The 121,896-nt window shown below is 41.1% G+C and overlaps 2 protein-coding genes, 1 long non-coding RNA gene and 1 pseudogene across 6 annotated transcripts; all 4 read right to left on the reverse strand.

The window, feature by feature from the left end:
- Window positions 1-26,859: 26,859 nt before the first annotated feature.
- On the reverse strand, window positions 26,860-37,495 carry SOD2 (superoxide dismutase 2). Its single transcript, XM_081941894.1, has 5 exons — window positions 37,292-37,495; window positions 34,770-34,972; window positions 33,214-33,330; window positions 28,867-29,046; window positions 26,860-27,598 (listed from the first exon to the last, which is right to left on the reverse strand). The coding sequence occupies exons 1-5, from the start codon at window positions 37,324-37,326 to the stop codon at window positions 27,456-27,458; spliced, it is 678 nt and encodes a 225-aa protein (XP_081798020.1). The 5' UTR covers window positions 37,327-37,495; the 3' UTR covers window positions 26,860-27,455.
- A 5,703-nt stretch (window positions 37,496-43,198) lies between these two features.
- WTAP (WT1 associated protein) lies at window positions 43,199-64,126 on the reverse strand. 3 transcript variants are annotated; one of them, XM_081944118.1, is made up of 8 exons: window positions 63,903-64,126; window positions 60,739-60,776; window positions 60,602-60,657; window positions 58,412-58,470; window positions 54,467-54,594; window positions 51,571-51,749; window positions 46,238-46,392; window positions 43,199-44,401 (listed from the first exon to the last, which is right to left on the reverse strand). In XM_081944118.1, exons 2-8 carry the CDS (start codon window positions 60,766-60,768, stop codon window positions 43,818-43,820), a joined length of 1,191 nt encoding a protein of 396 aa, XP_081800244.1. In that variant the 5' UTR covers window positions 60,769-60,776; window positions 63,903-64,126; the 3' UTR covers window positions 43,199-43,817. The 3 variants fall into 3 exon arrangements, 2 of the variants coding, with proteins under 2 accessions (XP_081800244.1, XP_081800243.1); XM_081944117.1 differs by lacking the exon at window positions 63,903-64,126 and adding an exon at window positions 63,539-63,776; XR_014174625.1 differs by lacking the exons at window positions 43,199-44,401; window positions 63,903-64,126 and adding an exon at window positions 63,539-63,780 and having other exon boundaries at window positions 46,256-46,392; window positions 51,033-51,749.
- A 13,797-nt stretch (window positions 64,127-77,923) lies between these two features.
- On the reverse strand, window positions 77,924-81,004 carry LOC309387558. Its single transcript, XR_014174626.1, has 2 exons — window positions 80,872-81,004; window positions 77,924-78,113 (listed from the first exon to the last, which is right to left on the reverse strand). It is a non-coding gene; the product is annotated as an uncharacterized lncRNA (long non-coding RNA).
- A 4,339-nt stretch (window positions 81,005-85,343) lies between these two features.
- Window positions 85,344-116,622, reverse strand: LOC309387557 (acetyl-CoA acetyltransferase, cytosolic-like; annotated as a pseudogene). Its single transcript, XR_014176855.1, has 5 exons — window positions 116,535-116,622; window positions 103,280-103,414; window positions 101,042-101,223; window positions 87,149-87,266; window positions 85,344-85,823 (listed from the first exon to the last, which is right to left on the reverse strand). The product of XR_014176855.1 is annotated as an acetyl-CoA acetyltransferase, cytosolic-like (transcript).
- Between the last annotated feature and the right edge of the window lie 5,274 nt (window positions 116,623-121,896).

Consider the following 121,896-nt stretch of genomic DNA (forward strand, 5'->3'; position numbering starts at 1 on the left):
ACTGGCTGCCTGTGGTCTTTCGGGTGCGTTTCAAGGTGTTAATCACCATCTTTAAAGCGCTCCATGGCTCAGGACCTAGGTACTTGCGGGATCGCATCCTACCACACACTTCCCTGGGACCGATTCGCTCTCACAGGGAGGGGCTCCTCCGGGTGCCGTCCACTAGGCAGTGCCAATGGGCGACACCTAGGAATAGAGCCTTCTCTGTGATGGGCCCAACCCTCTGGAATGACCTCCCCCCCCCCCCCGATATCAGAACCACCACCGACTTTCTCTCCTTTCGACGAAAACTGAAGACTCACCTGTTCCGTTTAGCCGGCCTGGACCATTTATAACCTCATTATACCTCTTGGCAGATATATTTTAACTGGGTAATTTTAATTGGGTATTTTTTAGGTTTGTTTATATATTGTTTTTATCTGCTTTACCTGTACAGTGTTGTATTGCCTCCTCTTCTATGTTTTTATGTTTGCATGTTTGTAGTCTATTTTATCTATTTCATCTGACTGTACACCGCCCCGAGTCCCTTTGGGGAGAGGGGGCAGTATAAAAATCGAAATAAAGGTAAAAGGTAAGGCTGGCAGGCCAGCAAATATGGCTCCGTGTGCAATCTGTGGCATGCATGTCATAGGTTCGCCATCACATCTATAGGACATGTGTGGTTGATAGTGTTGCAGGAAACTCTACCCATTTTCCCATCTAACCAGTGGCGTAGCGTGGGTTGTCAGCACCCGGGGCAAGTAATTTGCGCCCCCTAACCCGAGGGCGGCCCGACTGCAGCTGCCCCTGGGTCGGCATCAGTCAAGTGAGGCTCTCCATGCTGGCCTCCTGCCTTCCTCCCGAGGAGGAGCTCGACAGGGCAGCGGGAAAAGGCTCGACTGAAGGGAAGCAGGTGCCGCGGGGGTGGGAGGCGCACCGGGGGCTTCGGGAAGGCGCCGGCTCCCCGGGGCGCTCCAGGCGGAGCGGGAGGACGCGGTGGCGTTGCAGCCGCGGGCAGACGGAGTGCAGCGCCGCTCTCCTTCGGCTCCCGCGGGGGCGGCGCGGCGGGTCTTGGCGGCTCCGCTGGGAGGTAGGTGGTGCGCAGGAGGGGCCTGGGCGGGCCGGGGCCGGGGAGCTTAGTTCGCGGGCCAAGCCGGGTGCGGAAAGAGGCGGCCACAGTCCGACAAAGGGCGGCGCGGGGCGAGTCAGGGCGCCCCCCCAGATGTTGCGCCCGGTGCGGCCGGCACCCCCTGCACCCCACACGCTACGCCACTGCATCTAACCCAAATAACAAGTTGGCTAGTAGGTCTGAAATTACTCGCTATTGATGGCAGAGGGAAATCAGGGGGATCTGAGCATTTAAAGTGATTACAAATTCTTGGGAGGGAAAGGTAAATCGCATTGCTCCATATTTCTTTCTTCCGGGCAATCACTAGAAAAATAAAATATGTTATATAGATAATACACTGGGTGTTATCTGTAATGATGTATTCTTCCTACAGTTCAGGTTCTCAGAAGCTATTGGCTACAAAAGACAAAATCCATCATGTAATGAATACATAAACTAGTATAGTGGGTTATAGTTCACGACAGAAATCTTTGGCTCCCTTGTCCATTTTTAAAAAATAACACACATGTCCAGTTAAAGGATGATATATATTTTCTTAGCAATTACAGGCGTTTAAGATTGCACAGGCTAAAAAGGAGATAGTATCTCTGGATAAAATATAATCTTTCCTGAGTACTAATTTCTCTTCGCATTGTGTGAGTTTCCAAAAAGAAATGATATCATCCAAAAATGAGAGGCTATTTATAGCTTTCCTAAAACATTGCTTCAGTGTTAATACGGTCCCATAAACGTGGCCCACAAATTTAATTTCTAAAAATGTTGTCATTTTGGTATTATTAACTCTTATAAATTTGGGGGGATGTAATTCCACTTTTTTAAAAGCTTATCTAATCTCCACATTAAAAAAGAATAAAAAACGTTTCTTGTTATCAACCTTGAATTGTCTTAATCTACATTTTATGCCTTCCAGTTTATAATCTGTAAAACTAAACACCATTTCCTACCCCAGATAATGAAATGATTTTGGAAAGTGGTATGAAAGTTGGAGAGACATATATAAAGAAACAATAGAGATTTGTTCACATGTGTTACCCAAATTCTAGAACCTAATACCTTGACTATATATCTTTAATGCCTTCAATAGATATGTGCCCTTATTGCAATTAAACAAACACATCTGAATGAGGTAATTCCTCTCAAGCATTCTGAACAGTCATCAATTTAAAAAAAGCAGGGCTAGAGAAGGAGAACAATCCTTCTCAATCCCCCTGGGTGATGGCTTAGGCACTTATTGAAGCATTTCCAGTCAACACACATGGCTGAATGAAGAAAATCTCCTATCCCATCTTCCTAGAACTGCTGCCAAAGACAGGATCACAAAATGTGATATGTAAAGAAAATCTGAGAGAATTGGGTATAATTACTTTACTAGCATAACATAAAACAGAATTAGCAAAAGAGGTATCTTCGGAAGAATCTGTGCTTCACTTGACACTGGGACAGGGGTGGGTTCCTGCCAGTTCTAACCTCTTCTATAGAAGAGGTTCCACAAATCTACAGTGCCATTTAGAACCGGTTCCAGCTCCCTTCCCCCACCCATCCGCATATCATCAAGATGAAGAGCAAGAGGAGGAATTCTGGGAGTTGAAGTCCACAAGTCTAAAAGCTGTCAAGTTTGAACACCCCTGGGTTTTTTTTTTCTAAAGGGTTAAGGGAGCAAGGGTCTTGTAACTTGACAGCTTTAACACTTGCGTGCTTCAAATGCCAGAGTTTCTGAGCCAACATTTTGGCTGCTAAGCAAGAGCGTTGTTAAGTGAGTTTCACCACATTTTACAAGTTGGCCACACGCACCCAGTCACATGGCTGGCAAGCCACTCCCACAAAGCAGGCCACACCTATAGAAGAGGTTCTAAAAAAATTTGAAACCCACCACTGCACTGGGAGTACATGTTACAAATAGGCCCTGTCTACATTAGATCCCATTTCTATTGGAGATGTTCCTCTGCTCAATATACATACCTATAAAATATTTATTTCCAAGCATGTTGGCATTTTATGCTTATGTCTTCTCATAGTATTTTACTGTGGAGAGCTGGGTTGTACATCTCTGACTGAGAGCAAACTCTGGCATCTTTCTTCAGAAGAAATTATTTCTGAATTGAATGGGATTTAACGTCCTGGAAGCATGTTTATCACAACTGTAATATGAGTCTGCTATTGTTCCTCATCTGTCTACTCAAGAAACATTTGTTTGCTTGTTTTTATTCTTTTGTCCTTTTCAGATATTTTGGTGTTTTGTATTTTAACCTTCTTTGAATAAACTAAAAACTTTCCACACAAAAAAGAGAAACATTTGTTTCACCTATTTTGTGTCATCAAGCACAAACTTATGTGATAGGAATATCACATAAACAGCCTGTGCAATACAATTTGGAAGTCCTCATAAGAAATCCTATCTCTCATGTTAGAGTCACACTGGCTCCTATGAACATAGCTGGTGCATAAGTAAAGGCATTATAAATGTTCATGTTGATAGCATTCTAAAGTGTCAGTTGACTGAACAACAGCACAATATGTTTCTAATATATGATTCATATTGTAATGTTCCAAAGTAGTGACATCACAGGCAAACTTTTCCTTCATTGGCTGGTTATCAAGTTTTCAAAATCATATAACATAAAATGAAACCAAGCTTTATATTGGATGGAACAGTTTAGCCACATCTGTTGCATGTTGGGTTTTTTTTTAAGTTGCTCAAAATTTATTGCATTTTCTGTCTTCTTGATGCTTGTGAAGCAGATGCTAGATTATGATTTTGCTTGGGGCACGACGCTGAAGTATATTGTGTTACTTGAAGAACTATGGGAATATTATGAACATTTCAGCCTTTTCAGGAAAGATTTCGGTGAGACTGTCATCAATTAAATGTAAACAATCAAGCAACATTCTCCTGGATATTTGCCTGCAAGAAAGACTTGTATAGTAACTGTAGTAACTTTAGAAAATCTGATGTTAATTATAGCAAAGTCAGAAAATAGTCTGGAATGATCTTTCTGGATTATGAAGGAAAAGAACAAATGAATATTAATTTTGGTTCTGATGGCTGCCTATTGATGGAGAACCAGAGTCCCAAAACCTTGTAGGCAGTGGTGAAATTCAATTTTTTTTACTACCAATTCTGTGGGCATGGTTTTGTGGGTGTGGCAAGGGAAGGATACTGCAAAATCTCCACTCCCTCCCCACTCCTCGGGGAAGGATATTGCAAAATCTCCATTCCTTCTCCTCTCTGGGGCCCGCCAGAGATGGTATTTGCTAGTTCTCCGAACTACTCAAAATTTCTGCTACTGTTTCTCTATAATCTGCCAGAATTTCACCCCTGCTTATTGGGTCATATGATTATATCTGTTCCTCTTCCATCATTCATTCTTCTTGCCTTACCAGTCAGTAATAAAAACATATCAATACATTAATGTCTTTTTAAAAAGCTTAAGAGAGATGTTTGGGTACAGTATGGAGAAAATAACTATAGCTTTTCTCAACATTTTAAATTTCCCAAGAAATTTAAGTTTTTTAAATTTAAGTTCTTCTCTAAGAATGGCATTTTGCCAAGGGACCTTCAACCCTGTCAGAAATACTGAGATTGGGCTATAATTATGCTTTCATGTTTTTTTCTCTAAGACCAAACACATCTACTTATATCCTGCATGTGCAGGTTAGGTACCCCTGTTTTACAATTCTCATGTTTTCTTCCTAAAATAAATATATATGATGTAGATTTTGTGTATACAAAAATTAAGTCTGCAGAAATGTAATTAAATCCATTATTTTTTCCTTCTACTGAAGCTATTACAGGTTCTGTTCCCACTACTATCATGGAGTTCTGTATTTCTAGAATTCACTCAAGATCCTACAGATAAGATTTTGGAGTATAAAACCCTCTAAACCTTCTGTCTACTCAAAGCAGGCATAACTATAGACTCTGACCAAGGATTGCTCAAGACGTTTTGTCATCTGAGGCAAAAGTTAAGATAAGTGGTCACAGGAAATCCTTCTCTGCTGACCTAAGAATACCAGTTTAGGATTGGGGTGAAAGGCAGAAGCCATAGTGCCCAGCTCTGTTCACTTTGCCTCACGATAAGTTTGCTTCTGCAAAGGGCACCTACTAGAGTCACAGAAGAGCTTCTGTGCTTGACATATTAAGATGTAGAATTAACTGGGAATATGAAGAATATTGCAGAGGTGGTATTGAGCCAGTTCTGACAGGTTCTGGAGAACCGGTAGCAGAAATTTTGAGTAGTTCGGAGAACGGGCAAATAGGCTGGCCCCGCCCCCACTGCCTCCCAGCTGACCTGCTTTTGTTGCCCTGAACAGGAGAATGGAGCTGGATAGCAGGTTAGTTGGGTGGGGAGGGAATGGGGATTTTGGAGTCTCCTTCCCCTGCCCCACTCACCAAGCCAAGTCCACCAAGCCACGTCATGCCCACCAAGGCAAGCCCACAGAACTGGATATTGGTCTTTCTTCAAGATTCAGATGTAGCCGTTTTCAAGAATATTTTGGCAATCCTTCAATTGTTAATCCATAGGAATGTTAGGACCCCAGCTTGAATGATTTCAACCTTTCCCATTTGAATATAGTTGCATGAATTTTACAGTGCAATAAAAATTTAAACAATAGAATTATCCTTGCTTTGGATGACTAATAAAAGATCCATGATTCTTTAAAAGGATAATGTTTAAAATTCCTCAGTGATATTATAATACAAAACATTCTTACCTAAAACATCTGGATTAATGATCCAGAAACATTATTTGTGTGTGACCTTAAGTCAATTTTTGACTCCTGCAGTCAAAGTCCCTGCAGTTTTCTTGGCAATGTTTTACAGAAATGGCTTGCCATTGCCTGCTTCCTAGAGCTGAAAGAGAGTGGCTGGCCCAAGGTCAGACAGCCAGCTTTGTGCTTGAGGCAGGCCTAGAACACATTGTCTCCCAGTATCTAGCCAGAAGCCTTTTCCATTACTCTACACTGGTTCCTTAAGCATCGTTAAGTACTGTAAGAGAAAATCAAACTCAAGATGGAGTGGTTGCAAATGGCCTAAAATGAATTGTTGGGAGTATACTCCTAGTGTTGGGCAGGCAATATATATCTATCTACAATGACAAAAGGTTGCTATTACTTTAAATGAGTGAATGTACTTAACAGATGTAATTATCTTTGCTATAAGAGGAAGTCAGGAGACCTCATTCTCTCTCTGATGATTGATGACTTGATGACTGGAACGTGAACTGCGACTGTAAGCAATTGTTTGTTCTTTGAATTGTATTTAGACTAATATCTACTATCACTGCCTGTGAAGCAAATTTAGTAGTAAAGCTACTTGTTTATACTAGCAGTGTCTGTGACTCTATTCGTGTGTTTCTACTAGCAACGTTTTCCTCTCCGGCTGCACATTCCGCTGCACTACTCTCTGTCTCCCAACGGAGATACCCCCTAACATGAATGACATGCTTCTTGTAATTCTGTGTCCTGCTCGTGTACTGAGTCATCCTATTTGTCCATTGGTGGTGAAGACTGGTCTTCCTTGCTTTGCATTTGGACATTCTTGCATCAATTATATTCCTATGCATAGCAAGTCTCTCTAAAATAAGAGGCACTTTCTAACACTTCCTTAAAAAGTGTTACATTTTTTCTTACATCCATTAAATCCAGTTCTGAGCATAGAGGGATTAAAGAAATCAGTTTTGCACAGAGAGACAAAAATGATGAAGAAGTAGCTTGGCCCCTTGACATTGTCATCACACATCATTTCTGTTCCTGAAAGCTCTTCCAGAATATGTAAAATTATTCACCTTAATAGGAAAAGTAACACACACGGTGAGTTTCTGAATGCACAAAAGTAGCATATGTTGGCCTTCAGATATGGCAAAAACAAAAAATAGTAGCTGAAGAAAACATAAAGCTCTCTTTCAGAGTCCCAAGCAGATATGCAGCAGAAAATGAACAAAAGGCAGATTTATTTTTGGCAGTGGGAAAGAAGTCATTTAGTTGGTGAGCAGCTCACAAAAACAGTCTTTTGGCAGGATATGAATGTGCCTGGATTATGTTAGAGCTTTTAGGCAAATATATGGCCATGACAGTGATAAGAAATTATTGGGGGGGGGGGAAATCACATATTCCAACCAATGAGCCAGTTTCTCCATATACAGTACTTTACAAATTGATTCATTAAAAGTTTTATGCATTCTTAAGTTTTAGACATTTGTCTAAAACAACATCAAAGCTAAGGGAAAAGGAGCCAATGATGGAGAGTCTTAATCAAATATCAAAGTCTCTAATCCAGAATTGTAAAATAACTGTTAAACATACATTTCCTATTTTTCTGTGTTTCATAGAGTACTCTATGAATTATTTTTATTTGAGAGTGAAGGTTCATTCTCTGAGCTTGTGAGTTGGTTTTGGAACATTTCATTACCAGGATAGGTAACATCTTCAGCAGAGTTTAGGGGAATAAATATATAGATATTTTTATTTATTATACAATATATTTTGAAGCTTATCCAATATACACCTGTATCCTCCATGCCTTGCAACTATATCAATTTACCAAGGCCATGCACCTTTCAAAAATGATTTGAACAACTGGTTCAGACCCTGTGCAGGAACAGCACGTCTCAGCTATTCATTAAAGTAGACAGCTTTTAATCTAAACTTCTCCAAGGGTTTAAAAGTGGTGCGTTAAGGACTTGACTCATTAAAGTGAATGCCACTTCACTAAGCCAATTCTACCTGCCTTATTTGAAAAACACCAATAAGGATTCCTTTACAATTCTATCCCTTAACAGCTCTTGGTTTTACCCCTTTATAATTACATAGAGGATAGATAAATAAATAGATGGATGATAGATAGGTATGAGAAGGAAAGCCTTGGATATGTTGGTTTCATGTCTATGCTGACCTAAAATTTGCAAACTAGACTGCTTTGCTCTGTATTGGCATTCATTAATAATGGCATCTGAGATTTGATTAGAGATTGAATCCTATTTTCTAAAGTATCTACCTCATAGTGAATATGTTTACTTTTTGACTGCCCAGCCATTAAGCTAAATATTACACTAAATCCATTGTTGGCAAACCTTATAAAATTGTGGTTAATTTGAAATTGCAGCCAAGAGCCAAGAATTACTGCACTTGTTAAGAATTTTATTTCTATTAACGCTTTATCTCCACACCCTGTCTCTACAAAATTCAAGCATATACAACCTGGAGTGAATCATGACAGAAGAGTAAACAGTTTGAAATGTTTTCATCCTCACCGTGGTCTCCTTCCAGATTTTGCCTTCACATTGTTGCTATGTTTTTATTTATTTACAACTCCCTCTACCCTGCTTTATTCATGCCAAATTTAAGTAGCTTACAAAAGAATCCAAATAAATAACTGTACTGTATATAAATAATAACATTTAATAAAAAACAATAGTAACAACAATCATGAATCATCAGCAATGCCCACACACATCCTAGATACACACTGTGCATCATCAGTTCTTCTGTTAGAAATAACTTCCTAAACCACCAAGTGTTCATGAATTTTCTGAATATTAATAATGTGAATGGTAGACCGTTTTGTAGGGATGGTGCTAGGAAAGGATCATCAGCAGAGATTTAAAAAATAAAAAAGGGTTAATCCAAATTCTGCTCTGTGGCTGGACAGCAAGATAGTAGAGAATTGGCCCATCCCAAGAGGTCATGGATCCAAAGTTGACTCAGTTTTTTCATACCATAGCATGAACGAAAGCCCCGGGGAAGCAGTTTTCATTAACATACTGCATTCATCAGCCCAAGCATGCTGAAAACCCATTTTGCAACTGCTTTTCTTATATTGTCCAGTTCAAGGATTTTTGGAACAAGACGTGAGATTCTTGTTGGCCAAGTCTAGTTGCTTTTTCAGTTAGCTGTAGCTGAGATCATGTCTCAGTTATAGCTTGCAGGCAGGGTGGGGAGAAAAAGGAGACAAGAGAAGGAGTGATTCTATTTTGTTCTGAATTCTATCATTTCTTTTTCGGGTATTGTATTGCTAACTATACAAACACAGTTCTTGCAAGCTGCTCTCAGGATAATTTGATGGATATCCCCAAATTCTAATCCTTTGTACTTGTCTTTTGAATAGCCTATTAATCTCTTTCCCCTATGCTTTGATGCTTTACGTTCATTACTACGAATTCTATACTTTTCAGACTTTGACATCTGTTTCTTTTACTTCTTACCAAGATTAGATAAATATAAACATAGATCATAAGAGAAATTGCTATTTGGTTTAATTGTGCCTTACACATAAATAATGCATCTATAAAACTGAGGGTCTACCTAGAAAAGTCATTGCATGATCTTCTTAACAAGGAGAAAATAAAAGTCATCTACACCACTAAGCCTTTTGTTAAATATACAAACAACTGAGATAGATAGAAATTTTAGAAAACAATATAACCTTTGAGACAAATCTGTGAGATTAGCTCTACTGAACTACATCTGAACAGGATTCTGCTCACACAGCCAAACTAATTTCTCTGAAAAACTCACCAATAAGACACTGTTTGTCTTAATATCCAGTATACTGAAGTGCACAATAAGCTGGTGCCTTCCTATTATTTCAGAGCGACAATTGACAAAATTACTCTGCTCCTAGATTAAGAGTTGTTCTGGGTTTGGGATTTAGTGGCATTATAATCACAGGACAGTTAGAAGGTACCATGATGGGAAACTTTTTTTTAAAGTGCCATTTGGGTTCAATCAACACACTGACTCACATTGACAGACAAGATTAAATTTTACTGAACACATAAAACTAAAACATGATTGGATAGTTTGTGGTTCAAAAGGTTGTGTAAACCTAGCCATGTGACATACTGTCTCCAGAGAAGACATCCCCTGCACTTTATGTGAAGAAGCTTATAAAAATGAAAACAAAACAATCAGGTTGTACTTAATCTGGAGTTGTGTATTACACTAAGCCATGTGCTTTGTTTATTTTTGGCTTAGTGTGATACACAAACTCACTTACTATGAATTGGCATAAAGCAGCGATGGTGAACCTTTTTTGGCTCGCGTGCCATAAGTGGATGGAGCGTGGAAGGGGTCATGCATGGGCGTGCCACACCCATAATGCAATGCAAGACCCCCCCAGGGTCCATGATAGGCACTCCCCTCCCCATTTTTGCATGCTTTTTTTGCCCTCTCCAGGCTCCAGAGGCTTTATAGGAGCCTGGGGAGGCCAAAAACAGCCTCCCCTGCCCTCCTCCGGAGGCTTCAGGAGCTTCCCTGAAGCCTCCGGAGTGCAAACAACCCACCCTATGGGCAAACCAGAAGTTCATAAGCTCTCCGGAACCTTTAGGGACCTTCAGGAGGCTTCCCTGAAGGCTTCGGAGGACAAAAACGACCCAACAAGCAAACTGGAAGTCACTTCTGGTTTGCTCGTAGGTCCGTTTTTAGTCCTCTGGAGCCTTTCGGTGACTTCCGGTTTGTCCGTTGGGTTGTTTTTCGTCCTCCGGAGCCTTTAGGAAAGCCTCCTGAAGATCCCTGAAGGCTCCGGAGGGCTTAAACCGGCCCTACAAGCAAACCAGAAGTCTGTTCCTGAACTTTTGGTTTGCCCGTAGGGCCGGTTTTTTTGCACTCCGGAGGCTTCAGGGAAATTCCTGAAGCCTCCAGAGGGCCTCTAGGCAGGGTGGGGGAGGCTGTTTTCGCCCTCCCCACAGTCCTATAAAGCCTCTGGAGCCTGGGGAGGGCGAAAAATGGCTTTTAAAAAGGCTGAACTCAGTTGGCCAATGTGCTGGCCAGCTGACAGGGCAATGCCTCATGTGCCCTGACAAATGGCTCCGTGTGCCACCTGTGGCACACGTGTGCCATAGGTTCGCCATCCCGGCTATATATTATGTGTCAGGAATCACATTACAATGAGCTGTTTTATTTTATTTGAAAAACCAAATTGTCCTCTGTATTGTTCATGAAATCTCTTACCCTTCCCTTAAAAAAATAATATTAATAAACTATCTTCTTGCCCTAAAGCAATACTCTATTATTTTGTGCCTCTGTTGAAATTATTTGCATATTTCTTAAAGGCTGTGTTGCAAGATAATAGATCTAAATATAGCTGCCTCCCACTATGACCCATGAAGCTTCAGCAAGGCCCTCCCCCCCCCCCTTTCCATTAGAAGAAGATCGTGTGGGATTTGTCTAGGAAAAATAAATTGGACTAAGAAAAACAAATCTGGTCTTTTAAATCATCTGCAAAGGTCCTAGATCATTTGGCTGTCATTATCTTTTGAGAACCACATATTGTCAGGGTGTTTGTTTACCATTCATAGATGCTTGCCCAAAATCCTTAAAGAAAACATCTGTCCAGAAAATTGCCTTGTACATATGCACTGAATGTATTTATCTGCCTAAGACGTCCCAAGCTAAGAAGTCTATTGTGTTCTATCTTTCTGCATTCCTCTCAGAGATTGGATCCTTTGCGTTGCCTCATTTTTGTTTCCGAGAGGTCAATGTTCTGGGCACCCAGTGGTAACTTTCTTATTCCTGGATCCTGAATTCTCCTTGTGTTAACTGGTTATTTCTTGAAGCAGTGAGTTAATATTACAAAAAAAGATAACAATGTTGGAACAACAGTTTTGTTGGAAGGAATGTCCATCTGGGTTCAGTTCCAAGTGGGGGAAAAGACACTGGAAATATGGAGGCTGTTTGGAAAGATGGTTTAATGGTGGACAGGATCACAGGATGACTTGAGCTCCTGAGCAGAATCACATGGCTTGAGTTCCTGAGCAGAAAAGGGAAAGGGATGCTGAAAGTCTCTTGGTTTTATGCCCTCTCTGGGCCCCACTTCCTGTTCCTGTGTAAGAAATGTATTCTGATTGGTTGTCAATTCCCAGGGGGCAGGGGGTCTTAGCTAACTTTGTAGGCTGTCCTGAGACCCAAGCTTTGCCTTGCTGGCTGATGTAATCTTCCCAGGTGCCATGTGGTAAAATGGGTAGAGAGCTAATCCTATCTTTGTTATGTAGAAGAAACTGGCTCAGGCGTTAATGGTCCATTGACAAAGGTGGAAGGGCACTGAGTCTGCCTCTCTGAGTTTCTACTTCTGTTTTTAGGGGAAATATTCTGCCTTTTTAATATTTCCTAAAATAGTTCATTTTTCTAGAAGCGGGGTGGGTTTTAACTTCCAACAGTTTACTGCAGAAACTAAATCATTCACATTATCAGATGAAATAATGGATTTGCTTGAACAACATCAGAATCAATATATGAAGAATGCACATAAACTGAGCTTAATTACATACCTCTGCTGTTTGCTTCATAAAGCAACAAATGCATCCAAGCTTTTTGTTCTTTTCTTATACATTATTGTGCAACCACATTCCCTGCATGTGAGAGTGCACATTCTTGCTTTTATTTCATTTTCGATGTTGCGTTCTCCACACATATGTATATCATATTGTTAAGGAATGAAGGTTAAGTTCTATGTTGTTTTTCTAACATAGTTATACATCATGAGGCAGGTGCAGCCAAAACCAAAACTCACATCTAAGCATGCATACCTTGCCCGCCCCACCCTAGTCATTATTTCTTGGGGTTTTTATTTGCTGTCTCAATTTTTTTTAAAAAAAAAAAAACCTTCTGTCTTTTGAGATGATCAATGACTGTTGATAATGTAGGTAATGCTACAATTATTACCAGTAGCTCTTGGGGGGGGGATTATTTTCTGTATATCCACCCTCCCTCTCAGACTGATCTATTAAGGCCACAAGAACATTTGAATATATTTTGGGAAATACATTTGTATTTATTAGTTTGTCAAACACATACAAAATAGAAGGTATTGATATAAACATGGATATAAATGAAAGAAATGAATACAAATAGATGGGGACGGTAGGACAGGGGCTGTTGTCCTTATGCACGCCTCCTTTATGGACCTCTTAGGAATGGGGTGAGGTCCACGGTAGACAGTTTGATGTTGAAGCTGTGAAGGTTAGAGAATGTAAATTAAATTAGACCAGACCCTTAAAAATAAGCTGCTTCAAGAATCTTTTTAGAAGTTTTTTACCCAAAACAGTCAACATGCCTTCAAGGAATGTCAGAATTACAAGAACTATGCTTCAAGTTAGATATCAAATTTGGGGAGTCAGCAGTTCCCTTTCAGCTACATCCTTGCATCATCCTAGTTTGCTAATCTGTTGCATATTTCAATTTTTTTGATCTATATTCTACAATGCCGCAGTTTTTAAATATATAAGCAGCAGATACCTAGATTCAGAAATTGTTAAGTGGGAGATACTGGAATCATGGAAACACCACAAATACCTGTAGAGCCATGTAGTTTGGGGGAAGTTTGGCATGGTTTAGAATGGAAACCAAATGTAATGAAGTCCCATTCCAAAACCAGCGAACATTGCATGTCCCTGTTGGGTAATTTCCTTAGTAAATTGCGAGAAATCTGTACATTATTATTTCTTAGTGTCAGCAAAATGCATCATGACAATCTGATTAGTAAGCCAATTAAGTATAGCCCGAGAGCAGTACAATTAACAGACACATAACAGGTTTGAACTTTCTTTGGGTCATCAAACATATAACAGCATCCAGAAAGGAAGTTAAGACCTGTTTTCCATCATTCCAGAATGAAAGACATGGAATAATATAAGTACAAAAATGCAGAGTCAGATTAAATGTTCAAAATAATAGAAACAGTAGTTTCTCACTCACCCAGAAGTGTAAGAAAGTACAAAGCTATGGAAAGGCAAGAGAAAGGGCAAGATCAGGGATGTCAAACTCAATTTCATTGAGGGCCACATCAGGGTTGTTATTTGACCTTAGGGGGCTGGGGTGGGCGTAGCCAGGGTGGACATGGCCAGCTCAACATCACTTGTGTCGGGCATGCCTGTAGCGGTTCTCCCGTGCTCTGTTTTCGCTGGCAGAGCGTCGCAGGAGGCCATTGCAGCCAAAAATGGAGTTTGGGAGCCCATATTTGCTGGCAGAGGCACTGCAAGCTGATCCTTCATTGTTTCCAGGGCAGCCCCACGGGCCAAATCTAAGCATCCCACAGGCTAAATCCAGCCCGCAGGCCTTGAGTTTGACACCCCTCGGCTAGATAAATCAAACACTTAACCAGAATAGCTCACTGAGGGGACCTCTTTTGGTAGTACTCTTGCCTCTTGTCACATTGTCTTTGACTGTTGGAAACATCTCCTCAATTAGTGTAGTTGGACTAGGAATACTGAGTACATATCAACTCCCCATTGCTTTTATTAGCTTTGAAATAACTAAAACAACATGCCCAAAGGACAATTAGAATTAAACTGGGTTCAAGACAGTTTGGCTACTGCCAAATAAGTCTATTTTATATACCCTGAAGGCTTGTTTGTGGTGAGCGGAGCTGAAGTCACATTCAACCAAAAATGCTGGATTAGGAGAAGGAAATTATCTATATGCTGTTTCTGCATGTTAGCTTGGCTTGACTCATGGCTTTACAATGTAAAGTTTACATTAAGCAAGCATGTTTTGTTTTTTTAAAAAAAAGTCAAAATGAAAGTTCAAATAAATAAACAAAAACCCTAGTACTGCTCTCAATCTGTTTCAGATCTCCAGAGAAAACAAAACAAACTAGGAAAAAATGCAAAGATATATAAGGGAGTGGAGAGAGAGAGAGACAGTGTGAGTTGCAAAGTGCCTTATTCATATTTATCCTCAGCTGGCCTTGGGCTAACTGTGACTCTCTAAGTATCCACCTACAAGCAGGGGTGGTATTCAGCAGGCTCTGACCAGTTCTGGAGAACCGGTAGTGGAAATTTTGAGTAGTTTGGAGAACCGGTAAATACCACCTCTGACTGGCCCCACCCCCATCTATTCTCTGCCTCCCGAGTCCCAGCTGATTGGGAGGGAATGAGGATTTTGCAGTAACCTTCCCTTGGAGTGGGGTGGGAATGGAGATTTTACAGTATTCTTCCCCTGCCAGGCCCACCAAGCCACACCAAGCCATACCCACAGAACCGGTAGTAAAAAAAAATTGAATCCCACCACTGCGTACAAGTAATCATCAATTTACTAAGCAAGGCAGCTGTTAGTAAGTGGTGTCCAGTTTTATGATCCTTTTTGCCACAGTTGAGCAAATCACTGCAGTTGTTAAGCGAATCACACAGTGATTAAGGGAAGCTGGCTTTCTCTGTTGACTTCTCAGAAGCCATCTGGAAAGGTTGCAACATGACCCTAGGACAGGGGTGTCCAAACTTGGGAACTTTAAGACTTGTGGACTTCAACTCCCAGAATATGCTGGCTGGGGAATTCTGGGAGTTGAAGTCCACGAGTCTTAAAGTTGCCAAGTTTGGGGACCCCTGCCCTAGGATGTTGCCATCATTTTAAATCTATGCCGGTTGTACAGCAGCCAAATGTGACTGCGAGGATGTTATGACAATCATAAACACAAGGACTGATCATAAATCACTTTGCAACTTTGAATGGCCATTAAATGAATGATTGTAGGTTCTTTACCTGTATACCATTTCCAATGAATCAGGGGTGGGTTGCTGCAGGTTTTACTAACAGTTTGCAACCCGCATACAACACGGGCAGAACCGGGCCAAACCGGGAGCAACTCACCTCTGCAATGAATGATTAAGAAGATGGCCCAATCATCCATGTTAGGCTACTAAATTCACCAACGAAAAGAAAAAGAATATTTAACAAATTAGAGAAATTAAAACTAAATTTAATCTGCCTACAGTACAAGCAGTTCATGTTAAAAAAACAAGACAGTGAGCTGTTAGAATACCCCAAAATTGGGACATTATGTTCTTCATTAGCACAGCAAAAGAAGGGAGGAGTGGCTCTATATATTAAAGAAACAATAAAGGCTAGACCATTTTTGGCAGATGAAGAGGGGAGAATACTGATGGTGGAGATAACAATAAATCAAAACTAAATTTTGGTGATAGGGATATATGTACCCAATAATAAGCAAGATGGGTTTTATGGGAAACTACATAAGAAAATAATAGAATTGGAATATGAAAATATCTGTGTGGTTGGAGACTTTAATGCAATTGTGGATGCAGAACTTGACTATATGAGTAGTAAAATAGGTTTAAAAAGCCAGGAAAACACTTCCAAAAGTTTTCTTTAAAATGACTGAAGAACTAGGAATGAAAGATATATGGAGAGAGACACACCCTAAGAAATATAAATTTTCTATTCAAATAAGCATAAATCCTGGTCCAGAATAGACATGGCATGGATGACACCAGAACTGCAAGTATGTGTACAAGAGACAGTAATAGAACCCAGTGTTTAGGCAGACCATAATCCGATGAAAATAGTATGGAAAGGACAAAAAAGAAAATGGAGATGGACCTTAAACCAAGCAATATTGCAAGAAAAAGAATTCATACAAAAGATGGAATTGAACTTTTTCTTCAAAGAGAACGGGAAGGAAGAGATCTCTCTACAAACTGTATGGGATAAAGTTAAAGCATACACACGGGGAGTAGCAATAATGTATATGGGAAAGAAAAATAAGAGGAAGAAACAAAATAAGATAATATTAGAAGAAGAACATAAAAGATTGGAACGAGAATTACAGAGAGAACCACAAAAAAAAGGAACTGAAGAACATTAGTAACTGGAATTGAAGTAGTGTTTGAATCTACTGTTTTATTAGTATAATCTTGCTCTAAGTCTAACTGGGCAGGAAAATATTTGGGGGAAAATATGGGTTGGAAATGGGGTAGTTATACTTAAGTCAGTTAATTGTTTTTTAAAACATTTGGAAAATTACAAAAGCAACTTAATTGACCAAAAACAACTGAATGTCACTACATACTTAGTGTTGCCTGGTGCAACCTCTGGAACTCTAGTAGGCTTTCATGTCTGAGACAGGACTAGAACTCACACTTTCTTAGTTTCTAGCCTGATGCCTTCACCACTAGACCAAACTAGCATTTCTCTAAAGTTCTGATAATCCTTACTGGACTTTTTGCTGACACCAGGACTGAAAGGTTGATGAATTATGGATTTATATATAGATACTAAATGGGATCTGGGATGAGGAGAGATTTGTTTGTATACTTAACTGGGGTGAAGAGTTCTTATATTTACTCAGAAGTTACTTCTTTATGTATTTCTTTTTCTTATTTTCTTTTTTGCAATTTTTACACTTACTAAAAAATAATGTTCTTAATAAGGTCTTTCAATTATTTCATCATTTTCATTCACCTACGGTATTTGTTCTATAGCAGTGTTTCTCAACCTTGGCGACTTTAAGTCCTGTGGACTTCAACTCCCAGAATCCCCCAGCCAGCTGGGGAATTCTGGGAGTTGAAGTCCACAGGACTTAAAGTCACCAAGGTTGAGAAACACTGTTCTATAGCATAGAATATATATTAGAATATATTTATATACGCATCAATGTACAGTATGGCCAATATCTAAAACACTGCAAAGACATCCACTTCTCTTCCCTCTAAATCAGGCATGTCCAAAATTGCGGCCTGTTTTCAAATTTTGAGCAGCCCGCAGCCTCTTCTCCCCACCAGCTCAGCCTGTCACTAATCCCCGCTGGCCGGTGTTTTTTCCTTCGCTGCACATTAATGTTAATGGTTCAAAGAATATCAGGCTGAATGGTCAGCCCCACACATTTTCACCTCACCAAATCTGGCCCTCCTTGCAAAACGTTTAGACACCCCTGCTCTAAATGGATTAATAAAATATCACGACCCAGGAATATTTTTAGTTGCAATTACTGGTATTTAATTAAGAAGTAGAGAGAGGTAAACAAGATGCCCATTGCTTCTTGTCCTAGTGGTGAAGTTTCTCCTCTCGCCCAGTAACTTGCACACTTAGAGAAATTTGCTATTTCATTTATCAATTTAAATTATTAATGGATAAAATGTTAATGTCCCATTCTCCCTCCTTTTTATCTATAGAGCTGATTGAACTGCTAAGCCTTTGAAACAGAAGATTCTTTGAAACAGAAGAATAAGACAGTTAGTCAACCAAATTAACTGTTTTTGATGGAGTAGGTAATATTATGTTCCATTGACTAACTACATACTTTAGCATTTCTTTATTGCCTCAGAATTTTGAAACAAAAGTTTTTGGCTTAAAAACTAACACATATTTTCAAAGCACATCTGTACACACCTAGTGCAGCGTGATAAAATGTGTTTTAAACTGTTTCCATTTGTTCTCTTTTCCAAAATTATAATTCAATCTCTCACATCATTCAAGGGATTCCATAATGTCTTGTTGTTTGACCTTGCATGATAGTTTTTAAAAACATATATAAACACACACGTGAGAAAGTATTTTGGCTGCAAAACGATCATTCTTTTTATATTTAAATCAAAATCACATGGAAAGTGTATTTATTACAAAGGGACTGTTCAGAGGCTCTCAAGGAAAAAGAAATGCTTTAGCAGATGTTTCCTCTCAGAAGAAAATGGATTAGAAAGCCAGGAAGAACTCATCTTGGCCCAAATTAATCTCTGAGTGGAGAAACTCTCTGATATTCAGAAAACACAGACACCCATACAGCATGCAATAACATTTACTATGAACCATTATCTATCATTATTTAGGCTAATGCTGCAAAGCTCCCCTCAGTTAACATAAAGATTTCAACAGATCTAATTCAATCAAAATCTCTCTGGGAATTAAGAATCCATTAGGATACGTACTCTTGAGCCATTTGTCCTGTTTCATTATGGGAATCCATTATGGAAACTTTATCAAAGGCAGTCAGGCTCTTTATTTTGAACATGAGGCTTGCTCTGGAATCTTCTTTCCCTACTTCTAGATTTGCTCATTGGTTAGCTGCGGTTTCTGTATTAAGGGCTGCCTGTTAGGCCATCGTGTAGAGCACAGATGTCAAACTTGTTGCGTCACCTTGCCATCATGTGATGTTTCATGACATTTTTCCCATTCGCGGAGCTGGGGTGGGCCTGCACATGACGCATCTGGCCCACAGGCCATCAGGTTGATACCCTTGGGTAGACTAAAAACCTGTCACACAAATTTCACTTCTTAGCTCACACTGCATCGCACTCCTTTACCTCCTATTCAGTCCTGATCTCTCTCTCTCTCTCTCTCTCTCTCTCTCCTCTCCCTCTCCCTCTCCCTCTCCCTCTCCCTCTCCCTCCCTCCCTCCCTTCAAGTCAGTGTTGATTCCTGACAAGTGTCTGAACTAGTCCTTGCATTTTTCTTGGAAATATTTGCATAAGTGGTTTGCCATTGTCTTCTTCCTAGAGCCAAGAGAGAATGGCTGGTCCAAGCTACCCAGCTAGCTTTATGTCTTAAGGTGAGACTAGAACTCATGGTCTACCAGTTCCCAGACTGATGCATTCAACCATGACATCAAATTGACCTCATTGCCTACTTTCATTTTAGCAGAAAGGCATTTAAAAAGAGATGGTGGGAAACATTGTTGTTAACCTATGATTCATTACAAACCCATTGCTTGCTCTGAATAAAGTTAAATCAAAGAAATCGGTGAAATACTTCAGTCTTTATACAACCCAAGCTTCTCAGGGGTTAACATGCCAAACACTTGCAGTTATTCCACTGCTTTGTTCATTCACGATGTGGTGAGTTACTGTAACTGATCCAAAATGACACACACATTTGGCCCTTTCAGGAATTTCAACAAGCTTGGAGTCTACTGCATAGGTAAGTTGCAGCTTGTAACAATGGTATAAGTTGATGTCTGGCCCTGATTGCTGACTTTCCAGGCTACCATAGTAGTGTGCATTTCATTCCAAATTGGCTCATGGAAGCTACTGATGTATTTTCAGACTGTTACTATGGCTTGCTTTGCAAAAGGCAGAGTAAGTTATTTTCCAAGGCAAAGGAAAAAAGAAGTTTGGACGCTAAACAACTGTCTCTCCCATAAAGACTACAGGATTTTTGGGAGGCGTATATGTAAGTAGGTTTAGGAAAAGAGACTTGCTTTGTTCTCAGTGTCCCAAATTCCTAAGCACTGAACTGATTGAGCTGAATTAGTCTAGAAATGGCACTCATGTGTATGGAAACTTCCATATATGTACTTTGCATTTGCACTTAGTGCATTTGCACTAAGATTCCAAGAAAGTATTTTGCTTTGCATAAATATTTCAAGTTCTCTGTGATATTGATGTTGGCAACCACTCCTATCTATAAATGGCCCATGCTAGTAAGATGGATTTCATACTTGTGTTCTACAAGCCATATTTTTGATGGAAAGGACCTGTCTTTTGGACTAGGTTCCTATCAAACCAACAGGACCAAGGAAATTAGTGCTCATTGTATAGGATGGAATGTTAACAGATAAATAACATAATAAACATGAATATATAATATACTTATCTTGTTCATTGGTTCTGAGATGCAGACTACTAAGAAAGTAGAAATATTTTCACCAGAAAGACTCTTAGTCTAAGATCTCACGATACAATAAAACTACAATAGTCCACAGGAATTGACTAATTTAGTTTTTTTTTTTTCCAATCTAGTATCCTTCCAAAATTCTGGCTTAGAAAACTAGCATGTATAAAATTCCATTATGGTGACTTACAGGGAAAACCAAGTAGCATTCTTGGTGTCACCTTTTTAAGTTGCATGCAATGGAAATGATTATATCACTATTCAGTTGTCACTGAATCAGGTTGGATTTCTATTGACTATAAGTACAGTGTTCACCTACTTGGCCTGCTTAGTTTTCTTTAAGAGTCATACAAAGATACAACTTTAGTTCTACTGATTCTTCTATATTCTGCCTTTTCTTCAATATTCCCAAAGGAGGGCAATATGCATGGACCACGTGAAGCCGTCATCCTGCAATTGGTAACCCCAGGAGGAATCTGACACTTTGCCAAAGTATTTATCAAAACAATCTGATATCAGCAGCACGTTTTTGCGCCTCTGTATGATAAAAGCAAAAAGTGAATCATTCCTACCTTTAAATCTGCCCCAACCTGCCCCCATTATCTTAGTGATTGAGGTGGCGTATATACCATTGATAGAGGTCCAGTTAAAGTGGTTGAGAATTTGTGGGCCCCCACCAAATGCTGTCCTGTCTCATCAAAACACATATGAAAACAAAAATCCTTTCATGTGTCAAAATAATAATAAAATGCAGTGGCAAAAAAAATGTCTACAATTTTTGCTTTCAGAAAACCTCAAGTTCTAGTGGAAAGGATCGAATAGAAGATGTGGATGTTTCTTCTTCAAAACAGCGAGGACAATTAACCAGCTTGCCTTCAGACATTGTGGGTGTCCTATCACTGGACACTTTTAAGAAGAGTCTGGATAGCCACTTGTCTGGTATGATATAGAGCAGCGATGGCGAACCTTTTTTGGCTCGCGTGCCACAAGTGGGGGGAGCGCAGGGTGGCCGTGTGCGGGCATGCCACACCCATAATGCAATGTGCGACCCCCCAGTGCACATGCGCGCACAACGCGCGACACCTCCCCATTTTTACATGCTTTTTTCACCCTCCCAGGCTCAAGAGGCTTTATAGGAGCCTGGGGAGGGTGAAAAGAGCCTCCCCCGCCCCTCCCGGAGGCCCTCCGGAGGCTTCAGGGACCATGACTGAAGGCGTCAGGGAAGGCTCCGGATGGTCCCTGAAGCCTTCGGAACGCTTAAAACCACCCTCCGAGCAAACCGGAAGTCACTTCCGGTTTTCTCAGAGGGTTGTTTTCAGCGTTCTGAAGGCTTCAGGGAAGCCTCTGGACAGTCCCTGAAGCCTCCGGAGGCCCTCTGGGAGGGCGGGAGGGGCTCTTTTCGCCCTCCCCAGGCTCCTATAAAGCCTCTGGAGCCTGGGGAGGGTGAAAAATGGCTTTTAAAAAGGTGAACTCAGCTGGCCAGTGTGCGCAAGCCCGCTGGCCAGTGACAGGGCAGCGCCTCGCGTGCCCTGACAAATGGCTCCGCGTGCCACCTGTGGCACGCATGCCATAGGTTCGCCATCACTGATACAGAGTCTCCTGTTTGAGAAGGGAGTTGGACTAGAAGACCTCCAAGGACCTTTCCAACTCTGTTATTCTGTTAAAACCTACACAATCCCTCTCAAAAGAATGGCCTATAACGAAGTACATCTGGGTGGAAAACTGATGTGGCCAAAGGCCTGGATGCAGCGCCTCACTTGATTGGCAGCCTTCATTGCCATCGGGGAATGAGGTTTGATTGACATCACTTCATGACACCTTTAAATCAATTTCTGACATCACCCATTCATTTTTGTGATGGGCATCCATATCTCTGGAAGTAGAATCATCATGTGCCTGGTCCACCACTTGCCCCAAAAGGTAAGATTTGACTCAGCCAAGGTCATGGATCAGGGAATACAAGAGATTATCCCAACAGGATTCTTCCTAAATGAAAAAGACCACAGCCTAGAAAAGCAGTTCACCTAGACATGATCAACTATGATCCTCAAGCAGCATCAGAGGCCCTTGCTTCATTTCTTCATCTAAAAGAGCCAACCCAAACTTGCTAATAATCTTGTAAAAGTATAAAAACAGGACTAGAGCAGCAAGATATTGATAAAGGATATTGCATAAGGAAAGAAACCTTGCCTTAAGCCTCACAAGTTGGACTGGTCAAGCCTAGAAGCCAAGAAATTCCCCATCCTAAATTTAGATCTTCAAATAAACAGATTTGGTCAGTTTGTCAGCTATGTTTTTTTAATATAATATTTGCATGTATACCAATTCTGCACATGCATATTTTTTTAAAGGATCTAGGATCTTTGGTGCCTTTTCAATTACCCCTTTCCTGTTTTAAAGCTTCTGAATTCTCACAATTGCTAATTATGTTTAAAGATATAGGCTAGACAGCGTGGAAATTTCAGTTTTTAAAAATAGTTAAAAACATGGAAAGAGATGCATGGCAGCACGAGGAAGCTTGTGTGCACCCTCAAGCAGAAAAATATCCAGAGAAATATGAGCTATTTATACAAGCTGCTATAATATCCAGGCTAGATGACCTTAACCAGCTAAAGAACTCCCTCTACTGATACATACATTTCATACATTTGACTATGCAGCGTCTGTGTACTTTTTTTTTTTTTTTGCTAGTTGAAGCTTGCAAATAACAGAATGTGCATTATCTCAGCTGGTAAAGTATTACGCAACTCTTGATTTAATCTTCTGGGCAAAAGAATCTCATGAGTGAAAGGACTGATCAAAGATGAATCACCCGCTTTTCTGAATTGCAGAAGCATTTGCCGTTCTCAATTACATATGAATTATCCAAAGCTGCCATGTTTGGGGTTTTTTTCTAATTCTGGGGATCTCTCTAGGGCAGGGGTGTCAAACTGGATTTCTTCAAGGGCCAGATCAGCATTGTAGTTCTCCTCTGAGGGCCAGCTGGGAGGGGAAAGATGGGAAGTACACCTCCTGCAGCACCCATCCAGCCAAAATGGAGTGCAAAGAGTCCATTCACTGTGTCCCATTTTTGTCCTGAACAATCTTCTGCAGCACTTTGCTGGCCAAAACAGGACGCGGTGTGGTCATGTGTGGGAGCCCCCCACATGCATCATTTTAGCCAGCAAAGGAGGCCACTAGGCTGAAAATGGGGTGCTGCATGATCGCAGAGGCATTGCGGGCCAGTCGTTTTTGCTATTTCCAGGCCGGTCCCGCGGGCCAGATTTAAGAACCCCGTGGGCTGGATCCAGCCCATGGGACTTGTGTTTGATACCGCTGCTCTGGGGAATCTGTGTCTCTATATATTCATATCTTCTGCTTATCTCCCAATTCTGTCAAAACATCGACAGCAAAAGTTTTAGTGACTATAAAAAGGGATGTGCCACATTAGCATTTTTTGAATTGAATCTCTACCCTCTGAAAGACAATTCTGAAAAGTCTCTGAACTTACTTCCAGGGATCAGAACACTGCTGCCGTTAGTCAATTTATTTGCAAATCTATTCAATTTAAGCATAGGTAAGAATTTATGTGTAGTATTTTGTCAATTATTCTGCAACAAAAGCCGTATGGGATGTTAGTATTTCAGTTGGGTTAAACTTATGAGATCATACATTTCTGTTTACCAGGCTGGTTTTTGGAACATCAGTTGAAAGAATACACTTTAAAAAAACAAGGTCCTATTGTGCTTGTAGTGGATGAAACCACTTTATACCTGAATGAACAAGGCAATGCCATTTTAAAAACGCTTTTAAAATATGATTAATATTCATGGGTAAAATATTAGAAAAATCAGAAATTCCAATTTCGCAGATTCAATGCTTTTATGGCTGAAGCCACACCTGATACACACTTTGTTGTTGTTATTCGCAGTCGTGTCCGACCCATCGCGACCCCATGGACAACATTCCTCCAGGCCTTCCTGTCCTCCACCATCCTCAGGAATCCATTTAAGCTCAAGCTGACTGCTTCAGTGACTCCATCCAGCCACCTCATTCTCTGTCGTCTCCTTCTTTTTTTGCCCTCAGTCTTTCCCAGCATGAGGCTCTTCTCCAGTGAGTCCTTCCTTCTCATTAGGTGGCCAAAGTATTTGAGTTTCATCTTCAGGATCTGGCCTTCTAAAGAGCAGTCAGGGTTGATCTCCTCTAGGACTGACCAGTTTGATCGCCTTGCAGTCCAAAGGACTTGCAGGAGTCTCCTCCAGCACCATAGTTCAAAGGCCTCAATTCTTTGGCGCTCAGCCTTTCTTATGGTCCAACTTTCACAGCCATCTATTGCAACTGGGAACACCATAGCCTTGACTATACGCACTTTTGTTGGCAGGGTGATGTCTCTGATTTTTAGTATGCTGTCTAGATTTGCCATAGCTTTCCTCCACAGGATCAGGCGTCTTTTAATTTCTTGGCTGCAGTCCCCAAGATATACGCCTGAAATCCTCAATCCCAAGAGGATTTCAGAGAAGACATGTTCCCATTTTTATGCCATGTTTATTTTGTCAACAGTAAAGAGAGAACTTTCATTGCAGCCACTCACTGAAAACTTCATTTGTTTAAAAAAAAAAGGAGATATTGAAAACCATCTCTCTCATTTGAAAAAAAATCAAAAGCTTCTGCTTGGTTGCAGGTTGCATATTTTTTTTGTCTGTGATCATTTTTTAAAAAATATATTAATTATAATGCCAGACTTGCTAGCTGAAATGGAATGGGGGGGGGAGGTGTAATATGATATCTCTGTGGATAGTACCAGCTGTTGGCAGTGATTTAGGCAAAATCTTTGGATATTGTGGATCCAAAGCTCCTCCATTCCCTAGTAAGTCTTTATAAATAGGGTTGCTGTATACCGTCCTCAATTCTGGAATAGACATTTCTTCTTATCTACGTCAATTGGAGGCAATGGGGAGAGTGGATTGAAAGCCGTTAAAAGAAAAATATGATAAAATCTGTTTCCTACAGTTTAGTCTTTAACAGGTTTCCTGCCATAAGATATAGTGTATCTTTCCATTTGCTGAGTTGGATAACTAATATTCACACTTCTTCAAGCTTATGCACACACTTTCTACATTTGTTGAAATATTTTCTAGCCTATAGAAGCTTGTCCTGACAAATTAGTTAGTATTTAAATATACCAATAATTTATTGCATTAGCCAAACAGAATTTCTAAGCATGGTACAGCAGCACCATCTAGTGGCAATGTTAAAGACTTTCTGCTACCTTTACATAATAGAAAATCAACCATCTCTACATGCTGTATGCTGATTTGTAAATTCTCAAAAGGATGAAAGTCTACTATACTCAATCCAAGAGCAACAGACATAGCCATGACCTCCCTGCTTGATGATCAGGTTGCATGAACACTTGAGTTAACATTTTGTACTCATTTACCCTCAGGGCTTTGCAGAAATGACTTAAGGGACACTTATAAAACACACAAAATCCACATCTTGTACTTCCTAGACCTAGACAATTGAATCCCTTCCCGCTTCTGATATATTAAGTGATACGGATGATATATTTTTAAGATTGCTATAAGGAGCACAGAATCGTTTTCATGCTCTAATTTTGGGTGTGTGTGTGTGTGTGTGTATGTATGTATGTATATATATATTAAGTATGTATATATATGTATTTTTAAGCCCACGCTTGAAGATGGCAGGTGAGATCCTGCCGAAACGTTGCAAAGACAATCTCAACCTTACACGGGATAGCTCTCATCAGCTAGCCATACCCTTACTGGGAATCGAACCATTATATATATGTAATTTGTACCTGTTGATTCCAAACACATTTATTTTGATCTTATATTTTTCATCTATACTCATTGCATTATCTATCCTAACATCTGCTGCAAATTTAGATTCCCAGCCAACAACACAGCATGATCTGCATACAAAAATGCACGTGTATTCATGTCCCCAAACACATCTCTGATATCAAAATATTCCTTACACAAATCAAACCTTGGCTTGTTCCCTGTTCAGAGCTGAACCATTTGTCAGGCATTCTATTTATTCTATTGTATTCTCAACCAACTTTCAATATCATATTTATATGCAGTTTTATGATTTAAGCCTATTCAGTTTGCCTTATATCTAAATAAACCTACATTTTTTTCATTTTCACTTTTTCATATTTTGCTCTTTTAAAGTATATGAGATGTGACATTCTGAATTTTTCCCAGGCATACTCAATACACCAATCCCCGTAGTTTTCACATTTAATCCTAAAGTTCTTTCATTCTAAAATGGTCCATTAGTATTATACACGTTTATTTAATTACTTAAGAATCATTTTGCACTTTTATTTTTTGAGTGTCTATACAATAGTGAGATCTATAGTAAACATAGCAATAAATGGATATATTTCACTCAAAGACACGAAGTGCAAATTACAACTTTAATCCAATCAATTTATCTTATATACTTGGTATACTATATTTATCACTGATTTCCCCCCTTTCAGAAGCTCAAATTTCACAAACTAACTTTCTATATTTACCAACTGACACAGATTTTGAATCTTTATAATGAACATGCCAAATTTTTATCATTAACATAAGTGTAACAGTATAACTTATTTAATTACCGTGAAGTTCTTGATACATAACTTTTCAAGAAATCTAATTTATTAAAAGTTCTCTAAATTTTATTTCCTGGAATCTTCCTCAATTTGCAAGAAATTATTCAAAAGCATTCAAATTCACATGTTACTAAAAGGAATTTCATTTGTAATCCATTTTTAAGTTTTAGAAATTTACATTCTTTCAGAAAATTAGATAACCCGTTTTTTTTAAAAGAGACAATTAGCACTTTCAAACCTACAAGTTTACCACAATTAGGTACAAATTAGCTTGATAGAGAGGACTTTCTGGTGATGTGATATTTTCAGTGATGGAATAATTAGCAATTGAACTGCTACATATTATGAAAATAATCTGAGGATCACTTAGGTCTTGTTTCTATAAGATTTTCTGTTCTACTATTTGCAAGCTGTATATCTTGAAGATACATTTTCCCAGTTGATCACATTCCATATAGCTTTGAGATAGTCAGGTCTAACATTTTTATATTGAAGATAATATGCATGTTCCCATACATCAATTCCCAATAGAGGAGTCAGTCCTAAAAAAAGAGGAAAAATATTGCTAAAATACTACAAACTTTAACAAGTTATTGCCACAAACATACCCCCTACCCCAATTTAAATAAAGCCTATAGGACTATTACCCAAATAAACACTGACCACCCAGTTACTAGTACTAGCTTCTTTCAAGGGCATATAAAAATACTTTTCAAAATGAACTAATTTCCTGACAGGTTTAATTACTCTCATTATACACCCATCGTGCCTCTTGGAAGGAACTACAGGTAGTCCTTGACTTATAACAGTTCATTTAGTGACCGTTCAAAGTTAAAAATGGCACTGAAAAAAATGACTCACTTAACAACTGTGTTACTAACTTAACAACCGTTGTGATTCACTTAAGTGTGGCAAAAAAAACCTTTGTAAAATACGGCAAAGTTCACTTAACAAATGTCTCATTTAGCATTTAACAGAAATTTTGGGCTCAATTGTGATTGTAAATCAAAGATTACCTTCTTCCTCTAGGAAACAGTAGAGTTTCTCTAAATACAGCTATTGTAAATTATAAAGGTGTAGAAAGAAGAGTTATTTTGTTAATCCTAGAAAGTTGTAAAAATTGTGTTTTTGTCTTAAGACAGAAAGAGAAAACAAATGCTTCTCTTATATATACAAAAATACCTCCTAAAATATTCTTATTCAATGCAAAACTCAGTTCAAGGAAAGCTGTCCTTGCCAAATACTATGTGGCTGACCACAAGACTGAAATGAGAAGCTGGAAAGAGAGACTAAGCTATTTCTTACCTGCAGGGGAGAAGCAGTTTGGAGATTTTTCCACCAGCAGGTATTATTTTATAGCAATGTCTGAACATCAATGTGCCTACAAACATTGTTCGTGTCTGGTTTAGTCTTTTGTTTTCTTATCCGAACTGCTATGCAAGTGAGACTGTCAGAAACTAGTTCGTCTCATGAATAAAGCAAAAGCATTCACTAGTGAAACACAAGTAGAATCATCAATGCTCATATTAGAGCCATGGTGGCTCAGTGGTTAGAATGCAGTATTGCAGGATGACTCTGCTCCCTGCCTCGAGTTTGACCCAGACTGGCTCAAGGTTGACTCAGACTTCTATCCTTCCAAAGTTGGTAAAATGAGGGAGTGTTGGGAGCAATATGCTGACTGTAAACCATTCAGAATGCTGTAAAACAGCATATACTGTAAGTCTAAATGCTAATTGCTATTGTTTTATTCCTTCTGTAACTAAAAATGGTATTTAACAGATGTAGTCAACTTCCACCTAGAGAATCTCACCTGTGGTTCCCTGGAGAGGGTCCTGATTGGAACAGGCAGCAATCTGGAGTCTATTAGATTCTTTATTAAAACCGAGCCATCCCCAACCTGAGCCTTGGACACCAACTGAAACAGCTGTGAGTTTCTCCTTAAAACTTGCAAATGAGCCAAAATCACGTTTAATGGCTTCCAAAAGCTCTCCTTAAAATGAGAAATATATAAAGAGTTTGCATTTACATAGCACTTGTCTTTTTTTTAATCAGGTAGCCCAAACAACTATTTCAGATTAATTCTGAAGACAGTGGTGTAAATAAATCAACATAATCTTAACCAATGTGAAGAAAATAAAAGCAGCCTAAAAAAATTACATCTTTTGTTATGTTCCTCCCATCAATTCAATGCAATATTAATCACAGTAAGACATCCATTATCATCAGGATTATAATTGTAATTTATCAAGCTACCTCCTAATCAAGATTTGAGAAAGGTATGTTACTTAATGGTAATTGTTTAGCAATGCTGCTACAATAACGCTGATCCACCAGAACAGTAAGCAGCAAAAATCAAGACCTATTTCATGCTTGTAAAAGAAGGGATTCACTAGACATGTAGGCTCTGTGTGTTTATGCAACTTCCTGATCTCTTATTTATGCTGTTGTCTCCAAAGGCAGATAATGAACAAAATAAAGTTTAAGACAAAATTAAAATACATTTGTAAAACAATGCAACTGATATCTATAGATGAGTTGTAGGATACAGCCCATATTAAATTATAATGTAAACACTAAATTATATTACATTTGCAGCAAAGTAATAGTATCCAAACCTATTAGTATAACAAATACTAACATTTAAATGAATTGTAGTTACAAAGAATGCATTATGGGAGATTGGTGCATCAGGCTTCAACGGAACTTCTGCAATGCTGCACAAAACACAGCTACATGTGCTGTAACAAGGGGTACTATCAGAGGTGGTATTCAGCAGGTTTTGACCAGTTCTGGAGAATCGGTAGCAGAAATTTTGAGTAATTCAGAGAACTGGTTAATACCATCTCTGGCTGGCCCTGCCCCCATCTATTCTCTGCCTCCGGAGTCCCAGCTGATCGGGAGGGAATGGGGATTTTGCAGTATCCTTCCTCTGCCACACCCACCAAGCCATGCCACGCCCACCAAGCCACACCCACAGAACCGGTAGTAAAAAAAAATTGAATCCCACCACTGGGTACTCTATCTATGAGCAGCATCTGGGCAAAAGCCAAATTTGGGCTAATCAGGATATCTACTTATCGGAGGCAGTATAAATCTGGTGTGGATATCTCCATAAAAGAACAACGAAGAACATGTTTTGTAGTTTCCACTTCTTTGGAATCACAGGGGCAGAGTCTTGGTACTTTTTGATCATTACCATCCAATACTGCAGAAGGAGAGTATGACATCGGCAAGAAAGTTTTCTGATGGCTGGGTATTTCTAGCCATGTAAGGTAGGTGGCAGAAGAGACAATATATCTATTGTATACTGGTGACAGGAAGCCTGGGGCCTTCTCTAGTTCTGTTTGCCTCTTCGTATCCTTTATCCTTTGCTTCAGGGCTTGTTTCGCCTGATCATATTCCATTTTAAGAACTGAGGCGGGAGACTAGACTAGATTTAAAACATTAGATTCAACAGCCTTGATCCATGCAGATTGAAAATTGTCCTAAACAATGAAAGATGCTAATTCTTGAAGATATAACTTGAGTTTTAACCAAAGGTTTATAGAAGTTGGGCACTCTTGACTCAGCTTTTATCTTACCTGTCTATAGTTAGAATAGAATAACAGAGTTGGAAGGGACCTCGGAGGTCTTCTAGTCCAACCCCCTGCCTAGGCAGGAAACCCTACACCACTTCAGACAAATGGATATCTAACATCTTCTTTAAAATGTCCAGTGTTGGAGCATTCACAACTTCTGAAGGCAAGTTGTTCCACTGATTAATTGTTCTAACTGTAAGGAAATTTCTCCTCAGTTCTAAGTTGCTTCTCTCCTTGATTAGTTTCCACCCATTGCTTCTTGTCCTACCCTCAGGTGCCTTGGAGAATAGTTTGACTCCCTCTTCTTTGTGGCAACCCCTGAGATATTGGAACACTGCTATCATGTCTCCCCTAGTCCTTCTTTCTCTTAAGCTAAACATACCCAGTTCCTGCAACCGTTCTTCATATGTTTTAGTCTCCAGTCCCCTAATCATCTTTGTTGCTCTTCTCTGCACCCTTTCTAGAGTCTCCACATCTTTTTTACATCATGGCAACCAAAACTGGATGCAGTATTCCAAGTGTGGCCTTATCGAGTCATTATAAAGTGGTATTAACACTTCACGTGGTCTTGATTCCGTTGTAGATGTGTAGACAGCTGTTCAGGTGAATTTAGATTGTACCCTCTCCAGAGAGGTGAAACATGAAGCTGGAGGGGCAACCAGAGTCCCATAAAAGAGCTGGGCTAGCAACTTAGCCTGAAAGAGCTTAAGTGCAGCTGGAACATAATAGCCTCCTTTGGATCAGAAAAAAACAAGGATTTGTCCAGTACCAGCAGCATATTCCCATGGGTTTTCCTCAAACCAGTGGCACGAATGACAACTCCTAAATACTTAATGCTAATCACTTGTTTAATTATTGGCCATTAATGCTCCAAAAACAGAGCTTCGGCCTTTTGGTGAAAGCCATAATCTTGATTTATTTCATGATTATCAATTGCTGTATTGGACCAAAAGAATTTATGAAAGCAAACTAAAATATTGGTATTAAAATGGCATAAATGTTAATACCAATGTTTTGCTTTCATAAATTCTTTCCCAGTTTCTAATTTATATCTTTTGAAAGCCATATAGAGCCGTGGTGGCGCAGTGGTTAGAGTGCAGGACTGCAGGCTACTTCTGCTGATCCCAGGCTGCCAGCAGTTTGGCAGATCGAATCTCACCAGGCTGAAGGTTGACTCAGCCTTCCATCCTTCTGAGGTCGGTAAAATGAGGAGCCAGATTGTTGGGGGCAATATGCTGACTTTGCAAACTGCTTAGAGAGGGCTGTAAAGTGCTGTGAAGTGGTATATAAGTCCAAGTGCTATACAGAAATATTTTACTTACCACTAATAAATATGTCCCAGCATGGCATCTGAAAAGATGCCCCACCTCTAGGCCCATGAATCTGCAGACACTGAAAAACTAGCTCTAATATTAGTAACATAAAGAATTTCCTTTGTCAATAGACCCTGAGAACATGGATATCGTCGAAGCAGAAGACAGAACTTTTGTATCTATATAATTATTATTTCTCATACCAGACATTATCATTGTGTCAAGCTAATCCTGAAGGCTGCAAACAGGAGTGTGGTAGGGGTTCAAAATGGCAGAAGTGACTGGGCAAAGTCCCACTTTTTAAACATGTGTTGCACATACTATAAAGGTAAAGGTTTCTCCTGTCCAGTCATGTCCAACTCTAGGGGGCAGTGCTTATCTCAGTTTCTTAGCCAAGGGAGCCAATGTTGTCTAAAGACTCTTCTGTGATCATGTGGCAAGCATGGCTATATATCGAGGTGCATGAAATTCTGTTACCTTCCCACCAAAGTGGTACCTATTTATCTACTCACATTTACATGCTTTCGAAATGCTGCGTTGGCAGGAGCTGGGGCAGGGATGGGAGCTCACCCCATCCCACGGCACTCTGGTCCCAAATTCAGGCTGTCAGCTTTCCAGCTGACAAACCCATGTCTTTAACCACTGAGACATTGTGCCCCCTTTTTACATTCATTATATGCATGTAAAAAGGGACAGGATTTTAATTATCTGGCCTGTCTGCCATTTTGCTACTGTTGATCCTCCCTGTGGACACCCACATTGTAAACATTAAATAAGCATTTTAGAGTGAGGTAGATCACTCCAGATCTGATTTTTATTTGCCACTGATAAAGAACCCGATTTGTTTTATTTAAAAATTAAGTAAAATTTCTAAAATAAACTCAAAGTTTACTTTAGCCTGTATCAATAGTACTAAAAACTACCATAAGGTAAAAGTAAAGGTAAAAGTTCCCCTCCCACATATGTGCTAGTCGTTCCCGACTCTAGAGGGTGGTGCTCATCTCCGTTTCAAAGCCGAAGAACCAGCGCTGTCCAAAGACATCTCCATGGTCATGTGGCCAGCATGACTAAATGCCGAAGGCACACGGAGTGCTGTTACCTTCCCACCAAAGGTGGTCCCTATTTTTCTACTTGCAATTTTTACGTGCTTTCGAACTGCTAGGTTGGCAGAAGCTAGGACAAGTAATGGGAGCTCGCTACATTACACGGCGCTAGGTATTCAAACTGCCGACCTTTCTACTACCATAAACCAGTTCAAATACAAACCTTTTGGCTCTCCTCCACCTTTAGGAGACAGATTTGTCCAAAAGATGCTATGATTAATGTGACCTCCCCCATTGAACTTCAAAGCTGGTTGAAGAGACACCTGGGCTGTTACATCCCCTGAAGATGGAAAGAACAGAGAAAAAGCAGTACTAAGTCCTAACACAAAACATCTTATGCAAGTGCCTTTCATGTAAGAATTCACACATGTATTCAAGTACTGTCGTGCACATCTTAATTAAAACATGTGTTGCATTCTTCAATTCAGCAAAATCTCTAAAAAGTTACGAACTTAACCTGGTTCCCTTTAGCTCTGGGTTCCAATACTCCAAATCCATGCTTCCTCATACCAATTTCAAGGAATTGTAATTGCTGTTTCCTGACCCACATCTGAATTAGGGGAAAGACAAAACAAAACTTGCTTTCCCAGCCTTTTTTCTTGAATGTATCTTTAATTAGAAGTGGAAATGGAAATAATGCCAAAAAGGAAAACTCTTATGCTGAAAGCTTCTTTTGATAAAAGCAGAATCATCAGACTAATCAAATTTTCTTCTGATGTAACACAGAATGCAACCTGAAATACAATGCAAATATAAATAGGCTTTATGCAAATTGATTCCTATTTTCTGTTTCATGCAGTTTGAATAAGATTCTTTTGATTTATCTCTAGACCACACACCAAGAACAATGCTTGGCTACATCCTATGAATAAAGATTTTTGGATAACTATATTTGCTTTTCTTGCAACCATCAACTAAAAGCACTCCTGTCCCAGTTTAATTATTAAACTCTTGGGGACTATATCTCTTCTCCTTATTCTATCTGTAAAGCTTCTATGAGCAATTATTGAGAAACATCATACAAAGTCCTCATGAATAGTATGCTGGTACCTCAGAAACAAACTTATAAACTTACCTTCCAAATGGCTAGGATTGAGAGTTATATTCAATAACTTACTATCTGGGACAACATAATCCTCAATAACACAAGGGCAATTGTATATATGTTTAGCTAACTCCACTGATATGACTATATTAGTTTGCAATCTCATGACAGTAGAAGGCACAAATGACAAATGGCTTCCTCTGCTTACTTCCGCTAGTCAGTCAAGGGAACAATAAATTACAACTATGATTTCCTCATAATCCAAATATGTTAAGGCTACTCTCAACTGCTAGCTGATATGATGCAATGCCTTCTCTTTAACATATTCATTTTGCATACAACTCCTCAAATTGGTTTCATTATTGTTTATGTTAGTCTTTTAAACTCAAATTTGACATGTGGATCCTGGACTCTACAATGGCCCCTATTGCACTTCAGTTGGGTAAGAGAAGATAGGAACACAATTACTGCATTTATATCCCATGTTTTCCTCTGAGAATTCAAAAGAATTTGTGTGAGGGTCTGACTCACTGACAGTCCAAAGAAGATAGCTTTCACCTTGAATAATTATTACTCAGCACAGGGGAAACAAATGTACATAGAACAGTCATAAAGAGTCAGTTTTAGCAGGAATAAAACCAGAAAGATGTACAGTGATATATTATTCCCAGTACCTTTTGTCAAAGCCTCTTTGTATTTTTCTTCAGCAATATTCAGATTATTTACATATGCAGCATGATGTTTGCTGTGGTGAAGCTGCATAATTTCTGCACTGATATGTGGTTGCAATGCACCATAATCATAGGGCAAGTCAGGGAGAGTGTGCTTTTTTCTAGAGGCCAGGCAACCAAGAGAGGTAATCAGCACAGTGTTATTTCTGAAAGACAATAAATAAATTGTACAATAAAAATGCATTGATTTTCACTTTGTAGGATTTTTTCTTTGCCATCACCCAATACATTTAGTTGTTAAAATTTTCATAATCATTATCATCTATCACTTATTGCCACAATTACCCATAGCATCATTACTTCTATTTATCTGTGAACTGAAGAGAAACAAAACCTAGCCCAAGACAATGACAGAGCTACAGGGATCACCCGAAGTATGGTTTATGTTAATATCACGGAATTAATTTGTTCGATCGTTTTACACTCATACCTGAGATAGAGATGAGGTATGGGAAAGAGGTAACTGTCCTCTGAAATGCAACATAAGCATTAAATTCAACAAGCAAACAATTGACCTCCAAGCTCTACACCATCTGTAGATATCATCTCCAGCAGTCTCTTATTTACAAATAGGTAGCCCTCGATTTACAACTACAATTGAGCACAAAAATTCCACTGCTAAGCAAGAGTTGTTAAGTGAGTTTTGTCCCATGTTACGACCTTCCTTGCCAGTTGTTAAGAGAATCGTTGCGATGGTTAAGTTAGTAACATGGTTGTTAAGTGAATCTGGCTTTCCAATTGACTTTGTCAAGGTCGTATAACCCTGGGGCATTGCAACTGTTATAAATACATGCCAGTTGCCACGTAAGAGAAGAATGGTGCAATGGTCCTAAAAACTAGTCATGTCACTTTTTTCAGTGCAGTTGTAACATCGAATGGTCACTAAGCAAATGCTTGTAAGTCGAGGACTACCTGTATTCCTTTGTTTGCAACAGCTTCTTCTAATTTTACCAAGAGTGTAAGACATGCCTTCCTCTCCATGGGAGAATCCTTCATATCTTCTGAACTGTGATACACATTTCTTTCAAACTGACCTACATCTAATATTTGTTTTATTCTTTAAATGTATTTTGCAAATATGGACTGTATTGTGTGTGTGGATTGGGAACACTAAAGCACTGACTATCATTTATCACATATCACTGCTAAAAATAAAAGTCTGAATTTTATTTTTCATTAAAGTTGATATTAGATTTCTTTCGTGCTTCTAATCAAAACTGTTTTTAATCAGTAAACAAAGCTGTTGCCATCCCATCCCCAGATTTATTTATTCATTCTTTTTCTTTCAACGTTTATACAGGTGCTTATCTTATATCAAATCCTGACAAAGTTTTTCTAGCACTTTCCCCGGCCAAGAGTTAAAACAACATAATAAAACAACATACATATCTCCACAAACGTTAAAATGTTAAGCTATAAAATGCAATTATTGTTTTTGTTTCTCTTTTATGGAGGAAGATATGTAATGTTTACTAATAAACTGTCAAAGGGGAAAGTGCTAGAAAAACTTTGTCAGGGTTACTACACTTGGCCTCTAAATCCAGATTAACACAAAATGACAGCACATGCAGAAAACTCGTTTTAATTCTGGGAGTGGGAACTTCCAAAAAGCAAGTGTTAAAGAAGAGCATGTTCATGGAAATCTATGTCGTCAAAGGACACTAACCTACCGATTTGTCAGTTGGTATGGAGTCTCAATAGGGGCCTTGTAAACTGGAGGTGAGACACAGAGAAGATCCCCACCTCCACGTTGCTAGTCCTCTCCATTTTTTAGTTTATTTAATCTTCCTACTTTTTTGTGCTATCTTTTTTTAACTTTTTAATTACTTTGTAAGCCACCAAGAGTCACCGTTAACAGTGACATGGGTAGCATCCAAATTCAATGAATAAATAAACTCCCGTTTATAGAGGGAGGAACCAATGACTTTGGCCAATGACAATAATTTACCTAACGAGGTTAATGTGCAAAAGCCAAAGCCGGTTCCAAAATTATTGTAAAGCATGTCATTAGCGGACTGTCAGTGCCAGGGGCAAATAACAGTACATTTAAGCTGCACAGTTCCTTTGGGCACAGAATAAAAACTATATGCAAAAATTTAACGGGGTAGCTTCACGCTTTGCCCAGCGCAGACCCTTCCAGCTATACTGGCTTTCACAGGGACGATAAGACTGCAAGTCAAATGAAGGACGACCCAGATAGTTGAGGGCAATAGCCCGACTCTGTAAACCGCTGAGAGAGAGCTGTAAAGCACTGTGAAGCGGTATATAAAGCGAAGCGCTATTGCTATTAGCTTGGGGCAGCCGCCTTCGACCGAATCCAAGCGTCCTTCCAGCAGTGCTCTCCTCCTCTCCTCCTCCTCCTCCCACACAATCCACCCTCGCGTCCTGCCCATTCCTAATCCCCCGCCTCTCGTCGCGTCCTTGGCCGGGAATTCAAGGGCTTTCCGACCCCGCCAGGTTCTCACCTACGGCCGGCCGCGACAGCTAAGCGGCAGAGCATGACGGCCGCGGGGTTCGCGAGACAGCAAGGACGGCGCACACCCAAAAAGAAAAAAAGATAGAAAGGAACACCCTCCGTGCGGGGACGACGGCGCGCGCGCAGCTCTCGGCGTGCCGCGAGCCTTTGGCCACTTTCTTCACTACGGCGCCTGCGCAGATCCGCCTCGCCCTCCTCCTCTTTGGCGGAGGGCATCTTCTTCTCTTATCGGGCCTATAACTCAGAGGCGGAAGCGGTAGCGGTAGCCTGGATGGAATTGGGAGATGGGTGTGGCTGACTTTGCTTCGCCACCGAGTTGGAGTTTCTTTTCCAAATATTTGTTCCGGCATTTGTTTGTTTGTTATTTACTTACTTATATATTTATTTATTTTTATTTATTTTTATTTATTTTTATTTATTTTTTATTTATTTATTCACAAGCAATGACCCGTTTGGGTGCCTTCTCATCGCAGGGGAGAGAGGGAGGTTGTCTCCCAGAATTCCCCAGCCACCAAGCTAGCCAAGGAATTCTGGCAATTGAAGTTTACCTGTCTTAAAGGTATTAAAGTTGAAAAACACTGTACTAGGCCTTTTCAGTTAACAGAATAACGAAAGGGACCTTGGAGCTCTTCTAGTCCAGCCCTCTGCATAAGCAGGAGAGCCTATACCATTTCAGACAAATCTCTTCTTGAAAACCTCCAGTAATGGAATACCCACAACTTCTGGAGGCAAACGGTTCCACTGATTAATTGTTGTCACTGTCAGGAAATTTCTCCTTAGTTCGGGGGTTGCTTCTTTCCTTGATTAATTTCTATCCATTGCTTCATGTCCTGCCCTCAGGTGTTTTGGTGAATAGCTTGACTTCCTCTTCTTTATGGCAACCCCATAGATATTGGAACACTGCTATTGTTTCACACCTAGTCCTTCTTTTCATTAAACTTTACTAGACGTATCCAAGTCCAGCAATCATTTTTTATATGTTTTAGCCTCCTGTCCCCTAACCAGATGTAGCCTGTTGTGGCAATACAACTTGCCCTGGAGAAAGTAAAACTTTTCACACCATCCACACCCTTCCTGCTATAACTGAATGGTTTGTGATCTGGCCTACAAGCAGGGCTGTCCAAACATGGCAACTATAAGCTGGCTGGGGAATTCTGGGACTTAAAAGTTCACAAGTCTTATAGCTGCCAAATTTAGAGAGCCCTGGGCTAAAGCTACCTGACCAGTGGAATAACTGATCTGGTCCTAACAACTAAATAATGAGAATGTAGCAAAACTGTCCAGTGTCTAGGGTAATTATTTCATAATACATCTGAAGTTCATTCATGTTACCTTTGCTGCGCAAATATTACTAAAATGCAGCTCACTCCCACCTCACAGAGGTAACAGCAGAAATTAATTCAGGTTTCTATAATAATGAAAATTAATGGCCGTAATTTCTGCAGCCCTGATAGATTTGGCAAATAAAAAAATTTCATAGTTCTACAAAGTCCCCCAAACAGGCAGAATTTTTAATTCTCTCACAATCCAAGATGTTCAGGGATTTTTGTGTGTGTCCATGTGCAATTTTCTTTTAAAAGCATTGATAAGCATGGTGACTATATGGTGACCAGAATTTAGTTGATCTATCAAGTCTTGTGACATTTGCTTAATATAAAAAGCTAGAGAAGACTACACAATTCATTTTTTTTCCTCATTCTCTGGCTAATTGAATTATGGTTACTGAACTAACTCAGCTATCTGGATTTCCAAAGCACATTGAATCAAAAATGTCACCCCAAACTAGTTGATTTTAGCATACCACAATGCATTAAGTATCCCAGCAAGTATTGTTAGTCATGGTTTCTGATATAATCTACAATTGGGCTGAGTAAACTGTGGTTATGTTACCTCTCAGAAAATGTACTGTGTGAAGACCTCCTGTATCTCTTTGGTGTTACTTTCTTGGAATCTGTTGGGAGGGCTGTTTCCTAAGTCAACAGGATAGTTAAATAACAAATAATGAAGAATTTGCTCCTTCTGACGTGCCCTAAAAAGTTGGCTTTTCCAGCAAGCCGGCCTGGCCTGTTAATTTTAACTTATTTTAAATGTATTGTCTTTTAAATTCGGTTTGTTTTTTTTGGATATGGATTTAATTTTTTTAAAACTTTTGGGATGTGTGTTTTTTAATGTTGTACACCGCCCTGAGTCCTTTTGGAGAAGGGCGGCATATAAATCCAAATAAACAAACAAACAAACATATTTAAAATAATAGGCAACAAACAATCTGAAGTTAAAAGTCAAGCTGACTTGACAGGACAGCAAGAACTCTTTCAGAGTCTCACCATTTCTGGAGGTAGCTTTTTGGAGTCGAGAATAACTTGGGGGAGTCTAGGCCAGTAAGATAATTTTTCCTACCAGCATAGTTTCTCCTTCTATGCTGGCAATCCCAGTGCATAGGATTGAGCATCAGGATCAAACCTCCATCTGATCCACTATAAAGACAAGGCAAACTTTCACAAATGCACTAGGGGACTGCTAGAGATGACATGGAAACTTATCCAGCTCAGGACAGGTATCCCAGGCACGGGTTATTTCTGAATCTGAGTTCTAGATCCTTTCAGCTGGTCCAACTCTGCTCAGATCTGTCAATATGGCAAAAGTAGGGATTGGCTCAAATTCTAGTGCAGGTAGAATTTCTTAGGATTGTAGGAGGGGAAATGATTAGTGTGGGACACAAACAGGGACCATCTCCTTTGGGATGCGCAGGATGGTAATTTAGCAACAGGAAGATGGCCATTGCTTTGCGAGGGTTGACATCAAAGTGTAGTTCTGTACAGTATGAACCACATGAATGATCATGGAGCAAATACACAGAAATGGTTATAAAAAGAGAAGCCCACTTTAAGTCTAGGAAAGAGAAGAAACGTGATAAAGAAGCTCAGTTTGGCTCCACAATAATTTGCTGGGGTATAGGAGACAGGGAAAAGAAAACACAATCAGCCTTTCAAATTTGATGCCAACACTCTTAAGATAGAGCAGGCCAAGAAACAGACTCCACAAGATCAAGTGAAACAATATTGATATAGTCCTTAGCAGCAGAATTTTGAAGTTATCTCTGGCTTTCTACAAGTTCATGGGAGACAGATAAAGGAAGATCTCTTATGGGAGAGTTATGTGGGCAATACAATTTTGCTAAATGGTAGCAAACGCAACTAGCAGAGGCCAGACAATGAGTTCAGCCTTCCTTCTAATCCCTGGACTAGGATATCATTCCATTTTCTTTATCCTAGCCAAATTTGCTAGGATTTGCTGAGATGTTGTTGCTGCTTCTCAGCTCTGCCCTCTACTACAGAAGCAGCCAGTCTTCTGTGTTCTGTGATAGTGACATGGAACACGAGGTCCTAAGAAGTGCCAATCTCATACCATCCACCCTGCTGCCTCCCTATCTTTGCCTGTTATGTGCAGAGGAATGCCACTGGGTATATAAAGACAGCAGGCTTCAAGCAGAGCAGCAAGGACAAATAAGATGTGTGAGGGCAGCTAGTGTGGCTTGGTGGTCAGGCAAGTGACTTAAACATGAAGGGATATCCAAAGCAGGAGAGCATGGACACCGTAAATGTTGAAGTTGCCCTTGGCAGCACATTCTGAGTGATTTGCATTGGGTACAACCTGGTTTGCAATGCACAGCAGAATTGTTGCCAGACTCTGCTCTTGTTCTGCCTGGACAAGACAAAAGGTGGCTGTCTAGACAGTGAGTGTGATGGCTCTCAAATTTGCTCGTGACTTCAGTTGAAAAAAACCTGGTCTTTAGACCAACCAATTAAATGAACTTATGAGAAATTCAATAGCAAAACAATATTTTATATGTTATAATTACTTGGAATTTGCTGCTACAGTTTAGTAATGACCATTAGCCTAACAGGCTTTTTAAAATAAATACATTTATAAATGTAGGCAATCTTTGGCTGCATGGTTTTCAAATCACAAACATTTTCCTGAAGTTTTCTTGCTTTTTGTCTTTCTGATGGCTTTCTCTAAGCCAAGTATATCTAATGGTGGAAATTAGCTACAATTTTTAATGCATGACATGACCTATCATAATAAGGTGTGGTTACATGGATTTACCAGAAAATAAAATGGCAAAGCTCCTTTCACTTTTAGCTTATTGATACGATTGCTTAGCAGTTCCCACCATGACCACCCGCTCCCTTCAAGCCAGGCAGCCATCTTCCAAACCAGCTGCTTGGTTATACTCCCCCCCACTTAATTTTCTCAGAATGCCTTTGGGGTGTTCCCATCTTCGGACTAATGTTTTGCAACTTGCTTGTTTTCTATATACATTTTTACTTGAAAGGAACTTTTGGAAAGAAAAAAACAAGATAGGTCAGGAAGCCTGGTAAGCATCTAAATTGCTGATGGATCTACAGGAATATAGTGTGCCATATTGGGAGTTGAGATCACAGATATTTATATGACCATTACAGAAAATAAGTTGTCAAACTTACCCAGACTTTGCTGATTTTCCAGGATGTTAAGGAACAGAATGCAAGATCAGCTAGACCAGGGGTTTTCGAACTTTTTTAGAAAAGCCTATTAAAATAACTTACTGGAAGCTCTGTTGCCTGTCTCTCAACACACATAATGCTGTGTTGACTTAAGCACAATTGCTCTCTAGGGGAGTGTTTCTGAATACTCTGATATGTCCTCCCCTTCTTCCCACAGTATTTTAGAAAAACCGTTATGGATTCTTTTTTGTTTAATTGAACTTTTTTGCCCTTTGTCTCTCACAGAATTCCATCATGTTCCCCTGGAAATTTAGGGTTCTCTTGAACATTCAGAAAAACCCTGGTCTGGACTACATTGTGCAAGTATCATTAGGATTAAAAGCAAATGTATCATTAATACAAAGTTACTTGACAACTTAAGACCCCCAAAATACTAATTATTGATGCTTTTAAAGTACAATTTTACATTAGAATGATACACGTTTATATTAAATATATCAAAATTGTAGCTATCTCTAATTCACCAATTGTAATGGGTGTGTGTGTGTGTGTGTGCCCTCAAGTCAGTGTTGATGTGTGACAACTGACTGGATAAGTTCCTGCAAGATTGGTAAAATTTCAGAAGTGGCGTCCCTTTTCCCTGGATTACGTGAGGGATTGGCCCAAGGTCACCCAAATCGTTTTGTGCCTAACACAGGACTACAGCTCAGTTCTAGATTCTAGCCTGGTGCCTTAACCACTATATGGCTCTCTGTAGTGGCTTTTAAGGATCCATAATACTTTTTATAATATATTTATTCTGTAATGGTTATAATTTACCATTCATGACAAGGCTACATTTATAGACTAATCCTTACATGCAGAGGAATACACAAATTTCAAGATGTGTATTCCTCTACACCTAAGACATTGTAATTGCAATATATAGACAACTTGATTACGGTCACATTGAGGCATAAGTCAGTTGACAGTTAGATGCAAACTATTGTCAGATAATCTCCAACAATTTTCATTAAACTGAACAGAAAATTTATTGTGATAGAAGTTATATTAGATAACCAGTCCAAATAGAATATAGGCTTGAACAATGAACCTCAGGTTTAGAAATTCAGTTTTTCAATAGAAGAGGAAATGTACCAAATGTACCAAAGAAAGAGAAGTGCAACTAAGGATTTCAGATATGGAATATTTTCAGTATTTATGTTCTTCAGTTTTTATTTCCTCTTTCTGTCCAGAAAGTAGGCTGCATCATTTTCATCATGTAAGAACATCAATGCAAGATCCATCATTTGTCCCAATATATTCAGTACATTAAAGAAATATTTTTAAAAGATTTTATGAAAATTGCAGAAAATGGCAGTGAAGAAAAATCCAATGCTGAATAAAGAAATGCAGCATCATCAAATAAATTACATTATTAAAAATTTTATTTGGGTTTGGTCAGTACAGGTAAGATAATATTGGAGTCACAGAGCAATATGCATTAACAGGATACAACAGTTCTTAAAACTGAGTAACTATGCACACAAAATTCTTAAACATTGTCACCTAAAGAGAACACACAGATGCATAGTGGCAAAAGTGGAACACAAACTACTATAGGACTCCCTCACCAAGTTTATTTTAGTTAGAAAACTACTGTACTGGGCAAACTTGGCAGTCATTAACCCACAACTATTATGACAAAGTTTTGAGTGTTATAAACAGTATGAGTAAAGAATGCCCTTACACAGCACAAGTTCTAGATATACACAGACTTGTACATACATCATTGTGTTATACCTGGAAATAAAATTCCATTTTCAACTTCACATTAACTCAAAATATACCTTGAGCTTACACAAACATCCTTTTAGCAACATTCAACGTAATCAATTGTTAAAATTTCAGAAGTGGCAGAGGTATTGAAGCAGAAAACCCACAAAGGCAGAATTGTGACATAGATGCACTAATTTGAACAGTTCTGGACAGTTTCTTCTCCCAATTAAGTGACACTATAAAAAAAATATTTTTTTTTGCAGAAAAAGGTTACAAAACCGAACCCTGCACATTTACGTTAGAGTCCAAACCATTCTGAACATGACGAGACCCCGAAGTTCTGTTACCTTTCACACTGACTGTTTTCTCCTCTTGTGGATCATGATTAGAGTCTGTATCATTTGAATGGTGAGTAAGAGAATTTTCACTACCAGTGGGAGAGTCTACACTTTCGTACCCAGTACTGAGTTGATTTATATAACTACCAGATCCTCTGCCAGTTCTATCTTCAGAGTGGTTGGAAAGCTTATTACCATTGCTTGGTGAGGGTGGAAAATCATCCTCTGTTCCACTACCTTCTCTATAAAAACCAGGCCCCGCTGTCCTCTGATGTGAAGAGCTGCCATTACTTGGTCCATTGGCCAGGCGACTGCAATCTTTGCTCATGGTTTCACCCTGATCTGTAATTTCACAAGATGAAGTCCGGCTGGTACCTGGAGTTGAAGCTTGTAACTGCTGCTGCTGATACTGAACCAATTGTTGGCGAGTCTCTTTCAATTGTTGCTGTAGTACTAGAATGGTACTCTGCATACCTTCTACTTCCTCATCAAGCTGGATGATGAAATCATTCAGTTCTATATGAAGAAAAACAATTTAAAGCATATACTTAATCAGTAGTATCTGTCGCTTCAAACTGGGCATAATAAACAAGATGCTCAGTTTCATATATTAATACCTTACTTGATCAACACATTCCATTGTAGCCCTTTAAAAAAATAAATTTAATATAAATTTAGAATCTATTTTCTGGTGCATGCACGCACACATGCACCTGTGAGCAATACAAAGTCAAACAGAATATCTTTAAAATGAAAATTTTAATCCCTATTTTAATTTCCATAATCCATAATCCTTTTTATTTGTTTAAAGCTTTGGTAAAGCTCATAAACAGATTTTTGCAATTATGCCTAAATTCAGCATAAAGGAAATACATGAAAAATACACTTGCAAAAAGGTTAACAGATATGCAGAAGTCCCAGTGGTGGATCTGCTTATTTAAATGACTACATATACCTTGCTGCTTCTAACTGCTTTGAATTAAGCAACTTTCTGTCCAAAAACAATCTACAAATCCTAACATAAAAACTAGTACTAAACTCAAAATATATGCATTAATAATGTTCATAAATAAGATTTGCTTACTGTATACAAATAAAAGAACTTGGTATTAGTAGCAAGATATTTTCCACCTTTCTGTAAGAAACGTATGTTCACATATTTTCTTTTTTATAAATTCTAAGCTACCTTATCAACCACCTCCTACACAGTTCCTTCAGTGTGTCTAGTTTTTTTTAATTCCCAGGATTCTTAGGCAACACTATCTAATTGATCTGGATAGAATCGCATTGCTCTTTACTATAATGACATATATTTAATTTAAATGTTAATTAAATGATGTATAAGTTCTCTGTGGCATTTAACAAACAAATATTAGAGTAATATTTATAGCATAGAAATCTTTGAGCACATTGTAACATAGAGACAGCAAAAGTAAAATTTTAAAAAGATTTTTAAAGTTTGTGGTGTATTACAATTTAATAACTAACCAATTTAACTAAGTTGAGCTATGGCTTCTGAAGACCCCAAAAGATAAAATAGAAATGTGGAGACTGGCATTAGTAACTGCATCTGATAATTATATTTTGAAATTATGCTCATTGAAACAGCACTGATTATCTTCCTTTTGTATCTCATATAGGAAAAACACATCATTTTAGTGCAATTTCATTTGTTTACTTGTAGCTTAGATATAGCATTTATATAACTAAATATCAAAAATGCACTCAAAATATTTTTTTAGAAGAATTAAATCAAAGTTGGCTAGCCAGAATAACCTATTACTTAATGAAGATTTAAAAACAAGTTTCCAATGGCTAAAAAACAAAATGTAATGAAGATATTACACAAAACAGTCTTCAATTCAACCACACAATTACATGGAAGCAACACTAAAGAACTGCCAAATTCATTTTAAATTAAGTGCTAACTTTCTGTAACTGTCTTCTAAGGCACTGAAATAACTTTACAGTAAGAAACTAGAAAAGGATACCTTAAAGACTAAGAATTTATGTACCACCATTAGGACTTCTGCTTTTCAAAAAAATAATAATCAAAATATTATAGAATAACCACACATGCTTAATTTGTATTATGATTTTGCTCAGTGGAAAAGAAAACTTTTGCAAAGGAGAACAAAGTCAAACAAGTTAAACGTACTACAGTCATGCTTAATTCTCACCATACAATTTAGTTGTGCTGGTAACTATAACAAGTTTTATGAGCTTGAAATTCCTTCCAGAACATTTTAAAGGTGTTCCATAGTAGAAATGTATAATACCCACAATGTTTGACTTTTGAAGCTTACACAAACACAGTACAATTCTTTATTTTCTTTTTTAAAAATCCCTTACCATCCTGACTGCTTTTAAGCTCCTCACTATATTTCTTCTGTAAAGCCAACTCTGCCTCAAGTTGTGCAATACGTCCTTGGGACAGTTGCCTTCCAAGCTCTTGATTCTCCTGGATAAGCATTCGACACTTCGCCATTAACTTTTTGCCTGTTTGGCTGTAAAGGAAAGAGCCATCTATCATAAAATGAAGACAATTTTCTTTCATCTCCCTTGATAAAAGCTGCCACTGGGAGCACTATTTCTGTAACACATCTTTCTATAGTATCTTGTTGCCAGTTGCCATTGAACATTGTTTATTGGTCTTCTGGCCCCACATGGCCAAGCTGAAAGGCAAGTTTCTACAGTTTAATAATCAAACTATAATTATGATCAAAAGGTATCTATTGCTTTTATCTTCTGATTGGGCAATTTCAGTAGAAACTGGACTCAATAAGGAAGCGTGGGCAGAAATGATGAAAACATCAACATTCAATTTTTGGTTTCTAGGAACAGAAAAACAAAATGGATTTACGTAATGAAAAGCTTAGTCATGTCTGTAAGTTTAACTCCATATCTTTGAATTTATACAAATTTGGAATCACCAAAAACAAAGTTTGAACATTTCATGTCTTTCCTATTGGCCTCATGCCAGGTATTCTGCTGCACTGTCAATTACAAGCAGTGTTTCTGGCAAAGTAAAGCTCTTCTGCACCTCCCTTTTATATACACTGAGCTACTCACTACTTTGTGTAAGCAGCCTATGCTAGCAGAAGCAGCAGCACCCACCTAAATGCCTGTCAGCAATCTAGTAATAGACAGTCACATTGCGATAGGCTAGTGTAAGACCAATATGAAAGTTGTAATAAATTTTCTAAATGCTAACATAATCTCTGCCAATAGTATACAACTGCTGCCCCTAGACCAGTGGTTCCCAACGTGGGGCCCACATTCCACAGGGTGGTAATTTGATTTTCAATGGGGGCAATTTGAATCTTGTTTAAACCAAGTTAATCGCCTTTTAGGATTCCTCCGCATGAGTAGAGTTCACTTTTTGAGTAAAGTAAGAATTATATGTCGGGGGGGGGGGGGGTGTCGGGATTTTAGAGATGCTTAGGTGGGGCATTGCAAAAAAAAGGTTGGGATCAACTGCCCTAACCCAATTTAGTTACTTGCTGCTTTAGGTATAATTGTTTGTTTGCTCTTTTTTTGGCCAGGAAATCCATTCCTATCAATCTCCAGCTTCTGCCCTAAAACATCTAAGAGTACTATACCTTTCGAAACTTAACATTTTATATAATCAGGAAGTTATTTCTAATGTCTGAAATCTTTCTTGGATTATTTGAACTTGTTGGTTTTAAGCCTAAACCTCTAGAGTAACTGAAAATGTGACCTATATAAAAGTCCTTCAAACATGGGAAAATGACATGTTTTACATTGCCTTTTTAGGCTAAAAGCTTTGCCCTCATGGAACTTGGTATTGCTTATCAACTTTATCATTCATTGTATATATCTTGTCACATCCTTCTTGAATTGTGGTATCGGAACTGAGAACTATTTCTATTTGAAATAGTTTATTACATGTATTTAAAAAACTGTATAAAGCAGTCAAGCTTAGTAGTAAATCAGCAAACATTTGCAAAATTATTTTAGATTTAAACTAATTTTGAAAACTGAGCTGGGTAAACTAATGGTATGATTCAATATAAATAAAAAAGTTATGATCTGGCCAAAAGCGCCATTAGAAGGCAAAATGCCTATCCTAAAAGGTTTAATAATGCAGGAAAGCACCTTTTCAACATAATAAGCACATTACAACTATTGGAAGATAACTTTACACATATTATTTTGAAAGAGAAACATGGCTTAACAGACTGCCAGAACTAAAATCCCAAAAGAAAACACAAAAACTGGGTACATTTATCCAAATTAGTTTTTTTCTCTGTTAGGAAGTTATACTTTGCAATATCATGCCTATTTTCTGAGCTTAGCAAATATATTTGAAGTTTTGATCACATAATCTAAGAAAGTTAATTTTAGCATTCTTCCGTTGGATTTTTTTAAAGAACAAATTTACTAAGTACCTGTTTCAAAATTGTAACTCAATGCAGAATTATTAAATTATCCCGCTTTTTGTCTGATTGGAAAAAAACTGAGACATTCAACAGGCTGACACAAAGGTATCATACAAAGTAGTTTCCTACATACATTATTTTTCTACAGGAAAACTATAAATATAGCATAATGACCAACAGTGCATATTGTACATGCGTGGAACCCATTGTGAATCCTGGCCTCCAAGGATGTATATTACATATTACAGCATATCTAGCTTATTTGTTTGTTTGTTTCTCATATATAAACAACTTGGATGAAGTAAGTGAACGCAAAATTTGTCACAAAGCTATTTTAGATATGTCAAGATTTCGAATATGCCTTATTTTTTTAAAATAGCAACCTTCATTGAATATTAAACACTCTTTAAAAAGCAGCATTTTATGAAGGTTAATAAAAAAAGACATATCCCAACCCTAAATTCCTGTAATTAAGTGGATGATTCTTTGGATCCTGATTCTTGTGAATAAGAAATTAGACTACAATAGATTTACCACTAATAAAATACATAAATGCTGAATATTTAGAATCTGAATAACATTTTAAAGGTGTTTTTAATAACTTAGGGCAACATTCTAACTTGTAATTTGAACTAGATTTTATGCATATTAACTTATATAAGTTAACTTATAAATGACTGAGATAAGCAAAAACCAAACACATTAATTAATGAAGGTAATACAGTTTCACGTTGTCCAAAGCATCTGGAGGATGCCAAGAAAGACTATCTTAAAGGTTTCAAAAACTAAACAAATATAATTTCAAAACGTAATGATATCTAATGAAACACCAATATTGTATCTTATTCCTATTCATGTTCATATTGTGAATATGATTTTCTCTTGCTGCAGTTCAAAAGCCTGTAAACAAGGGCAATGCAATACAATTCTTAAAACACTGTTGAAAAAAGGTAAGATTTTGAGCACAAACTTGCAAAGACATAGGATCCACAAAATATTATATGCAGGTACAAGAATATTCTTTCCTTAGTACTTCAGAATCACTTGCACAGTGTAGAAAAAAAAAACACTACCATTTTGAAGCACAAGATCAGAAATAAATTATGTCACAACACAGAAGACAAACAACTTAAGGAAAATATTTTAAAAACAATCAATTAACACTCATCTCTTGAACCAAATGCTTTCAATCTAGAAGCCTCTGTGTTTTTTGTTTCTAAAGTTTCAAAAAACTTGTTTCTATCTCTGATATATGGTAGCTAGGGGTATTGAGGATTGCAGTTCAAAACATCTGGTAGCAACAGCTTAAAAAACACTTGTCTTACAATTTCATAGAAACAACAATAAAGGAATAAGTATAACTACTTGAGTACTTAAAAGTACCAATTTCATATTTATCTTCTGATTAATCTATTAATCTGATTAAGTATGTGCATATCAAAGATTGAATTAAGACTATAAATTAGCCATTTTCTGAAACCATTTTTAAATGGCAGGTGCCTATTTTAAGTGCAAACAAAATAGACAAACTGGATATGTATATGAACTAAACACTATCTTTCCTTCTAAATCTGATCAAGTTTGGAATTCACAGGCAATTTGTATGACACAATTAAAACATACCTATGAAGAATGGTTTTCTGATTATACATTTAACAAGTTTTACAAAGACAAGTGTAACATTTTAGGATACTTTTTTCTGCAGAAATCTTACCTCAGTTCTGTTGATAGACCTTTAAAAGATCTTCCATACCATCCCACCAAGATGATCTCCAAAAGCCTGAATTAGTGTGAATGTTTTTTTCCCTTTTGATGAAATACCCATGATTTGTATACTATCACGTTTTTATGTTGAAAGAATTTTACCACAGGTATATGCATTTCATAAAATGGTTGTTTTAGACTAATTACTGAATGTGGAATGCTGGAATTATTATATTATGTCCAGTTGAGATACCCTATGCAATAGTCCTCAATTTTTTCAGTCAACCTACTAGAGAGGACTATACAAGTATTAAAACAAAGCAAGTAATTTTAGAAGCCTTTCCACTGTAATCTTGAGAATACTGAAATGTCCGGAAAAACTATTCCTAAAATTCACTTAGACGTGACATGGCGCCAGACAATACCGATGATTTTAAACTGTTGTAAACCGATGGGATGTATGCAATAAGCTTTGACATTATCTTTCTTTCAGAGAACAGGATAAAACATGGTAGCAGCCTGTTCTCTATTCTTTTATGTTCATATTTCACTGGAGCTTCGTAGTGGTTCAGCCAGCTGTCTCTCAATTACTTGACATTACCTATTTTAAAGCAGTTTAAGAAAGAGTGCAGCTTTATGTGAAACTACATATACAAATGCATCATGCTAGCTAGGCAACTGACTCTGGTATGCCTTGTATAGTTTCCGTATATTTTCTCAGGATAATATATATGGCAATGTTATACTGTCAAGGATAGGATAGGAATCGCAACTAGTTTTTGTTTATATATTCTAGTTGAGATTCACATGTATACAACTGTTCAACAATATAAAAATTGGTAATTAAATTGCATCTGTTTGTACAGCACTAGATTTAGGAATTTACATTTTACCAGCCATCCACAGAATAATTTGTTAATCCAAACCATGACAAGTTTCACTGAATTCCTATAAAGCCCAAATGCTAAGCAAATCAACACTTAAATGTGTGTATGTTCTCACAGCTGATTACCAAAAAATGTGATTTAAACAAAATTCACCTCATTTGAGTTTTGACCCAGCAGTTCAGTGAACAAGGAGGAAGTCCACAGTCTTAATGGCAAAACTGACTATATCAGTCTCTACATCACTAGGTTTAGGATTAAGAGCGAAGCACATTCCACTTATATGTTTTACTGGAATTTGATATAATCAATTCATGATTTAAAATCTCTAGGTTCTCCTCCAATTTGTCTGTAGACATAGTGTGCCACAGACTTTAGACTTCTGCTTCTCCCTCATTTTCTTCAAACAGAACCACTTTGCAAGTGTCTACATGTTCTAGAAAGTACACATTTTCTGTGGTGGCCACTTCTTCAGAACAGTCCGACGCTGTCAGGCCTCTGAAGCAAAGGGGGGGAAAAGCTGAAACACAAGGTTCATCTGGTAAGTTTTACATTAAGCAATACAAGCTGGACAGAATAAAATGTAGCTTTTGGCTCAAAACGTCTGAGTCTTGGTGTGGAAACGAGTACGTGGTTGTCCCACCAAAGCATTCTCTGTCAGGGAAGTCTTGACTGGGGAGTATGTTTTGTTTACCTATCAGGTGTAAATTTCCAGGCACTCAGTTCATTTTGGGCTTGTTCCAGTTTGTCTTTAGTCTGTTCCAGTTCACCTTTCATTTTTAGGAAAAACAAGTTGATGGCTGGGTCCACCATTGTTGATCTCAGTTGAGCAACACTTGGTTGCTGGACTTGCTTGAGGTACTGTATCTGATTCTGCATGAAGGAAAGAAATATTAAGTCAATATATACTATCATCGGTCCACACAATCTGAAAATAAAATGAACTCTGAAATTATATGACAGAATGTATATAGGGTGCTGTAAACACCATAATGATTCATACAACAATGCATGAACTAATCACAAATTTAAGGAATGGCACTGCAGTACAGCTCCCCTCCTTCTGCATGTAAATGCACTATTAACACATGTGCAAATTGGCAATGTTTCCATTTTACATATATATATACTATTTTATATTTTATAAAATCAGATTTATAAATAAGTATTAACAACACTTAAACAATTTTTAAACTGATAAATTTACAGTCTTTTGTGAAGTTTAGTTTTTAGTGGTGGCAACATCTCATAATCTGAAAAACCTAATTCTTACATATTGCAAGTAAAGAAATGTAAGCTTTGATTTTAATGAGGCAGAATAAATATTATTGTAATTGTGAGTTCCAATTACACTTATTACAGTATATACAGTATTTATTATTCAGTAAGATATTATAGTGAAAATACATTGTTTAGAGAAACATATTAATAAAATAAACTTTGTCCTCAAAATAATCACAAATTCTCAACTTTAGGGTTGCTGAGGATTGGAAACTCAAGAGAATTAAACATAGTAGATGACCCCAAGAAGCTCCAGTGAATTGAATAATATATCTCCATTTGTCCAGTTTTGGGACTATCCAAATAAGCTAGAGGGTTGCAAGTGGTATCACTGAAAAGTTGTTAACATCAAAAAGCGCCAGAATAATTTTTTCAGCTTTTCTGGGTTTGAGGACAATAGTTTATGGTGAGCATGGAAGCCTCTTCAGGAAAGCTGTTCCATTTCCATTCTTAAAAATTACTCAACTCTTACCAAAACAAGTATGGTGCTAAAATTCAGTAGTAAAATTTCAGCAATGAAGGTGAGGGGACACACAGCTAGGAAGTGTTCCACTCCATTTTCCATCATTATTTTTGAGCGTGAGCACATACGCACACACTACAAATTGGCCATTTTGCTGCTGAATTTCAATTGTATAGTTTTGAGATGCTAGAGAACAATTAAGGTACAAGAGACACACAGACTACAATCTACCAGATGCATTAAACAATCAGTAGGGTTTTATTTTAATCAACTAAAACCATCAAGAATTTTCGCTTAAATATATGAGATTTCAGATAATTCTATATACAAAAGTGAGCTACATTCATCTAGTATGATACAATTGCAACAAAAATGTGAATGCTTTGCAAGCGTGTACTGAATGCAAGTTTTGTAAGCATCTATTGTGAAAATGTGAAAGGATGCTCAACAAATATATGAAATGCAGTAGAGTTGTGTATACATGTGTGTAATATTATAAGGTATCATGGATTAAAATGGATTAGTGGACTGGTAACAGTAATAAAATATAGCTTTGACTGGAAGACCAATCAACGGTATGGTAAATTCTAAAGAATCATTGGCAACAAATCTCCATGCTAGCACTATCATGGAATACCAAAAGCTATTCCAGTTTTTTCATATTAACATATTTCACTAACTGGACAGAAAATCTTGTTTCTGAATTGTTACAGATATATCCCAGTGACCACTAATTAAATGAAACCAATTATGTGAAGTTTTCCATTACGCACAAATGAATTACTACTATACCTGAATTTTTCTACATTATTTGGAACATCAGTAATATTACCTAAGTACACATGGATATCATTCTCTTTATTTTCTACTACTGGTAGGCAATCTTGGTAGCAAGAACCACATTTATCTATCAAAAGTCCAGAGTTAAGCCTATTTCCAAAGGTACATTTTTAGACTGGAAGTAGATGCGCCAAATGTTGTATATGGTAACTTGAATTTACTAAGGCTAATTTGAATTTACTATAAACAATTCAAAGTTATGGTGCTGAAAAATAAATTATGACCAATACCCACATTTACATGTTTCCAGTGCCCCTCAGGCAGGGTATGGGAGAGTAGTTAGGACACAAACAAAAGTGGAGGGTGCGAAACTGATTAGTCTTATCAGTTTTGAGCCTCCTGTACCATAGCCATTTGGGTGAGTATTCCAAAAGGCAGTGGAATAGAGAAAAGGAAAGTATAGGTGCAATCATGTGATTTTCCAGCTTAGTGACCGCTTCACTTATTGACAGAATTGCATGCCCCAATTGTGTTTGCTACACTGGGACTACCAGTTAACCTCTAAACGGACAGACAAAACACACCAAAATTTGCTATCAAATTTTAGTAGTGTAGTTGGGGGTGTCTTCAAGGACTTTAGATTCAGGGCTGCAATCTTATTACCATCTCAAACAAAAAGAAAAAGCAAGCTTACGTTTTAGATCTATATGAACATTACAACAGAACTGTGTAATACAAATTAATGATTTTGTATTTATAGGTTCTCTAATGTTAGTGATCAATTTAGTGGAACTCTGTATTGAATATGTTTTGTAATCATTATGTCATCTATATTAAGAGTTGTTATTGAACTATAGTAGCTCACAACTCTTTGAAAATTAGTAATATGTCGATATATTTTTCATCACTAGAACAGGCTTTTGATAAAAATATAAAATTCCAAACTATGCTAAATAGTAGGAATAATTAGCACAACAAATGAATAGAATTCTGTTTAAAGCATTCAAAAGCAAATCAATAGATTTCAACAGGGACAATCTGAAATGATTTGATTAATTTCACTTACAGTACACTCTTGCATTTCTTGTTCTTTAGTTGCTAGTCGCATCACCAAGATATTTTCCCTTCGAGCAGATTCTTGTTGTTGTTGCTTCAGTTTTTCTTCGGATTCTCTCAATCCAGTTACATCATTGGCTAGTGTAAAAAAGTGAAGAAATTACAAGGATTATTACCAGAAACCTTCAAAATAGTAAGATAAAAGACAAACAATAAGATAAAAATAGTATCTGAACAAAACAAAGATAAAATAATGTAATTCATAAATACATTCCCTTTTGGAAGAAAATGTAAGAAAGATATCTTTCTTCTATGAGAACACAGGTAACACAACAAAATTCACTCTATGACTATTTTCTACTGGTCTTTTAAGAGTTCACAAAAGAACAGAAAATAGTAATGGCATGACAGTGTATCATACAAGCTATATGATTCTGTCATAATCCTCCTTTTCAGTCCTAATGTCCTAAAATCACCTTCAAATGCATAGTAATCTTTTATACCCATGGGGAAAAAACAGCTTCTGTTTTAAAGGGAGCTTACAAATATAAGGGTCATTAATTTTTAACATTAATATGTGCATTTATATACATCAACTACATATTTCTTATATGGCCCAGTGCAATTCTTCTTCACTCAGTACATCCCAGGACAAGCCAAGAGGTTGGACATGTCTGTTGTATGAGAATGTGAAGAGCTACAAACTCTAATCTGCTCATTTGCATCTATCAGTTCTACATGAAGCACAAAAGCATCAATAATAAATGCTGCCAGAATTTTCTTCTACTTGCATTTTACTTTGAATTTTGTCAGCAGATTCATATTAAGGAAAAGAAAGCAACTTTTTGGTACATGAAAATGTAATTTGTCAAACTCTAGAGGCATTGCATGGCTGCAAACACAATCCATCCCTAATTATTGTTTCCAGTATTAATCCCAGGGCACAGGTGAAGCCAATGTTTTCTCCCTAAAGAGATAGTTCTGGGACAAGGACGAATAACTTAAAATAACCTAAACTCAAACCCCAAAGATATAGCAGTTTAACAAGCTCATTATTCTATGAAGGTTTCTTGTTGATTGTTGTTAAATCAGAAGTAAACAAGCTTGACTATTCAAAGGAAGAAAACATAATCCTAAAGTCTGTTGGTGCCCTAAAGTCTATTTAATAATTAGATTATCTTATTTATAGTTAACATATTAAGTTTGTCTATACAAGAATAACATATCACTGTTTTTGTCTAATAAAAAACATAGGATCCAAGTAATAATATAAAAGGTGTCCCATATCGATTTCAGAATTAGAAAGTGAAATATAAATCAGGTTTAATGAAAATACATGTATTACAACATATCTAAAATGTACTATGAAGCAGGTAGTGCTTTCATGTATACCTTATAAAGAAATGACTATCCAAAAGGATAATCCAAAAAAAGCTTTAACTAATAAAATAAATGAAATTTAAAAATGTGCTATGTATAACAGTTTCATTTAACAATTATCGGAAAACAATTGATAAAATCAGACCAATTATGTGAACTATTGTGTACACATCTATCACATGTCAACTGAGAAAATATGCTAATATCTGTAATTGGCAAAGCCCTGCTTCAATAAATTTATTCAGAGTAACATGGTTTGGGTTTTGTTTTTTACACATACTGGTGAACTGAAAAATATTACAGAAAAAATATCTAGCCTAATGAATATGCCTTCTATCATTTCATATCACAAATTCTTGATTCAGACAGTGTATAAATGTTAATGTATCATTAGAGATTGAGTATAGTCCTCAATTTATAACCACAATCGGAACCAAAAAAATTATAATAAAACAGTGGAGTTATTAAGTTATGCCTCACGTGACCACACCTGATTTTGCAACCTTTTTTTATCGGACATTAAGCAAATCACCTGGGATGGTTAAGTGAGATATCAAGTGACTACAACATGTGATCTACCTCCAGCCCCACATTGACTGTACCTGTCAGAAGCTAGCTGAGAAGGTCACAAATGATCACGTGACCAGAGGATGACATAATTTGTAAATGTGTAAGTTGCCAAGCACTGGAATCACAATAATGTGACTGCGAGGATGATGCAATGGTTCTAAATACAAGGATCTTTCGTTAAGTCACTTTTTTCAGCACTGTTGTAGCTTTCAACAGCCACTCACTAAACAAATTGTTGTTAATCGAGGACTGTCTGTACCAGTTTTTTGCTGGATACTTTATCTCGTTTTCCCAGTAAGTTTCTTTAAAAGTTTGCACAAAAGATAAGAAAGGAGATAATTCAGATATTAACTTCTAACCATTGATCCATTTATATGATTCTACATTAGTTTTATTAACCAATTACTTTGAATGATACATATCAGATGAAAAACAACTTACTACAATTTACTTCAACAGGACTAGCCTGATGGCATTAATATATAATCTTCCTCAAACAGATGATATATATTAAGTTGCAAATTTGTGAATAGGTTCAAGCTTACTTAAAACATATATACTGCTAGCCATACCCTTACTGGGATTTGAACCTGGGCTGTATTATATCTTAGGCAGGAGTCTTACAGCCCAGATTCAAATCCCAGTAAGGGTATGGCTAGCTGATGAGAGCTAATTAGCTCGAAATAGATCTATACTAGTCTCCCTTTATTTATTTATCAGTACAAATACAACACAAATATAAAAAGGCAACATTAAAAATAAAAATATGGTTTTCTGCCTGCATGGTCTTCTGTGATGAGCCGAAGGACAGAAAGAGGGAGCTCACTCGCCATCTTCAGGCTGGATTTTGGGCTTAAAGCGTGGTCTAAGCTGCCGCCTTTCTATAAATCTTGGTGGGGGTGTGTGGAGTGCTGGCGTTGTTTCAGTAAGTGGAATGATTGGTTGTGTGGTTGTATCATGATTGGTAGATTGGTGCTGGCTGTGTCCATTGTTGTTTCGTGTTGTAACAGCCTGGGCGGTGGGTGGGGCTCGTTTGTTGATTGGGGTGGTTTCCAGATGTCTGGTAGGTGGGAGGTATCGTCACGTTTATTCATGTTGTCAGGGTGTTTCTTTATTTCGACAGCTTCCATAATTATTCTCTTGTTGAAGCGTTCAGTTTTGGAGATTAACCTGCTTCCTTCAAAATTAATTCAAAATTAATTTCATGTCCTGTAGCTTTAAGGTGCTGGAGAAGGGAGGAAGTTTTTTTCTTTTTTTCTTACTGCATTCTTGTGTTCTGCGATGCGTGCATTTATTCTTGTTTGTTTGTCCTATGTATGTTGCAGGGCAGATTTTGCATGGTATTTCGTAGACTCTTTGGTTTTCTAGCTGGATTTTGTCTTTGGGGTTTCTTAAGATGTTGGCTATTTTTTTGGTCAGTGTTGAAGGCTGTCTTGATATTGTGTTTGTGGAGAATTTTGCTGATTTTATCTGTGGTGCCTTTGATGTAAGGGAGGAGTTTGTTGTAATCAACAAACGAGCCCCACCCACCACCCAGGCCGTTACAACACAAAACAACAATGGACACACAGCCAGCACCAATCATGATACAACCACACAACCAATCATTCCACTTACTGAAACAACACCAGCACTCCACACACACACACCACCAAGATTTATAGAAAGACGGCAGCTCCGATCATGCTTTAAGCCCAAAACCCATTCTGAAGATGGTGAGACCTCGCCAAAACGTTGCCAAGATAATCTCATTCTTACACGGGAAAAGACCCGAATACAAGAAAACCAGCATACCTACACCCGTGAAAATCTACGAAATATATATATGTATGTATGTATGTATGTATGTATATATGTATGTATGTATGTATGTATGTACGTACGTATATATGTATATGTATGTATGTTGCTATGTCCATGTTGTCCAATAATTCAAATTCAATTTTTATTATTCTATTTTTCAAAGAATATGGCAGAGTCTATATTCAGCTGATTTTCAACTTACAGTTTAGATCAGTGTATTTGCCCTCAAGAGCTTGCACATATGCTTCATACTGCTTCCATCTAACAAAGAAAGAAAAACATTTCTGAATTGCATATATGATAAAAAATAGCAGCATACAATTAAACCCATTTTACAGCTTTCACTAAATACTTTAATTATCATGATAAGATATGTATAATTTAATACCTAAGAACACCCTTAGCAGCTACAGGAAACACACCAACCAGCCCCTACTTCAAATTGCAATCTGCTTGCAACATAATGTAAAATGCAGAAAAGGAGTAAGAAAACAAAAGTAAAATAAAGACATAACTGAAAATCAAAAGATAAATATAACATATAACAAAATCATTTGCCTTATTTCCCCATATTTTTCTATCCTTGCAAACTGTATCTAATAGATTTTAGTGGCTCAGTTAAATTGTTAACTGCTTTTAATCTCCTACTGGTATTAGGGCACAAGATGGGTCAAAACTAATTCTATAAAACAGGGGTCCCCAATCCCCAGACTGGTCCATGGCCTATCAGGAACCAGTGCTACACATCTGGGGGTAAGTGGCAAGCAAAACCTAAGCCGCCGCCACCACCCCACGCCAGTCCATGGAAAAATTGTCTTCCACAAAATTGATTTCTTGTGCCAAAAAGGTTGGAGATTCTGTTGTAAGAAGAGATTCCTACAACTGCATTAAATTACTTGTTTGGCTGAGTGCAATGTGAAAATCTAACCACTGTGCTTTCCAAATTATCATGTATGAGATAAATCATTATGTGTTATGTAAATCCAGACTAGTGCAATATGTGGACCCTATATCCATTACATGGGTAAAGAGTTGATTGAATAATGCTTCTGTTCTGATGACTTTATAGACACTTCCACATAGTGTTCTTTAGGCTTGACACTGTCTTCTTCCAATTTGTCTTTTTCAAAGTCTTCATCTAGCAATAGCTCTTAGCTATTCTGACAGTCTTCAATTCAAATATTAACCAGAATTATGCAGTACTTCAGGATTTAGAAGAGGTGCCTCCAAATATGCTTGTTTTTGGCCTGTACTTCAAAAGCGTCCCCGCAGCAATTGTACAAACTCATAAAACATAGCTGCTTTAACAAATTGCAGAAAGATCCTAATTTGTGAATCCACATTTCAAAGGACCTCTTCTAAACTGAATCCTATGAACACTGGTTTTTTTAAAAGAGGTTAGCCAAAAAGGCCAAGGGTCACTTATGATCAAAACAGTAGGTCTCGATCAAACTGCAGGTAATTCTTGCTTAATGACTATCTGTTTAGCAACCATTCAAAATTATGATAGTGCTGAGTAAAAGGACTTATGAGCTGTACCTGATGTTATGGTCATTATAGTAACCCTGTGGTCACATGATTGCAATCATTTACAACGGATTGCCAAGGACCTCACAACCATTTGATTGCCATTTGCAAACTTCTGTGATAGCTTCCCCAGAAAGTCAATAGGGAAGCTAGCAGGGAAAACCACTACCGCCTGCTAAAAGAACTCCCTCTGGTTCCTTGGGACAGGCTAAAAAAGGTCTGCCCTGAGATCCAAACAGGGTTTCAGCACAGAGCATTTGCAGCATGGTGCATTTGCAGAAATCAGAGGATGTCCTCATCTTTGGGAGTTGGCTGTAAACATCTTTCTCAACCTGTCTCTTTGAGAGTGAAAGGGCTGCCCATCACAGATTCAGATCCATGTGGGGAAAGTCCCTCTGTCGGGCAGCTGTTTTAACAGTGAAAGTACTGCCCAATGGAAGATTTTGACCCCATGAGGTCATCTCCCTTTGGTAGGCAGCTCTTCCTCTCCAACCAAGAGATCGCTCAATTATCACAACCTGTCATTGAGCAAAACAGCCACATGACATCTCGCTTAACGACCACTTCACTCAATGATCAGATTCTGGTTTCAATTGTGACCATAAGTCAAGGACTGCCAATAAATAATGGGATACTTACTTTTCGTTTTTATGAAATTTTCTTTGAATCTCAGTAAATCACAAACTACAAAATTTGTTATCTTAAGCCTTTAATGTCTGATTTATCTTAAACTTTTTAAACATTTTCATATGCAAAAATGGTTCATTAGTCCTTCTTATTCAATAAGCTATTGTGAAGATCCCAATTATTCTATGTAAGATATGAGAAATGACTTTTTTCTATTATGAGACAGAGCATATTTTACCTTAAGATCAATTCCTCTCTAGGTAGAACCTTGAAGTCTGTTTCACTGAGACGGGCCTGCACAAAAATAATTTAATTGAATTATTTCATCTAATTGATAAAGGAAAAGTAATAGTAGAATACATGTTTCCAGATTACCTTTTTTGGAAGTGGTTCTTCATTAGTCATTGTGAACTCTGTAGAAGAAATAACACTATTACTATTTTAACCTCTTACAAGTGTAACTAAATGTGTAATACACCTTAAAGTACAAAAGTTCCAATCAGTTTTGAGTATATGCAATACATTTTTACAATAGCTTTGGAAAATGGTAAAAACTTGAGTTTCAACAATGTACCCCATTGTAACTCTTGAGAAATGTATCAGTTAAGCCCTATTGAACTCTATATTGTAAAAATATGTTCATTTTGTGGATAATTAAGACATTAATTTTCAATAATAATGAACATTAAAATCATTTCTAAGAATGCATGAATATATATGAAAGCTCACTACTGCTTGTATAATACAGATTCATCCAGTTATAGATAAATCTGTCTTATTAGATTTATGGTTTTTGCCATTTCAGGAAGTAAACAACACAGGATCATATTTATTGACTTTAAAATATTACTATTTTTCTGCACCACATAGGTTAATTCAAAACTAACATTTTCCATAACTAGTAGAAAGCTGTCCCTATTGTTTATAAAATGGGAAAATATATGCTTTAAATAAATATATCTTAGAATGTTTTGCTCAACTTTTAGAACACTGATAGTTGTAATGATCAGAAACAGACTAGAACAATGAAACTTTAATTTACAAGATGAGGCAGTCTGGTCTATTTCACAGGACATGTGCAAAGATGAAATGGCAACAAGCATGCAGCAATTAACAATTATGTTGTTTTATATAACACCATATAAATTCAATCTGAGGACCCTATAAATAATGCTTTACCTAAATTATCAGCAAAGATAATTTAATAATCTTATTAATTTTTTATAAATTGCAAAAAACAAAAACACCCCTAAGCACAATTTTATGGATCCTTATAAGAAAGCAGTAAGTACCTCTGAATGATAAGCCTCAATTCCTGGACAAATTTGTATAGGGTTTTTGGCAACACTACAGAACTGGCTTACTTTCTAACAGGATGTTTTGACTTCCCAGTCTACTCTCTTGTAGTTTTCCATCCAATTACTGAGGTCTGACTATTTTTAAGGATTTCCTCCCCAAAAGGATCAGCCACAGTTCATTTTTAATCGTGCCATAAAATTTGATTAACCCAGACTTTCTATAATTTGTTTTAAACTAATTACAGTAACAAACTATTTTGTGTAAATCTATTATTTTCAGCTTTATTGAATTGTTTTTCTACTGTAAATAAATATTATCCATTTTATATTAGATTCTAAAACAATTATCTTCTCTTTGCATGTATTTGGACCATATTTAGGGACTTGAGATATTGTTCTGCATACAGCCTTCATCTCTTATGTACAACCCTAAGATTAAGAGCATGATCTGACCCAAGTTGTACCTACAGCCCCAAAAATATGAGTACAATAAAAAATTGAATTTGTATTGTTAGACATTTCTATGCTATAGTAAACTCTGCCAAATAAATACTCAGTAGAGCAAGCCAATTTCAACTTAAGATGAAATGTTTTTTTCTCAACCTCTTTATTAAATAAAATAAAATATTTTAGTGGAAAATATTTTCCTCTCTTCATAATAATCAATGGAATAGATACAATAGCAACTATGATTAAAACACTTTTCAATATAAATAGTTGTGCAAATACCTCATCTCATATCAACATATCAACTCTACATGTGAACAGCTTGGTCAATACAATAACTGACTTTCTACATGGGGCATGCAACTAATTTTTACATGGGCAGGTTATTCATAGCCAACTGGATCACCACTGCATGCAACATAGTCGTTGCAATCTAGCACATCAATGATGATAGTTCTTTCTAAGCAACCTATGGAATGAACAAAAATATTCTGTGTCTGATCTGCCTTCCCCAACTTGGGTCTTCTGCAAGTGCATTGGGCTACAATTCCCATTTCTACCAATTACCATGCTGAAACAGAGGATTTATAATTTAACATAGGAGGAAATCATTTTGAAGAGTCATTTGCTATGTGAAAAATAATCACATCTTAGGTTTTATACAACTTGTCTACAAGGTGGCAAAACTGCCAAGTAAAATACCAATAGTTCAGCAGAGCATGTAAAAATGACATCTACAGTCAGTTTAAGGTTTTAAGGGTAAATCTAACTATGTTTTCCTCCAGAATCACTGTTAACCTCCTAATAAAATACAGCAACATAACCTATCCTATTTTTTATTGAAAAGAATTGTTAAGACATAAAATGTTGACGAACTTAAAACCATTTTGCAAGCTAAGGCGGTGTTTAAAATATAAGCATGTGATCCGCAGCCCAATTCAACCTATTTACTCAAAATATTTGGACACTCCCGTGCATAAAGACTTTATAATTTTTAGACGAACACGCAGACACGTGACTTTATATTTCAAGGTTCTCAGACTATAATTATTTTTAAAAACCCGCACGCTTGGAACTGATCTGCAAGCGAAGAATGTAAGAAGAGCAGCTTTAGATCCTTCTCGCCTTATGGCCGTGTAGGTAAACAAATCAGGATCTTCCCGAAAATAAAGGTCGCCTGTCTAAAATGGGCCTTCGGGAGGATCGCAGCAATCGCGGGAGGGGGAGGCCGAGCAAGCGACAAACAAGAAGATGCTACAGGCATGGGGTGACGTCGGAGCCCGCGAAGAGCTGCCGCAACGGGTTCGGGGGGGCCCGCCGATGCACACCGGACGGCCTTCGCAATCTCTTCTTCGTTCTTTCCGGCGGTCTCTCGTTAAGGCTGGAGTCCGCGGCGGCTCGCGCGGAAAGAGAAGTAGGCCACCACTCACCTCCCGCCGATGGCGGCGCCGCCAAGGCGTCGTGTTCAGAGCGCTCCTGATACTTCCAAGGACGGCCTCTCCTGTCGCATCGATAAACTTAGGAACCACCGCCCTGAAACGGTCACCACCGCCGCCACATTCCGCTTCCCGCCCGCTCTTTATTCGCTGGTTCGCTGCGCTACAAAATGGCGCCCGAGAGGGAAATGAGAAAAGCCGCCTCGCCCCTTCCTTCACTCCCGCCTCGTACCCAGCCAGAAGGCAGCGCCGCCGCAGCGCGGAGCCAACCGCTGCCACTCAATTCCCCGGTCCCTCCCCCGCCCGACTGCCTCCACTCGCGCGCCCCCTCGCTCCCTCCCGCCTCCTCTTCACTTACCGGCCCAGACAGCCTGGCAACAACTGACTCCGCAGCAGCCGCTGCGGCGCTCGCTTAGCGCCGGGACTATACTTTTCTGCCGCTTCTTTGCCACCCCCCCTCCGCCGCGCGCGGACGGCGTTAACTTATGTTGCTTTCTACGAAGACAAACAGCCGTTGCTCGAGAAAAAGGACAGAATAATTAATATTTTCGAGAGGGGGGGGAGTGGTAAAGAGGTGCGAAACGGTCAAATCGGTCTACTCCGTCTGTCAGGATGCGCAGTTGCAAAGCATGATGGGTAGTTGTGGAGGGGGGGTCTGTCGGCGGAAGGATTCGGAATCGTAGTATATAACCACCTGCAAGAGTGAGGTTGCTTTGGCGGAAGGAGACATTCCACAGAAGATAAATAGCATCGAATCTTCATTTCTGTTTTTCGAATTGCATGTGGCTCTTGCAAAATGATTCAAGGATTGTGCAAAACTGCGCAGAATGCAGAAAGGGTTATCTGAAATTGGCGTAAAGGTTGCTTTTCGCTGCGTAGGAGTGATCCTTTTTTCAAGATTATCGATTCGTTTCTAATTGAGAGTTTTGCACGTTTTTGCCGTTCTGAAACAGCCGGAAAACTATTAATGAAGTGTTTCAGGAATGATCAACTTGCTCCTACGAGTCTAACAAACCCTTTTTCTACCAGCTATGGTGGCCAGGACTGCACAAATAGTTTGAGTAACGTTGAAGAACTGGGATTAAATGGGTTTATAATGCTAAAGCATAAATCATGTTTCTCACCTACAGATAGGTTCGCACAACGTAGTAAGCCAAGGACTTTTGACAGGTGACCTTTGACAGGAAGGGTTGTAAACAACTTGTAGAAAGCGTCGTAATTGGGTTTTTTTTTTTAAGTTGATGAAGTTGTGTAAACAAACCAAAAACAAAGCTTTTAAAGTTTCTGTGTTTCTGGTAAAGCCTTCAGCATCCGTTGGGGTACAGCAAAGGTTGCATTTTTTTATAATTCTACATACTCGTTTATAATTGCACATACTCTTATCATTCCCGTGATGATACAACAAAATATAAGAAGCCCCTTGCAGTAAACCTTATATTCACATTATGATTTCTGACAGAAGAATCAGTCCAAATCATTCCATTTTATAAAATTAGGGACTCCCAATACTTTCAGTGTGGCCAATAAAGAAATACCCCAAATCCTATTGATCTAAATTAAAGATCCTCTCAAGTAGGGATAGCAGATGTAAAATACAAAAATCTGGACAATCACTAATTAGCAGTTAAGAGATTTTGTGTCCTGTGTTCTTTTTCACTGTCAATTAATGATTGCCAGATTTTTTATATTCTACCTGAGCATAGTATAAGACTGTAGCATTGCTTTCTGTAACCAACAAGGATATTCCTCTTTTTAAACATGTCAGTTCATTTATTTTCCTCTATTTTTACAAGCACTATTCTTGCAAATTTTGAATTCTACATTTCTAAACTCAAACATTTGTTTATGTGTGTGTGTAGGCTATAAAGAACAAACTTTGAAATTCAAGTACTGTTGGGTCTCTACTTAGGTAATTTAAAGGCTATTATGTGGCAGTAAATTAACACATTTAATTGCTTAGTCAAAATCAATGTGAAAAATAAAATTGGCAGCTTGTTCAATACATTACTTAAATTATTCTTATTAAATTATTAAATTAATTGTATTAAATTATTTGTATTAAATTATTTGTATTAAATTAATACATTATTTTTATTTCCAAGTAAGCTGTTAATAACTTAGTTTATATCTACTGAAACAGCTACAATGAGTTTAGTGTAGTTTACAGCATAGTTTTTGAATTAACCAATGTGACTTGTAAAATTGGCCAGTGAAATTTTGGCCAGAAGATGCTTCCCATCAACTTCAGGATTGTTTTGAGAACACAAATTGAGACATCTTTTTTTTTATTCATTCAAGATTTTTTATTTTTTAATACAAATTATACATATTATAGGAACAAAAAGTTGCCCGAATCTCTTCTTTTACATCTTCTCAGTTACATAGTCTTTTTTACATCACAGTTTTGTTTTCACTTTCAGCCAAATTATTCTCTTCCATTATTTTCCATCTTTATAGTTATTTTTTCTTAATACATAAACAATATCTTCAATTGCCCCTTCAAAGTTACACCAAATTTTCATTTCTTATTTTCTCCATTGATATATTTTGCTATAAACAGCATACATCCTCTAATTCAATTTAAGCATAGAGAGCATTTCTTTCAAATTTTTTCTACCATTTCTTTCTATCATATACTACCATTTCTTTATTTCTTAATTAGTTACATAAAATCTTACTACTATTCTCTTTAGTCCACTAACATAACTCTTTTTCCCTTTTTTCCTCTTAACAATTTTCTCTTGGACTCCCCAAAATCCCAGTTTTAATTCCTTTCCTTCTTCTCCCACTTTCCCCTAACAACTTCTTTTTCTTTCCCCTATTTTTGTAGTTATTATATATTTTCTTCATCGTATTTACTTTTATTATTCTAGTAACTTTACACAGGCTTTTCCCTTTTCTCCTCTTTTTCTTACTATTTTGTGGTTTCTTTTTTGGCCTATTTCCCCCTTTATCTACTTTCCCTTTGTGATTGTAAATCCCAGTGAAATCTGGTATCTGCATTTTATTTTCAATTCTTATTTTATCCACCTTATCTTCCTCTACCTCATTTATGTCCCCTTTTACCTCCTCTTATTTCTTGTTCTGTATGTTCCCGTTGATTTCCTAGCTTTCCTTTACCAATTAACGTTTCATTTGCGCTTTTCACAAATAATTCATCATACATCCAAATCTCCATTATGCAAATTTAACTATTTTAACAAGTTTTTAATTTTTGGGTTATACCACATTTAGTTGCAAATTTAGGATCTTCCAGTTTTTGTTGCTCAGTTTTAAAATTAATCTAGTCCAGTCCACGTTTTCTCTTCTACAGCTGAAGATAGTTGCAGTCAAAACAATCTTGCAATGGCAGCTATTCCCCAATTACTCTCAAGGCCTCAAAGTCTCTTTCTGAATCCAAGGTCACACTGTGGCTACAACTCTTTTTTTCCCTTTTCTTTCAAAGCACTTTAAATCCACAAAAAAATAAAATTAAAATAAGGAGAAGAAGGATTTCCCTCTGTTATTATTATTTTTCTTCACTAGCGGTGTAGGATTTTCTGCTCGTAGGTAAATGGCTCTCTCCAAACCGAGTACAATCCCACAGCTAGCTGTCAATAAGAACACTTTTAATCCACAAAGAATAAAATCAGATAAGGAGAAGAGAGACTTCCTCCTGAGGGGCTTTTTCCTTTTAGATGTTAATTTTTCTTCCCTTCCAAATTGCGGAAGACAAAGTCCTCAGAGACTTTGGTGCTTAGCCTCCTCTGCCACCTTTTTTCAATAACATTCCCCAAAAGCCAGTTAGCTGCTAGTTCTGTTTCAGGGTCCTTTTTAAGATTAAGATCAGCTTTTTCTTTTTTCCTGTGATTTGGTCAGTCACTCACCCTGTTTCATCACTTCACTCCAGACACTGCTCCAGTACAAATATAAAGCCCCAGTTTTATACCTTTCATTAAGTTATGGCCACCTCCCCCCCCCCTGCCGGTTTGAAGGATTTTTCTCCAACTTCCCCAGGAATTGCCAGTTCCTCTAGGTCTAGGTCAGTGTTTCTCAACCTGGGAGTTGAAGTCCACAGGACTTAAAGTCGCCAAGGTTGAGAAACACTGCTCTAGGTCATTCGAGCCATCCTTTCTTCTCCCCTGTCCCTCCAGGACAGGTTTCAGTCCGAAGACATTTTGACAGCAGTTTGTTCGGCTGGATTTCCACGAGGCTCAGTAGAGCCTGCTTTTTTCCAGCCTGTCTTGCTGCGACACATGGTCCTTCTCCCCAAATTTGAACATCTTTAAACCGCCCCCCCCCCCCCCGATCTAGAGGAGCACACTGAAACTGTTCTGTGCTATATCAAATACTGCACAGATGCTATCTCTGTGGATAAACGTATTAGGATCTATCCCAATCAGAAACCCTGGATGATGAAGGAAGTCCAGCGCCTTTTTCATGACAGGATCAAGGCCTTTAGGTCCGGTGATGGGGCAAGATACAGTGTTGCCAGAGTTAGTCCGAAGAAAAGTATTCGGAAGGCCAAGACTGATTATAAGAGGAAGATTGAGGATAATTTTTATAGTAATAACATGAGGCCAGGTGTGGCGAGGTATTCAACAAATTACTAACCATCAACCGACCAATGTCATCCCTGCTGAGGGGGATGTTTCATTGGCATAGGAGCTGAATCATTTCTTGGCTCGCTTTGAAGTGGAGACATCAGAGACAGCAAAAATTCAGCCACCAGCCCATTGTAGCCCCCACCCCATTGTGGAGGAACAGGAGGTGAGGAGCGTTCTAAGGGCTGTGGACCCTAGAAAGGCTGCCGGTTCTGACGGTATCTCTGGCCGAGTGCTTAAAGAGTGTACTGATCAGTTGGCTGGAGTCTTTACCAGGATCTTCAATTGGTCTTTATCCTGGTCCACTATTCCATCTTGTTTGAAGGCTTCCACCATTGTTTCGCTGCCAAAGAAGTTCCCTATCAATAACCTCAGCAATTACAGACCAGTGACATTCACTCCTATCATCATGAAGTGCTTTGAGAAATTGGTCTATGCATTCAGAAGAAATAGATGTCAGGCCTGTAGTTATGTTTCTTTTAAGAATGTTCTTCCTGGACCTCAGAGAAGATCAATAGATCTACAGAGGATGCTATAGCCATCATCATTCTTCACACTGCTCTGACTCACTTGGAACAGCAGGGGGAGCTGTGTGAGAATGCTTTTTGTGGATTTTAGCTCTGCATTTAACACAATTCTTCCACATAGACTAGTGTCTAAACATTGATCTTGGACTTTCTTATTCAATCTGTTTTTGGATTATGGATTTCCTGTCTGGCCAATCTCAGAGGGTCAGATTAGGTAATCGTATCTCTTCACCCCTTATTCTTACTAGCGGTATACCACAGGGTTGCATGTTGAGTCCCTTACTCTCTGTACTCTTTATGTGCATAACTGCACTCCCACTCATGCTAGTAATGCTATTACTAAATTTGCAGACGATACAACAGTGGTGGGACTCTCTCCAGGGGAGATCAGTCTGCCTATCGAGATGAAGTAGACCGGTTGCGTTCGTGGAGACAATATGTGGAGACAATAACTTGATCCTTAACACCAATAAGACTAAGGAGCATATAGTGGACTATAGAAGGAATACATCAGATATCCAGCCCTTGCTTATCAATGGAGACCGAGTGGAGCAAGTGGCCAGTTGTGGGTGTTTGCAAAAAAAAGGACCTGACCTGACCCGGGGCACTCACATTGCACTACTGGTCAAAAGGGCCCAGCAAAGATTATACTACCTGAGACTTCTCAGGAAATAACAACTGAATGAACCTTCTACTGCTGCACCATAGAGAACATTTTAACTCACTGCACCCGTGTATGGTCTGGCAATTGCACAGTGGCAGATAGAACAGCACTCCAGAGGGTTAACATTATTGCCCAGAGAATCATTGGTTGCCCTCTGCCCTCTTTGAAAGAGCTTTATAGCTCCCGCTGCCTTAAGACAGTTCAAAACGTACTTAAAGATCCATCTCAAAAAAGTTTTATTTTATTTTATTCAGTGCAATATTAATGCAATATCAGGTTTTCAATTCAATTGTATAGAGCAGTGAGGGTTAACCTTTTTGGTGCCGAGTGCCCAAAGTGTGTGTGCGCGCACGCAAATGCATGTGCATGTGCCCCAATCCCCAAAATGCAACGCAAGTGCTCCCCATGCATGTGCTCCCCCCCGTCCCCCGCACATGTATCACACACACACATGCTCCGTTTCGGCTTCCAGGTTGGTGCAGGAGGCTTTCCAGGCCCAAAACAGGGCACAGGGGGGGGGGACTTGCACGGCACCCCCGTACCCCATTTTGGCTCCCCCGATCTCCACAGGTTCCACCCTCTGCAGGTGCCTCTCTGAGGCAGAAATTGAGGAGAAAGTTAGGGGGTGTTGGGGGACAACCTGTTGAGATGGGGGGAGGCATGGGCAGCAGAAATGGAGGAGAAAAGTAGGGTGCGCTGGGAGGCAACCTGCGGAAGGCCTCACCCACCTATCGTGCATGCGCAGAAGCAGTGACGTGCGGTGACGTTTATGACTGGTGAGGCTGGTGACGTCATCAAACCACGTGGTTGCTCCGATCGCAGGGGCGCAGCCCAAACGGAGAAATTTCTTCAGCTCCAGCCTCAATCAGCGCAGCCGCGGTCCCCTTCATCTTGCCTCAGGAAGGAGGGGAATGGGACCACGTGTGCAGGGGAAGGGGATTGCGGCTCTGCTAATCTGAGGCTGTGCGCTGAGGAGCCGCCTGCACACGTGGTCCCATTCCCCTTGCAAGGATCCCAGGCTCGCCCAATGCAAAAAATGCCTGGGTACCGTGTTTCCCCGAAAATACAACCTGTCCTGCGCTCACTGACCTAGCGTTATCCCGAAAGCGCCAAGTTACAGGAGCCGGGGGTGGGGGGAGCGCTCACGTTGCTTGCCGCCTTCGGTATACCGCTAGGTTGGGGAGTGGCGTTCTGTCCGGCCAGAGGAGAGAGTTGCCGGGAAACTCTCCAGCCGGGAAAAGCGCCATTCACTGACCTCAGCAGCCGCCCCGCAAATCCCCTCTCCAGCCGGGAAAAGCGCCATTCACTGACCTCAGCAGCCGCCCCGCAAATCCCCTCTCCAGCCGGAAAAAGCGCCATTCACTGACCTCAGCAGCCGCCCCGCAAATCCCCTCTCCAGCCGGGAAAAGCGCCATTCACTGACCTCAGCAGCCGCCCCGCAAATCCCCTCTCCAGCCGGGAAAAGCGCCATTCACCAAGCCCTTGCGCAGCTCTCCCAGGCGACCGCTGCTGCTGCCCGCCGCCGCCCCACTCCGCTCCGTGCATAACTTCCAAACTCCAAAACTTCCAGCATCGGCCGCTCTAGGAGTGCTCTCTATGGTGGGCCGGCTGCTGGACAGAGAGTTTTCCGGACAGTCTTCCAGCAGCCGGCCCACCATAGAGAGCACTCCTAGAGCGGCCGATGCTGGAAGTTTTGGAGTTTGGAAGTTATGCACGGAGCGGAGCGGCGGGGCAGCGGGTGGCGGCGGGCAGCAGCAGCCAGCGGCGGTCGCCTGGGAGAGCTGCGCAAGGGCTTGGTGAATGGCGCTTTTCCCGGCTGGAGAGGGGATTTGCCGGGCGGCTGCTCAGGTCAGTGAATGGCGCTTTTCCCGGCTAGAGAGGGGATTTTCCAGGCGGCTGCTCGTGAGCATAGTTACCTCATGGCTGCTTCGCCCCTGAGGCTGTGCCCGGCTCTTCGGGAGCCAGTTCACAAGAGAGCAGCCGCCCGGCAACTCTCCCCTCTGGCCGGACAGAACGCCACTCCCCAACCTAGCGGTATATTGAAGGCGGCAAGCAACGTGAGCGCTCCCCCCACCCCCGGCTCCTGTAACTTGGTGCTTTCGGGATAACGCTAGGTCAGTGAGCGCAGGACAGGTTGTATTTTCGGGGAAACATGGTACCTAGACATTTTTTGCATTGGGCGAGCCTGTGATCCTTGCAAGGGAAATGGGACCACGTGTGCAGGAGGCTCCTCAGCACACAGCCTCAGATTAGCAGAGCCGCGATCCCCTTCCCCTGCACACGTGGTCCCATTCCCCTCCTTCCTGAGGCAAGATGAAGGGGACCGCGGCTGCGCTGATTGAGGCTGGAGCTGAGGAGCCTCCTGCACACGTCCCATTCCCCTTGCAAGGATCCTGGGCTCGCCCGATATAAAAAATGGCGAGATCGGCACACTTGGGGCTGCTGCTGAGATGTCCAGGGAGGCTAAACCAAGCCGCGCGCCTCTCCCAGCCACTTTCACGGCTTCCAGGAGTAATTCTTTTTTATTTTCATGACGAGAGTGGTGAGGCTCCGCCTCCCCTGCCTCCCCTGACTGCACGTCACTGCGCAGAAGAGACCCGAAGACCAGTTGTGTGGTGGGAAGCACGCGCACATGCATGGTGGAGCTGAGCTGTGGCGACGGCTGGCATGCCCGCATAGAGGGCTCTGCGTGCCACCTATGGAACACGTGCCATAGGTTTGCCATCATGAGTATGGAGTGTGAAGGATGTATGTTTGTGTTTTATTTTTAGAGTTATAATGTACACTGAAGATGGCATTTAATTTCATTGCCCGAGGTACAATGACAATAAAGTAAACTAAACTAAACCATGGTTTATATCTTAGGCATTTTCAACAACCAGTGTTTTCCCCACCCCAAGTGTGTTCCACCTATCCTTGTAGGGACAAAAAACTACACTGGAATGAAATCATGCTTTTTGCCTTGAAAATATACACAATAACTAGACTGCAAATGCAAGTAAAATAAAATATAATTCAATTCAAATTAAAAGCTTAGTCATATATTTAATACCACTGATGATTTAATGTTTTAATAATGTTCACAGGAGTGAACTAAAGTGGCTCAGAGGTTAAGACGCTGAACTTGTTGATAGAAAGATCGGCAGTTCAAATCCCTAGCACCGCGTAACAAAGTGAGCTCCCATTACTTGTCCCAACTTCTGCCAACCTAACAGTTTGAAAGCATGTAAAAATGCAAGTAAAAAAATAGGAACCACCTTTGGTGGGAAGGTAACAGTGTTCCGTGCGCCTTTTGCATTTAGTCATGCTGGCTACATGACCACCGAGGCATCTTCAGACTCTTTGGCTTCGAAACAGAGAAGAGCATAGCCCCCTAGAGTCGGGAATGACCAGCACATATGTGCAAGGGGAACCTTTACCTTTAATGTTCACAGGAGTATGTTATATTAAATTATACAAACTTATAAGGGAAAAGTAAGTATTACAATTGGATAGCAATATTTCTATGTTGCTTTTATTACCTAAGTTTTAATTATATAGCACTTTTCTTGTGAGGTTCCTGGATTTTTACATGAAAGGATGAAAATCAATTTCATCTTTTAATAGCCAGTGATTGTTAGAAAACAATAAAAATATGATTTACTATTTCCTATTTCTCTATAAAATGCAATGAAAATATTGAAAATCATATGAAATATGTTTAATAGTATTTTTATGAAGAGCGGGACCAATGAAGACAAGTGTTTAGGACACACAAAGATCATAATGTCCTGATCGGCTATGCAACCCCACTCGGAAACAATGACAGAAAATTCCAAGATGTCAGGAGACCTAGAGTCCACAGTTGCTCAGCTTACAAGGCTTAAATTTAAGCCGGGTTCTCCTTACCCATGTTCCCATAGACTCCAAACACTGAAAAGAACATTGACAACATCATTTCGTTGGCCAGGTTTGGAGGTATTATCAGCTTTACTTGAGTTCCACATAAATGATGGGACGTACTATGTTCATGATATTACGTGTTCCCTTTTGGACACACCTATGATGTTGTGATAGGCTTCCTAAAGGATCAGAAAGTTAAGTTTTAGACTATGAATAACAGTGCTGATTAATTCAATCAGCAGGCATACAATAGGTAGTGAAAGTATAGGATTCTTAAAGATGGAAAGAGGTTAATATTCGTTTTAGCAATTGTGAATATTCTGAATGTTGGGCCTCTTTGGACATCAGCATTGTAACTATTGATGTATGATACAATTATTCAAACAAGGAGAATCTGCAGTTCCATGCTACACTGCATGCACAAATATTAGTCAAGTGAGTATGTTGACCATATCATTTTAATGCATATTTTCCATCTCCAAGCAGTATAAACTTGAATGCTCAATGGATGTAAGCATATCAGGTGATGTGTATTTGCGTAATGAGGGAGGATGTGGCCTAAGCAGATCAACACCCTATATCCAGGAGGGCGAACCTATGACACGCGTGCCACAGGTAGCACACAGAGCCATTTGTCAGAGCACGCAAGGCGTTGGCCTGTAAGTTCAGCCTTTTTTTAAGCCATTTTTCACCCTCCCCAGGCTCCAGAGGCTTTATAGGAGCCTGGGGGGGGTGAAAAGAGCCCCCTGCCCCCCTGGAGGCCCTCCGGAGGCTTCAGGAGCTTCCCTGAAGCCTCTGGAGAGCAAAAAAAAATGGCCTATAGGGAAACCGGAAGTTCGGAAATGGACCTCTGGTTCTCGTAGTATCATTTTTAGTCCTCCGGAGGCTTCAGGGAAGCCTTCTGAAGATCCCTGAAGCCTCCGGAGGGCCTCCGGGGGGGGGCAGGGAGGCTGTTTTTGCCCTCCCCAGGCTCCTATAAAGCCTCTGGAGTCTGAGGAGGGCGAAAAAAGCATGCAAAAAATGGGGAGCGCCTCTCATGCGCGCATGCGCAATGGGTCGCGCGTTGCATTATGGGTGCAGCATGCCTGTGCACGACCCCCCTGCGCTCCCCCCTTATGGCACGCGAGCCAAAAAAGGTTCGCCATCGCTGCTCTATATCGAGGGGTGCATAATTATTAGACAGCTATTTTCCTCAGACAAAATGGGCAAAAAAGAGAGATTGAACTGATTCTGAAAAGTCAAAAATTGTAAAAAAAAGTATTTCAGAGGGATGCAGCACTCTTGAAATTGCTAAGATATTGGAACTTGATCACGAACCATCAAACATTTTGTGGCAAATGGTCAACTGGGTTACAAGAAATGTGTTGAGAAAAAAAGGTGCATATTAACTGCCCCAAGATTTGAAAAGACTCAAACGTGAAGCTACCAGGAACCCGTTATCCTCCAGTGCTGTCACATTCCAGAACTGCCACCTACCTGAAGTGCCCAGACGTACAAGGTGTTCAGAACTCAGAGACAGGGCCATGGTAAGGAAGGCTAAACCTGACCACCACTGAATAAAACACATGACTTGAAATGGCAAGCTGGGCCAAGAAATATCTAAAGACAGATTTTTCAATGGTTTTATGGACTGATGAGATGAGAGTGACTCTCGACGGACCAGATGGATGACCCCGTAGCTTGGTCAGTTACAGGCACAAAGCTCCACTTCGACTTAATGCCAGCAAGGTGGAAGTGGGGTATTGGTATGGGCTGGTGTTAAAGATGAGCTAGTTAGACATTTTTGGTTTGAAGATGGACTCAAAATCAACTCCCAAAACTACTGCCAGTTTTTAAAAGACAATTTCTTCAAGCAGTGATACAGGAAAAAGTCTGCAGCTTTCAAGAAGGCCATGATTTTTATGCAGGACAATGCTCCATCACAGGCATCAAAGAACTCCACTGTGTGGCTAGCCAGTAAAACCCTTAAAGATCAAAGAATAATGACATGCCCCCCCCTTCCTCACCTGATGTAAACCCTATTGAGGGCTTGTGGACCCTTCTTAAAGGGATATTTACAGTGAAGGAAAACAACACACCTCTCTTTACAGTATCTGGGAGGCTGTGGATATTGTTGCACAAAAAGTTGATCGTTAACAGATCAAGAAACTGATTTGTTTAAATGTCAGAAATGTTTATTTCAACGTTTTGAGTTGTTTATTCTCACTTTAACAGGTGCAAATAAACAAGTGAGATGGACAAATTTTGATTTTTCATTTACTTGCATAATGATTTGGCACACTCATAGTTGCCTAATAATTGTGCACATATCTTCTCCTAAGAAAACCAAAGCCTCACTTTTACTTTCTTAAATATTCTGGTTTGAGGTTTATTAACATTTTGGGTTGACCCAAAGCAGTGTAGTTCTTCAGTAATAAAATTAATCCTCCAAAATACAACTTGCCTAATAATTGTGCAAACAATGTAGCTGTATCAGCACCCTTCATCAATGTTACTAACCCTTAATTGGGGGACACTGATTCTTTCAACATTTTGCTGGAATTCAGTTCAAAAGGGTTGCTGATTTATTAGGCTTCTAAACTGTATGTTTGACGACATGACGAGGAATTCATCCTTACTTGGTGTAAAGCAGTTGTTTCTAGCAGTGACTCGTGACATCTTTATAATTTAGAATCAGGTTACATACTGCAAATTGGGACTTTCAAGGCTTTTATTTATTTAAGGCCTGTTTTGTCAGCAAACTGGAATACATAGAGGAGAAATAATTTGAGCTGCTATATAATAGGTTTCAACATGTTCACCTTATGGTAATCAGAATTAATTATAAATACCCATGAGTAAGAACTTTCTTGTGAAATATAGGAAATGATTTGATACAATGGCACCGAAAAAAGTGACATGGGCCAGTTTTCACACTTATGACTGCTGCAACATCCCCACAGTCCTGTGACCAAACTTTGTGTGCTTGGCAACTACCGTGTATTTAAAATGATTGCAGTGTCCTGGGCTTGTAATTTGCAACCTTCCTAGGGAGCTTCTGACAAGCAGAGACAATGGGCAAAGCCATAATTGCTTAATGACTACACGTTTCACTTAACAACTGTAGTGATTTGCTTAATCGGGGCAAAAATGATTATAAAAAGGGTTATGACTCCCTTGACTACCTTGCTTAGCAGTGGAATTTTTGGGCTCAATTGTGGCCATAAATCGAGGACTACTTGTAAAACCCTTAAAGTGGCCTTAAATCTCTTGCATGGCTTCAGAGTGGCCAAGACACATGACTGCTCACTGACAGTAAGATTAACCCCCAAAAAAGGAGGTAGGGTGTGGATCCTTCAATTCGTTTTAGTTTTCTCTCATGATAAAGCTTAGTAAGATGATACCAGACATGAAGTTTGTTTAGATATCTGTGACATGTACTAATTTTATTGTGATCCTGACAAGCTTGGGAGACTTGAACGTGAGTCCCCTATATACTTTGTTAATTTGCCTCTTTAGCTCAGCATTTTGTAACCCAAATATGCCCACGGGTTGCAGGTATTGCTGATGAAAAGGAAGGTATTCGGACGGAATGGCTTAGGTTTCCGTGATGGCTGTGGCTATAATTGATCTTCAGTCTGTATTCCCCCATTTCTAATCGAATGATTGGTATTATGGGCAGCTCTTTGCAAGCAAAGAAACTTTTTGTATTTTTGTACAGGCAATCCTTGACTTACAACAGTTCATTTAGTGACTGTTCAAAGTTACAACGACACTGAAAAAAGTGACGTACGACCATATTTACACTTACGACTGTTGCAGCATCCTCACCATCACGAGAGGCCAGGTGACGCAAAGTGCCCTCGACATGAGTAATGTCAAGTTGGCCACGCCTACCCAGTCACATGACCACCCAGCCACGCCTACCCAAACTGGTCATTAGGGCAGAGATCAGTTGTTACATTATTTGAATCCCACCACTGCATATTTTGTATATGTATCAGTATTATAATGCAGAATGTAAAGGGGAGGAAATTGTAGAAAACCTGAGAGCTTCAGCAGTAGCTACCACTAACAAAGTCAAATTACAGCCAAACTCTTATTTTTTGGTGCATTTCTTGTAAGTATTTTGCTACTGGAAATAATGCAGCAGAATGCAAAAACCCCTCCCTTTTGTACACAAAAACTGTGGTCGTAGTTTTATGCTAGTATTGGAGAAGGGGGAAAAGTTATAATGTAGTGGCTGTTTTTCTCAAAGACAGGATGATGGTATGCCTTCTGCTTTAGGGATGGGTTACTGCTGGTATTACCGCTGGCTCCGCATGCGTGCACATTTGCACCTAAAAATGTCTGTGCATGCGCAAAACATTAAAAAAGGAATAAAAAATACATTTCTGCAATGAACATTGAGCAGAACCGAAAATCAAGATGGCGGGGCTGTAGGAGAACCAGTTTGGGGGAGTGGCAGGCTTGGGTCACTGTGGGTTCCAGCGACCCAGGCCAAGTTACTACTATTCAGCCAACCAGTAGGAGCCCACCTCTGTTCTGCTTCTAAAAGATTCAGTGGATCCCTTGTCTTCATTAGAAATCAGAGGCAAGAAAAGACAAAGTAGATCATTGAAGAAAGTTTTATTTAAACTGACAGCAGGATGCTTAGATCATGCCTAGTATCAATAGGTATGTATTGCCTAATATTATTTCTTTATTACTTACTAATAAAGATGAGTCATGTTATAAATTGATGTAAAATCAAAGAAAAGTTTCCTTTATCTTTCTATACACATAGCTATGCCCATTCCTCCTCCTATACATAAAGCTGCAACTCCTCGTTTTCCACCTGTTCGTTCTAGTGAGTGCAGAAGTGTAACTAGGATTCGACAACCAGATGCTCCAAGAGGGTGACCAAGAGCAACAGCCCCACCTTCAACGTTAACCTGCCAAAAGAAAGAAAGAAAACCTCAGAAGCATATCTTAAATCAAATGTAGAAGTCTTCCTTTCCTACTTTGGAACCTAATGTTTAAAACAAGGATTGAAACCTCTGACAATAGATTTTATAGTGAAGTGGGCAAGACTCGTTTTCATGCTGAGATTAGAGAAAATTGTCTCTGACTGAGCCATTACTTATACAACACACTTGCCTGTTTCTTTTCAAACGTACCTTTTAATTTTCTTAGTATTTTTTAAACCAATGCCTGATATTTGGCTATTCAATTTTTATTCCCAGTCACTAAATTTGTGGAAGGAATATTCTGCTGTGACCACCAACTTTACTGCTCACCTACGTAGTACTGGAGCTATCATAAAATTGTGATTGTAACTTCTATAACAGCTTTTATTGTCAGAAAAATCACTCTGATATCCAGTCCGAATATTAACCAGCAATTACAAGCCACTGATTCTGATTCCACCCCCTGGGGAAATGGAGAATAAATTCAATCCTTTGTAGGTTAAATTCTTATCATACACCCCTTTAATCTTCTCTTCCACAGCGTAAATATATGCAATTCCTTCGATTGTTCCATGTAGAACTTTGTTCTCTGGACTTCCTTTAATTTTTTTGATGTCCTTTTTGGACTGCAATGCCTAGATAGGTTCCTTTGGAAGTGCTACTAGAAGTCTACAGCTCAACATAAGCTTTGTTTCCAAAAGTCTATGACATTTTATTTGAATACTAGCATCACAGAGTGCCAAATTCTATCTGATGTTCAATAACTCCTTGTGTGTCCAATCAAATAATCAAATCAATTCCTTGTGTTTCCAAACGAATTTCTTGTGTATCAATCTAATCGCTCTTGTCCAATAAAGAATTCTAATATGTCTTTACATTTAACAAGCAGATTTTTAAAAAGTGAACATAAGATTCTGAGAGGTTCTGGATCACAACACAGAGAAAGATAAGCTTTTAAGAGAGGAGTGGAGCCTCCCAACAACTCCAGTCAGAGAATGGTCATCTCCATTCTTTTGCTGGTTTTCTCCCGTTTGTGGGCTCCAAAGGGAGCCGAAAAACCACTCTGTAGGGACAGTGAAGCTAAGGAGGAGCGCTCTGTGAGGTTGAAGGAGATATCGCAATCTCCTGCTGAACCCCAGAGCTTTTTTCTTTGGGCCACAATGGGAAGAAGAGGCAGTTTAAGATAGCTGCCACAAAGCTGTGAGAGAGAATGACCATCTAAGCACTGTGCTGGAGCAAAGTTGGTTGTCAGTGTTGGGAGCTGGGTGAGAAGAACTATTTATTTGAATTCTCAAATCCCAAAAAGAATTTGGAAAAGGGTTTACAATTATTTAATGCAGCAGTGATCAAGTACTTTGAAAAAATACTAAAATTGAAGGAGGTAGAATCAGAGGGGGGAGGAGATAGAAGAGAAAAAAATTGCTAAAAAGTAGAAAGTTGGACTTTTAAACTGGACAGGTGTTTTATTGGAAAGGCATCTTGAAACACTGGAATTATTTGCTCAAAAAGTAACATCTTTACATCGTGGAAAATTGGAAAAAGCAGCTTAATATTGAAATTTAATTAAAGAGTGCCACCTGCTAATGAAAAGAAAAACATTTCCAAAATTTTGTTTGTCTACTGCAGATTTAAACATGGCCCCTCCCTGAATCTTGAGGATATGAAAGAAAATATTGATGAAAAGACCCCTGAAGATTACAATATAAGAGTGGATTTACAGAGGGATTTAAGGAGGTGCTGGAAGATTTAAAGGGCTCTCCAGAGGAAACAGGCAGATTAAGCTTGGAATATAAAGAAATAAGAACATTAAGCATTTTGAGAAGTGTTTGTAAGTTTGAATATATGGTCTTTGGATTATTGGACAAACAACGGATTCAATAAAATTTAATGAGATGCTTCATCAAGAAGAATTGAGTGGAACTTGGGAAGAGGTGGCATCAAAGTACAAAGGAGACACTAACAAGACACTACTAGAAAGTTATGGAAAAAATGAGTAAAGTTGAAATGTTGGGAAATATAATACAAGAGACAGTGAGGGTTCAACTTGACAAGGAAGGGGAGGAGCCAACTGAAAGAGGACAAAAAAAGGGGACAGACAAAACAAATGGAACGGGGGGGATGGGAGAGATAATAATAAAAACAATAGGGATTGATGACATAAGCCAAGGAGAGAGTATTCTAAGGAAATTAAAAAAGAAACTGGGGAAACAGGAAGATTTTTATGGGAGAACGAGGCAAGAGTAGATATTTTGGAAACTAAACAATGGAAGAGGATAGAAAAGGTAGGAAAGTTTAAAATGAGTAGGTAAGATGAGGAAACAGAAAGAAATAAAGATCCAAGAGAGGAATATGGAAGACAAGCTAAGAAAAGAATAATCAAAGCCTAAAGACGGATAAGAGATCATGGTTAGAAAAGGGAATATAATATACCGTTTCCCCGAAAATAAGACCTCACTGAAAATATTGCAACATGAAGATTTTAATCAAGGACCAATTTGCACTAGAAGGAATCCCCCATCTATATAGTTTATCAAATTTCCCCAAATGGATCTTCTGCAATTTATTTCAGATGACAAACTAGTTTGAATGTTACCCTTCCCATCCCACCTAGCAAATATTGCATGTTTGAATCAAACAAAATATATTTCAGTGCTCCATTCATCTGGAGCAGCATATGCATTCCATGCTATAACTAATCTGCAATATTTGGGGTATTGTGTTTTTATGGCAATATTAAACATACCTTTTATGGCTTCAATTTTAGTTCTTTTGCTACTACGACACCTATGAGAGCAAAAGCTTCATTAATTTCATATAGATCCACTTGATCCAATGTCCAACCAGCTTTTTCCACCTGCAAAAGGTCAACAGCTCGTTCAGTGAACATGGTTAAAAATCATGGCTGAATTCTGTTAGAAACTAATGAGTTCTATTCCCCCCCCCCCCCCCCAAATTATAAAATTATTTGCAATACTTAGAAATAAATGAGGTTCTGGTTACAAACACAGTGTTCGTTTGTAAAAAAAAAAACAATGTAATGCTCAAATAAGTATTTAAGATACGGTGCTGAAATAAACTCTAATCGGAATTTGAGCACACATAAGGAGTAGGGCCACAAATGCTTACAATTCCAATGTAACCACTGATGCTGGACTTATCCCAGGGGTGGGTTGCTCCCGGTTCACACCAGTACGCCAAAAGGGGTTCGTCAAATTTACCGTATGTTTTAGAACCCGTTCGTCTGCTGGGACAGTACCACAACACTCCCTCCTGCCTGTCCCCCTTCGCTCGCTTCCCCCGCCCATCTGGTTGCCACTCGCTCACTCGTTCATCCTGCCCATTCTGTCGCGACTCGCTCGCTCGCTCCCCCCGCCCATCTGCACCATGCTTTCCCCGTTTGCCGCACGCTGATTGGATGGCTCACCAATCACCCTGCCTCTGAGAGGCAGGGGGGGGCTTCCTCAGATGCCTTCTTTCTTTCTCCAAAAGTGTGCAAGAAAGCCCCCCTCCCCATTGCCCGGCAGGGAAGTGAGCCCCGGGCCTCATCTCTGCCTCCTTCCTCGAGAACTGGCTTTGGGGATGCCAGCCTCTCCCGTCACTGCGCCCTTCACTCGCCTTTCACTCAGAGGCTCTGCCAGCAGGGCGCCTGCCATTTCAACTCCTGAGAGAAGCTCGGGAGAGACGCGCAAACGGCGGCAACTCGAGGCTCCCGAGGAGGACGCTGGACACTTGGGGTGGCGGTGATGCCCATTGCTGCTCCTTCTGCTGCTCTCGGTAATGCAGGCTTCTTGAAGAGCATTAAGTTGCAGGAGCAGTGGCACACCGATTCCAGCAGCTGCATTTTCCCTTGAAATTTGCTGTCCCGGCAACCCGAAGGGGACATTATCCCAGGGGCGTCTCAGGCGCTCCCACTCTTAGCTAGGAGGGAGGGAGGGTGGCTGGGTGCAGTTTGGCACCTCTCAGCTAAGGGTGGGAGCGCCTGAGACACCGCTGGGAGAATGTCCCCTTTGGGTTGCCAGGAAACTACTGCTACTCCTGGAGCTGCATTGCCCCACTGGGTTCAGGGACTTCTGCCCCTCGTACCACACTTTACAGCCATCTGAGCCCTGTGCGAACCTCTTCAGGGTACTGGGCAAGCTAGTTCTGGGGATTCCCCCCCCCAAAAAAAGACCCCCAGCCCGTCTCTCCAAATCTTGTGGCTTTTTCGGGGGTTTCTTTTAAAAAAAGCCTCTCCAGAGGATCTTGAAAACATGCGAGGTTGCTTTGGAGGGGGGAAGATAGTCAGCATTTCCCCCCTCCCGTCCCTACCAGTTAGGACCGGTTCGGTCGAATAGGTAGTAACCTGGCCTGCCACGCCCCTAACCAGTTCTCTCGGCAGTGCCATAGGCGCCACCATCTTTTTTGGGGCTTCTGCGCATAAGCATTTTTTTTAGTACTGTGCATAGCGCACATTAAGTGCGTGTGTGCAGAGCATCCCTCAGCAACCAGCAGTAGCAGCATCCAGAACCCACCCCTGGCCTGAAGGTACCATTTTTATCATCTTTGGTAGAAATGTAAAAAGGCTAAGAAATACTGGGATCAGATATGTACCTTGATTCAGAGAATTCTTGGAATGCAGAATTGAAACCAGATATTCCTCTCTTAGGCTTTATCGAAAAATGTCTTTTAAAAAATGGGTCTGTTTTTATTTATGGTAACATCAGCAAGACTTTTGTATGCCACAGGGATGGAAGAACATACAGATACGGGCAACGGAAGAACTGATGATGAAGTGAATGGAGTCTCAGCGTTCCAAATATCATGCAGAATTAAATCAGAGTCCAAGGCAGAGCTATCCTTAAAGTTCCAATTTAATAAGGCAGACATGTTGGCAACGAACTGTGGAATCCCAAATCTGAAAACTTCCTGGGATTACACCCAGTTGAAAGTTCATGATCTTTTCCCCACACCTATAAATCCATCACATGGTCCAATCTTCTTTGGCCATGCTGGCATCTCCACCCAGCTGGTTCCGGTCAGGTGCAGAGGTGCGGAGACAAAAGATGATGTGGTCTATCGGGTGCGTTTCAAGGTTTTGATAACAATCTTTAAAGCGCTCCATGGCTTAGGACCTAGTTACTTGCGGGATCGTATTCTGCCCCATACATCCCTGCGACCAATCCGCTCGCACAGAGAGGGCCTCCTCCAGGTGCCGTCCACCAGACAGTGTCGAGGGGCGGCGCCTAGGAGTAGAGCCTTCTCTGTGGCGGGCCCAGCCCTGTGGAATGACCTCCCCCCGGATATTAGGAATACCTCTGACCTCCGCTCCTTTCGTGTAAAGCTCAAGACCCACCTTTTTCAAGTTGCTGGCCTGGCTCAACTTTGATCCAACTATATCGCTCCTGACGGGTTTTTTATTTGGGGTATTTTAATTGCATTCAATTTATTTAGGGGTTTTTAAACATTGTGGTTTTACTTGTTTTTATCTATCAGTTCACCTCCTCCTTGTATATGTCGTATATATGTCTTGGTATATGTTTTGTTATATGTATGTCGATATATTTATTTCCTATGTTTTGTTGTACGCCGCCCCGAGTCCTTCGGGAGAGGGTGCGGCTAAGAAATAAATATTTATTATTATTATTATTATTATTATTATTATTATTATTATTATTATTATTATTATTATTATTATTATTATTATTATTATTATTATTATTATTATTATGACCTTGGCTTCTATAAAAGAATGACAACAACACATTCCACAATTCTACTCCTTTCTACTCCCCCTCCCAATTACTACACTAATGAAACAGCATAATGAAATAATAGAGAGTGTGGCGGGCCAAAGATCCTAAAAAAGGAATATGACTGCAGGCCTGACATGGAGTTGGTGAAGATGGAGAAACATTTTGATCAAAGAAAGGACTGTTATCTTTGTTTCCAAATTGGAAACCAGTTTTGGATTTTTTCCTTGAAACCAAGACAAAAGAAACTTTGATTTTGACATTTGACAATCAGAACTGTTTTATGATTATAGAATTACTGTGTGTTACTGTTAGTCTTTAAGTAAGTGCTCACAGTATGTCACATTTCTATCTTTACCAAAGAAAGTGGGGAATCATTTGTTCCCTTGACTTTTTCTTTCCTACTTCTTTATTTTTCTCTTCCTTACATTTTATTTTTTTATTGAAAGCTTCATTTTTTTAAAAAATGCACTGCCCTCCAATAGAGAGTGGTAGAGGGGTCATCTGGGGTAGCATTTTCCCCTGGAACTTTCCTGTCCTGTTCACAAGCTATGCACTATATGCTTCTTGTTATTAAAAAGATGTGGAGACTCCAGAAAGAGTTCAGAGAAGAGCAACAAAGATGATTAGGGGACTGGAGACTAAAACATATGAAGAACGATTGCAGGAACTACGTATGTCTAGTTTAATAAAAAGAAGGACTAGGGGAGACATGATAGCAGTGTTCCAATATCTCAGGGGTTGCCACAAAGAAGAGGGAGTCAAACTATTCTCCAAGGCACCTGACGGTAGAACAAGAAGCAATGGGTGGAAACTAATCAAGGAGAGAAGCAACTTAGAACTGAGGAGAAACTTCCTGACAGTTAGAACAATTAATCAGTGGAACAGCTTGCCTCCAGAAGTTGTGAATGCCCCAACACTGGAAGTCTTTGAGAAGATGTTGGATAGCCATTTGTCTGAAACGGTATAGGGTTTCCTGCCTAGTCAGGGGGTTGGACTAAAAGATCTCCAAGGTCCCTTCCAACTCTGCTATTGTATTGTATTGTATTGTAAAAAGTGGTAGTAATAATCATTATATGACAATGACTATTAGCCATCTTTTCAGTGGCTGCAATTTCCCACAATCCTTAATTATATGTATTCTAGCCTAGAAGTGATAAATCGAGTTCATATATTAAGCCATAAAATTCTTCCTTGGGGTTTAGGTACAGTATGAACCCAATCTATGTTGCTTGGTTGATTTTGGGTTAGCGTAAGAAGTAAAGCCCATCTGCTGTGATTTATTCAACGGATCACTATTAACCAAACTATAGCACAGATAAATATATTAAACTCCTAATAAGGTGCCAACAATTGATTTAGTAACTCTTGAAATTAACTCATGAGAAATTTTAAAATTGGGATTATTCTTTAAATTACTATTAAATTAATACAATTATTTTTTTTAAAAAAAAATACATGTTATTGAAACAGGAAGAAACTTTGGTTTAACCTATGAACCAGTTCAAAACTGACATTATGGCAGCAGTGAATGATAGGTGACATTCTTTCTAGATCTGTAATTATTCTTCTCTTTTCAAAGCCTAGATGTTTATAATTGGCAGCACACAAGGGTTACATTCACAATTTTATCTTCATCTAGCAGTAAAGACTAACTAATTATGCATGAGGTTATTAAGTGTCTCTGCCTTCCCAATACACCAATTATTTTAACACATGAGGGAGGAAGAATCGAAGCAAATAAAAATGAATACAAAGATGAATCCTTATAGTAAGAAACAGGTCCCGGCCCCTTGTCCAGTATGTCAAACTGCTCACTGACCTCTTCTAGAAGGGACAACCACAGGTACAATCTCTTTATCAAAATATCCACCCTTCTGGGCATTTTCAGCCTTGTTCTGTGACATTACAGCCTGTTGGTCTTGTTCTTTTCGAGTAATCTTCCACTGTTTGGCCACATTTTCAGCTGAAACAATTAAAAATAGACACTCTAATCACAATTGTCAGAATTTAGTTACTATATACTTATTATGCTAATTACACCGATTCTTCAAAAACTGATAAGAGAATGCATTGTTTCCAGCATGTAATGTTCCCACATTCACAGCAGTTGTGAATTGGGTTTGTTGGAAATGTACTTCCCCTGAATAAATGAGTGCACAACACCACAGGCAAAGAAATGCAAGTCTGAAATCCCGTGAGGTTGATCCTACTTGATTAGGTGATTAGGACAAAAGAAGCTATTGAAAACCAGCTGAGCAAGAGGTGCAAATCGCCCCAAAGTGGTGGAGGCCTTTGAAGATTATTTGTAATACAGCATTTATAACATACTGTATGTAATATACAGTAAATATAAGTAAAAGTATACAATAGATGCAATTATACTGCTTATAGAATAAACTGTAATTATTTATTACTATTTTATTATTTATATCATACCTTTTGGCAAGAGCTCAAGATATTGTATATAGCACTTCTTCCTGCTATTTTGGTAGGTTGGACTGAGAGAGAGAGATTAGCCTGAAGTCCAGTGAATTTTCCTGGCAGAGGATAGATTAGAATCTGGACCTTCTGCATTTAGTGCAACATACTAGTAACCATTGGGCCAATCTGGCTTTCAGTGTGCAATGATGACCTGGGAGAGGCTCTTTGCCTGGGGAATGTGACCCTAAATAGAGCTTCTGTGTCTTTGCCTTTTTTTTAGATCATACATGTATGGACATAGCAATAGCACTTAAACACCATATACCGCTTCACAGCGCTTTACAACCCACTCTCTAAGCAGTTTATAGAGTCAGCATCTTGCCCCCAACAATCTGGCAACCTCGGAAGGATAGAAGGCTAGGTCAACCTTGAGCCCATAAGAATCAAACTGCTGAACTGTTGGCAGCTGGCAGTCAGCAGAAGTAGCCTTCAGCACTGTGCCTCCACGGCTCTTAAGTAGGTATTTCCATGCTTTTGCCGTGTGTGAGTACAGGGCAGAGGTGGGTTGCTAATTTTTTTATTACCGGTTCGTGTGCACTCCCGCGCATGTGCAACGCTTCTGTACATGTACAGAAGCGTCTGGGCGGATGGGCGGAGCCTCCTGCCACTGCTACTACAGGTTCGCCTGATTTGGGATTCATTGCAATTACACCTGGCAAGCCTACATTGAAGCTGGAAATTGCTCAGTATTTTTCATCCCATCCTTATAATTCTTGCTTTCTCTCCACTCTTCCTTTTTGTGTGAAATAAAGCTGGGACACTCTTTCATCCAATTTTCTTATAAATGCTAATTTTTATGTGGCTTACCTGTAATACCCATGTGACAACCGCAGAAGGCATCTGTCAAGGCATCTATGATAACAGTGTCTTGCAAAGAGGCTTCCCCCATCTTCACCCCATCACGCAGATGAATGACATGAGGAGCCTGGCGAAAAACAATTTAATACATTTAGGACATTGAATTTCTTCAAGAAAATTGGAGATATGAAGGGAACATTTCATGCAAAGGTGGGCATGATAAAGGACCAAAATAGCAAGGACCTAACAGAGGCAGAAGAGATTAAAAAGAGGTGGCAAAATTACACAGAAGAAGAATACAAGATACAAGATACAAGAACGAGGTTAATGTCCCTGATAACCACGATGGGGTGGTCACTGACCTAGAACCAGACATTCTAGAATGTGAAGTCAAATGGGCCTTAGAAAATCTGAGCAACACAAAGCTAGTGGAGGTAACAGTATTCCAGCTGACTATTCAAAATCTTAAAAGATGATGCAGTAAAAGTGCTACACTCAATTTGCCAGCAAATTTGGAAAACTCAACAGCGGCCACCAGATTGGAAAATGTCAGTCTACAATCGAATTCCAAAGAAGGGCAATGCCAAAGTATGTTCAAACTACTGCACCATTGCATTCATTGCACATGCTAGTAAAGTTATGCTCAAAATCCTACAAGCTAGGCTCCAGGAGTATGTGGATCAAGAACTACCAGAAGTACAGGCAGGTTTTTGAAGAGGCAGAGGAACTAGAGATCAAATTGCCAACATATGCTGCATCATGGAGAAAACTAGGGAGTTCCAGAAAAACATCTACTTCTGCTTCATTGACTATGCAAAATCTTTTGATTGTGTGGTTCACAACAAATTGTGGCAAGTTCTTAAAGAGATGGCACTACCAGACCATCTTATTTGTCTCTTGAGAAATCTATATGCGGGTCAAGAAGCAACAGTGAGAACTGCAAACGAAACCACTGACTGCTTCAAAATTGGGAAAGGTGTCCGGCAAGGCTGTATACTGTCACCCTGCCTATTTAACTTAGATGCAGAGCACATCATGTGAAAGGTGAGGCTACATGAATCAAAAGTTGGAATTCAGATCGCCGGGAGAAATATCAACAACCTCAGATATGCAGATATGTGATACCACTCTAATGGCAGAAAGTGAAGAGGAAATAAAGAGCCTCTTGATGCGGGTGAAAAAGGAGAGTGCTACCATTGGATGGAAGCTCAACATTAAGAAAACTAAGATGATGGCATCCGGCCCTTTCAATTCCTGGCAAATAGATGCGAAGAAATGGAGGTAGTGACAGAGTTTATTTTCCTGGGGTCCAAGATCACCATAGAAGGGGACTGCAGCCAAAAAATTAAAAGACGCCTGATCCTGGGGAGGAAAGCTATGGCAAATCTAGACAGCATACTAAAAAGCAGAGACATCACCCTGCCAACAAAAGTGTGTATAGTCAAGGCTATGGTGTTCCCAGTTGCAATGTATGGCTGTGAAAGTTGGACAATAAGAAAGGCTGAGTGCCAAAGAATTGAAGACTTTGAACTATGGTGCAGGAAAAGACTCCTGCGAGTCCCTTGGACTGCAAGGTGATCAAACCTGTCAGTCTTAGAGATCAACCCTGACTGTTCTTTAGAAGGCCAGTGTTAGATATTAACATATATCGTAGGAAGTCTCCTCTGTGGTCCGCTGCTACAGCGGGAAACAGGTATCGCTCTGATTGGCCGAGAGGCGTACCCGAGTCCTATAAAAGGGGAACCCTCCGGCCACAGAGCAAGCTGGATCACTACTACTACAAATAAAGAGTTGTTAAGTCACTTCGTGTCCGCAGTCTGTTCTCTCATTGCCCAGATCTAACATTGGCGACGAAGGTGGGATCGAGAGACAGATAGGACGAAGAACGCTACTTCAGAATCTCCGGATTTGATCCAGCCCAGGAATTCGGCAGAAATTCCGGCAGCCATCTCAGGACACCGCAGCGCGGCAAATTCAAACGAGGAAAATGGCGATGCACACTCCCCCCGCTCCATTCGACCCAGCGAATGACGAATGGGAGGCATTCATGATTCGGTTCGAGTGTTTTCTCGAAGCGAACGAATACACGGGGATAACCGACGCACGCAAGAAAAATATCTTCCTCGGATACTGTGGAAAAGAAGTCTTCAATACGGCCAGAGACCTAACCGCACCTACTCCGATACAAGCAGTATCATGGGCGGCGTTGCAACAGACTCTACAGACTCATTACGCGCCAAAACCTTCCCGCCACGTTTGCCGCCAGGAATTCAACACGAGGAACCAGAAGGCGGGAGAATCAATCAATCAATACGTTGCAGCCCTACGTAAGGCATCAACTAACTGCGAGTTCAGGGATCTGGACGAGCATATCCTGGCACAATTTGTTTGTGGGTTAAGAGACATTTCGCTACAAAAAAGGCTGTTGGCAAATCCAAATTTAACCCTACAAATAGCACTAAACGAAGCAAGGGCATCCGAGTCAGCGGAAAGATCATCGGAAAGCATACAACGCGGGTTCAACACAAGCCAACCAGCACCCAGACAAACCAGAGTCCACTACGAGGACACCAACCCCGACTTCGAGGATCCCGAGTTCGAGGACAGTCACCTGATGCGGAGCAGTCACATGAGACCTGGTTGGGCCACGAGGGAGGCCTACCCCTCGTGGAAATGTGCCCGCCAGGTTATCGAGCATTTCACCAGCCTCGGGCCCAGGGAAGGGGCGGTGGGGTAGCAGTGATTATCCGGGAAGACTTGGAGCCGAGAGAGTTCACTGTGCCGCAGACATCCGGGTGTGAGTCACTTGTCGTGAGATGGGGCCCAGGGAGGCAGTTGGGCCTGCTGATAGTATACCTGGCTCCTCGCTATACATCAGCGGCCCTGCCTGAACTCCTCGAGCTGATCTCATCGGTGGCGGTTGAGACCCCCAAACTTTTAGTGATGGGGGATTTTAACCTGCCGTCGATGGGAGAAGCGTCTGAGGGGGTTCGGGAGTTCATGGCTTCCATGATAGCCATGGACCTGACCCAATTAATTCAGGGCCCTACTCACGAGGGAGGCCACACGCTGGACCTTGTCTTTGTCTCTGGCCAGTGGACGAGTGATCTGGGAATAGGGGATTCAACTATTATTCCCCTGTCATGGTCAGATCACTCACTTCTCCGACTTGACTTCCCTGGTGTTACCCCCCGCTGCGGGGAGGCGGAACCGGAAGGTATTAGATGGTTCCGCCCCAAGCGCCTGATGGAACCAGATAAGTTCCAGACGGAGCTTGGGCCACCTCCTGTAGACCTGACCCGCCCCCGGGTGGAGGACCTGGTAGACGCATGGAATAGTGCGACTACCGGGGCCCTAGACCAAGTGGCGCCTTTGCGGCCTCTCCTGCGGCAACGAACCACCCTGGCTCCTTGGTTTACCGAGGAGCTAAGGGTGATGAAACGCCACAAGAGACGCCTAGAGAGTCGTTGGAGATCCTCCCGTTCCGAATTTGACCGAGCACAGGCACGAGCCTATTTGAGGACGTACCTTGTGGCACTAAGAGCGGCCAAACGTCAACATTGTGCCGCTCTTATTGCGTCCGCAGATAACCGCCCTGCCGCCCTGTTTCGGGTGACTCGCTCCCTCTTGTTTGAGAGGCCGCGGGAAGCCCCTTTACAGGGCAGAGCAGAGGAGTTTGGGAAATATCTACAGGACAAAGTCGCTCAAATCCGGATGGGATGGGCCCCTTTCAGTGGTCCAGTGGAGGCGCCCGAGGCGAGTCTTGAGGGACCATTCTGGGAGGAGTTTGACTCGGTTGCCATCGAGGATTTGGACAGGTTGCGTGGACGTCTGCGACCTACCACATGTTTATTGGACCCGTGTCCCTCCTGGCTTGTACTGGCATCCTGGGAGGTTACGCGCGACTGGCTCCTGGGCCTAGTGAACGCTTCGTTGGGCGAGGGGTTTCTGCCGGCCGCCTTGAAAGAGGCGGTTGTGAGGCCCCTGCTCAAGAAGCCTTCCCTGGACCCAACGGATCTAGTCAATTATCGTCCAGTCTCCAACCTTCCCTTTTTAGCGAAGGTTGTAGAGAGTGTGGTGGCACAACAGTTTCCACGTCACCTGGAGGAGAATGATTTTCTAGACCCGCGCCAGTCCGGCTTCCGACCCGGGCACAGCACGGAGACGGCCTTGGTCGCGTTGGTTGATGATTTCTGGAGGACCAGAGATAGGGGTTGTTCCTCTATCCTGGTCCTATTAGATCTCTCGGCGGCGTTCGATACCATCGACCATGGTATCCTGTTGCACCGGCTAGAGGGGCTGGGAGTCAGGGGCACCGTTTTACGGTGGTTTGGCTCCTACCTCTCTGGCCGGACGCAACGTGTGTTGGCAGGGGAGCAGAGATCGACCCTGAGCCCCCTCACATGTGGGGTGCCACAGGGGTCGGTGCTCTCGCCTCTCCTGTTCAACACATACATGAAACCGCTGGGCGAGATCATCCGTGGTTTTGGGGTGGGATATCATCTGTATGCTGATGATACCCAGCTATACATTTCCACCCCGAACCACCCCAACGAGGCCGTTGAAATGATGTCCCGGTGTTTGGAGGCCGTACGGGTCTGGATGGATGGCAACCGACTAAAACTCAACCCTTCCAAGACGGAGTGGCTGTGGCTTCCGGCCCCCCGGTTCAACCAGTTGCTTCCATCTCTGGCCATTGGGGGCGAGCAACTGGCCCCCGTGGAATGGGTGCGCAATTTGGGCGTCCTCCTGGATGCCCGGCTGTCCATGGATGACCATGTAACAGCCGTGGCAAGGGGGGCGTTCCATCAGGTTCGCCTGATGCGCCAATTGCGCCCCTTATTGGACCGGGATGCCCTACGCACAGTCACCCATGCGCTGGTGACGTCTCGCCTGGACTACTGCAATGCTCTCTACATGGGGCTTCCCTTGAGATGCACTCGGAGACTGCAGTTGGTCCAGAATGCGGCCGCGCGGGTGATTATGGGGAGGACTAGATACTCCCCTGTAACACCTCTCCTGCGCAAGCTGCACTGGCTTCCTGTAGTCTACCGAGTGCGTTTCAAGGTTTTGATTACGATCTTTAAAGCGCTTCATGGCACAGGACCTAGTTACATGCAGGATCGCATCCTGCCCCATACATCCCTACGACCAATCCGCTCACACAGAGAGGGACTTCTTCGGGTGCCGTCCACTAAACAGTGTCGGGGGGCGACACCCAGGAGCAGAGCCTTCTCTGTGATGGGCCCAGCCCTGTGGAATGACCTCCCCCGTGACATCAGGATTACTTCCGATCTCCGCTCCTTCCGTGTACAGCTGAAGACCCACCTCTTTCAATTATCTGGCCTGGCTCAACCGTAAATTTTTTCTTACTCCTCCTGACAGTCCTTTTAAATTCTTAAATTGTGTTATTATTAATGGGGTATTTTAATGGTGATTTTTAACTGTCCAAATGTGATGTAATTTGTTACCTCCTCCGTGCATGTATGTCTTTGTATATGTGTGTATTTGGATGTTTATGTGTTTGCACATATGTTTATGTTTTATATGTTTTATATGTTATATGTGTTATATGTTTTATTGTACGCCGCCCGAGTCCTGTGTGGAGAGGGAGCGGCTAATAAATTCAAATTTATTATTATTATTATTATCTATTTTTGGGCGGAGTGCAAAAGGCACTCGTCTCGGTTTAAGTCGGATTGGCGCCACTTTGGGGTCTAAATTAAATGAAATTGGTTTACCCACATACTTACCAAGACCGGGGCTGAACACATCCTCGAACTCCTTAAAAATCTGTTCAGCGCTGCTGTTCTCCACGGCGTTGATCCCGGTGACTTCTAACCCCAAGGCTTCAAACCAATCTAGTCCTAGAAGGTTCTGTAACGGAGCGCTGGCGATCGTCACGGGCAGCTGGGCTACGATGTCCTTGAAGCGAATTTGGAACATGCCTTGGCCCACGATGGGGACTCGGTTCCCCTGGTAGTCTCGTAGCAGTATGTCTGGTGCGCGTAGTTGGCTCTTTTTGAGGCTAGGGATAGCCTTTTTCATGGAGGCCCATGAAATGATCGTCAAGGACGATCCTGTGTCAACTTCCAGCTCGCAAGGAGAGCCCTCCAAGAGGACTGTGACTTTCAGCTTTTTAGGCCGCTTGGTGCGGACCTGACTTATTGTGGTGAGATACGTTCGCAATTCCTCTCTCTGGGTCAACTCTATCTCAGCATCTGTATCCTGAAAATACTCTCGTTGAGCGTCTTGGTAGAACGCTCTCTCAGCTCTTTGTGTATAATCTCTCTGGGAATACGCCCTTTCAGCTCTTTGGGAATTGTCTCTCTGGGTAAACACTTGTGGATTTCTCTCTGGGCGCCCTTTTTGGTTTCGCCAAGCCCCTGGGTTGGGCCTCTGTTGGCGGTACGTAGGTGGCTGCCGTGAGGCAGGGACTCCGCTCCGGCACACTCGTGCGATGTGCCCAAGTTTGTTGCAGAGTGAACAAACAACGTTCCTGAACCGACAGGTAGACCGGGGGTGATTCCCTCCGCAGCTTGCGCAGGGCGGCAAACGGAATCCGGGTCTCCCCCCAGGCCTCATGTGACTGCTCCGCATCAGGTGACTGTCCTCGAACTCGGGATCCTCGAAGTCGGGGTTGGTGTCCTCGTAGTGGACTCTGGTTTGTCTGGGTGCTGGTTGGCTTGTGTTGAACCCGCGTTGTATGCTTTCCGATGATCTTTCCGCTGACTCGGATGCCCTTGCTTCGTTTAGTGCTATTTGTAGGGTTAAATTTGGATTTGCCAACAGCCTTTTTTTCCTGCGAGGTCCGGCTCCCCCTCCAAAATTAGATCGTGGATGAGTGGGGCCTTATTAACAACGGACCTCGCATTGCATAACAGCAGTCTCAGGCCTTGGGTCTGTAGATCCTCACCACCTAGTATGCAGGGGTTGGTACAAACGACCGGGTATGACCAAAAACCCCGGTCTCCCAACTGACTACGCGCTCTTGATCTGTCCTCGCACCTGCCCCTCCCCACGACCGTTGGTATCAAAGAGCCCTGCACAGGAATGCTATATTCCCTCTCCTCCCCCACTCCGCTCCCTCCTCCTTCGACCACACCTAGATGCCTGGCTCTACCATCACTCCTGACCTGTCCCCCCCCCCATCCCTGGAACCCCTTACAATTTTTAAAAAACAATTAATTAAAAAACCCCTCAATGTGTGCTTCCTCCACCTCTCTGGGTTAATGAACCCGTCCTCAAGGTGGGCCCTTGAAAGGGCAGGAGGCCATAACTGCGAGAGGGGGGACTCTCGTAGCTGTAGCAGGTCTAGCCTCGTATATAACATATTGGACAGGGCCAAGTTCATCAAGTGGGAGCTGTCGATGTTAATATGCATTAGCAGCCGCAATTCCCACTAAGGGGATAGTCCTGGCAAGGGGATAGTCCTGGCAAGGGGATAGGCTGATGGAGATAGTCCACATCTAGATGGAAATGATGGGCTGATGGAAATAAAATAGCCAGCTGGTGAATAAAAGGCTGCAGCTAAGGGGTAGTTCGTAATAGGCGGTAGGGCGGGTAGCCCATAATAAGTAGGTGGTAAATGAGTGGAGGTAAATGAGTGGGGTGGGTGGGTAGTAGTGAGCACAGCAAAGTACAGGGTCAGACCTTCTGCATGGGCCTCTGATGTTCCGAAGCCTCCGTTCCATGGCCTGCCATAGTTATAAATAGTCCTCCGTCCATTTGGTCACCCATAGTCGTTGTTATTGGGCCCGGGGGGGCTGCATCGGCCTCCCTGCGGCCTCCCTGCAGCCCTTCTGCCGATCTTTCCACTCTCCATTTCCTCCGGCGCCTCAGGCCTCACTCTCCTTCCCTTCTTCCCTCCGGCGCCTCGGGTCTCTCGGGCCTCCCTCGGGCCTCGCTCTCCTTCCCGCGGCCCTCTCGCCGGTCTAGATTCAACAATCGCCGGCCAGTTTGGAGCTCAGCGTCCCCTAGATCGCAATTCGGGCCGCTCGGCTCTCCTGGGTTGCCATCATCTCTCTGAATGCTTTCAGTCAAACAGACCAGTCAAACAGATAAGGAGATAGATAAGTTAGTGGAGCAAGGAATCCTTGACCCGGTGGATCACGCGCGTTGGGAAACTCCCATTGTGACCCCAGTCAAGCCAGAAGGATCAGTCCGCATCTGCGCGGACTATAAATGCACAATTAATGCCGCGCTACAACAAAGCGCATATCCTGTGCCTGTAGTACAACACCTATTGCATTCGTTGGGGCCAGGAAAAATATTTGCTAAGTTAGACATGGCACAAGCTTACCAGCAGTTGCCCGTGGATAGCGCCACAGCGGAGGCCCAAACTAGAGTGACGCATAGAGGAGCATTCAAATGCAACCGGCTACAATTCGGTGTGAGTATTGCTCCAGGTCTGTTCCAGAGCGTCATGGAACGGCTTTTGCAAGGGATACCGGGAGTCGTCCCCTATTTTGACGACATCTTGGTGTCCGCTGCAAACGAGGAGCAACTATTAAAAAGAGTCAGAACTGTTTTGGCCAGAATCAGAGAAAAGGGCCTCCGCCTAAAAAAGGAGAAATGCCAAATTAACGTGCCTAGCGTAGAATTCCTGGGATATAGAATCGATGGCCAGGGAATACACCCCACTTCAAAGAAAATAAAGGCGATCCAGGACGCCCCCACACCACGAAATCAGACCGAGTTGCAGGCCCTCCTCGGACTACTTAACTTCTACAGCGTTTTTCTGAGACAGAAAGCGACCGTTGCTGAGCCATTACATTGACTACTCCAGAGGAATGCAACATGGAGATGGGGACGATCCGAAGCAGCAGCTTTCGCCACAGTAAAGCGCCTGCTCACCACTGACTCGCTGTTAGTCCAATACAGCCAGACGCTACCGCTGGTATTGACCTGCGACGCATCACCTTTTGGAGTCGGCGCAGTCCTCAGCCACAGGATGCCAAACGGGAACGAAGCACCCATCGCTTTCTACTCCAGGACTCTTTCAGTGGCCGAGAGGAATTACAGCCAGATGGACAGGGAAGCGTTAGCTGCTGTAGCTGGAGTAAAACGTTTCCACGAATACCTCTACGGCCGCGATTTTGAACTGATTACAGATCACAAACCGCTGTTGGGACTTTTGGTGGGAAACCGCCCCACTCCCGTCTCCCTTTCTCCACGCATGACCAGGTGGACTGTTTTCCTGGCTGCGTACTCATACAAGTTAATTCATCGACCGGGCTCCACTCTAGGACACGCAGACGCACTCAGCCATTGCCCTCTACCGGACCTTTTCCCAGACCCCACTCCCGAAGTACCGGTGCTGCTCATTGACTGTTTGGACTCAGGACCGGTTTCTTCCTGCGACGTTGCAAGGTTCTCCTCTAAAGACAATATAATAAAGCAAGTTCAAACTTGGGTTTGGAGGGGGTGGCCGAAGGGCAATGTGGGCCCGGAATTCAAAGTGTTTTGGTCGAAACGGGACGAACTCTCAGTGTTACAAGGTTGTTTATTGTGGGGGGATCGAGTTGTTATTCCTTATGCGTTACGTAGAAATGTGTTAAATGCATTACATGTTGGTCATCCGGGAATTGTTAGGATGAAGGCATTAGCAAGAAGTTACGTTTGGTGGCCAAACATGGACAAAGAGATAGAGGAATGGGTGGCCACTTGCGATCCATGCCAAGAATCGAGACCAGCACCCCCGGAAGCGCCCGCCACAGAATGGGAGAAGCCGAAAGCACCCTGGTCGAGAATACACATCGACTTCGCAGGGCCAGTTCAAGGTCAGACGTTCCTTATAGTTGTGGATGCATACTCCAAATGGCTAGAAGTAGTCCTAATGACTTCAACCACGGCAGAAGCAGTCATTAAGGTTCTACGGCGACTTTTCGCCACTCATGGCCTGCCCGACCTCCTGGTCTCCGATAACGGGCCCCAGTTCACGGCCATGCAATTCGAATGGTGCGATCCGCAAAAGAGGCCCTCGCTAGGATGGGTCCAGGTGATTGGCAAACACGCATTGACCATTACCTATTAATCCAACACATTACCCCCAGCGCAACGACGGGTAGGAGCCCCGCTGAGCTACTCATGGGCCGCCGTCTACGGTCTCACCTGGACCGTCTTCACCCAAATTACTCTGCCACAGCACCCCCAGACTCCACAAGCAAAATTCGGAGCTTTAGCATAGGGGATTCAGTATACGCCCACAACTATGCAGGGGGGACATTGTGGATGCCGGCAAGGGTCATTGGCATCACGGGTCCACGATCGTATCTGTTAGAACTGGAAGATGGGCGGAACTGGAAAAGGCACATCAATCAACTTCGGGGTCGCCTGGCACACTCAGACCTGCGAACCGAGAACGAGAGCTACCTACCAATGCAAAGTCAGCCACTCGAGAGCCCCAACACAGAGAACTACGACACCTACGACCCCAGGACAGAACAAGAAGCCGAGCGCGAAACGGAACAACCCCCAAGCAACGTAAGCGAGCAAACTCCCGAACGCCCAAGCAACGAAAGCCTGAAAACCCCCGAACTCGAAACAGAGAAAGCAACCGATCCTGCAACTACTTCTGACCAACCCGAACTGCGACGCTCCACCCGAGTAAGGCAAACGCCAACATACTTTAAGGACTACATAACTAACCGCAATGTTCCGTCTAAGAGGGGAGGGGTGTTAGATATTAACATATATCGTAGGAAGTCTCCTCTCTGGTCCGCTGCTACAGCGGGAAACAGGTATCGCTCTGATTGGTCGAGAGGCGTACCCGAGTCCTATAAAAGGGGAACCCTCCGGCCACAGAGCAAGCTGGATCACTACTACTACAAATAAAGAGTTGTTAAGTCACTTCGTGTCCGCAGTCTGTTCTCTCGTTGCCCAGATCTAACAGCCAGATCCTGAAGATGAAATTCAAATACTTTGGCCACCTAATGAGAAGGAAGGACTTACTGGAGAAGAGCCTAATGCTGGGAAAGATTGAGGGTAAAAGAAGAATGGGACGGCAGAGAATGAGGTGGCTGGATGGAGTCACTGAAGCAGTCAGCTTGAGTTTAAATAGACTCCAGAGGATGGTAGAGGACAGGAAAGCCTGGAAGAACATTGTCCATGGGGTTATGATGGGTCACACGACTTCGCAACTAACAACAACAAGGGCATTGAAAGCAACTTTCTCGCTTTCATGGATGGATGGAAATAACTTCTGGGGCACCCATTCTCACTGTATGACCCTTCCATTCATCAGCCAAGTAAATATAATACAGAGAAGGTATCCCAACCCAGTTGTAGAGCACATGCTTTGTATGCATGAGGTCTCGGCTTCGATCCCTGATATTTTCTATTAGAAGAATCACATGGTATGTAAGAATGAGAAGGAATGTAAGAAAAAAGAAGCTTCCATATTGTAAAGGCTTGGAATAAACTAAAGAATATTTCATTTTAAGACTAGAGGCATATGCAGCTGAAAGAAGTACACACATCCACTATATGCACACTAATCTCCCTGCTACTTTTTAGCAGAATCAACAAAGGATCAGAAGAACTGTTTGGCCTCTGTCAAGGAAGTTTCAGAAGAAATTGTGCCATTCAAATATGAAATATCAGGCCAATGTCCAAATGCCATCAGCATGAAGGAAACCCCAACAATGGCATTTTTTCTTCTTGATTGTGTATGTTTCCGTCATGTAAGTCCCCTCCCCAGTGTGTGTGTGTGTATGGAGCCACTCAATTCTATCACTCAAAGTTTTAGATATTTGTGGTGTTCATATATGATTTGTTTTGGCATCGAGTCATGTCCTCTTTAACAAACTGTGGTTTAATAATTCTGCTTAAGCTTGTGTGCCAACAAGCATCTCAAATTGGGCTTGATATGGTGAAATTGAGGGGTGGGCTCCTGCCGGTTCTAACTGGTTTGATAGAAGAGCCACCAGAAATCTACTGTACCAGTTAGAAGAGGTTCCTCACGAAGTGCTTGCCCCGCCCTCCCTCGCTCGCTTGCCCCGCCTGTTCCATTGCTGCTCATGGGCGATAGCTTGTGCGGCGCGGCTGGCCTCCTAGGACCTCCCCGAACTTGCGTAGGATGCATGGCCACCAGCAAAGCATGTTTGTTCCAGGGCATCCCCACCCCCCACTGGTTCTCGCCTCCCTTCCCAGTGACGTTTTCCAAGATGTGGTTTTCCTCCCATCCCTTGTGCCTGGCTCCCACTGAGATCTGGTAAGAAGGAGGAGAGCCTTTGGGGAGTGAAGAGAAGGAGGAGGAGTGTGGGCGGGGCCGTGCCAGCTGGGCAACCAGCAACCGGCGAAGGCAGGAAGGTTCTCGGGAGCACAGAGAACCTTCCTACCTCTGCAGGACTTTGCGCTCTTCTCCGTGCACTCCTTGCAACTGCAATAGGTGTCCAGAAGCGGCTTTTGTGGCTAATGGGGTTTGGGCTTCCAGCCCGACAGCCCCTGCTGCTTCTGGACATCTATTGCAGTCCTGAGGAGCGCACGAAGTGTGCTAAGTCCAGCAGAGGCAGGAAGGTTCTCAGCGCTTCCCAGTCGCTTTTGCGGCTTCCCAGAGCGCCGAGAACCTTCCTGCCTCTGCTGGACTTTGCGTTCTTCTCCGAGCTTCCCGGCAAGGGAGGGAGGGAGGATCAGGCTTGTTGATCCTCACTCGCTCGCTCACCCGCCGGGCTGCCTTGGTGTGGCTCTGGCTACCTCTGCCCTTCCGCACCCCGCAGGCGCGGCGACGTCATCAAGACAAAGTCCAGTGGAGCAGAAAGGTTCTCGGTGCTCCCGGAGAAGAGCATGAAGCTTCATTGCTTAATTTTATGTAAGGGTTATTAGCATTATGTAAACTTGTTCAAGATGGGTGGCCATAGAAATTGAAAAATAAATAAATAAACATTATGTTTATATTCCTTTCTCTGATTGGACTCTTTTGGAATTTCATGTTAAAAATGTCTGTCTTGTTCACAAATGTAACTCAAGGCTCCAGCCAGGTCTGATTTAAAGCACTAACTTTGGAAACTTTAAGATATGTGGACTTCAACTCCTGGGAAAGCTGGCTGGGAAATTCTAGGAGTTGAAGTCCACCAGTTTTAAAATGCCAAGGTTCGACACCCCTGGTTTAAAGTGAAAAAAGGGGGTCAGAGCACAGCAGTTGGGGGACATCCTTCCTGAAAAACTGTACATTGTTGGGTGAAAACAGAGGTCGCTTCTGTTACCTGTACTGTAGTCCTCAGCTTACAACCACAACTGAGTCCAATATTGTTTTAGTTCTTCTGCAGTTAGTATTATTGAACAGGATGAAGAGGCAACAGAGTATGACCGCTAGGACAGTCATCTTTCCTATGTAAGTAGCTGTTTTATTGCTTTGTGTGCTTGTTTCATCCTTAATATAGTAGCGTAAGTACACAAAATAATAACATTCCTTTTTTATATCTTTTTGTAGATCATTCATTGGGGCAAAGAATTCAGTGACATTGTCTTGGTCATTCCCACCTGGTCACATGACTGCCAAGTCACTCTCATCCAGTCACATGACTGCCAAGCCACTCCCACCTGGTCACATGGCTGGCAAGCCACTCCCACCCAGTCACATGGCCAGCAAGTCACTCCCCCAAAGCAGGCCACACCTACAGAAGAGGTTCCAAAAATTTTTGAAACCCACCACTGGTGCAATTATAGAATAATGAGATTGGAAGGAACCTTGGAGTTATGTCAAGCCTCAGCCCACTGAAGACCAAGCTGTTAGGGTTGCAGATGTAGCTTGTGAGAAAGAAGTCACTCTTTCTAAAGGCTCAATGTACAGCTTTCTTGAATGCAATAATTCTCCCATGGGAATCACATTTCCATGCCTTTTCAGCATAAGCGTCTTTGGAGCGGCAAGCCTTAACCTCTCTGAACATCAAGCAGCCTTACCTTGCTCATGTTTTCCATACCACCAGCCACCACAATACTGGAATCTCCTGTCATAATAGACTGAGCTCCGAGCCATACGGCTTTCAGGCCTGATCCACATACCATTTGACAACTCCAAGCTGGTGTCATGTATGGAATCCCTGCCCCAACACTGGCTTGTCAAGCAGGATTCTGGCCAGCACCTACAGAAATAAACACACAGGAACAACTATACTAAATGGTTTTACATTCATTCTCCTACATCACTTCTTAGTGACAGACAGACGGGTGCCCATGTTATTTGCCTGTAAATTACTCATAACCAGTTTTAGTTTCAAACTGATAACCCACCTCTTGTTTCCAGGTGCTGCTTTGTAAAAATGAATGTTTCACTCTTCATTTCAATGCCCATGTCTTAATTGTTCAAGTTATTTAATTCTCTGTTTTCTTAGTTTGACCTTCATTGCCTTTGGGCTGTATTCAACACTGCTGTGGATAGGTGAAGGCAGTGTATGGCTCTGTTTTTGCTTTTAACCTTCATCGTAATGTGAATGTTTGCTTTAAGGCTGGTCTGCATTCATAGGATCAAAATCACCCAAATAGTTTCTGTTTCTAACTGAGAAATAGGTCAGGTGGATCTCCTCACCTTTAGTGCAATCCCTTAATCACTACACCATACTGACTCTCATAGAGAAGCACATATGCAGGTCATGAAACTGGAGAAGGCTAAATTAGAAGGGGAAAATACTAGAAGGAGATCTGAAGCAGGAAAAGGATGGCCAACAGTACAGGAAGTTAAAACAGACTGTCACGTGGGTGATTTAACACACGCAGAATTGTGGGAAAAGAAAGGACCACGACTTCTTCATTACATTCCTGTCCTTGTTTGCCACCACTCACTCTCCTCCCTGATTTATGCGCTCATACTTGGAAGCCCTTCTGTTGCAACCAGTGACGTGCGGTGAGGTTTATGGCTGGTGAGGCTGGTGACGTCATCAGGAAGGCGGGAAATGGGACCAGGTGTGCTGGAGGCTGAGGCTGCCTCAGCCTCCAGCACACGTGATCCCATTCCCCGCCTTCCTGAGCGCGCTCCGCCAGCTCGCGCTCCGCAGTCCCCAACAGCAGCTGCTTTTCAGTGCTTTTCTGAGCGTCTGGCGTTTAGGACATCCAGCTATCTACCTAAATGCCAGACACACAGAAAAGCACTGAAAAGCACTTCGCCTCCAAGCCACTTCGTCTTGATGACATCACCGCAGTGGCTGGGCGCAGCCGGACCTCCAGAGTGGTGCCGAGGCGGTCCAGGCGGACGAACGAGCGAGCGAGCGATGGAGGATCAGGCAGCCTGATCCACGTTCACTCGCCCGCCGGACGGCCTTGGCGCCACTCTGGCTACCTCTGTCCATCCCGGGAGCTGCGGCGACATCATCAAGATGAAGTCCAGCAGACGCAGAAATGTTGTCGGCGCTCCCGGACTTTGTCTTGATGACAAAGCCACGAAAGCGACTGGGGAACGACGAGAACCTTCCTGCCTCTGCTGGACTTCGCGCGCTCCATGCGACTGCAATAGACGTCCAGAAGCAGCTTTTGTGGCTAATGGGGTTTGGGCTTCCAGCCCAGCAGCCCCTGCCACTTCTGGACGTCTATTGCAGTCGTGAGGAGCGCACAAAGTACAGCGGAGGCAGGAAGGTTATTGGCGCTTCCGAGAACCCTCCTGCCTCTGCCAGTTGCCCAGCTGGCACCGCCCCACGCACACACCTCCTCCTCCTCCTCCTCCTCCCTCCTCTTCCTCTTCACTCCCCAAAAGCTCTTCTCCTTACCGGAGCTTAGCGGGAACCGTGTAAAAAGGATGGGAGCAAATATATATTACAATTTATTATTATATATTATATATTATTTCATGATGAGAGGTGAGGCTCTGCCTCCCCTGCCTCCCCTGACTGCACGTCCCTGGTTGCAACAAGTAATGGAATGGCAGAAGGAAAATCTATGCAAGAATAAGAAGGAAACGTCAAAGTTGTTTCATCTGCTATTTCCAGGAACATTAGACATTTCTACACAAATTGCTAATTTGGGAGATTGAAACCTTGAACATATGGGAGGAAAGAAAGTACAATTTCAAAATAAGTAAAACTAAAGAACTGTAATTCATTCTCTTTCTCTCTATGTGTGTGTAGCTTCCGCATTACATAAACGCAAGAAAAGAGACCATAAATGGAACCCAGCTCAAAATTCCGGATAAATGCTTGATCAAGTTCATACCTGCAGTCAATACTTGTCCAAGTATAACTTCAGATACTTCTTTAGGATCAATTTTTGTCCTCTCCAACAATTCTTTAATGACTACAGAAGCCAATTCATGGGCATGCAGGGTTGACAAGGCACCATTGAAGGATCCTAGATAAAATATAAAAATAAGAAAGAGGTGTGTTTTATTTCTACTCTATTCCCTCTTTCCTTTCATTCTGTTCTTCTATTAAGCATTCTAGGTAACATATAAAGATTACAATTCTAGGAAAATAAACAAATATATTGTCATGGGTATACTTGGGGATTAAAATATATCTATATCTATATCTATATCTATATCTCTATATCTATATCTATATATCTATATCCATATCCATATCCATATCCATATCTATATATTATCATCTATCTATCATCTATCTATCTATCATCTATCTATCTATCTATCTATCTATCTATCTATCTATCTATCTATCTATCCATCTATCTATACATATTATTTATTGAAAGTCTGGCATTTTGTTTTATTATCTGGTCCAATATATTGTCAAACAATTTGAGAACTGATTCTTCAAATATAGTAGCATTTTCTTGATTTGCCAGAGTTATGCATAGTTATAAGTACTATGTTTTATGTGTGTGTGTGTGTGTGCGCGCGCGCGCACACGCACGCACGTACGCATGCGCGCACATTCAGTTCTCTATTAGTATTACCCAAAAATTAAACAATCACTAGATTCATATATGAATTACATAACATCCTATAGAACAGTACAAGGCCTTATTAGGGAGAGCACTATTCTGGTTGTCATACCTAGTAAACTTCAATAAATGCATTTTGTGTATCTATTTTTTACCTCCTTATGCTAAATAGAACTATTTGAACAAATACATTTTATTTACACACTTTTAATTAGAAAAACTTGGGCTGTCTAATTTTTAATTATACATACAAGAGTATCCACTGCTTTCTTCTTAAATATACTCAGGAATTATTCATATCTCTAACTATGATTTCTTACATGGATGTTTAAGAAATTGATTTAAGAAGTTTTTTTAAAAAAAATTCTTAATGTTAGATCAGCGCAGGAAGAAGAGACGGGAGGCTTGAGAAACTTTCAGCACTTTTTATTTCCTGTATTGCCACTGCAGGCTGCTGGAGCTCACCATTTATTGAGCTCAGGCAGACTAGCTGGCCAATGACAGCCATTTAAAATTCCTGCGTTTGGCTAACCAATCCGCGGAGACATGCAAGTCTGTGCTATATAGGCCCATATGTAACATTTATCATACAAAACTCTAGGAAAGGCCTTATAAAATACAAAATAGGACTGACCAACTGAACTTGCTCCATCAGGAAGGCAAGGTAAACCCCATCAGACAAGGAATTCTGCCTGGCGGAGTCAAGGAAAAGAACTGTTTCTGCTGTGACTTTCAGCCTTTGAAATATTGTGTCACTCAGGGTGAGGGCTGTCCCTCCATCTTGGCCTTCTGAAAGGCCCTGGAAACCTGGTTTGGGGGCCCAATGGAGCATCCCACTCTGGAATTGTTTAGTAGATTAGGAGTAGATTCCACCCCATCCCATTTACATATCCATCCCTTTTACCCAGTTTTGTTAACTTACAACGTCCTCATTTTTAAGCACTTACTTTTTTAACGTACTCATTGTTTTATGTTATAGTTTTGATAATGTAAGTCACCCATGGTCACTTGACAGTGAGATGGATGGATTTATTAATAAAGATAATAAATACATAAAACTGTGTAGAAGAACTAATCAGAAGAGGAAAGAATCTGCCTTTGGGGATGGGAACAACCACCCCAAGTTAAGATGCAATACTGTGTTTGGAAGCTAACGCTCCAAGGTTGTCTAGATTCTTTTCTAGATGGAAGACCAGGAGTTGGTTTTTTAAAAAAACACTTTATTGAAAAGACAGTGCCGTGTCAGGGTAACAATTCCAAACAAGCAAAGCCAAAGAAAAACCAATAGCAAATCTTAACATACTTAACAAGCTAATAACTATAACATTAATACTGTCAGGGTTCCAAATAGCATCCAAAATTAAATCAGAGTCCAAGGCAAAGTATTGCTCAAAGTTCCAATTTATTAAGAGAGCCATGTTGGCACATCTGGGAAAACCCGAATCTAAAAGCTTCCTGGTTTTCCCCATCCAGTTGAAAGTTCAAGATCTTGCCTCCATACCCACAAGTCCATCACATGGTCCAATCTTCCACTGCCATGCTGGCCGTTCCACCCAACCAGTTCCGGTCAGGTGCAGAAGTGTAGAGACAAAGAATGACCTTGGATTCTAGAAAGGAATTTTATTTTGGCTAAATACTCCATACCATCCCCCCCTCCCATTTTCCCACAATAGAAATGGCATAGTAGAATAATAGAAAGTGTGGCAGGCCAAAGATCCCAAAGGGAATATGGTTGGAGGAGGAACTGATGTCACAACGACACAGTGTGCGATCTTGGAACTCCAAGATCACAGATGATACTTTTGCCACTGGACGGTCCTTTTGGACCTAAACCATCCCAGAAGAGATGGTGATAGGGAAGAGTATGTCCTGCTGATCTCAGGGACACTGCAAAGTTCCTGATTGATCCAGGAGAATCTCTTTTTGCCGGTGATAGAAGCGCAGCCACTGAAACTGCTGAAGTTGAGACAGCTCTGGAACGGAAGGAAAACGGAAAGAGAAAGTGTGTCCATCTGGTGAGGAAATCTTATTATTATAAGAGACTACCCCCAAAAAATTAAAGATAAATTAAATTTGAAAACAGAAGAGAACAATTGGTGAAATTAAGCTACATTAGACAGTGTTATCCTTTTTTTTCTTTTACGATGGAACTTTTGCAAATATTTCCTATTCTTTAAATTGAACGGATTAGGTTTTCTTCTACTACTTTTTATATTCTTTTTTTTTATACCTATGGATTAAAATCTTTTTCCTTATTTTTATAATGCTGGATTCGATTTTTTTTTTCTTTTGCTCCATTTTAGAATTTTGTTTTTTTTAAAGCCTGGAATATAAAGAAGATATAAAAGGAATACAAAGAGGGCTGTAATAACAGAGGGAAAGGAAGTAACACTGCCACTTGGAGGCTGGAGGCTTGGAAAGCTTGGAAATATTGTCTATTCTTTTTTCTCTTTGATCATTTGATTTTGCATTTCAAGGTTCCTCAGCTTGTTTACAGAGAGTGATAGTGAGAAGAGCACGGGTTGTTTATACAGGTGCTTCTCGGGAGCTTCATTGGCAGGTAGAGTGGAGTGAAAACAAAGCCTTGTCTTGAAAGCTTATAAATGAACTTGTTTTAAATTTAATAAAAAGTTTTGAATGCCACAGTGGCGGTGTTTACAAGTTGGAAGAATGGCGCAACACGAAAAAGAAACTTTAACATTGCAAAAAATTGTTTGAAATTCAAAAATTATTAGAAGTAACAGAGAGAATTGAAAAGATATTGGAGAACATAGATTTTAGAAGAGGAAAATTTGATGGAAAAATTGAGGATGTTCATCAAATGAAGAAAGTGAAGTCAGAGTTCTAAAAACTGAAGGAAAAAATAAACAAAGAGACAAGAAAATTGTTGATACTGACAGTGAACTGAGCATGGTTGGAAATGGAAAGAGTGTTTGTTTGTTTATTGGATTTATATGCTGCCCTTCTCCCAAAGGACTCAGGGTGGTATACAACATTAAAAAAACAACACATATTACAAAAGTTAAAAAGGAAATTAAATAAAGTATCCAAAAACAAACGTAATTAATATTAACAATAAAAATTTAAAAATTAGATTAAAATTAACAATTAAATTAATCATTTATTTTATTCTGTTCAGGCCAGGCCAGCTTGCTGGAAAAGCCAATTTTTAAGGCACGTTGGAGGGACCAGAGGTCGGGGATTATGCGAAGCTCCAGGGGCAGCTCATTCCAGAGGGAAGGCGCTCCCACAGAGAAGGCTCCCCCCCCTAGGGGTTGCTAGCCAACACTGTCTGGCCAACGGCACCCTGAGAAGGCCAACTCTGTGGGATCGCACTGGACGGTTGGAGGCTACTGGTGGCAGTAGGTGGTCCCTGAGCCTAAGCCATGGAATGCTTTAAAGGTCATAATTAGTACCTTGAATCGCACCTTGAAAACAACCGGCAACCAGTGCAGGCCGCCTAAAAGGGGTGTAACATGGGAGCACCTAGGTACCCCCATGATAACCCACGCAGCTACATTCTGGACCAGCTGAAGCCTCCGGGTGCTCTTCAAGGGCAACACCATGTAGAAAGCGTTGCAGTAGTCCAGGCGAGAAAGGACGAGGGCATGAGTGACTGTGCACAGAGCATCCCGATCCAGAAAGGGGCGCAACTGACGTACCAGGTGAACCTGGTAAAAGGCCCCCCTGGTCACGGCCATCAGGTATTGCCTAAACTAAGCCACATATCCAGGAGGACTCTCAGATTGTGGGCCCTCTCTGAGGGGGCTAAAATTTCTCCCCCTATCATCAAAGTTGGAACAAGATACACAAATTGGGATGATGGAAACCACAGCCACTCAGTCTTGGAGGGATTGAGCTTGAGCCTGCTCCTCCCCATCCAGATCCGCACAGCCTCCAGGCATTGGGACATCATGTCGAGGGCATCGTTTGCGTGGTTTGGGGTAGAGATGAAAAGTTGGGTATGATCAGCATATTGAAGATACCATACCCCAAAACCACGGATGATCTCGCCCAGTGGTTTCACATATATGTTGAGCAGGAGGGGTGAGAGAACTGACCCCTGGGGCACCCCACAAGTGATGCACCTCAGGGTCGATCCCTGTCCTCCAGTCAACACGAACTGTGACCGATCTGACAGGTAGGAGGAGAACCACCATAAAATGGTGCCCCCCACTCACAACCCCCGAGTTGTCGCAGTAGGAAACTATGGTTGATGGTATCGAAAGCTGCCGAGAGGTCTAATAGGATCAGGACAAAGGAGCAGCCCCTGTCCCGGGCCCGCCAGAGATCAACCAATGCGACCAATGCAGTCTCCGTGCTGTACCCAGGCCTGAAACCTGACTGAAACGGATCCAGGTACGCAGCTTCATCCCGGTACTGGGGAAGCTGACGTTCTACCACTCTCTCGACAACCTTTGCTATAAAGATAGTTGGCTAAAGAAGCTGGGTCCAGGGAAGACTTCTTAAGGAGGGGCCTCACCACCGCCTCCTTTAAGGTGGTGGGAAAGAACCCCTCTCTCAATGAAGTGTTGATAATTGCCTGGAGTCAGCCTTGTGTCACTTCCCGGGAAGCCGAAACTAACCAAGAGGGACAAGGGTACAGCACACAAGTGGCAGAACTGAATCTCCCCATAATCCTTCCCATGCCCTCGGGAATCACAGGGTGAAACTCATCCCAGATAGTCTCCACAAGATTCATCCCTGTCGACTCACCCAAATCTGCCCAGTCAGAGTCCAAGCCTGTCTGGATCTGAGCGATTTTATCCTGCAGATACTGAACAAATTCTTCAGCCCTACCCTGCAAGGGGTCTTCCCCAGTTCCTTGGTTAAGTAAGGAGCGGGTCACCCTGAACAGGGCGGCTGGGTGGTTATCTGCGGACGCGATAAAAGCGGAAAAATGTTGCCATTTTGCCGCTTTTATCGCCACTAAGTAGGATTTAATATGAATTCTTACTAGTGTTTGATAGATTCGGACTGGATGGCCCTCCAACCACTCTCTAGACATCTTTTCCGGTGTTTCATCTCCTGGAGCCCCTCGGTAAACCAGGGAGCTACCCGGGATCGACACCGGGTCAGAAGCCGCAAAGGCACAGTGAGATCCAAGGCCCCAGTGGCCGCACTATCCCAGGCTTCCACTAGGGCTTCAGTCGAGCTATGAACAAGGGATTCAGGAAAAGTCCCAAGCTCCATCAGGAACCTTTCAGGGTCCATCAGGCACCTGGGGCGGAACCATCTAGTTGGTTCCACCTCCCTGCGGCGAGGGGTAGCAGTATGGAAGTCAAGCCTGATGAGGAAATGATCAGACCATGACAAGGGTTGGATAGAAATATCCCCTAAATCTAGATCATTCATCCACTGCCCAGAGACAAAAATCAGGTCGAGCGTGTGTCCCCTGTTATGGGTGGGGACTTGAATTAACTGAGTTTGGTCCATAGCCATCATGGAAGCCATGAACTCCTGAGCTGACTCAGATGTCTCGCCAATGGAAGGCAGATTGAAATCCCCCAGGATCATAAACCTGGGGAAATCAACCACCAATCCAGCTAACATATCCAGCAGCTCCCACAGGGCCAATGAAATGTAGCAGGGAGACAGGTACGTAACAAAAAGGCCCACCTGAACTCCAAGGCCCCATTTCACAAAAAGGGACTCACACCCGCCTATCTGAGGCACAGTGACCTCCTGAGGTCCAAGACTTTCCCTAATAACCACCGCCACACACACCCCGCCCCCACCCTGGGCTCTTGGCTGGTAAAACGCCCGGAGGCCTGGTGGGCATAATTCATTAAGGGGAACACCCCCCTCATGGCCCAACTAGGTCTCCATAATGCACGCCTTGTCTGCTCTACTCTCTTGTATGAGACTCTAAATGAGGGGAGCCTTATGTACCATGGACCTAGCATTAAGCGACACCAGCCAGAGACCAGGGTTCTGTAATCCCAAGCACCTGGGGGTGCGAGAAGAGCGATGAGGGTCGGAACGCGCGATCGCTCTTAAACAGGGAACCCACATCCCCCGAACATAATTTGGCCCTCAGCCCCCACCATATCTGCCTCTCCCACAAACAGTAGAGATGGTAAACCCCCCAATGGAATGGCATAATGTCTCCCCCGGAATCCCAACCCTTCCCAGCACTCCCAACCCGCACCCATTAGTTAGCTCTGGCCTGTGCCCTGGCAGACTCCCCTCCAAGCCTGTCTGAGCCATCCGACCAAAGCCCACCGCCCCCCTTAAAATTTGATTTAAAAACCCCTGTAAGAAACCCCTAAGAAGTATCTTCTTCGCATGCCATCTCTCGGGATCCCAATATGATATTGGGAAGAGCTAATGGAATGCCATTATGTGGTCTTGCTTTAAATTTGGAATATTTTATATAAAGGGATGTAAAAACAATTATAGTCAAATGAAGGCTGAGGTATGATGATAGTAATATATATATATATAAATATACTTGATTTAAAATATATGGTTTGATATGACTTGTAGGCAGTGACGTGCGGTGAGGTTTATGGCTGGTGAGGCTGGTGACGTCATCAGGAAGGCGGGAAATGGGACCAGGTGTGCTGGAGGCTGAGGCTGCCTCAGCCTCCAGCACACGTGATCCCATTCCCCGCCTTCCTGAGCGCGCTCCGCCAGCTCGCGCTCCGCAGTCCCCAACAGCAGCTGCTTTTCAGTGCTTTTCTGAGCGTCTGGCGTTTAGGACATCCAGCTATCTACCTAAATGCCAGACACACAGAAAAGCACTGAAAAGCACTTCGCCTCCAAGCCACTTCGTCTTGATGACATCACCGCAGTGGCTGGGCGCAGCCGGACCTCCAGAGTGGTGCCGAGGCGGTCCAGGCGGACGAACGAGCGAGCGAGCGATGGAGGATCAGGCAGCCTGATCCACGTTCACTCGCCCGCCGGACGGCCTTGGCGCCACTCTGGCTACCTCTGTCCATCCCGGGAGCTGCGGCGACATCATCAAGATGAAGTCCAGCAGACGCAGAAATGTTGTCGGCGCTCCCGGACTTTGTCTTGATGACAAAGCCACGAAAGCGACTGGGGAACGACGAGAACCTTCCTGCCTCTGCTGGACTTCGCGCGCTCCATGCGACTGCAATAGACGTCCAGAAGCAGCTTTTGTGGCTAATGGGGTTTGGGCTTCCAGCCCAGCAGCCCCTGCCACTTCTGGACGTCTATTGCAGTCGTGAGGAGCGCACAAAGTACAGCGGAGGCAGGAAGGTTATTGGCGCTTCCGAGAACCCTCCTGCCTCTGCCAGTTGCCCAGCTGGCACCGCCCCACGCACACACCTCCTCCTCCTCCTCCTCCTCCCTCCTCTTCCTCTTCACTCCCCAAAAGCTCTTCTCCTTACCGGAGCTTAGCGGGAACCGTGTAAAAAGGATGGGAGCAAATATATATTACAATTTATTATTATATATTATATATTATTTCATGATGAGAGGTGAGGCTCTGCCTCCCCTGCCTCCCCTGACTGCACGTCCCTGATTGTAGGTGATGGCTGTGGAAGGGCTGCATGGATGTTTTTGTAACCAATCGACACACTTTCTACAATTTGTAATGGAAGATGGTTTTGTGGGGTTTGTGTGTGTGTGTGTGTGTGTGTGTTGTCTATTTGTGTTTATTCAAAAATAAAAAAAATTTTTTATAAAAAACAAAAAGAAAAGGGAATATGGCTGCAGGCCTGACAAATATTTTTACAGTAATTATAATAATACAACAAAAGGGGGGGGGAGGGAGAAAATGAGCTTTATCTAAATTTCTACTTACATTAACCTATTTACATTTTTTCCATATTATATCCATAATTCTATAGCAGCTTTATTTTTCATACTAACAGTTATTGGCATTTGTCAACTTCCCTCTCATTTCTACCTCTTGTCTCTATCCATTCATAAAATTTATTACCTGGAGTTGGGTTTTATTCAGGGCAGAAAACAACTCACCAACCGGCGTCCTTGCAGCACCAACGAAAACGACGGCCTCGTCCCCGCAATCCATGATGCTTCAAAGAGGCAGAAACACTGTCGCTCCTGCAGCTGTGCTCTGCCGGTGCAAACTCTCTCACATCTCCTTTATACACAGGTAGCCAAGTGCACCTTAGTTCTCATTGGTTCCCCCGGGCTCTGCCCACCTCTTATTTTACCTGGCAAGGTTTAGATTGAAAGGGTAGCCGTCTTCACTTGACAGAAAATGGGCTGCAGCTGACAGATGATGGTTCAGTCGGAGACAATTGGTAGAGTGGGGGGGGCAGGTCATCCAAATTATTTTGGGGTTGTTGCTGTGGGTGCTACGCCTGCAACGATGAGAACGAGGGAATCTGTTTATTCGTAACAAATTTTAGCTCAGTGTAACAACATAGCTCTTTCCTTTCCTAGCAGAAATCATGAAGACTTACATCAATTTCTATGAAATGTATGATCAGAAACGTGCCCTGACTGTATCTACCTGGAACATTTTGTGCTGGAGTGTTCCTCCAAAATACATACTAAAAACCAAATTGCCTAACTTCTTGGAACTTCATCTTGATAACATCCCTGGGACTGGAGGAGGTCATTTAATTTTCATTTCTGCTTTTTGAATTGCAGGTGGATTTTGCAAAATGATTCAAGGGTTGTGGCTCAGCTCTTCTACGCCCAGTTCAATAAAATAGAATAGAATGGAATAGGAAAGGAATGGAATGGAATAAAATAGAATTAGAATTAGAATAGGAATGGAATGGAATAGAATAGAATAGAATAGAATAGAATAGAATAGAATAGAATTCTTTATTGGCCAAGTGTGATTGGACACACAAGGAATTTGTCTTGTCCCACCGCTGCCATTATCGGTTCGCCCAAACAGGTGTGAACCAGCAGAATACAACCTCTGGACTGGTGGAAACTTCATAATTTGAGTCCTAACCAAGGAGCTAAGATTGATTAAAGTAAGTATCTAAGAACAGTAGGGTGGAGTATTTTAAAAATAAAATTAGAGTATTCAGGTCTGACAAGATTTGCAGATACTGAGGAAGTCCTTCAGGTATTGCTCCTAAGACTGTGTTGAAGATGGTGTTGAAAGTATTGTCATGGGATGTAAGTTATTCCAAGTAGAGATACCTTTTGTAATTGACTGATGGTGATTTTGTCAATGCTGATGGTGTATTATTCGCACAGTCAGATAGATGGTTAGACTGGATTTTGCATTTTTATCCATCTATTAAGTCCTTCCCAAGGACCTGGGATAGATAGATAAACTGTTCCAAATACAGCTCTCTTTTGCAATTGATTAACGGTGATTTTGTCATACTCTTATTCATATTTATGCCACTTTCTCTATCCAAAAGATCTGAAAACAGTGCACATAATTAAAAAAACTCAGTCCCTTTATCTGTTCAAACACGAGGCATATAGAATATAATAATTATAACATTTACTTTAAAGGCATTTAAAACTTGGAGGGAGAATGAATAAAACATCATTTACATACAACATTTGAGACCCAGAGAAGACCCAGAGAAAGAATTAGCAGTTATTAGAAATACATCATGGGAAGGAATTCTCAAATATAACAGTGGAGCGCTCCAAAGATTGGACAATGTTGTGAACAAGCCCTACATGTGTGTCACTTTTGAACAGTGACATAATTTCTGTTATGACAGAAATATGTAGCTGTTATTTCCAGGAATTTTGAATCATATGGAGCAGACCCCTTCGTCTCTCTTCATTTTTAAGCATACTTTTTCTTATTTGATTTCAATCATATCTTCTGTTAGGAGTCAAGGAACATGCAAAGCACTTCCATAGTGGAAATTCATTAGCAGGATGGTAGACAAAGGGGCAAGAAGCAAGCCTTTCCTTTTCGGAACATATTGACTTAGCAGAAATGTTCAAAAGGGGTGTAGTTTGCCCCCAGATGGTCTGTTCTCCATTTTTTAAAATTATTATTTACTATATGCCCAAATCCAAACTGGAAATCTTTCCAATTCCAGTATGAAAGTAAACATCAGAATACTTTTTTTTCTTATATGTATACAGATATTTGACCCAATCTGAGTCTGTCATTGAAACTAGAGATTTAGTCTTTTGAGCTTTTGGAGTAGTACTGAACGAGTCCAAAAACTCAGAAAACTAAACCTCTATCCTGGTGGCAGACCCAGATTGGATCCTAAACATTATCCTGGGGCACATATATTTGCCTTCATTCATGACAGATATTTGAGGCAGATAATATGCTCTCTTGGTTTAGCATTACAACAATTTAAAGTGCATTCAGTTTCCATTTAAGCATGATGCACTATTTTTCTGTTGAAAAAGCCAACACAGTCCTAGGCTGCATCAACAGAGGGATAGAATCAAGATCAGGTGAAGTGTTAATACCACTTTATAATGCCTTGGTAAGGCCACACTTGGAATACTGCATTCAGTTCTGGTCGCCACGATGTAAAAAAGATGTGGAGACTCTAGAAAGAGTGCAGAGAAGAGCAACAAAGATGATTAGGGGACTGGAGACTAAAACATATGAAGAACGGTTGCAGGAACTGGGTATGTTTAGCTTAAGAGAAAGAAGGACTAGGGGAGACATGATAGCATTGTTCCAATATCTCAGGGGTTGCCACAAAGAAGAGGGAGTCAAACTATTCTCCAAGGCACCTGAGGGTAGAACAAGAAGCAATGGGTGGAAACTAATCAAGGAGAGAAGCAACTTAGAACTGAGGAGAAATTTCCTGACACTTAGAACAATTAATCAGTGGAACAGCTTGCCTCCAGAAGTTGTGAATGCCCCAACACTGGAAGTCTTTAAGAAGATGTTCGATAGCCATTTGTCTGAAACGGTATAGGGTTTCCTGCCTAGGCAGGGGGTTGGACTAGAAGACCTCCAAGGTCCCTTCCAACTATTGTATTGTATTGTATTGTATTGTATTGTATTGTATTGTATTGTATTGTATTGTATTGTATTGTAAATGAGGGGAGCCTTATGTACCATGGACCTGGCATTAAGCGACACCAACCGGAGACCAGGGTCCTGTAATCCCAAGCACCCGCGCGATCGCTCTTAAACAGGGAACCCTCATCCCCCAAACATAATTTGGCCCTCAGCCCCCACCATATCTGCCTCTCCCACAAACAGTAGAGATGGTAAACCCCCCAATGGAATGGCTTAATGTCTCCCCCGGAATCCCAACCCTTCCCAGCACTCCCAACCCGCACCCATTAGTTAGCTCTGGCCTGTGCCCTGGCAGACTCCCCTCCAAGCCTGTCTGAGCCATCCGATCAAAGCCCACCGCCCCCCTTAAAATTTGATTTAAAAACCCCTGTAAGAAACCCCTAAGAAGTATCTTCTTCGCATGCCATCTCTCGGGATCCCAATTTGATATTGGGAAGAGCTAATGGAATGCCATTATGTGGTCTTGCTTTAAATTTGGAATATTTTATATAAAAGGACGTAAAAACAATTATAGTCAAATGAAGGTTGAGGTATGACGATAATAATATATATAAATAAACTTGATTAAAAATATATGATTTGATATGAATTGTAGGCAGATATGAATTGTAAACCAGCGCCACTCTGGCTACCTCCGTCCGTCCCGGGAGCTGCGGCGACATCAACAAGACGAAGTCCAGCGGAGGCAAAAAATGTTGTCGGCGCTCCCAGACTTCATCTTGATGACGAAGCCACGAAAGCGACTGGGGAACGCCGAGAACATTCCTGCCTCTGCTGGACTTCGTGCGCTCCTCGCGACTGCAATATACATCCAGAAGCGGCTTTTGTGGCTAATGGGGTTTGGGCTTCCAGCCCAACAGCCCCTGCCACTTCTGGACGTCTATTGCAGTCGCGAGGAGCGCGCAAAGTACAGCGGAGGCAGGAAGGTTATTGGCGCTTCCGAGAACCCTCCTGCCTCCGCCGGTTGCCCAGCTGGCACAGCCCCGTGCGCACACCTCCTCTCCTCCTCCTCCCTCCTCCTCCTCTTCACTCCCCAAAAGCTCTTCTTCTTACCGGAGCTTAGCGGGAACCGTGTAAAAGGGATGGGAGCAAATATATATTACAATTTATTATTATATATTATATATTATTTCATGATGAGAGGTGAGGCTCTGCCTCCCCTGCCTCCCCTGACTGCACGTCCCTGATTGTAGGTGATGGCTGTGGAAGGGCTGCATGGATGTTTTTGTAACCAATCGACACACTTTCTACAATTTGTAATGGAAGATGGTTTTGTGGGGTTTGTGTGTGTGTGTGTGTGTGTGTTGTCTATTTGTGTTTATTCAAAAAAAAATCTTTATGAAAAACAAAAAGAAAAGGGAATATGGCTGCAGGCCTGACAAATATTTTTACAGTAATTATAATAATACAACAAAAGGGGGGGAGGGAGAAAATGAGCTTTATCTAAATTTCTATTTACATTAACCTATTTACATTTTTTCCATATTATATCCATAATTCTATAGCAGCTTTATTTTTCATACTAACAGTTATTGGCATTTGTCAACTTCCCTCTCATTTCTACCTCTTGTCTCTATCCATTCATAAAATTTATTACCTGGAGTTGGGTTTTATTCAGGGCAGAAAACAACTCACCAACCGGGGTCCTTGCAGCACCAACGAAAACGACGGCCTCGTCCCCGCAATCCATGATGCTTCAAAGAGGCAGAAACACTGTCGCTCCTGCAGCTGTGCTCTGCTGGTGCAAACTCTCTCACATCTCCTTTATACACAGGTAGCCAAGTGCACCTTAGTTCTCATAGGTTCCCCCGGGCTCTGCCCACCTCTTATTTTACCTGGCAAGGCTTAGATTGAAAGGGCAGCCGTCTTCACGTGACAGAAACTGGGTTGCAGCTGACAGATGATGGTTCAGTCAGAGACAATCGGTAGAAGGGGGGCAGGTCATCCAAATTATAATAACAACAACAACAACAACAACAACAAAATAATAATAATAATAATAATAATAATAATAATAATAATAATAATAATAATAATAATAATAATTTATTAGATTTCTAGACCGCCCCCTCTCCCCGGAGGGACTCGGGGCGGTGTACAGGAATAAATTTAAAAAACCATACAAACAATCGTATACATACAGTAGCTAAAAATCCAATTAAACAACCCCTGTACAAATTTATAAAAATTAAAAACAGACCATAAAACTAATCATAAAATTAGAAATAAAACTGAGGTGGGAATGGTGGAATTAGACCAAGCCTAATTCCGCCATTCCCACCTTATTTTGGGGTTGTTGCTGTGGGTGCTATGCCTGCAATGATGAGAACTAGGGAATCTGTTTATTCGTAACAAATTTTAGGTCACTGTAATAACATAGCTCTTTCTTTTCCTAGCAGAAAGCACGAAGACTTACATCAATTTCTATGAAATGTATTACCAGAAACGTACCCTGACAGTATCTACCCAGAACATTTTGTGCTGGAGTGTCCCTCCAAAATACATACTAAAAACCAAATTGCCTAACTTCTTGGAACTTCATCTTGATATCATCCCTGGGACTGGAGGAGGTCATTTAATTTTCATTTCTGCTTTTTGAATTGCAGGTGGATTTTGCAAAATGATTCAAGGGTTGTGGCTCAGCTCTTCTGCGCCCAGTTCAATAAAATAGAATAGAATGGAATAGGAATGGAATAGGAAAGGAATGGAATGGAATAAAATAGAATTAGAATAGGAATGGAATAGAATAGAATATAATTCTTTATTGGCCAAGTGTGATTGGACGCACAAGGAATTTGTCTTGGTGCATAGGCTCCCAGTGTAAAGGAAAAGATACATTTGTCAAGAATCATAAGGTACAGCACTTAATGATAGTCATAGGGTACAAATAAGCAATCAAATCATATTAGGAAACAATCAGTATAAATCATAAGGATACAAGCAACAAAGTTACAGTCATACAGTCATAAGTGGGAGGAGATTATTGGATGTATTTAGGCTGTGGAAGAGAAGATTAAAGGGGTCTATGATAAAAATCTTACCTACAAAGGATTGGATTTGTTCTCCATTTCCCCAGGGGGTGAAATCAGAATCAGTGGCTTGTAATTGCTGGTTAACATTCGGATTGGATATCAGAGTGATTTTTCTGACAATAAAAGCTGTTGTAGAAGTTATAATCACCATTTTATGATAGCTCCAGGACTACATAGGTGAGCAGTAAAGTTGGTGGTCACAGCAGAATATTCCTTCCACAAATTTAGTGACTGGGAATAATAATTGAATAGCCAAATATCAGGCATTGGTTTAAAAAATACTAAGAAAATTAAAAGGTACGTTTGAAAAGAAACAGGCAAGTGTGTTGTGTAAGTAATGGCTCAGTCAGAGACAATTTTCTCTAATCTCAGCATGAAATTGAGTCTTGCCCACTTCACTATAAAATCTATTGTCAGAGGTTTCAATCCTTGTTTTAAACATTAGGTTCCAAAGTAGGAAAGGAAGACTTCTACATTTGATTTAAGATATGCTTCTGATGTTTTCTTTCCTTCTTTCTTTTGGCAGGTTAACATTGCAGTCATTGTAAATGCACGGCAGTTGCCAAGCACACAAAGTTTGATCACATGACTGTGGGGATGCTGCAGCAGTTATAAATATGAAAACTGGCCTTGTCACTTTTTTCTGTGCCATTGTATCTTTGAATAGTCGTTAAATGAATAGTCGTTAAATGAATGGTTGTAAGTCTAGGACTACCCCTATAGCATGGATTAATTCCATTTAATGACATCAATAAATTTCTAATAATCAACCGCAGGTTTTTTTAGTTTAGCAAGACAAGGGCCAGTGTGTAGCAGAGTTTAATGTTTGGCTAAAGGAGTGGTGTAAAAGGGAAGGCTTTGGTTTTATTAGTCATGATGCCTGTAGCTGGTCCAATGAAAAACTGTACAAAAGAGATGGGTTGCACCCATCCAAGAAAGGGACTGAGTTACTTGGCATTAAATTCACAGATTTTCTTGATAAACATTTAAACTGAAGAGCGGGGACAGAGAATTAATAGATACAAAACATTTCTGTCCCCAGCAAACTAAAATCCATAGGGTTATAAGTGCATGTAACATAGATGTATGTGTGGGTAAGATTGTCACTCCTGCTGTCAAGCAAAACCAAGCATTTAATAGTGATTGCCATACCATGTGCATGAATCACACAAGTGGCAAGAAAATAGGGGCAATCAGGCATAACACAGGTTATGTAGACAGTAAACACAAGGTCAATCAAAATGGACTCAAATGTCTATATACCAATGCACAGAGTATGAGGAATAAACAGGGCGAATTAGAAATTCAAGTAAAAGAGGGCAGATATGATATTATTGCCATTACAGAAACTTGGTGGGATGAAACCGACAAATGGAACATACAACTAGAAGGATTTAAATTATTTAAAAGAAATAGACCAAATAAAAAAGGAGGTGGAGTTGCACTATATATAAGAAATAACTACGTCTCTACAGAAATAGAGCACAACAATGATGAGAACTATCTTGAATGCATTTGGGTCAATATTAAAGGTTGTGGGGGAAATGACATTGCCATAGGTCTATACTACAGGCCACCCAACCAAGCAGAGGAAGTAGATGAACTTTTTGCTAGTCAGTTAACTAACATATGTAGGAAGCACACCACAATAGTAATGGGAGATTTTAACTACCCTGACATCAACTGGGAAACAAACTCTGCACCAAGTGGAAGATCCAACAGGTTCCTAACAAACCTAGCAGACAACTTTGTTTTCCAAAAAGTAGAGAAGGGAACAAGGGGATCAGCCATATTGGACTTAATTCTCACTAACAGAGAGGAAATGATAGAAGGTGTTGAAGCCATGGGAACCCTGGGGGCAAGTGACCATGCAATATTGGAATTCAACATTATCCAAACACAAGTAGTAGAACAAAGTCAAACTAGAGTCTTGGACTTTAAGAAAGCTAATTTCAATAAACTTAGAGAGAGCTTGGGAAAAGTTCCATGGATGAGAATCCTCAAGGGGAAGACAACTCAAGAAGCTTGGGAAATTTTGAAAAATGAGATTACAAAAGCCCAGTCTAGCACAATACCAATGAAGAAGAAAAATAACAGCTCCCAAAAGAAACCAGCATGGCTGCATAAAGAACTATCTGACAAACTGAATGACAAAAAAGGTAAGTATAAAAAATGGAAGGAGGGGGACATAACTAAGGCAGAATATCAGCAAATAGCCCGAGCCTGTAAAGATGAAGTGAGGAAAGCTAAGGCTCACAATGAAGAAAGGCTTGCCACAAAAGTAAAAATTAACAAAAAAAGCTTCTTCCAACATGTTAAAAACAAGAAAAGGGTTAAGGAAACAATTGGTCCATTGCTAGGAGAAAGTGGCAAGAAGGTGACAAGCAACAGGGAGAAAGCAGAACTATTTAACTCATGTTTTGCATCTGTCTTTACACAAAGGGATAAAACAGTCCAACCTATCAAAAGCAGCACCACAAAAATTAGATTAGGAACACAAATTGAAATAGGGAAGAAAAAGGTAAGTGAGCACCTGTCTACCCTAGACGAGTTCAAATCACCAGGACCAGATGAATTACACCCCAGGGTTCTGAAGGAACTAGCAGACAAGATTTCAGAACCACTAAATTATATCTTTCAGAGATCCTGGAACACCGGGGAACTACCAGAGGACTGGAAAAGAGCTGATGTGGTTCCCATCTTCAAAAAAAGGGAAAAAATTAGATCCAGGAAACTACAGACCTATCAGCCTGACCTCAATACCAGGAAAGATTCTGGAAAAAATAATCAAACAACGAATTTGCGAACACCTAGAAGCAAACAAAGTAATAGCCAAAAGCCAACATGGATTTGTCAAAAACAGATCATGCCAGACTAATCTTATTGCATTCTTTGATAATGTGACAAAATTAGTGGACCAGAGGAATGCCGTCGATATAGTTTACTTGGACTTCAGTAAGGCTTTTGACAAGGTAGACCATAACCTACTACTAGATAAAGTAGAAGAATGTGGGTTAGACAGCATCACCACCAGATGGATTCGTAACTGGCTGACCAACCGCACTCAACGTGTAGTCCTCAATGGAATTGCATCTACATGGAGGGAAGTATGCAGTGGAGTACCCCAAGGCTCTGTTTTAGGCCCAGTACTCTTCAACATCTTCATCAATGATTTGGATGAGGGAATAAATGGGGAACTCATCAAATTTGCAGATGACACCAAGCTGGCAGGAATAGCCAACACTCCAGAAGATAGGCTTAAGATACAGAAGGATCTTGACAAACTTGAACATTGGGCACTATCTAATAAAATGAAATTCAATGGTGAAAAGAGTACGGTTCTATATTTAGGCAACAAAAACGGAATGCACAGGTACAGTATAGATGGTACCTTGCTCATTAGTAGTAACTGTGAAAGGGATCTTGGAGTCCTAGTGGACAACCATTTAAATATGAGCCAGCAGTGTGCAGCAGCTGCCAAAAAAGCCAACACAGTCCTAGGCTGCATCAACAGAGGGATAGAATCAAGATCACGTGAAGTGTTGATGCCGCTTTATAATGCCTTGGTGAGGCCACACTTGGAATACTGCATTCAGTTCTGGTCGCCACGATGTAAAAAAGATGTGGAGACTCTAGAAAGAGTGCAGAGAAGAGCAACAAAGATGATTAGGGGACTGGAGACTAAAACATATGAAGAACTGTTGCAGGAACTGGGTATGTTTAGCTTAAGAGAAAGAAGGACTAGGGGAGACATGATAGCATTGTTCCAATATCTCAGGGGTTGCCACAAAGAAGAGGGAGTCAAACTATTCTCCAAGGCACCTGAGGGTAGAACAAGAAGCAATGGGTGGAAACTAATCAAGGAGAGAAGCAACTTAGAACTGAGGAGAAATTTCCTGACAGTTAGAACAATTAATCAGTGGAACAGCTTGCCTCCAGAAGTTGTGAATGCCCCAACACTGGAA

The sequence above is a fragment of the Natrix helvetica genome (assembly GCF_964273705.1).
Source record: "Natrix helvetica genome assembly, chromosome: 2".
Taxonomy (NCBI): Eukaryota; Metazoa; Chordata; class Lepidosauria; order Squamata; family Natricidae; genus Natrix; species Natrix helvetica.

What these genes read in the sequence shown, in the direction of transcription:
- SOD2 (XM_081941894.1), bottom strand. Translation starts at nt 37,326, where the DNA reads ATGCTCTGCCGCTTAGCTGTCGCGGCCGGCCGTAG. An exon ending in GCTGTCGCGGCCGGCCGTAG is followed by an intron (nt 34,973 to 37,291) that starts GTGAGAACCTGG and finishes ATTGTCTTTCAG; the next exon opens with AAATAACACTGTGCTGATTA. An exon ending in AGGTGGAGGAGAGCCAAAAG is followed by an intron (nt 29,047 to 33,213) that starts GTTTGTATTTGA and finishes TCTCATTTTAAG; the next exon opens with GAGAGCTTTTGGAAGCCATT.
- WTAP (XM_081944118.1), bottom strand. Translation starts at nt 60,768, where the DNA reads ATGACTAATGAAGAACCACTTCCAAAAAAG. An exon ending in TGGAAATTTACACCTGATAG is followed by an intron (nt 46,393 to 51,570) that starts GTAAACAAAACA and finishes TTTCCTTTACAG; the next exon opens with CCAAACAGGCAAAAAGTTAA. An exon ending in GCTTAAAAGCAGTCAGGATG is followed by an intron (nt 44,402 to 46,237) that starts GTAAGGGATTTT and finishes TTCTTCATATAG; the next exon opens with AACTGAATGATTTCATCATC.